This window comes from Cryptomeria japonica, chromosome 8 (genome assembly GCF_030272615.1).
Source record: "Cryptomeria japonica chromosome 8, Sugi_1.0, whole genome shotgun sequence".
Classification (NCBI taxonomy): Eukaryota; Viridiplantae; Streptophyta; class Pinopsida; order Cupressales; family Cupressaceae; genus Cryptomeria; species Cryptomeria japonica.
The window spans coordinates 630,836,922-630,981,100 of NC_081412.1; the positions used below are offsets into that span (position 1 = coordinate 630,836,922).

General features: G+C 37.6%; 2 protein-coding genes across 8 annotated transcripts; both read right to left on the reverse strand.

The window, feature by feature from the left end:
• Positions 1-4,738: 4,738 nt before the first annotated feature.
• On the reverse strand, positions 4,739-66,549 carry LOC131045166 (probable E3 ubiquitin-protein ligase RHB1A). 7 transcript variants are annotated; one of them, XM_057978699.2, is made up of 7 exons: positions 66,317-66,547; positions 61,788-62,179; positions 55,492-55,537; positions 55,114-55,386; positions 32,797-32,906; positions 32,519-32,579; positions 4,992-5,148 (listed from the first exon to the last, which is right to left on the reverse strand). In XM_057978699.2, exons 2-7 carry the CDS (start codon positions 61,896-61,898, stop codon positions 5,132-5,134), a joined length of 618 nt encoding a protein of 205 aa, XP_057834682.1. In that variant the 5' UTR covers positions 61,899-62,179; positions 66,317-66,547; the 3' UTR covers positions 4,992-5,131. The 7 variants fall into 7 exon arrangements, with proteins under 7 accessions (XP_057834679.1, XP_057834681.1, XP_057834682.1 ...); XM_057978693.2 differs by having other exon boundaries at positions 55,114-55,537; positions 61,788-62,002; positions 62,121-62,179; positions 66,317-66,545; XM_057978695.2 differs by having other exon boundaries at positions 55,114-55,537; positions 61,788-62,042; positions 62,121-62,179; positions 66,317-66,545.
• A 53,284-nt stretch (positions 66,550-119,833) lies between these two features.
• LOC131045128 (protein CYPRO4) lies at positions 119,834-125,574 on the reverse strand. Its single transcript, XM_057978662.2, has 2 exons — positions 123,730-125,574; positions 119,834-120,318 (listed from the first exon to the last, which is right to left on the reverse strand). Exons 1-2 carry the CDS (start codon positions 125,317-125,319, stop codon positions 120,037-120,039), a joined length of 1,872 nt encoding a protein of 623 aa, XP_057834645.1. The 5' UTR covers positions 125,320-125,574; the 3' UTR covers positions 119,834-120,036.
• Positions 125,575-144,179: the final 18,605 nt, after the last annotated feature.

The following is a 144,179-nucleotide window of genomic DNA, read 5'->3' on the forward strand; positions in this document are numbered from 1 at the left end:
AAGATCATGGGCTTTATGCAAACAAAGAGAAGTGATCCTTTGGTATGCAGAGTATCAGATACTTAGGGTATGTTATTAACAATGAGGGTGTCCATGTTGATCCTGACAAGATACAAGTGATTAAGGATTGGCCATCCCTTAGAAATCTCAAAGAGTTACGAAGTTTCCTTGGGTTGGCAAACTTTTTATCGCAGATTTGTGTTGGGGTCTTCCCATTTGTCTTGGCCTTTAAATCAGTCATTGCGGGGGGGGGAACACAAGCAAAGTTCAAATGGATAGGTGCTCAACAAGAAGCATTTGAGGAGTTAAAACGTAGGATATGTTATGCATTAGTTTTATCTCTTCCTGACCTATAGCAGTCATTTGAAATACAAACTGATGCATCAGCATATGCCCTAGGAGCAGTCCTCATGCAGCATGGTCACCCAGTTGCATATCATAGTGAGACTTTTTCTGATACAGTGTGTCGGTATCCCACTTACGACAAGGAATTGTATGCTATTGTTCAAGCTTGTAAGCAATGGAAACATTATATTTTGGGTAAGGAGATTGTCATCCACATAGACCACAAACCTCTTCAATTTTTGCAAACACAAGGAAAGTTGCAGAATGATCAACACCAACAATGGTCAGCCTATCTTCAACAATTTCATCTCAATATTCACCACAAGAAGGGAGGCACAAAGTAGCAAATTGTTTGAGCAGGCCTCTGATTGCAGCTATAAGTATGCTATTGGACTCATGTGGTCATCAAACTAAAACCTGGGCTCACTTGTACGAGAATGATGTTGAGTTTGCAGATGTTTATAGTCAATTAGTGAAGGGAAATCAAGTGAATGACTTCTATTTGCAGGATGGGATGCTTTGTCACCTTGGCCAAATCTGTGTGCCCAATGCAGAATGCAAAAAGTTGATATGGGAAGCTCACTATAGTAAGGTTGTTGGTCATTTTGGAATAGGTAAGACTACTGCTATACTTCAGAGATATTTTTATTGGCCAAAGTTGAGAAGTGATGTCATTTCATATATTCAAGCTTGTATTGCATGTGCTATTGCTAAGTCTGTCAATCGTAAACTTGGTCTATATTCACCACTTCCTATTCCTGAAAAACCTTGGCATTCAGTTTTTATGGACTTTCTCTGATCTTCCTGCCACCAAAAGAGGCCATGATTGTGTGTATGTTGTGGTAGATAGGTTCTCAAAAAATGGCAGTACTAGTGGCTTGTAAAAAGACAATTTCTGCAAAGGACACTGCAAAGATTTTCTTTGAACATATTTGGGTTTATTTTGGCCTACCGAATAGCATTATTTCGGATAGGGACAACAAGTTTCTTAGTAAGTTTTGGTCTACATTATGTGAGAAGATGGATACAAAATTAATAAAGTCTACTGCTTTCCATCCTCAAACAGATGGCCAAACAAAGGTAGTGAATCATTCACATCTACGCATGTATCACTCAAAACATCCACGCACATGGGATGAAAGTCTTCCATATGTTCAGCATAGCTACAACAAGGCAATTCACAGTTCGACTGGTCACAACCCATTTGAGGTTTGTCTTGGTTATCAACCACTTGCACCCATGGATGTTGTTGTACCACTTATTCAACTTGGTGTGGTTCCAAGTGTTGATAAGGAGGAAGATAAGGCAACACGATTCATTGATAGAATTCATCATCTGCAACAAGAAGTTCATGAAATCTTGGAGCATACCAATAAGAAATATAAGGAGAGACATGATGCGCATCGTACTCCCCATAATTTTCAAGTCGGGGACAAGGTGTGGTTGTATATCCAGAAGGAACGATTGCAAGGTGCTAATAGGAAGCTTCGTCCTCTGCACTATGGGCCATACACAATCATCAAGCAAGCCGGTGATAATGCTTTCGAGCTCAATTTACCCCCCTTTCTAGGTCTTCATCCAGTCTTCAATGTGGAACTCTTGAAGCCATATTTCCCCCCACCACTGGATGTTGCAGTGGCAGAAACAATTTCCACTACAGAATTGAATCTAGTTGCAGCTTCTCCATTGCAATGTGATCGGATTGTGGACACCATGGTGAAAAGCATGAAGCAACAGTAGATTTATCTATACAAAGTGGTTTGAGCAGGTCAGATTGCTCAACAAGGAAAGCGGCTTACTCGGGAGTAGCTTCAGCTTCGTTTTCCCCATCTTCTCCAAAGTATTGTTGAACGATTCTAGTAAAGTATTCTCCAGGTGGTAGTTATTCTTTTTCACCCGACTATCCTCCATGATGCAATGGAGCCCATTGCTTTTCAAGGGGGAAGTAATGATCAAAAACAATTTTGAAATATCGAAAAAAATATTTTCATATGTTTTTGTTTGAAAATTTCGTAGTTTTTTATTTTATTATGTAATAAACAAATATGACTGTTGAGTTTCAATTCTCAAGGGGGTTTTGGTGACTCTTGGAATCTCATGAATTGTTATATGTTGGATTTTTTTTAATAGAATGGACTACTTTTTGGCTTGCTTCAATTCTATGTTTACCTTGTTCGTGTAAGCAAATCCACAATACCGCAGGTTCTCACTTAGATATTGTCATCCGAATCTATAATTTGGATCAATGTGAAACGGTGAAAGAAAAAGGAAAAGATAGAAGTGTGAGAAATGAAGAGGGAAGATAGCATGGCAAAGTTGCATAAGAGAACAAAAAGAATTTTGATGAGTTTTGCTTGTAGTGCTACATGAGTGGGTGCAAGGAAAAGGAGGTGAAAAGTAGACACTAAGAGGAGATGAGTGTGTGAAGTGAAAGAAATGCCAATGCACAATGAAATAAAAACAATGGGTCTAAATGTGTAAGGGTAGAGAAGGCACAAGTACGTGGATAGCTAGTTCTCACAAAGACGGGAAAAGAAAGAAACTTTAGTAAGTCAAAAGAAAGAGTAGGTTGCACTAAGTGAGAAGAGATTTAGGAAAGCAAAGCACAAGGTTTGTGTGCGTGAAGAAGGGAAATACCCTTAGCTATGTGGAGATTGTATTGACAGAATATGAACAACAATATTACAGGCAACTTGAAACTAATGATTAGAAGTTTGTCATTGAATTGTAATTTGTTCCAAGTCAATTCAAAACTATGTTGCAGTTTTGAAATGTGTGTATAAAAACTGATTTCGAAATAAAATCGTTTTAATCTTTAGTCTCCAATTGAATGGGATACAGTCTCTTTCGTTTTGTTCTTTGTGTGTTTAATTAAATGAGATACATAGTCTCTTTTGCATTTTTCAGTCTCTTTTGTTTTGTTCTTTGTGTGTTTAATTAAATGAGATACATAGTCTCTTCTGCATTTTTCTTTTTGTGTTCTCTTTTACATTTTTCTCTTTGTGTTCTCTATTGCATTTTTCTGTGTGTTTAAGTTGGGAGTAAGAAGAGTCTTCTTGCATTAATACTTGTGCATTAAGTCATGTTTTTTTGGTGCGTTGATGTGACGTGACATGATTTGTTGCTTTTTAGATCTAAGGAATACATTTCATTCAATTATGGGTAGTCATCATCAACGCTAACAACTTTAAAGTCATAACTAGTAGTACAATATTATCAAAAATACTGGACAATATTGAACATGAAATCAACAAGTGCTATAACTATTATTGGAATGCCCTCAACTACTAGATCCTCTCCCCTATACCCCACTATATATTGTGGACACAACAGACATCTAATCAAGATAATTGAAAGTTTTATTTGCAAACCCCATCTTTAATTGAAAGTTTTATTTGCAAACCCTTTGCATCTTTAAAATTATAAGCAAACTTCAGCAAAGTTTTGCAGGTTATTATTTTCTTCGGTGTCCTTGTCCGTCCTCATCAATCCAAAATTTAGCGGAACATCCACTAAATGCCTTGAAATTTGAGGAAATGCCCCAGTGATCCAAATTTTGGATAGACAGTTACGGAATGCCCTTGGGACAACTAAATGTTCCCGCAGAAACCACACTTATAAATAATTATTTATTATTTATTATTTATTATTTATTATTTATTATTTATTATTTAAATAACAATAAAAACAAGGGGAAAAAATGTGGGGTGTGGCACGCAAAGCGGAGGGAGAAGTTTTTCTTACATAAAATTTGTTCAAACCAACGAAGGAAGACATTTTTCTTACAAAGAAAACGGATAATCAGGCTTGCATTTCTGAGCAAGGGTTTTCTGATTAGATAATCTTTGTGACTACTTAGTAAAAAGTGGAACATTCTTCCAAACGCTTCTTCAACAATAAGAACAATCATGCTACATCCACTGTCACTTTGGATTTAATGGAAGCATGAATTAGTTTTCCTTTGTGCAATATCCTTCAGAGTGTTGTATTTAGACACCGTCATATTAGAAAATTCTCATGTCAAGGGTTTGCACTTTGCAGTAGTGTTGTGAATTGTGATTTAGAGTCTTGTACTTGTTTTATGCTCATTATGAAGACAATGGACAAAATGAAGTTTCTGCTAAAATATGATCAAATGTGATCAGCTTTATCAGCACAGACTGTTCAGATACTACATGTATTTCGATAGCTTGTTGCCTATCATTTTGGAAAACCATTCACTACACAATTCAATCTAAAAAAAGTTTGTTGTAATCTAAATAATCTATGTCTGCCGTGCAAGAGGGTTAAAATTAGTTAACACATAAGGCTGATTATGTTTGAATTGTATTATGTTAAAAAAATTCCCTGTTTAAATTTAAAAAAATTCTCTACTCACTCCCCAAAGCAAAGATGCAGTTAAAAGTCTTATAATCAGATATAAAAATACAAATTGCAAGAACATTATTTTACATTACACAGGAATCATTCAAGATCAATATGATCTGTCTAATTACAAGATACAGAATAATCTCGACTCAATGTTGTATACACTTACGGACAAAGGAGAATGAGTTTCTGGTGAGGAAACTGGAACCTGTCACATAATAGTTGCAACAAGAAAAATGTCTTGCCGCCTTAGCCATCACATAAACTTCCGTTGGTTATAAAAGAATAACTTGGAACGCATCCTGCCGCAGCTTGATAACATCCCAGCATCGTTGTATAATGCATGTACATTTGAATAGGGAAATTTACTTTAAAAGGCCTTAAAACGTGCCCAAAGAATCAGATGTCAAGAGGTTTTTCATTGAATATCATTTCCTGCAAAATTTTAAGCCAGTAGACAATAAAGACCAATAAACTAGAATAGCATGCAAATCATCCCATGCTACAAGCCAAGCATATTCCTGCCCCTAATTAAGATTCTCGTTTGTATCACATATCTGACTCAATGATAATTCCTATAAGCAATGAATCAGGCTAAGTAGATGATTAGCATTTGATAGGCATGAAAAGAAAAAGAACATTAGACAACTATGATAAATTCCACATATCATGATTCATAACCAATGCAAGAGTTAGAAAATAGAATCAGTTGACCAAGTCTACAGATTATCTTTTCAGTGTTAAAATTGGCTGAAAACAACCTCATGTTATTTTATTCGGCTTTCCTGGGCTGCATTACAAAATACACGGTTTATTTTCATATGATGCTCGCAATCAACCATTGATCAGCAAATTTGCATAACAGCAAAGAATTTGAAATTAACTTCAAAAAGGTTTAAATTGGTCTTAAAGAGTTAAGCCCTTAACAATATCAGCCTAAAATACCCATCCAATCAAATGAAAAGAAAGTTGGATTTCATACAATAACTAAATACACACTTCATACAAGAAAATTGGTCCCATCATGCTTCCTTCAAAGCATGCCCCATTAATATTTCGGATTATTTCCATTAAGGCTTTCAATTATGTGAAATGAAGGTGTGTGAATGTCTAAAACTATCTCTGAATTTCCCAGCTTGCATAAAGCTTTGCATTAGCCTCATAATTTAGAGTATCAAGGTTTCGTAATCTCAGCAAACCATACTTACAGCATTTGAAATTTGCCCGTATGCTGAGAACATATCTTCCCTATCCTAACAGTTTCCACGAGCCAAAGATGCAAACTCAGCCTTGAAATGACTAATTTCATACCTCAGAAACCAAAATGCAATGATTGACCTAATTGTCTTCTCAAGATGGTGCCTACGCATATAAAACATTCACATTACACTGCCATTCGAATTTCTCTCATTTGCTTGCTCGCACGGTTATAATTTCTGCTATGCTTTGTTTTCCTAATTTCAAATTCTAAAACCCAACAATATCTTTGGTAAATTAAAGATATGTGCAATAGAAAGCAGGTTACAAGGAAGCACCTCAGGATCATCACAGCCAACGAACTACATTCAGAATAATCATAATCATCTATAATGCTTTACACCCCCTAAGTACCTTGCAATGATATTTCAGTTATATTTTGGTAAGCCGAGCTAGCAAAAGAGCTTTGTTTGGCCCTCCTCTAGTGCTCAGAGGTTGAGATACCTTGGGTTCTTAAGAGACCATTTCAAAGCAAATGAAAAATATTTTTGCTTGCACTTTCTGTTGTCCCGTTCTTCCAAAATGTTTTCCTCATTGTGCTAGTCTCTTTCTATACCTTGATTATTTCTTCAATCTCATCTAGCTACTCAAGATGTTCAACAGTTGTTTGTGGAAAATGAAGGGTTATTTAACCCAAAAAAGGTACAAATGCTTGAACATCGATTATCAAATGTGACCTTAGCTTACAATAGGTGGTTTTGAATCTTGATAGTATAGAGCTACTGATGACATGTTTGTGTAGTTATAAATTTGGCAATATACTGAAGACAACTGTTGACCATGGGAGAATTCTATATTCACCCAAAGCGGAAAGCACAAACAACAAAACATTGAACAATGGATAACTCAAAAGTCACATAGTTGATCCTAGGTCCAAGGGTGCCCAAGGTACAACACAAGCATATTCAAATGTTCTATATATGGGAGCGAATGCCAGAATATTTATGAATGGAAAAACTGCATTATGCAAGAGTTATATATAAATCTGAGGGATCAGAACTATGTCAAACGATACTTAGCATAGTATCTTGTTACCTGTCTGTTGACTAACCAAAGAAAGATTTAAGAGAGAGAAGACACCATATTTTTTGTTTTTGGTCGGTAATAAGATTATTTTATTAATAGATCCGGGATTGAAACTGGCTCGAACCAGTGGTGGCTACAAATAGGGAGCCACCTCCTCAGGAACACCTCCACCCTCCAGCGGAGGGGTAATACAGACACTCCCAACCAAACCCTTCTTACCTTTCTTCTGTTTCACTTCAATCCATACATCCGCTTGAGCATTCTTCAGTAACTTCAGATTATGGACCCCAGCATAATCCACTTTCTGAATAGCATGGTGCCCATCCCTAAAACGTACAACACGATCTCCTTGATAACCAGACCCACCCTCCATCTTCTGTTCAAACACGCTTCACCCTCCATCTTCTGATCGGATGCACAACCAGCCTGTGTAGAGCTGCCACCCAAATGAGAACCTCCATGTTTTGCACAACCCAAACCTTCGACTGCCCTTTGCAAATTATTAGTTGGGTCCAAACCCTTATCACTGGAAAGATTCCCCACAATTTGGGGGGGGACAGATCTCCTACCACCTTATCCACCGTATAAAATTGTGGAGTAACCTCTTTCCACCAAGACATTGTACGCTTCACTCTAAGCCTAGTGCAAGAATCAACATTACGCCCAGTCTTAAAACATCTCCTACATCTGAAAGGAATCCCTTCATAATCCACAGACTGAAGCCAGCTCCCTTTGGAGGATATAATAGAAATTTCAGAAGGGAGGCCCATGGAAACATCCACCACAACCAACAAACGAGCAAAAGTAGTATGCAACAGATTTAAAGAGTAATCATTCGCCATTCAAAACGTACCTAAGGAGTTCCCAACCGCTTCAAAACAGGAGTCAAACCAATACTGCATTGGAAGGTTTGGAAGTTTGATCCAAAGAGGATTCCGATTCAGGGTTGAAAGTCGGATGCCATAGTTTCAGTATCAACATGTGTTTGTCCTCCCAACTCCAATGACCACCGCCAAGGACTTTGTTTCTGTCTGCCACACTTTGGAAAACCACAACGAAAAAGCCACGAGCATGTGGGTAAATCTGCACATAATCCTCCACCAAGGGTTCCCAATTAACTGAGATCCATTTGTGCAACTCACCAAGACTCGGCCATCTGCCTATAAAGTGCTCAATAAGCCCTAACTCTGAAAAAAACACTTCATTATGCTCAACTTCCTTCTCAACCTCCTCCGACAGAATAACAGAAGCGGATTTGGCCGTGGGAACCAAAGTCGTAGCAGCAATGTGTCTTTTATACACGACCAAACACAAAATAAAATACCCAGAGGTATCTTATCCTCTCTTGAATAAAGTTTCCTGACTACTGAAGATCTCGCCGTAGGATCAGTCGGAGTAACTCCAAGGTTCTGATATGTAGGTTCTCTACGTGTGGATAAGCTCTTTGCGGTACGATGTGATTTTGCTAGAATCACAACGGGACTTACTTTCGACAACCTGAACGTCTGATTTGCTTTGGATATTACTGGAACATGGAATTTCACCAGCCCTTGATTTTGAAAAAAGGAAAAAAGGATAAGGGTTGGAACGGGATCTATTTCTAACACTAAGAATGTAAGAGCAATGAATTACCTTTAATGAAATTCTAACTAAGTCTTGCTTTGACATCCTAGGATCATCTCCACAAGATTAGTGCGATCTTCTGAGGAAAGCTTTATGATGTTTAGATCACCGCTACAAGCATGGACACCGTCAAGGTGATGCATATCAATGAAGAAGCGATAATTGAAGTTAAGCTTAAGCTGAATGATTCCAGTTGACTACGCAAGGCAAGTCTGCAATCAACAAACCGCTAGTAGTATGGATATATGAATTTCACCGTTGGTCATACAAATTTCTTCCATTCACCTGATAACATGAAATCAAATTTGAGAAGTATAGAAACCATGCAAATTGTTGAATCGATCCATAGAATTCACCATTTCTTCAATGAAGTTTGCAAGTCTTTGGCAACAATCTTTGCCTTCTCTTTCTACTCTACTCTAACTATTTCCTACTCTCTGACTATTAACTATTAGCTAACTATTAACTATTAACCTTTACAAATGAGGAGCCAGGGCTTTATATAGAGAACCCTTTACAAACAGACGGCTCTGATTGTCTTAGAATCAATGGCTAGGATTACAAGATAGAAACCCTAATTATAACAAACTTCCTTAGCCAATGAGAATTACACTGCAGGAGTGAGGACCAATAGGAAGTAGGGGTAGGTACACCGAAGTTTGTGCCGCCTCTGATAAATTAGATACCTTGAATCTGGTCATGCTGAGGTGGACCAATCCGACCGGAGGAATGATGACTGGGATGCCACCTTGTCTAACGCTTGTGACTTGGTTGATCCTCCTCTGTCTCTGACGTGATAAATGATGTACTTCCTTTACTCCCATGCTTGATGAGGTTTCCTTATTGTCAAGTCTTCTTGCTCCGGTAGCATATCTCGCCTTGAAGTGCTGGCAAAGCCTTTCTTTGTCATCTTGTGGTTCCTTAGTGTGGCGAAAATAAGGTTTTGGAGATGGCTGGCAACTTCTTGAACACTTGTAGTCTTCCAACGCTTCAAAACACCTTGAGTCCACCTTTATGCCTTAGGAATGTCCTTGATGATGATGAACTGGAATAGGTAGTCCTTGTGCAGGCTTGATCTTCTTTTATCTGCAAAGTAAACCAAAGGATGATTAAGCACATATGACATATTCATTTCAACATAGCATTTTCCTCCTTAAATTATTAATGAGAAGACATCAAAATGGAATTTTGTTCAATATCCTCTCTAGGGACAGGCCCTATAAAAATTTTGCTCTGGACCCTTAGGAAGGGTCAAGAGCGAATTTTGACAAAGTTGCTCAATCAGACCTTATTTCATCATTACTTCACCAAGATCAAGTCATTCACCTCCAAAATTGCCAAGGAATAGGTTTTGCTCAAGGACCTAGGCAAAATATTAGACCACTTACAAATTTCGCTCTGGACCCTCTAGAAGGGTCAGGAGCGAAATTCTTGTTTAGGCTCAAGTTCTATCACTTCTCCGCTCCAAAATGTCTTCCAAGGCAAGCATACACTAGTCTTCTCTCCACCAAGGCCTGAGAATCCATCTCTTGACCTTCATCATGAGCAAATTAGATGAAATTTGAGAATTTCGCTCTGGACGCTTTGGAAGGGTCAAGAGCGAAATTCTTTACTTGCTTTTTTTCCTTCACCTAAGTCTACTCTTTTCACTTTTCATACCTGGACTTTCATTTGTGGATCCCTCTCTCAACATGACAAAACTTGTTTGACCCTCAAAATGGCTAGAAAGGAGAATTTCGCTAAGAATCATGGCCAGGGACAGGACCTATTTAGGATTTCGCCCTGGACCCTTTGGAAGGGTCAGGAGCAAAATCCTTGTCCTAGCCTAAAATCTTCATTTTTGATGGCCAGAACCCATTCCAGGGCAATCCTAGGGGCATCTCCCAACCTCTCTCACCTTTGTCTAGGCTTGACTTGACACAAATTTTAGAGGATAGAATAGGTTTTAGGATTTTCGCTCTGGACCCTTTGGAAGGGTTAGGAGCGAAATCCTTGTTCTTGGGCTCATTCCTTCATTTCACTGCTTCAATTTACCTCAAAGGTCAAAGAAACGCTACTCCATTCCTCCCTAGGCCATAAAAACCAAAAGTTTGACTTTTTTTGCAAGGGAAATAGGTGATCTTAGGAATTTCGCTCTGGACCCTTTGGAAGGGTCAAGAGCGAAATCCTAATTTTTGCTCAATTCCTTCATATTTATTGATCACTAGCAACTCAAAGACATGCCTAAGGATATCCCCAATCTCAATTCATCCTGACCCACACTTGTCTTGGCATAAAATTGAGAGAAAAGAGAGGTTTTGGGAAATTTCACTTTGGACCCTTTGGAAGGGTCAGGAGCGAAATTCCTACTCTAGGCTTGACTCTTCATCTCTTCAACTCCAATCTTCTCTGGAAGGCAAAAATACATCACTCTCCACCCAAGGAACAAGGTTTGTAGCCTAAGCAAGGGAGCAAATGAGGTTTATAAAGAATTTCGCTCTAGACCCTTTAGAAGGGTCAGAAGCGAAATTCATCCTTTAGACAAAATCTTCATCTTTTAATGCCTTCAATCACCTCCCAAGGCAAGAACATATCAATCCACCTTCACCATGTCCAAGGAACAAGGATGTTAGCCCAAACAAGGGAGAAAATAGTGTATAGGGAGAATTTTGCTTTGGACCCTTTGGAAGGGTCAGGAGCGAAATTCACATTTAGGCTCAAATCTTGACTTCATTTCTCACATTTCTTCATCCAAACAAGTGTTTTGCCCTCAATAATGCCTGGGAATGAGTTAGTTCTAAGTTTGGGTCAAAGTAAAATGTCTTATGGAGAAAGATACTTATACTTTAAGTTATATTCCATATATACTGTCAGGATGTTTGAGAGTGGTTTCGGACCTCTAGGAGTTATAATGCAAAATCTAGTTTTTGGAGGATTCTTCAATTTTCCAGACAGTCAAATTTCAGGATCAGGGTAACATTCCAAACTTAGCCAAATTTCAGGACATTTGAAAATCAGGATGACATTCCAGACTTCATCACTCACCAATTTGACCTAACTCAGACCTTCAAAGATGATATTCACTCACCAAGCTTCATTGACCTCCTCAAACTCAAACAAGAAACAATTAGCAACAAGAGCAAAACTTGGCCTAAGGAAGACTTTCAAAGAAACCCTAACCTAGAGCACCTACTGACTCCCCTTGGTTCAAGTAGAGCCTGCCATCCTAGTGATCCCCCCGGCGACACTCAAAATGCAAAGGGTAAGAGACAAAACCCTAAAAACCTAGAAAAACAAACCCCAAAAAGCAAAAAGTAGGGGTCCCCATTTGCAATGGGGCGATGTGTGAATACGTCACAACAGTTACCCATGCCATGAGACGCACCTCCCGACGGTTGACGGTAATCCCTCTGAACCAATGCACTCCTATCGCTTCCCCCCACCCACCTAGCATTCTCTGGAGTGGGCCGAGAGCAGGAGTGAAAACCTAAACCCTGACGAACCCCATCATTCCAAGCATCAAATCGAACTAGGTTTCGAGCCGCCGCAGATCCTCATGTTGACTCCACACCCAGTCGGGATCGAAACCTACCACCCTTCACCACAAACGCCCAACTTCGGGCCTCTCAACCAGGGGAAGAAGAAACCCTAGCCCACAGGGCGACTCGAAACGACATTGCACCAATCTCCAAATTTATGTTTCAGAGAAGACACCATATTATATCTATAAATTGACTGAATTATACAAGAGTTCCATCAAAATCTGAGATCATATTATATCTATAGTATAGTATCTTATATCTATAGTATCTTATGTTTATAGTATCTATAGACCTGTCTATTGACTTACTTCAAAGAAAAGTCGTCACATTTAATATACAAAAATGGAATACTAAGGAACATCTAGGCAAATTACTAGAAACACGATGGATCGCCTTCCATCAACTCATATCCCCTGTTTTGTTGTTGTCTAGAAACATTGCAGAGCAAGGCTGACACTATCAAAGTTGTGCCAAATGAGTGAAGCGTAATTAGGACTTTGTAGTACATCCACATGTTATTGGAGGGTCCTGAAGTTCATGGTGAAGACAACATTAGACAAAGAGTAATGCCATTGCACCTTAAGTCAACTAAATTCACAGATCCTCCAAGATCAGTAGCCCTTGAAAAGCAACAGCCCCCATTGTGGCAAGTTACAGAAGATGTGGAAATTTGTTTGCAAATTGAGCTTGATACTTTACAAGGAATCACTTGATTTTTGGCATATTTAACCCTAACATCAATTACTTCATTCATTTCAGAAGGGGTATTGGAATCAAAATTGGTCCCAGCTAACTTAAGTTCTATATCATGTGGTGTGTCTGACAAAGGTGGGCAGTAATGCTGCAACGGTTTAGCATTGAGAATTTGACGCAAACCAAGATAGGCTAAAATATTTAACTTGAAAGCATTATCTACAATTTTCTAAGTGATGGTGTATGGGCCATATCGAGGAGGATGAATCTTTCAATAAGATCCTATAAGTCTTTCCTTACACAAATGAAGCCATGCTGTATGTGCATGAGACCTAGGTTATACCAATGACGAAAACCAAGATAAGCTCAAAGATTCAATGCACTATCTTCAACATTCTTAGTGATGGTGTATGTAACATATCAAGGAGGATGAATCTTTCAATAAGGTCCTCTAAGTCTTTCCTTATGCAAATGAAGCCATGCTTTATGTCTATGGGACCTGGGCCATACCAATGAGGGTATATCTTGCAGTAAGGTTCTACGAGTCTTTGCTCACACAATCAAGGGCCTATTTAATCACCGATCTAAATTGTGTGTGGCACCCAATGCTGATCATGGGACTGCTTATATTCGGCACAGAACTTCTACAGAATTGTTTGCACCTACTGTTGAATATGCTAAATGTATTCATACTCCATGAATTTAGTAGCTTTTTCAAACATTTTGCACTAAAGGAATCACTGTTGTACATGGTGGCAATGGATAAGCTACAACTGTGGGTACCAAAGGTTGGAAACACAAGCAAACCAGTGGATAATCTACAACTTGGGTGCCAAATGTTTGGAACAAAAGCAAACCAGAAAAGAGAGGGACTATGGTGAGTAGACTTGTGAACATCTCTGTTGTAACTATGTTGAATGAGAGATGAGTTTTCATCCCAAATGTTATGCTCCTGGACTCATAAATCAAAAGGAGATGCATGAGCATCCTATTTACCATTTTTATTTTTTCTATTAATATGGAGCTAGAATAAGGTAGATTAGCTTTAGTGTCCATCACTGAAAAAAGAGATTTTAAAAAATGGCTCAAGAATCTCATAATCCCAATCAGATGTGATTGTAGTTGGTAACCAAAAGTAAATCAAATTACTTCAAGGGTGTTGCATCACAGAGGACTGCATCTGAAGAGGTTTAGATTTTGACATTTTGTATTCCAGGGAACACTAATGAGTAATGAGTGACACTTCTCAAAACCTGAGCTAAACAATTAAACAGCGTATGATTGTGGATGAGGCATCATTTGTAGGCTCAATCCTCAAACCATTTTCAAAGAAATCAAGTTCTTTTCACTACAACTATCAACAACATGTATAGGTTGTCCGTTGACCCAAATTTAGAATGGGGCAGTCTTTTTGCTTCTTCTAGACTTGAATTAGATGACACAACAATTACTACAATAGTGTCTGGCTCACAGTCTTTGATTCATTTGCTAGTCCATGAAAGCTACTCTGAAAAATAAAAAATTTTGTATGACTCTTGGATGTTCAAATCAGTAAGTTAAATTATGAAATATAGTAGTATATTCTTAAGTAGATAGGTTTTGACCTTGCAAAATTTAGGGATAATTAATCTACCCACCATCATAATTTCCAACAAGGTAACAGATTTCTTTCAATGCTTCGTCAGAACTGCTCCACATATCTGCATGTTTAATGTCCATCCTTATGAGTGATGCAGCAAGCTATTCCACCATTTTTCAATAGGCAAGGAAACTCTCAAATGTGCAAAAGTAATCTTTTTCTTGATCAACGAATTGATCAATTGAATAGTAAGAGTAGATAAGGTTGAGACAATTATCTAGAGCATCCACATCTATTTTATCCTTAAAAATAGGGATATCCATATTCATTGTATGTTACATGGTGTTTGGCCTCCATAAGGTATACTTGGTGAAATTGATGGGTCAGAAAACAATTGAAAATGTAGTAGGAGTTAGGTGAAGTGATCAATGATCCCTGCTTTTTCTTGTGCATAATGTTCTAGTCGCTACAGAGCATTCTCTATCATCTTTTCAAACATTTGTGAAGTCAGCATCTCTATTGTCAGTTTATCTACCACTTACTAAGATCATGGAAAAAGATATGATGTGGGATCACAAGTTCCAAAAACAAACTTCCCATACCAAGATCTTCTATAAGTGGGCAAGCAAACTGTAGATAAGGATTAAGATGAGAAACACAATGCCACCAGTATATAACAAGAAATTATTTGCTCTAATGCCACTAATCAAAGACCCATGGGCACACAAGGGACAACATATTTGAATGGATTCAAATGATTTATGAATGAAAGCGAATACAAAACTGACAATGTTGCAAATTTCTATTTAGAATGCTATTCTACTGTAGCGTCCTATATTGTACTTCCCTACAATTTTGTCCTCACTTAGGCCTCACTTTGGCATTTCGGTTTCCAAGGCCTAATTGCAATGTTGATTCTGCTCACACCACCCATCTATCCTGCAATTTCACCATCTTCCCAACTCTCCCCCCAATCTTGGAGTCCTGATTTCCAGGACCAGGGCATACCATGCCTTGGGCCTCTTAATTGGGCCCCAAATTGAAGCCTCATAATGGTCATCACTAATGAGCAAGAATTTGGATCCCATGTCGGCCTACTCCGGAAATTTAATTGAATTTTTGAGTAGACAAGTATAATTTCAATCTAAGGAACAGAAATCAAGATCTCAATTACACACTAGCATATTCAAGTGAGCAAACAATCAGTCATTCATCCGGAAATTGAAGCAAAAGTGAAGTCAAGTTCAAGCATTAAAGATGGCATTCATGATCAGTGTTTTATGAAGACATACTACATGAAACTTCTAAAAGCTTTGTGTGAAGACAAACAAAACTTCATCAAGGTAAACATTGTGGTTTCAAGCATTACATTTCAGATTCAGTTTTTCCCTCGAAAGGAAAGTACTTTATTGTCGTCTTTCATTACATTTGTCAGTTCAATTTCTTGGTTAATTCCTATTGTGACCTAATCACACATCACCCCATCCTAGATAGGGACCCCCTATCTTTTAGCCCCTTTTGGTCGTTTGGTCTTGTTTTTTTGTGTGTTTTGGTGGCAATCTCTTCAATATCTCCGCTTTGCGAATGTTCGGGGGTCAGTTAGAGTTGATTTGCTTCTCTGTGGAGCGAATTCTATAAAGTCTAGGGCCTGTTTTGTCCCTTTTTAGGGTTTTTGCCCTTCGTCCTAGATTTTAGGGGTTCCTGTTAGGGTTTTGGGAAAACTGAACATACGACTGGAATCAGGACCCTTCAAGGAACCTCCCAGTAAAATTTGAGATTTTTCCGGTTCCCTGAATGTCGTCATTCTGCCAACAAATCAAACTTACTATTTTTAGTAATTTATATTTTTAGTAAGTTTCTATTTATAGTAAGACATTCCTGCACCCTGTCTAGAGGTCTAACGCTAACACTTTGAAGGTTTCTATTTTTGGAAAGTCAGTACTGGCAAGGTCAGTCGGACAAGGCGACAAGGATCAGACGTTCGCAAACATTTCTAATTCCGGAAAGTCAGATAGCAAACAGAGAGCCAGAAATTGATCAAGTGCTAGAAGCCTATGCCTAGAATGGAAAGCTCGGAAATTCACCAAGGTTTAGGAAGTCATTCCAAAATCGCAAAGATGGAAAAATACTATGAATCCATGGCATAGTGAAAATTCCACCAAGGATGCAGTTGGGCGCCAAAATGGGTTAGGCAAGGATGGATGGATAAACTTCATGATTCCTCCACAGAGTGAAAATTCTGCCCAAGTATGTAGTTGGGCGCCAAAATGGTATACCCATGGAAAGTGTAAAAAATGAAAAAATTCCAAGGCACAGTGAATTCAACGCCCAAACTAAAAGTTGAAATTTTGCAGAAGGCGTGGAATCCAAGGAGTCAAGGAGGAACAAAAAGCAAAATTCCCCTCGAGCAAATTTTTGAGTTTGCTATTTTTAGAAACCGAATATCGATGGAGTGTGGAAAATTTTATAGATTTGGAAATGGGGTGAAATTCTCCATCCAATGAACCTGACTCCTAAATTTTAGGAGGATCCCTAAAAAATAGGGATGTTGAAAAGAGACATGGAAATTCCTTCAAAAGCAGGAGACGATAAGTTAGAATGGAATCAAGCAAATCCCGAGAGAATCCTTCGAATTCGCTCCAAAATTGGAAAAAATGAAAATCAACGAGTTAGCAAAGAGAATCTTCCAAGTATGATGCATGACTTGGAGCATTTAAGGAAAGTTCTAAATTTGAACTCATTCGCATGGGAAGTTGCCTTTGCATGGCGTAGTGATTGGGGGAAGTATGACGCATCATGAATGCAATTGCTAAATTAATGCCTCTTAAAAATTCTATATAAGTTTGGAAAGGCATTTCATTTCTCACGTGCAAGATTTGGGAAAGAAGAAGTGGAGAAGTGAAGAATAATCATACTTGGTCTCTGTTTTTATCATTTCCAAGGTGCTTCCAGGATGGCAGAATCAAGCAAGGCAGCCACTGTCTCCAGGCAGGCATTGATCAAGGTGGAAATGAAAGGTTTTCTTCCTCATTCTCGGTTGAATTCAAGATGGGATGAAATCAGCGACACTAACCTGGGCACATTCAACTTGGCTGCATTCAAGATCCAAATGTTCGGAACAGCAGGGCACAATCCATCGCCGACAGCTATCAAAATTGTGAAAAGTGGAATAGTTGCGGCAGCTGGTTTTCCTCCCGCTATTCAATGCTCAGACTTGGTCTTGGAATGTGCAACACATTATAATCAGGAGCGAAAAACAATCTCAACGCCAGATGGCAAGCTACTAGCAACATTGACTCCAGGGTCAATTGGTGAGGCTTTCGGAATTCCTTCACATTATTCCATGACGTACAGGATCAGCAACGGAGCTCAGGCAATATATGAAGCAGGTCCTGCCAGGTGTGCTGATTTCATTAATAAACAGTGGTTGCTAAAGCCTAGAGTGCATGTTTCCAAGATGCCCAAAACTCTCACCATCTTTGAGTTCAAGCAGGAGTATGTAGACTTGATAAAAATGCTAAGCAGAGTAATGGGATGCCCACATTCTGTGAACTTGGAGGCCTGGATGTTCTTCTACATAGGCGAGATCATGAATTCAAATACGTTGATCGACTGGGCTAGATTGATCAGTCACTACATGCATGAACAGTTGAAGAACCTAAAAGAGAAAAGATCCCAGTCCTTTTTTATGAGCTCCTACCTGTTCTATATGCTTGCACGAAGAGGAGGATTCGATGGGCTGCCAGCAAGAGGAATCATGGGTTGCGGACCAGCTCAGTTAAAAGTACATGAATGTTATCCCCAGCCGCATCTCCACAATATTAATTCTTACAGGTTGGCGAATGACACCTTCACCATGTACTTGACGCGGCACATGCAAAAGAAGTTGCACGTAAGGATGTCACCGCAAGCAAGTGCCTTGGTCCGGAGGTATGGAGCTACGTTCTTGCAATTCCCTAAATTCACCTACATCAAGACGCAAAGATTCTCCTTCCAGTCATACAAGTTGCCCAAATATCCATCAGACAAGCTTGTATTGCTAGAGCTCATGAGGCAGTTAACGGCCTATGATCAGTTGCAGAAGAAGAAGCAATCAATTGAATTTCCAGTTGTTCTGGGTGACTTCATGGAAATATGCCCAGGCCTGGAAGCCGCTGAAAGTGCAACAAGGGAATTGGCATTCTATCACCTGCCATTTCATACATCCAGGGCCCAATATGATCCTTACAGCCAAATTAGGAAGGTTGCTGGCATCAAATTCATCCACAAGTTTCACTTGGAGGATTACTGGGCAAGTGTCGAGGATGACCTTGAGGTCCAGAAGAGAATGCATTTCAAATTGCCCCTCGACACCATCAAGATAAGTGAAATTTATCAGGTGCTAGATCAGGTGGATGCAGATATGATACAACCTGAATTCGAGAAAGTAAAGGATCAACCTATTCAATTGTTGGATTGGTCAGTACCCGAGATGGATGATTTGAATATCTTGGCTAGACCAGTGCTGAAATTCACTAAGCATTGGATTGACAGGCAGATAAGAAAGTTGGTGGAAGAAAAAGTCCATCTAACATGCTAGCTAATGGGAAGTCTGGATTCCCATAGTGAGGCAACTGAAATCTCTTCACAAGTTCAGACAGGAAGGGAACCTCGGATGGACAAAGGGAAAAATGCCCCAAAGAGGCCAAGGACAACAAAGAAGAAGGATATCCAACAGGAAGCCCAGCAAGAAGAACCTCCACAAAAGAGAGCAAGGACAGAAAGGGAGCATTCACCAATTAGTTCCTCAAGCATGCGAGAAGTAGAGATGTTTCCACATTCCACAGGTCCACTTCACAAGGACACCGTCAACCGAGAAGTCAAAGGCAAGAAAGTCCCCCGCACCAGGAAGAAGCTCGCCAGGACAGCTTCGTGGAGGCTATCCTTGGTGAAATGGAGGAAGAATCTCAGGAACAGGAGCATGTAGAGGATCATAGCCATTCCATCCCTGCTCCAGACTTGTTGATAGGCAGGTTGGGGAATGAAGCAGACGGAGAAACCAATCCTGCTGAGGAGTTGGAAAAATTATTGAAGAGGATGGATCAGTTGACGGAAAAGAAGCCCCCCCGAAAATTTTCCAAGGTTGTCGGGGAAGAATCTAGATCCCGGACCTTGCACATTGCTGAGCCTACAATGGATTAAGATAGAAGTTAGATCAGGCAAGAGGATTACGTCATCAGGCAAATTGATCTTGGCCATGCTTCCACAGGTCAGGTAATGGGAGACTTTGAAGAATCTTCTTTAGCCTTGAGGGAGAAATTGTTGAAATCAAAGGCGAAATGTAAGCGGCTGAGGGAAGAAAATAGAGTCCTGTGCCAATACATCAGGAGTTTCAAAAGACCTCTCAAGGAGGCAAGTCCATCATTCACTCCTCCTTCCTCCCTTCCCAAGGAACTGGTTCATGATGCAGAGCTTATTAGGGCAATGGTGCAAAATTCCTGAGAATGGGTAGAAGACGTTTATGCTGAGGTAGGAAAATTCATTGAGGATCTAGCTCAGCTTCATTCGAAGTTCATAGCCCTCCTAAACAAATTGGAGACAGCAGAAGGATTATGGGAGGATGTGGACATTTACCAGGACTTAACCATTTCGCGACTCAAGACTCTGACGAAGACTCCAAGGCAAACTCTGGTGGACAGAAAAGCGATCCAAGAAAATGAAGCTTATGACTTTCCCCGATGGTTCTACACCATCTACTCAGGAAAGAACACCTTTGACAAATTCAGCGTTGACTCTGTCACCTAGAAGGAGTCTATCAGAGGGGTACAAGAGGACATCCTTGTTGATTTTCGTGATCAGATTAACAATAATGAGCAGGAAATAATAATGCAGTCACAAGAATCAAAGCACACAAATAGAAAGGGCACACAATACAAGTTTACCCTGGGAAAACCTCCCTCTTAGGTGAAAAACCCAGCAACAAGATCCAAGTTTATATTAGACAATATCAGCATACAACTTTGCTTACTGCACTTGAAGCAACATATAAATAGGAACAGCAGACTGAAGATTCCAAACTAGGGCACAAGGAATAGCTTGATAGACTTATCTGCACTATCGAGATTTGTTGTTTGCTGTCATGCAGATCATTCACAGAGCATAGGAGTGAATTTGCTGACTGTGGATATGATTCGCTGCCACTGAGACAATTCGTTGTTCCTAGGAATGAATCGCTGACACAGGAAGATAGTTCGTTGTTCCTAGGACTGAATCGCTGACACAAGAGGATAGTTCACTGCCTTTTTTTAAGGCTGATTCACATAAGGCTAGCAATGAATAATATATATGTCTATTGTGTAGAATGAATCTTGTTTATATACAAGATTCATGTTTAAGTCTTCTAAGTCGGCCTTAACCAATTCTCTTAATTTTACATATTCTACTTTGCACTTTAGCGGCGCCCAATTTGGGGCCTACATAACTTGCAATATGTGCCACGTTACCTTTTGGACCCAGCCCTATTGCTTGCCCACACATTACATTTGGGCCCAGCCCTATAGGCATCAATTGCTTAATCTACACGTTACATGGGAATAGGACCCAGCCCTATAGACATCAATTACTTAATCTACACGTTACATGGGAATAGGACCCAGCTGAGTCTCCACGTTACATCTAGAAGAAGGGCCCAGCTGAGTCTCCACATTACATTAAGAAGAAGGGCCCAGCCCTATAAGGATTTAAATCCTTATTTATTTTCCTCACTAAGTTACAATAAACTAACAATCCTTAGAGCAATAGAATCATTGTTTGCAAGGAACTCAATGACAGAGGAATAACGGTGAACTCCCTGAAATCTCAGTTGCACGATTTCTTCTTCGTAGGTTCATTCCCTAAGGAACATTTTGCAAATGTTTCTTCATTCTCTGGTATAATGAAGAAGACGCAGGAAGTCATGGCAGCGTGGGAAAGCTTCTTTTCCAAGAGCAAGGAAGAAATTGCCTTGATGGAGTTTAACATTGAAAATGTGCCAAGTGTCTCCATCGGAGAACTGGAAGTTGTCGTTGGCAGATTCATTGCGTACGCCATAAATGAACGGGATAATGGTCGTCCATTTTTGGACGAAAGTCTTTTGGCTGAATAGTAGTGACATACTTATTGCTGAAGGAATTTTGACTAGGCATGGGTCCAGTCAATGCATGTCACCATCAGATAAGGAATCTTCTTGCAAGTCGCCTTCTCATTATGGTTTTATGACAAATTCTCCATGCATGTTGCCGTCACTAGAAGAATGATGGGCATTTATGAAGGTGTCAGTTATATTCTGAGCATAATCAACATCATGGGACACATTTAATGTGTTAATGGGCGCTATTTTAGGCTCTTTGAATAAATTGTATATTGGCATAATGGGTTATTAATTGCCGATTCCCACCTTGTTGCACCTTGAGTGGGAATCTTCTAGGGTTAACCCTAATTAGGGTTTGCATGGGCTGAGGCCTATATAAGGGGGTGACCCCCTCATTTGTAAAGGGAGAGAGATTATTTTGTCTGAGATTGTTGCATCAGGATTGTGAACTAGTCAACTTAATGCATTGTTCAATTTGACGGTGTATTCTCGTTCTACTTTGGCAATCTGCATGGTCTTGCTCTCTTCGATTAGATTAGATTTGTTTATATGTTGTTAGAAGAACTGGATTTGATAGGAGAACTTGTTGCAGAATCCAAGCTCATACTTTTTGTTGGTTGAAAATTTTGTACACTTGGGGAAATATACAAAATTGTGGTTTCAACCACAGCACACGAGTAAAAACTCTCCTAATTAAAGGAAGGCTCCCCCTATCTAACTACAACTTTGAAAATAAAATAGGATGGGACAGCAATCTTTCTTCTTTTTTCAAGAAAGACTATATCATTTTCTCTTCATAGAAAAGGATAGCGATTGAATATGAACAGTAGTAACCACTTTCAAGTTAAATGAGAGAAAGAAAATGAAGTTTCCTGAAAGCGCAAAGACTTCCATCACTTCCTCCGGGACGGGAGAGCAATATCAAGCCCAAAGACTTGATTATGTGAAGTCATATCTACCCTTTTCTATACTAAATTTTACAACGAATAAAAGACAACAGCTCAAAGACTGGAATAATCTATTCTTTCAACACAAAGACAAGAACTAATGCAAGCTCAAAGACTTGTTGCTATTTCTTATCAAACAATAATTTTTCCTCAAGAATAGACACGAGCTCAAAGACTTGTTGCTCCTTCTAGAGATTTTCCTATTTTAATTAATCTTCTCTACTTGCAGCTCAAAGACTTCAAATCAGATTAGACTAAGCTCCTTTTAGAAACACTTTGCATGGAAGAAATAAAAAGACTCAAAACTTGAGTAATCCTTCTTTATTATTCTTCAAAAACTTTCAATTCACATACATAAGCTCAAAGACTTCTTTCTGTAAATTTGGCAGAGTTTTTGCTTGCTTTCCAAAAAGATAAATATTACAATAGACCCCTCAAGTATTTATAGAAGAGGAGCCTTTAGAAAAAGGTGGGAGGATCCTAACAAACTTGAGAGATTCTCTCAACCACCAAGACTTATTCCAACTACAATCCTAATCGAACACAACTTGTAGTTGCCTTACATGTAATTACAAAAGTGCAAGTAATGTGTAACTTGCATTTTACAAAAAATACTTTTACATGTAACTTGTCAAAACAAAATTACAACTAAGGATTACAAAAGAGGAAAAATTCACCTAAGTGTTGAAAAACACTTAAGTTGCATTTTGTGAAGACACAAATCCTTGAAATTTTTGGATGCTCGTTTGTAGTTCCTCGGGATTTGGTTCATGGGTGTTCTTGACAACAACCATGGTCTTCACAATAGTGTCGTAACACTGGAGGAGCGTAGAATTGTTTTTATCCAGGATAGACTGGATTTCATGCAGAAAGGCTTGGTGTTTCATCAATGTCTGAATTGAAGCGGCCGAGAATTGTTTGCTCCATTCATTATAAATCCTCATTTGTAAATCAGCAAGAACTTCTTCTTCTGGAATCAGCTCTCCATCCTGACTTACTATGTTGCAAAAGGCCCTTTCACAATGTGAGACAATATCTCGGAAAACTTCACCACGAAATCTCTTTGCATCACCGATCTCCTCAATGAGGGATTTAAGAACAAGGGTCTTGTTTTCCAGGAGTTCTTCAAATTCCAAGTACATGACCCTGGAAGAGATGATGACATGCTCCTGTAGAACATTCAACTGTTGTTGGGGCATATGGTACGCCAGATTGTCAAACTTTCTTCAACACTTTCCAGATTCTTTTTGAAAGTATTCGAAGTCTGATCCAGTTTCTCCTCAATGGCCTCTAACTTAGACATTATCTGAAAAATGTCTTTCATTACCTGTGCACATAGATCATAAAGCTGATCAACCTAGGAATCCAATGCTTGTACCTTTTGAGCACCCCTTTCCACTCCACGAATTGATTCTTGGGAACCAGAAGAACCTATGGAGTTACTCCCTTCAGCAGCAGGTTTTGTAATTTTATGAATGGCTGCCATAAGTTGTCAGTTTTCCTCTTCTAGCTTGTCTTTCTTTGCTAGAAGCTCATCACACATTTGCACCAATGAAGCAACAAAAAACTGAGCATCATGTTTAATGACCTCATGCGTCTGTTTTCCCAACTCTATCCTTGTAACCTTATAATCGGCAGCTGACATTTCTTCAAGTGGCTTATCTGCAATAGGTTCCACAATTTCAGCTACCTTCATCTTGTTGCTGTCAACAATTACTCTGGAGATAGTCTTGGCCTTCTTAGCAACTTTGGATCTGGATTGTTTCAATTGTTGGTAATCAAAGGCATCAGGTGAGATTTCTTGCTTCTTCCTTTTCGGGGTAAAAGAACTAAGCCATGGAGGCAAAGTCATCAACTCCCCTCCAGTAGCAGCCGTAGGCAAAGGAGAAACAGTTTCTGTTTGAATCACCGTTGTCATCCTGGGAGGAATATCTGTTTGGACAGCGACCACGGTTTGCCCAGTTACCAATGGGTATGAAGATTGCCTCATGAATTCTTCAAAACCAGAAGTGGAAGTATCAATTTCTGATAACTGGATACAAGTAGGAATATCCTCGGGAACTTCCAACACACACTCTTGTTGAGGATCAGGAGATGGCTCGTATGCTGAAATGGGAATAGCATTCTGAGAAGACTCATCCACAAGCAAATCAGGAGGAGAAAGAGGTGTCTCAATGGAAACTGGAGGAATGATCTCATGAGGCGAGTTTGAAACTGAAGACTTGGGAGCATCATCAGATTGTTGCCCCTCTTCTGGATTATCCAAATCGATCATCTGAACATGGAATCGTGTTTTGTCCTTCCCACGAACTGTCATCTCCTCAAGAGGAAACACTACTACACGACTGACTCGCAACTTGATCCTTGTGCCCGAAGATGATGCACCCTCCTTGTTGTCAACCTGAATCTCAGACTTACGTCCAAGAGGCCCCGTAGAATCATCTTCTTTACCAACCTTGATTTTTATATGTCTAACAGCATTACTTTTCAGCCATGCGTTGGTGTTGGCCAAGATAGGCTGAAATCTCTCAAGGATGGATATGCACTCTTTGTGCGACCATTGGATCAAAGGAAGTGGAGCTTCCTCAACCCTTCGTGAAATGTATTCAGGATCAAGTATGTGCCCATCATCAATCATCCCTTGTGGGATATCCACCAAGTTCAAATCAACAATTTGCTCAACAGTTAATCCATCTTCAGAATTTCGGCTTCTGTGCGGAAATCTACCCAGACGTCCTCAATGCGATGCACATGCACAAAGAATTTCTTGATCTTCTCCTTCATACCCCTATAATCAAAATCAGCTCTAGGTTTAAACCTTTTGAGCTTGATTTCATGCAATTCACTCTCCATGGTCTTAGCCTTCACAGATGTGACAAGGGAATACCGGCCAATTTTCAATGGGTTTGTGGTAGAGATCTCCATTCCAACCTTGTGTCTAGCAAACTGAAAAGTGTGGACAGCCATGATCTGTCTTCCCAACTCCATAAGAATGATCTTACTAGTTGGATATCTGGGAAGCATATATGGCTGACCACCATAGCATCCGATCCTCATATAGGTGAAGGTGGGAAACTGCAGAAACAAACATCCATACTCGCACACCTTATCCCATGCCTCATCTGATACTCTCTTGTTCCTGAGATTTCTATCAAACTGACACATGAAATACCCGAAGAATGCATCTTTGACTCTTTTGAAATGCAATCTGCTGGGTTTCAATGGCAACTGGTCATAATACTCCCAAACTGGTATAAGTGAGCAATCGCCCTTGGTAGAAAGACCTGGAAAATGTCTAAGTGATGCTGCCAAATATACCAAATATGAATTCATGAAGAAGGACATGGTGGTAGGAATTGTTGCAAGTTGTTCGCACAAGGCATCGCTGATGACTTCTCTCCATGAAATGTGATGAGACTGCCTTATGAATATGATGAACTCGTACATCCATGGCTCAAAGACATTGGAATGCTCAAGGCCCATCATCCTCCTGAGAAGAGTTATGGTGTCTCCTATCTCCCATTTAAAATCGCAGTGGTACAACTTTGCCCGCCTTGAGAAGGAGGATCTTGGCTCTTGGATCCACCTATTGATGTGTCGCTTGCAATCTTTTTCCCTCTTCACATAATACTCCACTGCACTTTCTTTGGAGATTTCCATATAAACAGGTGCAGGAGGTATTCTGAAGACCTTCTCGATCGTATCTGCATCTAGACGGATTATAGCTTCGCCATCATCATTTTTGATACTCTTTGTCAAAATGATGGGTGCAAGCAAGAACGAACTCAGGTTCTAGGGCAGCCACCGGGAAAGATGATGCATGGTGGATATGGCTGTCCAACAAATGTTGCAAGTTATTATCCTGTGGATCTTTTACCCTCTTGATGAATTCTGACATGTCAACGTGCCCTATTTCCGTGTCTCCAATGCGATCCAAAGGAGAAGAAACTTGGGAAGGTGCTACCTCATTCGGATACTTGTCATATTTGTATTTCATCTTCTTTGGAGCTGGGGATGTTGGCAAATTTGACATTGATTGTGAACCTGGAATACTGTGATGAAGACTCAAAAGAGTTAAGGCAACATCATAGTTAGCTGCAAATATCATTCTTCCTTCTTCAAATGGGAAAAACTTCGATTCTTGAACTTCACGATTTTGTGAGAGGAAGAGGGGAAATATATGGAAATGGGAAAATCTTGACTTTGACCATTTTCAGATCTTGGGGGAATTTTTGCAAGTATGCAAGTTGGAAAGAACATACATGCAATCGGGGTTTTAAAACGCAAATGCAAGTACACTTGTAAATTTGCAAATGGAGAAATGAATGGAAAATGAGAATTTGATTTGCGGAAAATGACGGAAATGGTAAGTATGGATATGGGAAAAATGAATGGATAGAAATGGGAAAATCCGGGAATGTCATTTTCATGAAAATGGGAAGAACTCTTCAACATGTAATCCGGTTTTTAAAACCCAAATTTGAAAGGAAGGGGTATTTCAAACTTTTCAACTTGGAATTTTGACCGAAAATGGTTAAATTCCTTAACCGTAAGGGAAGAACAAGAATTTCCAGCTAACTTGTAATCGGGATTAAAAATCCCAAATACAAGTAAAGAGGGAAATATGGGAAGAACAATGCAATTCAAAAGTTGCATACCAAGGGGAAGATTTCTCTCACAAAAACCGATTTTTGGGGGAAGAACAACATATTTCCAAAAATGCAACTAAGAAAGAAAACTAAGAAAACGAGAAAATAAAATGAAGGAAAGAAAGGAAAGAGAACATACCTTTCTTCAAACTGAAAATGCTTCTCCAAAAATGCAACAATCTTTGGAATGGAGAAGACACGCCAATAAATAAAGACAAACCGAGATGCCAAACCCTTGCCACATTTTTAGAAAAACGTCTTATATGAAAGAAAAAAAACGTGGCAGCAAAAGCAAATAAAATGGCACAAATAAAACTCCAATCTCCACGCCTAGGTAGGAGAGTTCAAATCAATTTAGGAGAATGCAGTTTGATGAAGTTTTAATCCCCCAAAATGTGGCATTTTGGAAAAACGTGGTTGCTGATTTGAAGCAAAAAACCAGTAAATGCAACCTCCAAATGGCGTGACAAGTGATTTCAAACGCACAAGAGTAGGGTAGAAACCAAAACGCCTCTCCTTCCTAGAATTCCTCCACAAAAATCGATTGAAATCTTCAACAATTTTGCTTCCAACAGAAAATCAGGTTTTTGGAGGAGAAGAACAAGTTCGAAATGCACAAATATGTGAAAATCAGGTTTTTTAGAACAAATGACAAGTTCTAATTTCACTTTTTCCTCATATTTAGTCAAAATCGGGATTTTTTAGACAAATTGCAAGTTTAATTTTTCACTTTTTCACTAACAAAGCAAATTCGGGTTTTTTGGAACAAACTACGAGTTTAAAATAGTCAAAAATGCACTTGCAAGGCAAAATCGGGTTTTTTTGAGAGAAATGCAAGTTTTAATTACTTGTAAAAGGGAAATAAAATCCCTACAACAAGTTATACTTGCTTGCACATATGTAATAGGGATTTAAAATCCCTATTACATGCAAAAACCATTAAAGTAGGGGTTTTTAGACCAAACTACAAGTTTACTTATAATCTAGCCAAAAAATCCCTATTTTAACTAAACAAGACCAAAAACAATAAAAAAAAGATAAAGCAACAAAGGAGAAATTTAAAACAAATTACAAGTAACATCTTTTAAATAAAAGTGCACATGTAATAAGCCAAAAATTCCCCTACAAAGACCAAAACAATGAATATCATTAAAACTTGCAGTTTGAAGAAAATTCTCCACTTGCAGTCGGGGTTTTAAAACCTGAAATTGAAGAAAAGACATAGCAAACGAACCCAAAATTTGACGAAATTCGAAAAGTAGTTCGAGGATGGACCGAGGATTAAGCCAGTCCAAGGATTAATCGAAATTTTGCCTCGAGAAGCGTGCCATAGAGTAAAAATTTTCATTTTTTTCATAAAAATTTCATGTAGTGGTCCTTCATTTTTGGGAAACAAAAATGAGGACAACACTTTTGGTGTGCAACTGATTGTTGTACGCCATGCAAAGTTAGCCTGAGCCTATTGATGTGTATGTGTTTAACTTCGGTTGTCAGTAAAGATTGTTCGATCCGATGGTCTATATTGATGATCTGAAAAGCCTCCACGCACCCTTTGAAGATTGCATCGCCTTCATGTAGTTGTGCTCTGCTGGCAAAACGAAGAGTGGTTTGATTTTGCATAAATAATCCCATCTCCTGTTCTTAGTATTAAGTTAGCCTTAGCCTAGTTTTTCTCTACCCTACTCCTATTTACTTTCCGCATAATTCGAAATCCAAAATATTCAAAATTAGAGCTTTCACTGCAAATCATCCGTACAGAAATCTTTGAGCTTGCATAAGTTTTCTTCAACATACGTAAGGCCCCTTGGGTTATCGGCAAACCCATCAAACAACTGAGTCAAGTCCACGCACTGAAGGAACCTTGGAAATTAGCCGTTTGAACTTTAAGTAATCCTAGCATACGGACTAATCTTGATAAAGAGAGGATAAGGTGACCGTTGGTGACTTTATTCTGTGTTAGACACGGTCATAAAAAACACGTCAACAATTCCAAAACCGGGGTTTGACCTAAGGCAAACCCATATTCCCAACATATTTCCCTTTTTTTCTCTATGCAAGAAAGAGGTGCGGAGCTATACTTGGGAAATCTAGCAGAGTTGACAGTGACAAATAGGTTCAACTTTCAATGACTGGAAATTTGGAGGACTAGGGCGGATATGTGCTGCCTAGTCCCAAAAAATCAGGCCGAACTTCTGAGAATAGGTTCTAGACATCTCCTTTTGCCTAGATCCAAGTTTGTGGATTAGAAGGATATCTGTAGCTTACTCTTTCTGTCAGTTTACTTTATTAATTTGTGGTTTAACCTAATTTTACAATTACATTACAAATTCAATTAAGAAAGAGGATAATTAACCCCAACCAGTTGAATCCAATCAGAATTTCAGCCTCTTTCCCATTGGGATTGAGCCTAGATCTATTGGGTTCAACCCTCTTTCAATGTAAGTTGGTTGATTGGGCTATTTAGTGGAATTACTTAGTGAAACCCTAAATTCCTAAGTTTCCATACATTACATCGAGAAAAGAGAGCTATGGAACGAGAAACCACTATATTAGAATTGTAAATGTGAGAAGCCACCATATTAGAATCGTAAATGCAAGAGTGCATATTATGCAACATTTTCATATCTTATCCCAAAGATTGGATCTATACCACAGGATTCCTAGTGTATTATCATATGACTTGTCTATTTACTAACTTCAATGAATAGTCAGAGTGCATTAACATACAAGAATGGAATACTAAGGCATTCTTGACAAAAGAAGCACATGTGCCTGCCTGCCTTTGGTCAACCCATATCCCTTCTTTTGCCATTTTGTAAAATTGTGAAGAATGAAGGAAGAAGAGATAGGAAATCATGCATGTTCTAGAAGAAATCCTAACACTGAAGATGAAGACGCCACATTGTGCAAAGTAATGCCATTGAACCACAAGCTGATCGAATTCATAAATCAATCCAAAGATATAGCTTCAAAAAATGATAATTTGTCCTTTGTTTAAATTGAATTTTCCATCCATATTGAATCAGTCCTCGAACTATTATTCCCTAATGACCTTAGAGTGAAGGCATCTGGGGCGGCGAATTGATCGACACAATGGATTCCAAATATCATACATAATCATTTAAGAGTTTATCACTCTACTCAGCCTTAAGCGAACGAGGGCAAAAATTGGTGTTAAAAGACTTAATTGACTGCTAGTGGCTAGTTACTGTTCATGGAAGGTTCTACACTCAAAAATGCCTCATTTAACCATGAAATCTGATATTTTAGAGTTAGACATGGTATAAAACTACCTCTGACATTTCATAAAGAATGTTATAAGATTTGATAAGTGTTAAATTGATAAGGAGGCAGTCAATGTGGATTTTATATGATATCATATTGGTTTGAAATTTTGATTTGGAGCTTCCTCAAATCATGACTCGTCTACAGGCCAAAATTCAGGTCAACATTCATCCTTTTGACCTTCGAAATGCAAGGAAAATTTGTCAATGTGAGTCATCTTTTCTGCAGCATGGCCATGTGATTTCCAAATGAAATGAGTTTTGAACTGTAGAAACTAGACACCTTGATCTACCTAACCACTAGAATCAGCTTGAAACTTGCTTGTTTGTTCCTCCAAAACATAAAGAAATATTTCTAGACTTGGAGGTTTCTTTTTCATCTATTGTGACCTGTCTTAAAGCTATGGGATGCCAAAACAGGCCAAAAAAACAAAGAATCTTTAGGAGTTAGGACAGACTTAACATTGGATTTTCAAGCATTATAGCCCAAATATACGTACAGACTCCATCCATATTAAACACATCCATTTCTGAACATAAGGCGGAAATGCTGAGAGTGTTGAATAATTCTGAGAATCTGAAAGGAATTACAATATCATATGATATGAAAGATGCAGATTATTCCCTTGCATCCTTTACATAGCTGACAGACGAGCAAGTCAACCATAGACAGTGAGGTATCAGCACTTTTGGCTGTTGAAGCAAATAAAAGATATCCTTCAAACTTCAAGAGAGCTTGTTTTATATATTGTAAATGGAATACACAGTTTTTGGCTAGAGCTTTTCCCAAATTGATTTTCTCCAGGGTGCCTCTTTGTGCTCTCTTACGTGAATTTTTTTGTGGTGTTCTTCTGTGCGTTGTCTTACATTTTCCATTGTTTCATGTTCAGGTGTATGGGTGGTTGGGTAGTCTAGCATTGCAAGAGAAAGAATGTACAGTGTAGGACATCGTTTCCAGAAAAGCTACACAAAAGCTACACATATTTGAAGATCATCAATGTAAATACAATATATTTAGTATCAGCTTAGTTGCATCTATGTCTGGTATGGGAGCATATGCATTAGCGTAAGGTTGTATATCCATATGATTTTCTATAAAATAGCCATGTATTTTGACCATGAGCATATTGAAATTGGTGGTAAGGCTGTAAATAGTAAATATAGCTATAGCAAACATCAATTTCAACAAATGTGTGTTTAAATTTCAGTAGCATGTTAATTGAATCAGAAGAAAAATTGATTTTGAAGATCAGTGGTGAAGAATTGTATCAACCATAAACTATAGAATGAAAAATCATAGCTAGGACTGGGAAACTGTAAAAGGTGTAAGTAAACAAACCAATAAAATTCAATATCCAACCAACAATGAAATCCAGCAAAAGATATCATGAAATATGTCTTGTGTAACTTCACAGATAAGAATGATACTAATACAGCTAGTATGACTGGCATTTTTCTCCTACTTTAGGTAAACTACCATGAACTCCCTCCTGATATTTATTTGTAACATTAGTCTTATTATTTACTTTCACAGTTTTACCATAGCCAAAGATCTTCTTTACTTTCACAGTTTTACTAATGATGTCCCACTGACTGCCGTGGTAATCCATGCACTCAAAGTAAACTTATGTTAATCATTCATTTTACAAGCAATGTTCTTGCTCTGCTCGAAATGATCATATGCACTAATCATGAAAATTATGCCAAAAATAATCTACAAATACTCTATCCTTAGTAAATGAACTTAGGAAACAACTAATTCAAGACAGAAAAGGTTTCCATTTTTGGTAAACCTAGGTGTTGTAGAGTATAATCATCTCTTACATAAAATTTTGCTATTATGAAGATTAAAGTTGGGACAGCAAACTGCAATTAAAATGTTTATTCTGGAAATGCTCACTCTAAAGATTGTTATAAGTTATAAATAGATTCTGGCAAATGAGGTACAAAACCAGAGAGTAAAAACTTACAAATCTAAAATAGCAAACATAAAAGATTACCTGTGAAATAGCAAGAGAAAAAAATATCAAAGAATAAATGCAATGTGTGGCAAGTTTTCTTTCTTGCAAGAAAACTACTACAAAACCACAATTAGCCCAAATAAAATAGAAGAAATACCATGTGATTTGCAGCAGCTGACCAATTGAACTTTATAGCCGTATAATTTCAAGACATAAACCTGTAAAGTGGGCTCTAAATTTTTTGTAAATACAAAATATTGATCTTTTTTTTAGGTTATAATAAGGCACTGCAATTCCATTAACATTTGAAATCATAAAGTTTTCTGTTTGTGTAGTTGAGATACAAAGGGTGATCAAGTGTCATAAGCATCACGTAGTCATTGAACCTTTGATTTTAGGCTAAAAGCATAGAAATTAGTAAAGGTAAAGAGTAACCTGGTCACATATGGGGCAATTATCACTTCTTTCCATCCACTCAAGGATACATGCAAGGTGAAAATGGTGGTCACATTTGGTAATTATCCGGGGATTATCCTTGTCATATCCTGTCACAAGATGTCAGTTTAAAATATTAGACTAAAACGTTTTCACTAACAAAGCGAAAGATTTTGAAATTTATACTTGATCAAAAACTTAAAAACTATTTTGTGTAGTGTTATAGGCCAGCTCAAAAAAATAGAGCACCATAGTAAATTTACTCATGAAAATGGAGAATCATATTTAGTCATTAAGATGCAAGGAAGAGGTATTTTTCAACACACTGTCAAATTATTGATATTTATTATTTACTGGTTTTTCAAAAATGTTGTGATTCCATTTCTGTAATGTCCTGTTGGTGTCTGTTTTATAATCTACCAAACATTAGGATAGGATACCCGAAGGTATGCTATCCTCTCCTGAAAAATCACTACTGATTCCAAGGTCTATATATGCGAACAAGCGACTTTAGTGGAATAGCTTCTTGGGTAGTGTATGCTGAAAATCTCAAGGGGGACTTACATTAATAAGTATCTTGAACTGCTGGACTTAGATGGATTTAGCAATTTTAAGCTCTCTTTTTTTTTTGGATTTTCGGGGGTTTAGACTTTCAAAAGAAAGGAGAAAAGAGATAGGGTTAAGAAGGCTAATCTAATCCTACGAACTCTGGAGACGGTATCAATTGGATGCTCTCGAGAAACCAAACCTTGCTTTGCCACACTAGGGACAACTACACAAAGCCGGTGCAATCTTCAATGGGTTGTGCTTATGATCGAGATGTTGGGATGCACAAGGGATGGGCTCAGACTAACTTTGCACGGTAAAATGGAAATCATCCATTTACCAAAAGTATGAGCGGAGATACACCATCAATTGACACTTATCAAATCCTTCATTCCAATTAATAATAATGAAAGCAAATCTAGATTAACTTCAACTAAGTGTTGAGGAAATTGAAACCATGCAAATCATTCAAACAATAGGGATTACAAAGCAAGCGCACATGCAATATATTATCTGGAAATGACCTTAAGCAACAATACATCAAAAACCTCACACTCTCCAAATGAGAGGAGGTAGCCTTATATAGTTTTTCAAAATAAATGAATGGCCGAGATCAATCAGTGATCAAGGGCCCAGATTGAAAGATATAAACCCTAATTAGGGTTTCCCAAAACACTATCAGCCTGAATGAATAGGAAAGTGACATGTCGCACAGCTGCTAATCTCACTGAGGTGAGCGTCCACTTTCCTCTTTCACAGATTCGATGTACCTGGACACAATCAACTTGACCTCCTCCATGGTGACACTTGGCAAACTGCCAATCTGGAAGTCGATGTCCACATCATCAGTACATGTGGCGAGGATGCTCTACCACTCAACTGCTTGGGCAAGAAAACTTTCATCGATGAAGAGAAAGTTTGCAATCCTCGAGAGATCGCCTTTGTCAATCATCCCTAAATCCTTGAAGAAGCTTGACTGAATCCTGGCTCTCAGGTTCTCTGCCTGCAAATGCTTCTCTCTTATACTTTCTTTCTTCCAGACCTTAGAAGCTACATGAAATACCTTGCTTAAGATCTCCCTGACACTTTCCTCTGTCTCAAAACACTTGGTCTCGAATTTCTTCAAGACCTCAATCCAGGTGACCATAGTACCATGTGCTTAAGTCGTACCTATCTCCGGCCTGTATGATACCTGCATCCACTAGGCTTCTTTTCGACAAGCCTTGAATAACCTTCGGATGCGGGAGTATTTCATCCTGAATTTCCTCCACATCCTCCCAATTAATAGCTAGATCCTGGATACGATTAATCAACGAAGAGGCCGACTCGTGTGCTGACACTAAATTCTCTACCAGTATGTCAGCACGCATTGAAGCATCTGAAATCCACTCCTTGGCTTGTGTGAACGAGCCCTTCATGTCTTCATAATCCTTCATCGATTCCTGCTAAAGAGACTATGGAGGGGTAACCAGGATCTCATGGTTAAGTGCTCTGGTAAGATGGAGAACATACTTTCTCCACTGCTGGTTTTCTTCTTCAACCTTTTTCCTCTTTTCTTTCTAATGGGCCAAACTCGTCTTCAAAGCATTACAAGAGTCATCGAAATACTGGGCCTCTTGGTCCTGGGTGGGCTTATGGTGATGATCTTCTAATCATTTGCAGCGACATTGTCCCTAGTTTTTCCCTCTCTAGGCACTACTATCTGGACTGTCCTGAATCCTGCACTGTCTTGTTGAATCAGAGAAAACTTTCTAGCAGGCTTGGGTGGTTTAGCTATAATCGGCTCATTTACCTTCTCAAGGAATGCTGCTGTGATTTCTTCAGAACAGGCCTCCTTGGGGACCTTAGCCTTTATTATTTCCCTTAGCCAATCCGGGATAGTTGATTGCTCTACAGTATTCTGGTCAAATCCATCATCTGTCCCTCCTGGGTTTGCAGCTATGCCATCTAAGAAAACTACTGGAGATGTAGGCGTTTCAGTTTACTCACTGTCCGGACTTTGGACAACTTCCTTCATTACTTCCTCAACCAAAGGGGAAGGCATTCTTTCTTCATCATTAACTAGGCAGATGTTCATCTCCTGTTCCTCAACTGCATTCTGATCAGGTATGATAGAAGCAGCACTTAGGATGGACTGGCCTTCGCTGGACTCCCTTCTTTCTCCTACGATCTTCTTTCCTGTGATCTTTACGAAGCTCCCAACTAATTCCTTCCTCTTCCGAGACCCAACACTTTCTGGATTCCGGGCATTACCTGCAAAAGTACAAGGATTGGAGGCAAAGAATCATCCACTCCCATCAATTCGTAAGTTAAGGTTACACCTTTGGACTTTAATTGCTTTGTCCTTTCAGATGTCCACCACCTAGAATACTCAACCACTGTCCTCATGAGGTCTACTAGATCTAACTTTTCTCCCTCCGTCCAATCTATCGAAACCAATGGTTCATTCTTCATTTTTTCGAAGCTCAACTGCTGAAGCTCAAGGCTATCCTCTACTTGGTCAACTACTCTGAATACCTCTGTTGCTCTCACCATGCTTGAAGGAATTCTCGACCAAAATCTCTTCCTGACTTCGAAACTATCGGCTGCATTAGCCCAATAATCTTCTAGATCAGGCCTGTGCTCAAATGTCATTCCTTCGGCCTTCTTTATTCTGTGGAATGGATCGAAATTCCTTCTCGACTTGTACTGATAAAAGGGATACCAGGCTAGCTCCTTCTCAGCAGTCGCAGCAACTTGATGGACATGTTTCCAGCCCATTGCCAATTGTAAGAGAGGAAGTCCCTGCCTTCTTCTATTTTTCCCTCTGAATTACCATATACTCTTCCAATTGCCTTACAACCTCGAGTAACACAACTCGGTTGGTAGGGTAAGCTGGAAGCTTGTATGGAGGCCCAAAGAATCCCTGAATTCTAAGGTAAGTGAACTTTGGATATTGGATATACCAATATCCGAATCGATTGATGAAGCTCATAGACTCTTGAGAGAGTCTCTGGTGCAGTCCACCTTGTAGTGTTCGTGTGATGTGCATGAACAAGGTATCATTCACTCTTTTAAAAAGGAATTTTTCTTCCATGTGGCATTGGGGATAGCAATCGTAGACTGGGAACTGGTTCTCTTTGTTCCCTACCTCTCCTCTGCAAGTGAGGCCTCTATATCTGTAGGTCCTGGCCAAGGAATAAAACAAGTATGAACTCATGAAGAAGGTCCTATTCGCCTCTAGGTTCCTCAGCTAGCTATCTAGGTTGTCACTAATCATCCTGGCCCAATCTATCATTTTTACTCCATTTATTATTTCATTAATGAAATAATGGGGCACCCTGAGGATTTCCCATTATTCTATTGAGTAGAACGATCATGTCCCCAATGTCCTCCTTGAAGTACGCCCTTGCTAGGCTCTTCCTTTGAAGTTTGGAGGCGCCCTTCCTTGGCTTGTCCAGCCAGGAATGATTGACCATAGCATCATATTCCTCCAAGTGGTCCTGATACATGCCATCAGCTTCGTCCCTTGTTACATACACCGTGTTGTGATACTCTGGGATCCGGAAGGCCTCTCTGATAGCCTCATCACTAATGTTCGCAAGCACCCTTCCATCAGGTGCAACAATATCTTTACTGGTGGGGTTGTAATGTTTAGCGCATTCAACCACTAACTCATTGCATTGCATGGTGGGGAGGAAGCCAGCAACATGCACGATGCCACTCTTCATCATCTTTCTGGCAATGGTGGTAGGCACAAGGTTGTCCATACCGAACATTCGCTTCTTAAATTCCCTCAGATTGATGTGTTCGAGGTTGGTGTCGCTAACATTTTTTCATTTCGAAGTCATCCTTGACTCCAGAGGAGCATCTTTATCCACCTGAAATTTCATAGTGTCTAGGATCTGCAAGCAAACAATGAAATTTTAAGTTAGGAATTAATTCGTAATTTGAAGAAAGTAATAGGGCAGCGAAATGGCTAAGTGTCGGAAAATTTCATTTTATTCTCATACTTAGCCATAAAAACTGAAATTTCATCTATCTCAAGGATGGTTGTGATCATAAATCAACACCAAGTGTTATAACTCTGAAAATTTCTGATACTTAGCCCAAAAAAAAAATGATTTTCATCCTCTAGAAATTCGAAAAAATTCACTAAAAATCATTTCTCAAACTCTGAAAAATACTCAGAAAATACATAAATCTGCCTCATGAATTCAATTTCACCTTCGAATGGATGGAAGTAAGGCTGGAATTTTCTCAAGAACACTCAGAAAATCCAGAAAAGATTCAATAACTATCCCTTGTACCAGCTGGTTTTACTCACAAATTTGTGAATCCTTCGTCACGAAGTTTGTCCAACTACCAGCAATCAAAACTTTCTCCAGATGAACTCCAAACTGAAAGTATTTTACTGCGCTCTCCTTAATATCTTCGAACTTCTTGGTGTAGAAATGAAGTTACAACGAACTATTTGTAAATAAAGTTGAATCTTCAATTAGAAACACGTAAAATCATCCAACTCATGTTTCCAAATCCAGTTCGCATTTTGGGAAAGTATTGTCATGTCCTCTAGTTCGAAAATCCTTCAATAATGCAAGTTTCTAATTTGTTTTCAGTTGGTTAATTCGAACTGGGCTTGTAAAAGAATACCTTCAAAAGTTTCTAATTTAGAACTTAGTTCGAAATCTTTAGTAATCCTCAATATTTCCTTTTAAAAAAACTTTCCATTTTGGTTTCTAAGTTTGAAATCCTCATCAATTTTCCAATATTCTCTTCCAAAGAACTTTCTATTTTGGTTTCTAAGTTCGAAATCTTGAAGGATTTCCATGACATCACTTGCATTTTTGTTGATTTTGTTTGACTTTCAGGTTTAGGCAGACTTTTGGAGGCTTACCTTCATATTCATCAAGCTTGGGCGGACTTTCCTTACCTCTCCAAGGTATGGCGGAGTTTTAGTCAACCTCTACATGGCGGACTTTGGGCTCTTGTTCAACACATGGCGGAGCTTTGCATGTATCATGGAGGGCAGAGTTTGAAAGCATCTACTTCAACATGGAGGGCGGACTTTGGTGCTACTTCTACCAAGGCGGAGCTTGAGCTACCTTCTCCTAGAGCGAACTTTGGAGCTTGCTCTTCATGTCCTTTTCTTTTCAAGGCATGGCAGACTTTCTGGAGGTCTCATGCATCAACATTGAGGGCGGACTTTAGGCTCTACCTCAACACATGGCGGAGCTTTTGAAGACTCTCCCTTGGGCGGACTTTGGTGCTCCCTCCACCTTCTTGCTTGTTAAGGCGGACTTTTGAGGACACTTCCAACACCAGGGGCTATTAAGGCATGGCGGACTTTGAAGACTCTTCATCAAGAGCGGACTTCTAACTTAACATCTACATGGTGGACTTTCTGAAGGTCTCATGCATAGGGCGGAGTTTTGACAAGGCTCTCACACCTCCTTTTCCTGCTCAACAAGGCATAGGGCGGAGTTTGGGAGGCATGACCACCACTTGACATGTTTGGGCGGAGTTTTGATGGCCCTTCCACATGACATGGCGGAGTTATGAGGTGACCCCAAGACATGGCGGAGTTTAGAGGATCTTCAACATGGGCAGACTTTTGGCTTAGCCCTTTGCATGGCGAACTTTGGGAGACATGAATACCAAGGCGGAGTTTTAGACTAGCTCCCCAAGGCTTCTCCAAGGTATGGCGGAGTTTGATGAAGCTCCCACATGGCGAGCTTTTGAACATAGCCTCATGGTGGTCCTTGATCCTCCTCCCCAACATGGCAGAATTTGATGAACCCCTGCCATAACACTCAACACCTTCCATTAGCCAGACTTAGAGAAAAATTTAGAAAATTTCAAAATTTCAAAATTTCAAAATTTAACCAAATTTAACCAGATTGACTTGAAATTTGAAATCCGTACTTAGGCAAACCCTTTGAAGCGACACAATCCCTAAAATGTAGGGAACTAGCTTTTTAGGTCAAAACTTGGAAATTCCGTGTCCCGGTCGAAGCTGGTTAGTGATGTTCGTGCAAACCCTGGATTCCGATTCTGAAAAAACAAAAGCAAACATCCCTAAAAAATAGGGAAAACTTTCTAAAAATAGCCATATCAGGGATCGGGCTAAAAACGCCAAAAACAAAACTTCCTAAAAAATAGGAAAAATCAAAAAAAGCAAACTTTCTAAGAAAGTTGTCCAAATTAGTCCAAATCAATTGTGATCTTCGTCCTTTGACCTCTCTAAGCATTCTGACGATGTTGGTATTCTAGAATCTCATGATTTTCAAAAACTAACTTTCAATCCTTGGGGCTTGAACTGTTCAATACTGAGCAAGGCTTGGTAAAACTAAAGCAGAAGGCCATAGGATACTAACAAAAACCCTAGAAAGCAGGAAAAGAGAGGGTCCCCATTTGCAATGGGGCAATGTGTGAAAAAGGTCACAACATGTCCCCTTCTCAAGCCTAATCAGCAGGGGTTACTGTTAGCCTATTCTCTGGGTTCCCATAGGCTAATTGGTATTGGTAAGAGGACTACACAGATCCTGGAGTGCACCGGTTCAGTCTTTCTTGATTGCAGTGACATTTTCAAAATCAGTTTTGGACTCCCAAGGTGTTCTCCAAACTTCTTTGAGAGCACATCTATTTTTAGTAAGTAGGTCACAACATGTCCCGTTCTTGTTGATGTGTATTTTATGCACATGCAAACACAGAATAAAATACCGAAGTATCTTATCCTCTCTTGAACAAAGTTCCCAACTGCTGAAGATCTCGCTGAAGGATCAGTCGGAGTAACTCCAAGGTTCTGTTATGTAGGATCTCTACGTGTGGATAAGCTCTCTGTGGTATGATGTGATTTTGCTGGAATCACAAAGGGACTTACACTTGATGACTTGAACGTCTGATTTGCTTTGAATATTGCTAGAACACAGGATTTCACTAGTCTAGATTTTGAAAAAAAAAAAAAAGGATGAGGGCGAGGAAAGGATCTAATTCTGACACTAAGAATGTAGGAGCAATGAATAACCTTAGGTGAAATTCCAACTAAGTCTTGTTTTGACATCCCAGGACCATCTCCACAAGGTTAGTGCGATCTTTGGAGGAAAGCTTTATGATGTTCAGTTCATCGCTATAAGCATAGACACCATCAGGTTGATGCATATCAGTGAAGAAGCGACAATTGAAGTTAAGCTTAAGCTGAATGATTCCAGTTGACTACACAAGGCATGTTTGCAATCAACAAACTGCTAGTAGTATGGATATACAAATTTCACCATCAATCAAACACATTTCTTCCACTCATCTAATAACATGAAATCAAATCTGAGAAGTATAAAGACCATGCAAATTGTTGAATCGACCCATAGATTTCACCATTTCTTCAATGAAGTTTTACAAGTCTTTTACAACAACATCTTGGCAACAATCTTTGCCTTCTCTTGCTATTCTACTCTAATTGCTATTCTATCAACTGACTATTCACTATTAGCTAACTATTCACCTACTATCAACTATTGACTAACTATTAGCCTTTACAAATGAGGAGCTAGGGCTTATATAGTGCCCTCAATACAATTCGATGGCTCAAATCAGCTTGAGATCAATAGCCGAGATTTTACAATGAAAACCCTAATTAGGGTTTGTTACAACAAACTCAATTCTGGCCAATGAAATAATTGCATTATTTGGACACATGTCTTCTTTGGAATATTCAACCAATGGATAGTCGGGGTAGGTACATTGAAGTTTGTGTCATCTTTGATGAGTCGGGTACATTGAACCTGGACACGCTAAGGTGGATCAACCCAACATGGAGTGATGACTGGGACGCCACCTTGCCTGACACTTGTAACTTGGTAGATGCTCAATTTGATGATGTTGAGAAGCTAACTTTAATTAACTCTTCTGGAATTGTCTGCTTCTTCAACGAACCCTTGCTTTAACCTCGTTTGTCTTTGATGTGCAGGGTGGATGGTGTACCTTTCCTTCAAATGCTGGACTGGAAGAGGTCGTCCTTGATGATGCTGGGCTGGAGAAGGTCGTCCTTGTTCTAGCCTGGTCTTCTTTCATCTGCCAAAACAAAACAAAAGATGATTAAGGACACATGATAAATTCATTCAACATAGCATTTTCAACTTAAATCATCAACGAAAAGATATTAACATGAAACTTGCCCAAGATTTTCTCTAGGAACAGACCCTATAAGAATTTCGCCCTGGACCCTTTGGAAGGGTCAAGAGCGAAATTCCAACTTTAGCTCAAAATTCACATTTTTGAAGGTCAAACATCTTTCCAAGGTATTCCAAATAGTTTTTCTCACCCTAGTCTAGGCCTGACTTAGCACAAAATTTGGAGAAAAGGATGGTTTTAGTGTTTTTCGCTCTGGACCCTTTGGAAGGGTCGGGAGTGAATTTTTTGCTTGTAGCTCACTTCTCCATCATTTCAACTTCAAATCACTTCACAAGGCAAGGAAACACTTCTCTTCTCTCATCCAACTACAGTTTGACTTAATTTTGCAAGGAGAAAAAGGTGATTGAAGAATTTTCGCCATGGACCCTTTGGGAGGGTCAAGAGCGAATTTCTTCCTTTAGGCCAAAATAATCATTTCTGGAGACAACAATCAACTCAAGGGCAATCTCAAGGGCATCTTTCACCTTGGCCTAGGCATGGTTTAGCATAAATTTGAAAGGAATATGTAAATTTTAGGATTTTCGCTCTAGACCCTTTGGAAGGGTCAAGAGCGAAAATCTTATTTTAGGCTTATTTCCTCATCTTTTCAAATCCAATCCACCTCCAAGACCAAGGACACATCGCCTCACTCCTATCTAGGCCATAAAAACCAAAAACTTGACTTGATTTGCAAGGAAAAAAGGGTGATCCTAGGAATTTCGCTCTGGACCCTTTGGAAGGGTCAAGAGCGAAATTCTCATTTTGGCTTCAAAATTTGCATTCTTGGTGACTAAAATCCACTCTAAGGCAATCCAAATGACTTCTTTAATCATGATCCACACTAGATTTGGCATGAAACTAAGGGAAAACATAGGTTTTACACAATTTCGCCCTGGACCCTTTGGAAGGGTCAGGAGCGATTTTCCTTTTCTAGCCCAAAATCATCAATTTTTCAATCCCAATCTTCTTTGCAAGGTGAAATTTCATCTCTTTTCGCCTTAGGAACAAAGTTTTAAGCTCAAGCAAGGTTAAAAATATATGCTCGTAAGGAATTTCGCTCTGGACCCTTTGGAAGGGTCAGGAGCGAAATTTCCTTCCTTGGCCAAAACACTCATTCCTTAACTCCTTCAAACATCCTTAAGGGTTTCAATATGCCCATTCTCTCTTTCAACATGCCTTGGACATCAAAACTTGGCCAAATAAGGAAAGAAATGAGGTCTAGGAGGATTTTTGCTCTGGACCCTTTGGAAGGGTCAGGAGCGAAAATCTCATTCTTGACTTGATCCTTCATCTTTTCAACTCCAATCTTCTCTGGAAGGTAACAAAACATCATTCTTCACCCAGGAGACAAGGTTTGTGGTCTAAGCAAGGTCAAAAAAAATAGGCTTGCAAGGAATTTCGCTCTGGACCCTTTGGAAGGGTCAAGAGCGAAATTCACCTTCTTGGCTAGAATCCTTCATTTTTTCAAGGCTTTCAAACATTTCCAAAGTCCAAACATGTCCACACTTCCATTCAAGATGCCTTGCAACTCAAAATTTGGTCAAACTAGGGAGGAAATGAGCCTTAGGAGGATTTTTGCTCTGGACCCTTTGGAAGGGTCCGGAGCGAAAATCTCATTCTAGGCTAGATTACTCACTTTTCAAACTTCAAACCACTTCAAGAAGCAAACTTCTGAGGAAGAAGGTTTCAAGGTCAAACAAAGTAGCAAATGAAGTTTATGATGAATTTCGCTCTGGACCCTTTGGAAGGGTCAGGAGCGAAATTCATCTTCTTGACTAAAATCCTTCATCTTTCAATCTTGACAAGGCTAGAACATTCAAAAATACCTTCAAAAATGCCTTAGGAACTAGAAATTTGGCCTTGATAAGTGAGAATTTGAGGTCTTCAAGGATTTTTGCTTTGGACCCTTTGGAAGGGTCAGGAGCGAAATCCCTATTCTTGGCCAAGATCCTGACTTCATTTTCACATTTCTTCATTCAAACAAGTGTTTTTACCTTCATTCAAGCTTGGGAATGCGTTAGTTCTAGGTTTTGGTCAAAGTAGAATGTCTTATGGAGAATTTCGCTCTGGACCCTCTGGAAGGGTCAGGAGCAAAATTCGCTCTGGACCCTTTGGAAGGGTCAGGAGCGAAATTTGACATTTTGGACTCTCCGTCAGGATCATTTTATGGAATATAACATTTAAGTATAAGAAAGCTTATACTTTAAGTTATATTCCATATATACTTCTAGGATGTTTGAGAGTGGATTCGGACCTCCAGGAGTTATATTGCAAAATCTAGTTTTTGGAGGATTCTTCAGTTTTCTAGACTTAGTCAAATTTCAGGATCAAGACATTCCAGACTTAGCAAAATTTCAGGATCAGGGCATTCCAGACTTAGCCAAATTTCAGGGCATTTGAAGATCAGGATGACATTCCAGACTTCATCACTCACCAACTTGACCTAGCTCGGACCTTCAAGAATGATACCCACTCACAAAGCAAGACACAATTAGCAACAAGAGCAAAACCAGGCCCTAAAGAAGACTCTCAAAGAAACCCTAACCTAGAGCACCTGCTAACTCCACTGGCTCAAGCAAAGCCTACCATCCTATTGATCCCCTGGCGACACTCAAAATGCAAAGGCTAACAGACAAACCCTAAACACCTAGAAAGCAAAAAAAGAAGGGGGTCCCCATTTGCAATGGGGCGATGTGTGAATATGTCACAACACTTCTCAAGCCTAATCAGCAGGGGTTACTGTTAGCCTATTCTCTGGGTTCCCATAGGCTAATTGGTATTGGTAAGAGGACTACACAGATCCTCGAGTGCACTGGTTCAGTCTTTCTTGATTGCAGTGACATTTTCAAAATCAGTTTTGGACTCCCGAGGTGTTCTCCAAACTTCTTTGAGAGCATATCTATTTTTAGTAAGTCTTCGAGTTGGCACCAATTCTCATCCCACTGCCTCAATTACATCTCGACATGCTCAAATTTGGCTTCCAATGCCTTGCAGTGCTTTTCGCAACCTCGGATGTTAGTATTTAAATATACACTTAAGTACTAATATTTAATGTTATATTATTTCCCTTAAGTGTTATATTTTTTATAAAGTCATGATATATTTTTTATAAAGGAAGCTAAGTTGATAGCCACTCACGCAAGACAACATCTACCGAAAATTAAGGAAAAGGTTGCTAACAAGGACCATGAAAAGCAAGCTTTTAGCCAACAACAAGGTTAGAACTTCAAGGGAAAGCAATCATGATGAGAGAGTATGAAGGAAAATCAGAATTGCATGAAGTTGAAGAAGAGCCAAAGATACAAGAAAATGCCTTATTTCAAATGGTACGCATGACCAAGTTCCAAAATGATTTTGTTGAAGGATTTGTAGCTACAATGATGGGAATGTCATAGCAGCAATTCCAAAATGATTTTGTTGAAGGATTTGTAGATACAAATGATGGGAATGTCATAGCAGCAACCTTGGCTAGAAATTCGAATCAATCCAGTGAAGCCTATGAAACTAATGGCTCCTATGATGACAAGTTGACAACACTGGAAGATATGAAGAAATTTTCATTTTTGGTTTGTTTACTGATAGAAATTAATTATCTTTGCAAGAGCCTACATTCATGAGGAAGATTGGAAAAATCAGTTAATGGTGACATTGGAAGGTACGAAGAAATTTCTGATTTTGGTTTGTTTACTGATAGCAAATTATCTTTGCAAGAGTTTAATACTAATGAGGAAGATTGGAAAAATCAATTAATGATGACAACTGAGAATGAAGTGCGAATCATATCAAGGTTGGACAATCACAGAATATGGGATCCCGATGAAGTTTACACAATGGATGTTATGATACATGAAGATTTCATCATCTTGAAGAAACCTCCCTTGGTTGTCTTGTGGTATGAGACCAAGGCATGCAATATTTTAAATCTAACTAATACATTGTTGAGTATTTATAAAGGGATCACCAGCCAAGCATATTGAAGAGTAGTGCTATACCTTGTAGAGTTATGGATCACAATTTCAGTCTTAGAGTTGATGTCATCATGCAAATCAGCCATCACACACATATAGGTGGATTGGCAAGATAGGTGTGATTTGAAGGGTGAAGGAGTTAGACTCTATGGCATCACAGGATGGTTCTTAATCTTGAACCTATTGTCACCCATAGTTCCAGCTCCTTCCGCATATTATTTGCAGCTATAGAAAGATTTTCAGATTCATGGTGGAAGAGTTTCCAGCCTACCACCCATTGCTGAAGTTAGTGTCGAGTGGTTTTCAGTTTTTACATGCAAAAGTTTTGAGAAGTGGAATTCAATTAGGCTGCCATGATATGATGCTTCTATTGATCATATTGATAATTTTATATGTGAATCAATAATTCTTTCTATGAAGAGCTACAGACCTACAAGTGTTTGGGGGTTTCCTTTGTTTTTTTCAGCTTATGTATTGCTGTTTGGGAAGAAATATAAGCAAATTATGACTGTTACAGCCACCTTTCAATCCACAAACAATCTGATCTGAACTATATTTCAAGTGGTAAAGATTGCAGCCTCATGGTAAGAGATATTGGAGTCCAAAGTAAACATAATAATATCAGATTAGAAGAGGTGAGTATAATCGAGGGCATGAAATGGTCACATTTCTTTAAAAAGTACATTGAGTTGAAATTCAAAGTGAAGGGAATAATGTGTCAAGACATCTATCTTAGTAGAGCAGTCATGGACATCACAGGAAGGCTTCAAGGAGAAGTTATATGAAAATCAGTGGCATAGTGTAAGCATGGTGAGGTAGTGTCTATTTTGGAAGGTTGTACCAAGGTCCACCCTCAAGGTAGGAGGGAAGAAAAAGTTTATATGAAAATCAGTGGCATAGTGTAAGCATGGTGAGTTAGTCTCCATTTTGGAAGGTTGTACCAAGGTTCACCCTCAAGGAAGGAGGGAAGCAATTGTTGATGATCTGCTAACTCCCAAGAACGGAAGAAACATTTTTGGGACAGCAATGCATTAAATTTTCAGCCTTAACTCTGCTGTCATAATTATTATCAGCCCTCACATCACCACCGTTTTATTTACACAATCATTTTTGCAGGAATCTAGTCATAGGAAGGAGAGCTTTACAGTTTGTAATTACAAATGAAACTCAAGTGTTTGAGATCCTCCATCACATGAGAAGTGTTGACTTGGTGGTCAGCACCTCCTTGGGGACTCGTGACATGGCTTAACTGCCTTCCGTGGGTTGGGTTAAATCTGTTTGTATCGGGTGTTAATAGTTTGAACTTTTGGCACAATGGCAAACGATTCCAAAAATTGGTATCAGACCCTTAGGTCACAGATTCGAGTCTCCCTTCAATGGGTGCTGAAGGCTCAGTCGGTGCTGACGGGGAGATTGTTGACTTGGTGGTCAGCACCTCCTTGGGGGCTCGTGACATGGCTTAACAGCCTTCCGTGGGTCAGGTTAAATCTGGGGTTTGTATCGGGTGTTAATAGTTTGAGCTTTTGGCACAACGGCAAACAATTCCAACAAGAGGAACCAAGAAGTGCAACAAAAACATGGAGATGAATACATGTGGCAGCCATTGATATTGTGGATGGATGGTAGAGCCAAGCAGAATTTCAAAGAGTTCACCGAACTCTTGCAAAATATTGATGATCTTTTAGCAAAAGAGTGAAGGAGATTTCATTTGCAGGTGTGACACAACATGACACATCATTCGAAAAGATTCACAGACGACCTAGATTAATTTGGGATCCTCGAATTTCAGAGAGATTTATCCAGGATTAGTCAATGATGGAGCCAAGCAAATTGCATGAGGACAAGCAATCTTTGGAAGGGGAAGACTGTAATATTCCCTTTTTCAGCCTAAGTGAGGAGGAAGGAGATGATTTATTAATTAAATAAATTGTCATAAGTTGATATTTTTAGTCAGCTTGCATTTAATTAGTTAATTATAAAATCAAAAAAGAATTAATTAATATATTTTTAAGAAAGACTTTATTTAGTCATAAAGTGCTTTATTGATTTATTTTTAAGGAGGGAGTTAAAAGGTACCTTCGAGAAGGTTTATTATTAAAAGTGAATTCAGAATATATTCTTAAGAGAGTTCTCATGGGGTTATAAAAAGAGGATGAAGGGAGTCATTTGAAATTTTGGATATTTGTGCATTTTATATTACTTGAAACGGCAGTAGTGAAGTTGGGCAGATTTGTCCAAGGGGTTGTGTTCTATTGGTTAAAGCATTGAGTTCTCATTGTGGAGATCAAAGTTCAAATCCCCAAGGGACACCTAATATGGAATTCAAAGTTTTGACTCTTAGTCTTCCACAGTTGCCTTTGTTAGCCATGATATTGTACGATTTTATTCTCGTACAATATCACCGCACAGAGAGCAATTGGCTTGGGAGAAGGCCTCATGGGATGCAGAGCGCGCTACCTTGGACTCAGTATTAGCCGAGGAGAGGTCAGCGAAGGGTGCCTTGGAGGTAGAGTTGACAGACACCCACGAGGACAGGGCTATGTTGGAGAGTCGCCTAGATAGTGCCTTGGAGATGGTAGAGCAGAAAGATAAAGAGGTCTTGGAGGCGGCAATGATGGTGAAAACAGTGATGGAGCGCCAGATGGTTGCGGAGTGGGGCCTCAAGCTGCGGACTAAGCAGGTCTATGAGCTACGGGCTCGCTTGACAGCCGCACCCCGCACATCGGCACCCTCTTCATCAGGGACACCCTTTGCACCCCCTTAGTTTTCGATTTTGGGTTCTGTTGTAGCAATTTATTCCCCATTTTGTTTGTAAGTCGTCCGGAGACGACCTCCTTTTTGGGGGGGTATGATGTTAGCGGTGATATTGTACAAGAATAAAATTGTAGTTAATTAAGTAGTACTTGTCTTTGTTAGTGTGGTAACCGAGGGATGGTAGTTATGGGTGCGACGGTTGCCCCTCGCACCCCCTCGGTACCTTTATATATCATGGAAGGTCACTTGTAAAGACACATGATTAGGAATGGAATAGTATCTCTTACATTTGCATTATTGATCTTATCTCGTATCTATGGCATTATTGTTTTGCATCGAGTATTCTATCTGTATGTTCTAAACTATTCACCCAGAGGGTAAACAGCCTTCAAGGTGGTTTCTAATAAGTGGATTCTAATTTGTGACTCTTGGTCTTCCATAGGTTGATTCTAGTGTGGTTGTTCAAAATGAGCTAATGGTGATTTCTAATTAGTGGATTCTAATTTGTGACTCTTGGTCTTCCACAAGTTGATTCTAGTGTGGTTGTTTGAAATGAGCTAGTATTAGTGTCATGGTTGCGGTTGCTCGATATGAGCAAATATTAGTGTCATGTAATGGTCTCAAGTTAATGCTCATATGAGCAAAATATTTGTAAAGGATCTGGAATATAAAAAAAGTTGGGCAGATTTCTACCCCTGCATGATGAAAACCCTCAAGTGAAGGTTGGTTGCGGTGGTGCATGATTCCTCCCTAACTAATTGCAAAGGTGGGTTCATTAGTCATTTTGAGTTCAAATACGGAGAAAATTGATTTATCTTCAAGTTCACAAGTTTTCCAGGTTTATAGGTACAAACTTATGAGATTTGCAAGCAAATATAATTTTTTGTGCAATGTGTGTAAGTGGAAAATAATCATGTGAAGGTGTTATGTGCGCTACGAGGAAGAATGAAATTAAATAGAATATAAAAATAAATATAAATATTATCTTTAGCTGACATAAATCCTAGCCCTTCCCTTTTAAGGGGCCATACTCTTGAATATGCTATCAAAAGGGGTCCATCTTGGCTGAAGGCTGAAAATAGCCTGGGCATAACTCCACACAGTGCTTGGTGGGCCCAAATAATCAATCACAGCAGTAAGGAAGGTTGCAGCTATAGATCAGAGGCTGCCGTATTTGTTAGGAGGGTGCCATACATCCAAAGGAGCGGTACACGTTGAAGTTAAGAAAAATATAGAGAAATTGCAGTTGGCCGGTTGACCAGTCAACAGGCCAGGTCAGCTATTTATCTATCAAATATTAAGTTTGCATTGGTCACCTTCGATTATATATTTCTGTATCAGCAATATTCTGGTTTATAATAAGTATATTTCTTTTGAATATATATGTGATAAACTCTATTCAAATGAAGTATTATTAATGCTTCGAAGTGAGGATTCATTGTTATTATAATTATCTTCCATATTCATTCAAAAACAAAGTAAAAAACCATCTAAGACCAACTTCAAGCAAACTGTTTGACGAAATGTCTATGAGCCAAAAGTTGGAAAATTTACAAGTTGTTTGAAATATTTTGATTGGCGCAATACAATGATATCATGCTTTTTTGTTAATGGTATTTGCAAGAATTTAGAAAATATTCCATTCAGGATATTTCAAACTCCTCTTACCACAAGTGCTCCTACATCACTATTCATGCTTCCAACTAACACTATCTTCCATATGCAGCTGTGAATTGTTCTCCAAATACTTTGTGGTTACTGTTATCACAAAAGCTTGCACCCTTGCTAAGCTATCAACTCAGCAACCTTGTGAAACATGGAAACAACCCCGAAGTGTGGGACCTTGCACAAGGGGGTTGAATCTCCGGAGAAGGTCGGCTTCCTTCTCACTCCAAGTGTAGGTGTTGAACCAACTCAACACTTCAAAACTAACTCCTAAGTCTATCCTAACAATTTGCAGAGGTAAAAGGAAGAGAGAATTGCTTGAAATAAAAGGAGGTGATGCACCAAGAAGAGATTGTTTCTCTCCCCACCTGAAATGGCACAAGGAATCAACTGAAAAGCCCAAGAGATGCACAAACTTCAATTGCATGAGTGATCCAAACCTACGTTACCCCAAGTTTCCGGGACGGGGGGACAGGGGGACGGGGGGACGAGTTTCTGGGACAGCAAATTTTTTTGCCAAATTTGGGGACGGGGGGGGACGGCAAAGGGGACGGCTGTATAAAATATAGGGAAAATTTAAAATATATAGGAAAATTCTAAATGTTCATATGAAAACATGGATAAAGCATTCATCTATACATTATATTCATATGAAAACATGGATATAGCATGTGTATGATACTATGAAAACATTTTAGAATGCAAACATCGAACATACAACATTATCAATAGACTCAATACTCAATATGCACTCATAATTCAGAATTTCAATTCATTCACATTGTCAATATGCATATCATAATAGATATTAAAGAAATAAAATACATAATGGAGCCTAATCAGACTCGGAGGTTAAATTTTCACTACTTCCATCAACGCAGTTCCCCCCTATATTTTTCGATGGGGGTTTGGGGGCAGCGCCCCCAACTTGGGGTCAAGGGGCATCGCCCCTTGCGGGGTCAAGGGGCAACGCCCCTTGCGCGCTCCCTATCGTGATACAGGGCGAGGTCGAGGGGCAACGCCCTACGAGGCCAAAAATACTTTTATTATTTTATATAGGCATCGGGTGTTATTTTTCTATTGGCAAAAAACCCTTCATGAGATATTTCACTCCCTCAATTACGCAAAAAATATCATTAAAAAAAATTTGAAAATACGACTTTTTTTATTTTAATATTTTTCCCTAGCCCTAGATGTGGGGGATGTCTGGCTGTCCCCGGGACGGCTGGGACGTCCCCAATCCGTCCCCAGCCGTCCCCGGGACGTACGGACGTCCCCCACAGCTAGGGAAGCCGTCCCCCCGTTTCGGGGACGTCCCCTCAAAATTTTGACAATTTGGGGACGGGGGGGTGACGTCCCTTGGCCGTCCCCAAGTCCCCGAAACGCCCCCGGGACTGGGACGGGGGTTTTCAGGTAGGGGACGCGTCCCCGGGTTTCGTAGATCCAAACGCATGTGTGGAGGTTAGAATTTTTAAAGTGTCAAGAGGGGAGAAGGATTCCCACAAAGTCACACTCAAAAAACGAGTTAACACAGCATACATGTGAGAGGAAACCACAAACATACACTTGTAATGGAGGTAAGAACACATACACATCATACATAAGTTGAAGGAAGGCAAGAATGGAGATTTTCAATTAATCATAAGGCCGAAAGCCAATCTTACAGTTGCAGAAATGCAAAAAAACAATTACAAGTCTTGAAGAGAAGAGAAAGAGCATAGGGAAGCTCAAGGCAGCAGGTAGAGAACGGGCAGTCTCCACCAATTTGGTGCAACCCAAGGAGGAGGAAGATTCAAGCAAGATCAGCAAGCCTCCCCCTTTCTATCTCTCCTTAATCATAGGAGACAATTTGGTTCAACACCTGCACCTGGAGTGAGAAGGAAGTCGGCCTTCTCCGGAGATTCAACCCCCTTGCGCAAGGTCCCACACTTCGGGGTTGTTTCCATGTTTCACAAGGTTGCTGAGTTGATAGCTTAGCAAGGGTGCAAGCTTTTGTGATAACAGTTTTTGGCACGCCCAGTGGGACTTCATTCAATTCACATGCTAAGGATTCAGTGTTGTTCTTGGCATCTCAGCCTTTAGAGACAGTCATCTTCAAGCACTTGGCGACTCTACTCACAAGACCGGTCTATTGCACGCAATTATTCCTCACTCCGGAACCCTAGAACTCCCAGGTTCTGAAGTCAGTGAGGCCATCTTACCCTGGAACCCCCAGGTTCCAAGGTGCTTAGGTTCGGAAACCCGAACCTAAGCACCTTGGAATTCTGGGCATGAAATCCGCAACCGACCTCGGAAGTTCGGAGGTCCAGAGTCGCAGAGTATGACCACTGCGGCACCTTGGGAACTCGGACGTCCTGAGTGAGTAAGTTCCAGAAACCCGGAACCCCTAGGTTCCGAACTCCCGAACTTCCTCACTCAGGACGTCCGAGCTCCCAAGGTGCCGCAATGGTCATACTCTGCAACTCCGAACCTCCAAACTTTTGAGGTCGGTTGCGGATTTCATGCCCAGAATTCACACAAGGGCGTCTTCTAGAGGCAATTTTCAATTCATAGAGCTTCCATCTGCAGGCTCTAGAAGGAGGAGAGGCAGATGTTCATTATCACCAGTCAGGGGTGTCAAGGTTGTAAACAATCCATCTCCCAGGTCTCATTCTACTCCTCCATTTACAAGACCATTGCTATCAAGGGCTCCCACCACTCATATCAATAGACCATTGTTTCACATGGCAAGAAATCAAGTCTTTGTTACCTTCAATGGGGGAAGTCCCCTTGTTTTGACTCAATGGAATGACATACCAGTGGCTGCATTGAAGAGTATACCATACTTCACTAGTGAAACAGCTACTACACCCATTGAGCACATTCAAGACATTGCAAACATCTGCTCCATCCATAATATCACTCAGGATGATGTTGTTGTCAGACTCTTAGCCACATCTTTGAAAGGCAAAGCTTTGCAATGATATAGAGGGTTGTTGTCTAGCTCCATTCACAACTGGGATGAATTGGGGGAGAGCTTGTGCAACCATTTTGAAGACAAAAGTGATCACCTATCACTAGTGGAGCAATTAACTACGATCAAGAGGGCACCCCACGAGTTCATGGGAGACTTCAACTTCAGATTCCATAAGACATGGAATAGGATTCCTGCTCTAGTGAAGTCATCTCCAAATCATGCCTTCTTGTATTATCTTAGAGCTCTCAACAGCAATATATCTGTCATGATCCAATCAATGGGTTGGAGCCTCTCTATCAGGTGCATATGACATAGCCATAAGAGCAGAAAATTGTTTGATTCAAGATGGGAAGATAGCTCCAAGGCCTCCAATGCCTCTCTTCCCAGAGGCTCCTACTCAACAACCCACCTTGGCTCCTATCCCCATGGCTTCCGCAGGACAATCATCCACGCTCTCTACATCCTCCAATGAGCTCCATGAGGTCAAGACTCTACTGCAAAACTTTGGCAATGAATTGGTGGCACTAAAGAGGCAGCAAACTCAGTATAGCAGACCTTACCAAGCACAAAATCAAAATTATCAGCAAAATAGGCCACCCTTTCAGGGGCAAAACCAATGGAGCAATGCCAGGCCCTTGAATAGTGTGAACCCCACAACCGCAAGCAGCTCAAAGGCGATAGTTCCAATGCAAAATAACCTCACCCAAGAGCAAGATTGGTGTCAACCATGCAATCAGCCACATAACCAAGGTATATGCCAAAGTGGAGGGTTTGTCCAAACTTTAGTAGTGCAAAATCAGCCGACCACTTCTGGCCAGCAATATGACCCAAATCAGCCTAGTGTTGGCACTCAGGCTCACTTGCAAGGGGATTCCACCTTTGTCAATTGGCAGGAGGCAGAATTTTGTGGTTTGAACCAAACAAATGGTGTGTCCATGCTGCATTATGCGAGGTCAAAGAAGAGAGCCATGGAGGCTACCTCACCTTCAACATCAGCCCAAGCTCCAACACCCAAGGTAATCGTCCATGATACAAGCCAAAGTACCATGCAAGGGAACGAGAGGCAAGAGGAGGCTCAAGTCATCCAAAGAGCAAAGGCAGATCTTGTAACCTCAAAAGGGCCTCTAAAGTCAGCTGGTGTTCCTTTCAAAATAGTTGATCAGATGAAGGCGGCCAACCTCAATGTCACTATGTGGGAGGCCCTTTCAATCCCATCTCAAAGGGATTTTCTTAAGGAGGCACTGAAGGATGTCAATCAGTCAGGTGATGAAGCAGCACCCAGAGAAAGGGCAGTCTCCACCAGTTTGGTGCAACCCAAGGAGGAGGAAGACTCAAGCAAGACCAGCAAGCCTCCCCCTTTCTATCTCTCCTTAATCATAGGAGACAATTTGGTTCAACACCTACACCTGGAGTGAGAAGGAAGCCAGCCTTCTTCGGAGATTCAAGCCCCTCGCGCAAGGTCCCACACTTCGGGGTTGTTTCCATGTTTCACAAGGTTGCTGAGTCGATAGCTTAGCAAGGGTGCAAGCTTTTGTGATTACAGTTACTACCATAAAAATACCACATCACTATCACACTTAAATCACTATGTCTGTTGTACTGTAACATTTGTAACTTCAGCACATATCACCACAATTGAGTATATTATGTTGGTTTTTCTCTTTTGCTATGTAAGGTTCTATGGCCTTTCCCAGCTTAATTAATAAAAAGAGTACGTGTCAGCCAATAGAAGTGATAGTACTGGTACAAAATATTCATATTTTAGATCAAGAAAGTTGTTAATAAATTTATACCAATATAACTTTGAATCTTGTGAATGCCATTGTATATAGTACATTACATGGATGTTTCTGCCATCACATCAACTCAGATATTTACAACCTCATTTTTCCTCAATGCAACACAGCAATGAATACCCCAAAAGTATTATCATTTTTGGCTTTGACACGCATAGAAGTGGAGTCGGCAAATTAATTGCAATAATCACTTAAGCTTTATATTTTCTAAATGTCATTTTGCTTGAAAGAGAAATCTTGAAAATTTATGTGTTTCTCCTGTAAAAATTGATGCTTCTGTCTTTGCCCATGTAGGAAATAAACTTTACTTGCAGTCCGAATGCTCAAAGCTGATGTATGTCATTTGTTTGCAGGAATAAATGTATGAGACATCAATTTTATTTAAACAAAAGTCTAACATGTAACAATTAAAAAGACCAAAATTTTGCAGACGAACTACCAATTAAAGTATATAAGATTGCCAAATGATGTAAAATTCCTTTACCTTCAAGACAAGTCGGACAGGTGTCTTCCTCATCTGTGAGAATAACCATTTCACTCAATTTAGACGCTTGGCATGTTTCTATTGAGCTAGGCTTATCATTGATCCCTTGATTTTTAAACTCTGCACATTTCAAATTTTTAAATGCAGCCAGTGCTTCACCTTCACCCTCATCAGTGTTTCCACTTATATTCTGCAAATCCCTGCCCTGAATAGGACCACTCCTGTCATTTCTTACCCCAAGTCCATCACATACTGTCCTAACATACCTCACATCTGCATCATAAGGTAATGGAGTTGGCGGAGCCCGATATGTATCAGGAATTGATGTATCCAAAGATGCCCCAACTAAAAGCCCTGCGGAGACTGAAGATGACGCACCTTGCACTGATGATGAAGAATCCTGCTCTTCAGTATTAGAAGCACACTGCACATAAGCCATTGACCAGTCTTATTTTATTGAGCTCCCAAGAATAAGGCGAAACAAGAGTCTCACTATGTTGCCATTATCAACAGTAGTTCCATGAAAATGACGTGTTTAACATGCATTAACCTATATGGAAACTTGACAGAGGAAAACCATATACTCTTCTTTCTGAGGTCCAGTTATAACTGATCCATAATCAAAGACTTTACGAACTATCCCAACACCTATATTGAAATGGACTATAAAGCTTTCTGCTAATAGTTGAAATGCAATAGCAGTTTGACAGAAAAAACCCAATATATTTTCCAAAAGAAGTTTATCTTTGAGAACTAACAATTTGAATGACTACAAATCATATTAAGGATCAAATTCCTTGGCACGTTCAGGTCTCCTAAACAAAAATAATAATGAATGCATGAGATTGTTTAACTCTAGTTATTTACTTGTCCTGGCAGTTCATGAATGTCAATTTCTCAAAAATTTATTTCATAAATTTTAAGCTTATCAAAACAATCTTTAGCATTAGGGATATCATTCATTTACTTTTCAAGAGACAATTCTATTAATTGAAAAACCAAAACTTTATCATGTATCTGCAAGGAAGTGCTAGAAAAGAAACAGCAGAAGTACAGCAAGAAAGCATAATGCAGATAGCGATGAAACAAGCAAAGAAGATGATACAATCAGAGAAATCAGAAAGAGGTGACAACAAAGAGAAAAAATAAACAGTCAAATAAGCTGCATGTGCACAGCAAGCAAACACAAAAGAAGCAGTATGTATGAATGTGTTGCATGCCAAAAGACAAACTGTTTTGTCATCTTAATTCATCAGCATTCAGAGCATCTCAAGGACTCAACATCCCCCATCCATTCCATTCCATTTCATAAAAAGTCGACTTTACAAAAAAATATTAATTTTATGTGTTTAGTGATACCCTGTTCCTTGACCCATAGTATTGAGAACTTTACCATGATTTTTGAGCTGTTGTGGAATTGAACATTGTTTGCTCATATACACACGCATACATGATGGAAGAAGTGAGACTTTCAATTAATAAGTTTTGAAGAGGAATCGATGGCATTGGATTCTCATTGTAGATACTCAAGTTCAAATCCCCAAAGAACATCTAATGTGGAATTCTAAATTGCAACTCCAGGTCTTCCATTGTTGGCGTCCACTGTGGTTGTGATATTTAAAGGTGGATTTTTAAGTTGAGACTCTTGGTCTTCCATTGTAGGTTTTTAGTTTGTTTGCTCAAAAGGAGCTAGCATAGGTCTCATGTTAGTTCTCCCAAAGAGCTTTTGTTGTCTCATGTTCATGCTAGTGCAAGCAGTATATTTGTAAACAAAATGCAATATTAAAAAATTAAATAGATAAATAAAAGTTGTTATGAACACCTATACCCCTTCTATTCCAGGAGAAAATATGCATCACATATGTTGGAGATCACAAGTACTTGCCTCTAAGTGGTTCTGATCTTTGTCCAATGCAGGTGGCATAACTTCTTTCGTCGAGGCTCTGTGGGCTTGATTTTGTTGTTTCCACTGATAATTTTCTCTTCTTTTAGAGAGAAGCAGGGAATTCCAGTTCCCAGATTTCCAAATTAATAAGGCCAACTTCTGTGAGTGGGAATCCTTTGTTTTTGCTTCTGTTTTTAATTTCTGGCTGTTGATTCAAAGAAATAAAAAACAGAAGCAAAAACAACAGCCAGAAATGAATTAACATCCATAGAAATAATTGATTCAGTAGATCATTTGTTTTTGCTTCTGTTTTTCTATTTCTGGCTATTGATTCAGTAGATACTTAGCAATTGGAGATTCGCCGATAGGATTGAATTCTTTTTTTTTGTTTGGTTCTTTGCAAGTGTGTGATTATGTTCATTTCCTCATCTATTAAATCCGACAAAGAAGCAAAAGAATTCATAGTATTGAAAAGATTCAGCTGTTAATTTTGGGCTCTGAGCTTTTCTCGAGTATGATCTAAAAAATTTGCTTGATTGCTGAGGATTTTCAATTGCTTTTGATGGTTGTTTTGGGTTGATCTTATCTGTATTCTTCTACTTTTCACTTGATCTTATTTGGAGCTGAACCCTGCTTGGTCTCGTGGTTGGATTTAATTGGCTTCTTTGGACATATTCATGCTAGATGGCCATGCTTATGTCAGTATCTGCACTTGAAAGAACTGTTCTCATAGCCAATGGATTGTTTCCATTTGATTCCAGAAAAAATGTACCTTGACATACATTCACATATATCCAGGCATAATTGAGAACTCCTGGGCTTTTTGTGAATGCAAAGGATCTGATATATTCCCCTGTCACATTTCCAATTCCCTTGAGGAAGACTTCATCCAGGATACTCACTAGGAAAGAGAGGGGCAAGTAGCCACATGGCAACAATGCTGAGGAGATCCTCTAAGGGATTGAATGCTGGTGACCGAAGCTTCATAAACAGCCCAAACTTTTGCATAAACTTGGGCCCTCCTTAGAACACTTTTGTCTTTTTTTTTTTTTGGAAAAGATGGCAACTTTGGATATCATTAAAATATCTATAGTGCGTAAAGGCTGGTATTTTTATCTCAATACATTGGTTGAGAGTCTTGGACCTAAGAAGGATCCCATGAGTCTGCAGATCAGGGTCTTTTTCTTAGGTGCCAGAGCCTGCTTTCTGTTTCTTCCATTGAGAAAGAGACTTGAGGAAGGTTGTCCACATAGTTTGAAAACTCTGTGGGTACTTGCCGAGTTGCCAAGTACTCTGTTTTTTTACTAAGCGAGTTTTCACAAGTTTAACTCGCAAGTTTTTACAGAATCAGGAAAAAAACAGGTAAAAAGCCAATTTTAGGTAAAACGCTATTTAAGATGCCTTGGTCTGCCATATGTTGTTTGCTATTGTCTTCTTCAAACTGCCAGCCCTTCCTCGTGGTTTGATTTGATACATTTGTAATTGAAATTTTTTTTTAAAATGGTTTTTTAAAGAAATTTTAATTTCTAGTATTTCTAAGTTGCCGAGTTTTTTCGGAGTCAAAAATGTTGGGCTTGCCAAGTACTCTCTAAGTCCAAGTCTGTGAACTATGGCCCACACATACATGACAGTCATTTTCTTTGTTTATTGTAACATGAGGCTTGAGGATTGTTTTCTATGCATGGTAACTCACAAATTGAAACAATTCATCCTTTTGAACCTCAGAAGGGTCTTGATAAACAGCCTGAATGAAGCTTGGTTGACCAGTGGTTTTTGATGATGCCATAGCCTCCTCGATAATGAGGAGATTGATCCGGAAAACCTCATAAAATGGCTAGGGATATTGAATCTAAATTGGTAAGAGAAGAGTGGGATGGAGAATGTTTTGTTGCAGAGTATAGTAAGATGATTCTGTCACCTTTCACATTTTAATGCATTTTACACACGAATATCACCTTTTCACCTAAACTAGAGTTTACCCAAGGTGCACAAAGATTTGAGGAACACCCGCTTACATTAAATGGTATAGAACTATAGAGTACATTAACATCTATTTAAAAATGAACAGAAACTAGATTGTATATGTAATGTTGTTTTGTAAACAGGAAGATGAATAACAAGGAGCAAATGAAAGATTTGTTTACATGCTATCTATTCTTAATGTCCTATGTCGAGTGGAAAACAAATTGATAAGATTCAAAGACTATTTTATTGGAATAGAGTCCTAAACATCCCGATAAATGTCTTGGGTCAAAGCGACTGAAGCACCCCAATAAAGCCCATGCAAATCCCAGCCGAGAGCTCTTAGAATGATTTGCAAAGCATTGTAAGGCTGCCTCTATAGATGGTAACATAACGCTCAAAAATATCAAATCTTTGGCCTAGCTAAGAACCCTAAAAACTATGTAACCTTAACTCGATTGGTGCAATGTCCCCTTTTTGAAATTAATGGAACATGGGATCCACTCCTCTAATCCATAGCATTGAGTGAGTAGCTGGCAGCATAGCAATAGCAGATAGATAAGTTGTAGTTACTTCATTTAGGAACAAGTTAACTAATGGAATAAGGCAGTTGAGTTGGAGTTGGCATTCCTTGCTGGAATTGCCACTTATCTGGGTCAAATTTAGTTTTCTCAGACTTCAAAGCTATAAGATTTCCACAATCCATTCAAATTTTCTCACACAATCAAATCCAGAAACTGCAAACAACATTTCTCAGACTTTTCAATTAACCGGATTGCCTATGCTTGAGTATTTGAGAAATGAATCAGAGTAAGTTATCTCAGATTTGTCATTTAACTGATTGGGATTGCCGATGATTGAGGGGTGGAAAAGGAAAGCATGGAATATAAGAAGCATTGTGGGGAAAAGAAGACATCTCAGATTAAAAACAAACAAAAGCTTTTTCTCAGGAGTGTGATGGCTGTGTACAGCAACTCATGCTTTTTGGAGATGGAAACTTTTAACCGTGGCAATTAGACTACCTTGGGGACGGAAACCCTTAAAGAGCACATTGAATTTCAAAGTGTCATCTGGGTCATCAGATTTTCTTGTACGAAGTGCCTAGTACTTTGTATCAGACTGGTAAATTTTAAATTGCAAAAACATTGTTTGTAGAAAATATAAAAAAAACAAAAATATTTATTGCTGGAGTATTTCTAGGTTTATCATTTGTGTATTTAGTTTGAGTCTTTTACATTTTCTCCCCATCGGTTCCATGTCAACCAATATGGCACCCACTCTCAGAATTCCCTATATAATAAATAGCACTTCAACAATAAAGCAATTGAAGCAAGCATGAAAAACTCGTTCTCTTGGAACTAATTGGCTCAATCTGAAAAAGTCAGTTAGGGACAAAATTAAACAACTTGCAGAGGACCTCACCATCATGAAAGACCATCATATATCCATCATGTTTCAATAGAAAGCTCTTGCTCTGAAGTTAATCCTAGCAAGGCTTCCAGAGCCTCTACTCATTCTCAGAAGCTGTGAGTCCTCAGACAGATGGAAGAACTCAAAATAGTTGTCTTGTGCCTGCAAGCCAAATTGAATGAAGGTGACAAGGTTACTGGCAAAATATCCGAGGCTCCTATCCCTTGAAGGATGCCCCTGAATTTGAGGATTTTCAGCATAATGTTTCTAATTCCATTGGACAGATCTTAAGGTTTTTATATAATATCAATAGCAAGGGGCCACATGCATGGGAAAGACTTCACAATCTTTACTAGCATTTGGCCATAAATACATTCAAGGAAAAATTAGTGTGGGAACAGGGACCGTAGTTGGTTGCTAAAGCTAGAGAAAAATTGCTAGTGGACAAGGAAAAACAGGACAGCAGCAAGAGTTTCACTGCTTCCTCGAATAATTTGAATTTTGCATAATGTTTTTTTTTTTCCTTTTGTGTTTGTTTACTTTAGTTTTTAAAGGAAAGGGTATGAGCTTACTGACCTTTATTTTACCTGTTTAAAACTTGGATTCTCAGCATTCTCTAGAGGTCACATTTTTTCTACAAGTTTCATAAGACCAGTTCCTCTACAAACAAGGTTATCAAGTTTTTTTGGTTTAAGAATTCTTTCAAACAAGTAGATTCCCGTTAAGGTATCCTTAGTTTTTCAGGTGAATCCACAGGTTTTCTTTCTATGCATACTTGAAAACCTGATAGCTTAAATATCCAGGATAGTCATGTAAATCATAAATTTTCCTTTTAACTTTATAATTTATTCTATAAAATCTGATTTGTTTCACTGTGTCAAAAATAATTGTATGTAGAAAAACTATATGTTTCCATCTTCCATTGTGCATGTAAATAGGTAGATAGATGGATCAATAGTTCATCCGACACTTAAAATTCTCCTCCAAGGTTCCTTAGGGATCTAAAAAAATGGTAACTTGAACCAGTGAATAAAAATAGATAAAACTGGTAAAAGAGCTTCAACATTGTAGCCACAGGATTTCAATGAATCAAACATTCTACTCTTTCTTTTCTGATGAAAAAGATAATTCTATTATTAAAAAGTAGCATAGAACAAAAAATTATTTGCAAGATAGTATTCAAACAGAATTAGATGGATTGGAGACTTACATGTAGGGCAGATGATAGGCATGAAATGTTAAAAGTAACAACAAACAAAGTGAGATTTTGTAACCATCATCTAATAATACAGAATCACAGGTCAAAAAAACAGTTCGTTAAGGTTTACCAGAATACAAATGAAAGAATATAAATTTGAACACAATTTTTAACTGATTTCTGGAAGAAAAAACACGCATTGAATAGGTTGAAAGATACCATGCCACAACAACACCCAAGGCACGGAGGGCAACAACAACGTGTGCAGCAGCTTCCCAAACCTCCATTATAATCATCTGCCCTCGAGCAGCAGCAACAACATCCTCCCATTTCTCTACTTGATTCTTTTCCTTTCAACTTGCTTCAAAGGATTCCAGCTATCCTTTGCACTACTAAACTGTGACCTCCATGTATGATTAAGTGACCATGGCAACCTGTGGTCATTGAACAACACTCAATAGGACTGCCACTAACCTGCAAACTAGATGCCTAGCATCGTTTCACTTCAAATGCAGCTTAGCACCACCTACTGGACCCAAAATCACTTCTTACCGTCAACAACAATCAGCTATTTCACCTGCTATTAGCTCTAGCTTGTATCAGGTATACCCCTGTCCATCAAGTGAAAGCAAATAACTAAGACAGATGCAATATACAAGCAAAGTAAAAATAAAAAATTCTCCCAAACACAAACAAGCCAATGCAATGCAAAGCCAAGCATGTCGCTATAGAAATTGCTCAAGCCTACCTGGAGACTTGCAGTCTTTCTTAGCGAATTTTTTATAATCAAAATGACAAAATCTAACAAGCATGTGGAAGGCGATAAAAGAATTAGATTATAGAGTGAATGCAATTAATTTTCCCCCACAATAATAGTATCAAGGCAAATACACATTTGAAGAAGTATGTCACACCTTTTCTCTATAGCCTCTCCACTGTTCCCCATTGTTGGGTATCCCTTCTATATTATTTTTTCATAAGAAAACTAAAACTAAACTGAAGAATTAAGAAAGCTTGACCATCTGCAGCCACTATTAATGTTGCTAATTTGAAGAGCTTAAATCCACGCCCTAGAATGGTTTGAAGTTTTCTTGCACGAGCATGTGAACGGGAGGATTCTAAACTCAAAGTAACATCATACAGAGAAACCATCAAAGTCAACTCATGCATTTTTAATCTAGCAACTTGCCCAAAACGAACTGCTGTTAGATCAAGGGTTATTTTTATCTAGTTACTTCCAGGAATTATGCATCTTACAAATAGATTTAATAATCTTAACTTCAACCATGCAAAAAGCACAAAAAGCAGAGCGAATAAAATAGTTTATATTATTGCAAATTTGATGACTTGGTATGACCGCTGGATTAATTAGTAAAGATCACTGTCATATGAACTACCTTTTATTTAATATGCGAAATTAAGAGTTTAAATGAGCATTGTTCAGGGAATCCTCCAAAAACTCTTTAAAGCAAGCTGCAGCAATGATTATGATTATGATTATGGTAGTGCTGAGATTTGGCCTTCCTACATGATTAAGCCTCTTGTGTACAGGGAGGACAGCTAAAATGATAATGCTCGATCTTTTAAGGACTAATTCCACAAATTCTTTCTTTTGATGGTGGATTATACTTATAGTCCAAGACTTCAAGTTCATGTGATTTTTTTTATCAAGTTTATGTGATTTTCATGTTTTTCTGAATCTCTGTTCTCTGACAAGGGTTATTGTTACTTCATTGTACTTGTGCCAGCATACTTTCCTTGGAATTCTCAAAACATGTCACAAGGAAGGATGAAGAACAATATTTTGGGAGAGGTGGAATTCTGCATTGAAGCCTCGGTTGTATAACCACGCACATGCTTCCGTGCATGATGCAAACTAACTAGAAAATTTCATTCAAATTTAATGGAGAACCAAATTTTAGCTACCGAAGTTCAACTGTTGCCTGAAAGAACTATTCTCATTTCTAAGGCTATGGGTACTGAATTTGAGAGCAAAAAGGACAATCTGGAGGTAGAGTGGAAGGACCCTGGGGCTGGTACAGAACACAAAAAAATGTTGACCGTGCTCAACACCTTTTGCTCAAACGCATTGCTGTTGGGACATCCCTCAACCTATATAATATAAGATAATATTTTCTGAATTTCTGGACAAAAAGGACAGAACACGTGACCAAATTAAAAAATATACAGTACTTATCAAAACTTCTAGAAATTGTTTGTTTCTATTTAAGTATTGAATCAACATGGGTCTGGCAGCATACCAACACCTATCACCACAAACAAGTATTCTACTCAAAAATGGAAAACGTTTTAAGCCTGACATCAGAAAGTGTAAGCTAGACAAATGGCTTTCCATAACTCTGGCGCATATGGTGCAAAGGAAAAAATTCTGCAGCAAAAGTGAGGACTTTAAAAATAACAAAAACATGTTGCATAAGTACATTCTAAAGCCTATAGAACGCAGAACTGTTGGTTTTCTTAGTTTTGTTAACCATAACTTATAGGGAACAGTACACTGAATAGTTCTTTGTTGCCAAATCCAAAATTACAAATCCTATGACGACGTTGAACTCCAGCATTCTAAAACAGAATTTCATGACAAACTGAGTGTTATACTTCCAAACTCGTAACATAGAGAGTACCTAATGGATAATAAAGGTGGGACTCCAGCATATGGAATAAAATAAGGAAAAGAATCTCGCCTGATCACTACATTACCTAAAGGTTCTCAAAACTCATCGATTCCATATACCTGAAACATTCATCGTTGATTTTGAATCTCAAGCCTAAGACAGCCGACCTTAAACAACACGTCCATCCAAAGAATATCTATGCCTGAAATATGCATCCTAATTATGCCTCCAATATTGAGGTTCGTTTGTTAATCTAAGTAAAAACAAAAGGTTAAAAAAAAAATTAAATTGAAAAAAAAAAAATGAAAAACCAAAGGAGACCCACTACAATATATAAGGTAGCGCAATTAATTATACCATTTGAGCCATCATGCACAGATTATATGCATTCCACTTCAGGGCTACTTAAAATCATATGATGAAGTTCTAGAACATCCTTAATGTAACTATCTAACTGCTAGGGAGCAAGCTCAACAGATTATGTTTAAGTGTTAATCTCATTCCACTCTTGGGTCTTTCAATCTCACGTGTTCATACCAATCACGGTGGTTTTCCAGCCTCTATTCTCGCGATTACAAAGATTATACAGAAGTGATATTCATTGTTTTCTCATCTGCCTGTTTTCGATTAGTGCGCCAAAATAAAAACCTTAAGTTGATAAATTAGATGTCACTGGGGGAGATTTTAGAGACAACTACTAAGTGATTTTTACTTCCCACGTTTCAAGTCAACCTACTGGACTCATCACTAGGAAAATTAAATGTCTCTTCTACAACAAAAATTTCTCTTGAAGGTGCTGATGCTGTTTAGGCGATTATGGATCTTACACTTCAGGAAAACCATGTAAAAGACAATTTCAAAGCACTAAATCCATTATCCTAATTGAAATGCTATCCTGGAGTTCAAAGGATAGTAATAAACAATTTCCCAAATTTCGTCATCAACTCTTGCACTAGCTGTTTAACATCTTGCAACCAGTGTACCGTAAAGCAAACGACACTAAAAAATATATTATACATTCACACCAGAACTTCAACTTAATCACAAAGTGCTCAAAGGACGAGATGCCGACCTAAATTAATCGCTAAAACTCAAAGGAACGTCCATTTACCCAATTTTAAACTCTAAAACATTCTTGCGTCCGTATTACTCATCAATATATCGTACCAGCACGTTTCAAGAGCTAAAATTGCCATATCCCCCTTTACAAATGATCCTAAACATTCATTTATGTATCAGTTTAGTGTCAAAGAAACAATACAGAGAGTATTATTTAGAGACGGACAGGAAATTAATGCTAAGCATATGTTACCCACTGAAACCCTCGGAACGCTAGATAGTTCGATTCAACAAAATATCGTCGGACAAAATAATCCGCCAATCATCATAACACCTAATCAACTCAAATAACGATCCTAGGCATTCATTTATGTTAAGTCTAGTGTCAAAGAAACGCTACAGAGACTGTCATTTAGAGCCGAGCATGAAATTAAAACTGCAGTATATGCTACGCATTGAAACCCTTAGAAGATTGGATGATTCAATCCAACAATAAATCATCGGACAATATAATTCGCCAATCATCACAAAATTCAAGCTGCGGCATATTTTAGACAATTAAACCCTTAAACACTCCATAATGAAATTCTGCAATGTATCGTCGGTATGAATTCTGTGTTAGAGTGTGTCTTTTGAAGTAGTAATTTAAAGAACGATCGTCGTAAAGAGCTTATAATACTTAAACCTATACCATAGGATCAATTCTTAAACATAAATTCGATGCCGCCATGCCTTTCCTGGCAATTTAGAATGGAAAAACCACCAGAAAGAGCTTAGATTGAGATTCCTTAACATGTTACGAAATCTACTAGACAGGATCGAATTCTCAAACAGAAATTCCATGCCAGCATGCATATCGTCAGACTTTAAAGCTAAAAATTGTCTTGGAGGGAGCATAATTTAACTCAAATCGCAAAATCCGCCACAAAAAATCAAGCACACATTGGAATTTGAAAATTCAAAGCTTAATTTACAGATTCCAAGGCTTGGCAGTCTATATACAACGTAAAATCCAAAAAAAAGTGACATTACGCAGTAAATTTAAAGGAGAAAAACCTGAAAATTTTTGGCAGATGCTGATTGCCAGTCCTCGTATATTAATAGCGGCACAAATTCTTCCATGGCTTCATAATTGCTTCCAAAAACCCTCGGAAAAAGAATCCTGCGTAATTAAAAATTGCTCAAAGAGAATGTTACTCTTGGCTAAGGCAGTGCATGCCATTCGGACATGCGCAAGGCACTTGTCACAGTGGTAGTCAAGGTGACCTCTTACTCCCAGTCACTCTTTTAGTTGCCGGTCGGAATAAAATATAAATTGGTAGGGATCCTTTATTTGACACGTGTCAGTTTCGAGTTCAGGAGGTACGATCCTCGACGACACGTCATCGTGATTGTGGTGGCTGGGCTGAAAATCTGGATTTGTCTTTTTCAATAGTTATAATATTTTGAGATCAAATGCTTCCCCAGTTTGACAGTATTGGAATATGAGATATCCCATTATATTGATATATCTAAACTTCGGATGAATTTATGCTTTCTATGATGTCTAAATAAAAATCTAATCAAAATTAATTGGAAAGATTTGTCTTTAGTAGAATGATTTTTGCTTCTTCTCCCTTCATGTATGAATTAGACTATACTTAGTTGATATTATGATTATTATAATGTATGGCTTTATGTAGTGAATCCAATATGAAAACAAGAATAAATAGTATATAGTTGTATTTTAGTAAAGATATTTTCTTTATATTTTTAATAAATTATTTATTTCATATTTTTAATATATAATTATATTATCAAAGTTTTAATAAAATCAAATCAAAATTTATGTAATAAAAAGATTGTTTTTGAAATCAATTGTATATGTTTTTATTTAAAAAGATGTTTTAAATTATATCCAATAATCTATCATCAAGAAGAAGAGGATGAAGAAATGGATTGCAAACATAGCTTTCAAAAGACATAGGACGGTCAAACATTGGTAATGTAGTGGAAATGGGGGTTCACAAGTCTAAACATGTAAACTAGGAATCAAACCCAATCTCGTCAATTACACTAGAGAACAACCAATTAAACCCAACTCCATACCCTTGGAATAGTTAAGCACTTGTGATTGACTATTCTCTTTTGATTTGAATGATTGGATATGATTAGAAATTGGAAATGCAAAAACTAGGTCAAATAATGCAAAAGTGGTAATAATCAGCATAAACGGACAAATGTGGATCTAAGAATGAACTGAGAGGTACAAAATTGAAAAAGGGATGTATGAAGGAATCTGTGACAAAAACAAAACCCCAAAATGCTTGGACACACTATCACTAGGTGCCTTAGTCTTATTAGATGGATAGTTGTAGATATGATTTCTAGGGCTCTATATTGTCTTCCCTCAAAATTTCAACCCAAATAGGGAGGACTATGGCGCTAGGAGCCCTAGTCCAGAGGACACATGTGCTTGTTGTCACTATCCAAACCCTTTCTGATGAAATTTTTTGAGTAGTTATGATTACAAGTCTTAATTGCTTCTATATCTTTAAACTTTGACTGATACCTATTTATGAACCTACAAAAGGGAGACAAGGTAATGTTGGGTTGTATAGGAGCTTGCCTAAGTGAAACCTTGAGTAGGTGTTAACCTCCACAAAAACAATGATAATTAGAGAGCTTAACTCTAGTAGGGCATAGGTTAAATATGAAATAAAATACTTGAATTGAAGTGTTGAAATGAAATGATTATATTTTTTATTGATGATGCAATGATCTTTAGATAATTCCTCCAAGTGTCGACGCAATAACATGATAAATCATCAAAAATTCCATCATGAAAACATAATTGAAAATAGCTTGTTGTAGCTTGATGCTCCTTGTACCCAAATCTACTCTTGAGGAAGAATATTTTCTTTGAAAAATCTACATGATACCTCCTCAAATGATAAAATCAAACATCAATAACCTTAGTATATATAAACTAATTTAAATGAAGTCATCTCATGCAAATAGAGCATTTCAATTGCCAAGTTGTCCACATAATCAACCAAAATGTGAAATAATGATAAATTGAATAAAAACCACTTAGAGTATATTGTGGAAAAGGTGCATTGATACATTTGAAGAGCTCTAAACTATTGGAATAATTAGGTAATCGTGTTAGTAATTAATTAATTAATTAATTAATTATTAATTACTTAGGTTCCCTATTACTTTATTCACTTAAGTTAAACTTGGGAGTGTTTTATATATTTAGATTGAATTAATTATAGGGTGTATTGTCTCACATCATGGGATGAAGAAACTTGTCATGGTCTAACTTAATCCTCACCAAGAGTTTCATTTAGGGATTTTTTTCTTTTTCTTTTATAAGCCCATTCATTATAACCATTGTATACATCAAATTGTATTAATTCAATACAGTTAAATCTCAATATTAGATACTTGTGTGGGTCAATATCTCTCTCTTTTGGTTGTTTAACACTTAATCATGGGTTTTTCTCTTTAGATGTGATAGGTTTTTTGGTTGCAAGTGATTTGTGGAAGTTGTGGGATTCACTATCAACTCCAAAATGATACCAGAAGACCAAATATATGACTTCCTATCCAAATTCTAAGAGATTTGGCCTTGAGCTAAAAATTGGCTCATCATGGAGTAAAAACGACTCACATTGGATCTAAAATAAACAAGAACATAAGGATTGCCTATCCAAACTCCAAAATCAAAGGATTTTGAAAAAAAAACGGAAAAAAAAATTAGAAGCCAAGAATCCACACACATGAATCTGTATAGTCGTATGACTGTACATGCACCCTCAAGTATCATAAATTCTTCCTTGACACAAGTACACATTTGACTCTTACTATGAGACCCACCCAATCGAGAGGGATTTACATACTACTACTTAAGAATGGTGTGGTCATAGTAGCTTCTACATTTGGTGTTAACAAATTTATAACATTAGGAGATGTTGACATACCTATTTTCTTAGCTTTCCACTTTGGATTTTTATTGTTTTAATTCATAGGCTTGATGGGATGTCCTTGAACTAATTTTCTTCCATGTAAAACTGTAATTTTTTTAAACCTTTGAGTACACCTTTTGCTTTTTACCGATATGGAGAACACAAGAGTTGCCACACTTCATAGGGAAAATTATTTTGAAACTTCGAATGATGTTTGAGCATATAAAGACCAAATAAATCTTCTTAATCTCTCATAATTTTCTCAATAGATATTTTATTTGACTCTACAATCTCTATGACAAAACCACTAGACTAAACACATGAAATGCAAGTTGATTCCCTAGTAGAGTCACCAATATGTTGGTTGTTCTAGTTGATTACCCAAGAAAATCTATGATTTATCCATGTTCAATTATTAGATTAGTGGTCAATTAACAAGACACATTCCAAATATTGTTATCTTCTACTCTTCAGAATTTGCAAAATCTAGGTGGGTTTCCCTTAACAATATCGTTAGATCTTTAACATGACTTAACCCAGATATTGTACAAAGTAAATATGTTCTTGTGTTGGTGAATAAAATTAGGGTTCCCACCATAGAAGGAAGAAACCACTAATCTATTACTTGGGGACCATTACATTCAAAAGAGGGTTCCAATCCAATAGATCTGGTCATGAACCAACAAGGATTAGGACTGAGAATTCTGATTGGATTGGGTTTTTGATGATGTGAATTAATAAAAGCTCTTTTGCAAATTGAATTGCTGAAATTAGGGTAGAAGTGCTAGAAATTGAAGTAGAAATGCATAAATAGTAAGATCTAGTTGCAATATTGAGCCATGAACCTAGATCTAAGCAATGTAAGTAGTTTCAGGCCTACTCCCCGAAAGAGCCCCTAAAATGTCAGGGACTGTGGTGATCATGATTGTGGTCCTCCAAACCTTTTGCACTCTGAAAGGGGATTGATTCATCACTGCAAATAAATCTTATCTTGAAGATTACATCTCCGTACCTATTCTTGCACACACTAGGGAAGGAAATAGGCTGGGAATGGGGGTTTTCCTTAGGTCAAACCCTGGTTTTGGATTTAACCATGTCAAATAGAAATGAAATTTGATTGAATTGTAGTAATGGAAATGTTCTCCTTTTGAGGGAGATGCTAAATAATGACTAAAAAACATAAATTATATAACTCCTTGTGAAGTTTTGTTTGTCTCCACTCAAAATTGGGGTTTCATGAAGTCTTCAATAACATAGAACATGAATGTTGACTCCAATGATTGAATCTTGACTTTGTCCCTTCTCTAATGCTTAAAGGGAGATTGATTGATTGCTTGCTTGAACTTGAATGCTTAATTGCTTGATGTTGAATCAAATTTCATGTGTGTGGATCCTCAAATGAGAGGCATAGAGCTCTTTTTATACTTTCCCATCAAAAAACAAACTAATTTTTTGACATGAGCCGACACAAAGATGGGCTTCCCGCTCAAATTTTAAGATCATTAAGGAGCCCTAATTTGGGCCCTAATTGGGATAACCAAGGTGTGGTACCCTGGTCCTAAGAGGGTACTAAGGTGTGGCACCCTGGTCCTACCCAATCATGCTCCAAATTTTAAGGGCAGGATGATGTATTTAGTGAAAATGATGATAAATATGAAAAGTAGAAGCATAATCAAGTCCTATTCAGACCTTGAAGTACAGACACCAATGCGAGGACCTGAATGTGTTCAAAATTGTAAGGGAGTATAATTTAGGATGCTCCATTTATCCCCCACTTTAGTAGGAGTATGAGACTAAACATACTCTCGGTAATGTACAAAGGTTCACATTGAAAAGCTTCTATCAAGATGTTAAGGAGGCAAGACACACCAAGCCCTCAATGGACTTTAGGTATCTTATGACTTTGAGATCAAGATAAAAGGGGCGTCATAAGAGAAAGAGAACCACAACTGCAAGCCCAATAAGGTTCACTTAACATGATTCATGAAAAGAAAAATACCAAAATTACAAAGCAAATGGCTAAGATCGCTAAGTAACTTGAGTATCAAGATATGAAAAGAGAAAAACATTGAGCAGAGTGTATGACCCCACATTAAAGCAATTGTGCATGCCTTATCGAGACCAATTTATTTAAGGTACTATACGTTCATCCAAAAAGAAAAGCAGGTCATCACAATGATATGCCACCAAGAAGGAACAAATCAAAGGAGAATGATCACATAACACAAAACACATAAGGCTTTTACTTAACTCTGGGGTCAGTATTCTCTTATGATAAACAATGTATATCATGTTTATATTTGCATTAAATTATCCAGATCCCCCAAAGAAAGTAGAACCACTATGGAAGAAGGGCACATGTGTCTTTTGAGTCAACATGGGAGAGACCAAAAGATATCTCAACACTTTTCATCGTCCTCAAGTAGACAACACTAGGGATGGAATATAGAAGAATTGAGAAACAAATAGAAGAAGGTTACGAACAAACAAGAGAGAGAGGGGGGGGTCTATGACCCAAATGAAGCTAATCAAGCAGATCATCTGCCTCCCCATCTCGTTGAACATTATTTTGGGAAGGTGGACAATATGAAAGAGGAGAAACTTCAAGCACATTAGATGGATCTATCACAATTTCCAAACAAGGACCATGCTCTAATTGTGGATCACTTTGTTAGTTACTAGGAGCCAGGATTAATGCTTGTGAAAATTATTTAGATAAATCATTGTCAACATCAACATATTCATATTCATCACTTGAATCAACATTGTTAGCATGAACATCATTTGCCTCCTTCTCTTCATCAAGATTAATAAAAATCAGATCTTTAATTGGAATGGAACATGAACCATCATTTTCCTTAACATTTTATGTCCTGGATATTTAGGTTGAACTTCCTCCCTAGGGTTAGGCGAAGGATGGACAAATGAGATCATGTCAACATTTGGAATCTTCAAGGAGGAAATAGGTTGAGAAGCAAGTTCACAAGCTTTAGCACTATGTCTCCATCGACGTTCTCTCGCACAATGGTTTCTTTTAGTTTTAGTTGAAGGTTGTGATAGTTTGGGATCAATAGGCATAGGCCTCTTCTCTTCTTTTAAATAAGGATGCAAAGGAGAAGGTTTTTTAGGTTGAAATATGGGAGATGTTGGGAACTTTCCTTTGTAAGATGTAGGAGGTAGAACCGTAGCATATAAAGGAGGAGTAGAACGTGTAGGAAGAAGACTAGGTCTATCATGAGGAGGAGGAACGGGTCTATCATGAAGAAGATGAATGGGATTAGGACCTCTATGCTTTCTCAAGGATATGATCACCTCATTCTTTCATCTTTGATAAGATTTAAAAAGAGCATCACTTCAAGACTTAAGAGATTTGAATTGTTTAGTCCAAAAGTAATCAAGATTAACATCTCCTTGCCTCATTGTGGGTTGGTACATGCTATGATTAATTGTTACGATTTTGTCATCGAGAGGGAATTTCGAGCACTTATGAACAATGGAAGGGATCACTTTCATGGAAGAGAGCCAAGGATGTCCCAACTTCACACGAAATTAATCCAATATAGGAATAATAACAAAATTAACATCTAAAGTCTTATTACCAACCTCAATGGGAAGGTGTTACCGCGCCATTTTATTCCTCATGGCAAGAGTGGGTCATCTTTTCATTTTTATGTGGGAGTCCTAGTTCATGCCATATTACCTTGGTTCAAGTCCTTAATGCATCCTCAAATCCTTTTTCTAGTCAATTAAGTCATGTTTAGACAATTGATTGAACTCCTTGAACACGTCGAACCATTCTGAACTGGGTTCAAGAGGTTCATTTAGGTTCAATAGGTTCCAAGGTGTTCAGAAAAAAAATTTCATACTAACATTTTCTCTAAGTGTTTTGCAGCGGCTCGTAAATAAAGTTTTTTTTTTTTTCCTGTTTGGTGATATAACATTTGTGTTGAACTTATTGAACTGAGTTCAAAGGGTTCAAATATGTTCAACATGTTCGACACAGCAAGTGGTCAACAGTTTGACGCGGCGTACATCTTGAACTACTTGAACACTCAAGAAGTTGGTTCAAGATGTTCATACGGGTTCAATGTTGGTGGGTCCCACGGTTTCTAATGTTTTGAGAAGTGCATTTATTGCTAAATACGGAGAGGCAGAACCATATTGTAAACTGATGTCATTCTTTGGCTTTTTCGAAATAAGTGAACGTTTCGGGAACTGGCAGTTTCTTAAAGTACGCCACCATGCATTCAATGCATGCGTGCGGGGGTCTAATCTACCGATTTGCTGCGTTCGGAATGAAATTGCAGAATCATTGCATTTAATGTGTCTGTATCATTACCTTTCTCAATAAGGTATGAAAATCATTTGTGTTCTGCATTTGCTACTTGCTGCTGGATTTTTGTTTATGTTATCCTTGGATAGGAGTCTTTCTTGCTGCTAGCCGTCGTCTGATTATACAACTGTGAAGGTGAGTCTTTCCTTATTTTCTCCAATGTTTTCCCTTGCATTTTCTCTCATACAGAAGGTTTCACTGCAATCAAATTTAGGTTTCTTGTTTTGAAATCATGAAGTCCACCCTGCACTTGTTTGGAAACGTCTTTAGCTTGGCATCCATAGAAGCCATAGTTAGTGATACTGACCTGAAGGGAGAGAACCTTGAAGATTTGAAAGAAAGGGTGTTGATAAGTCTTTTTGTATAGAGATTTTGAGTAGTGGACTTTTAGAAGCCGCAACCTTTCCTCTAGCAATTCCTTGTCCAGAGTTGGTTCGGGAGTGTATTGCTAGATATGACCCTGTATCTGAAACTATTAAGAGAGATAATGGCAAAACCCTTCTTGCCATTAACCGTGACGTAATTGCTTCAGTTTTCAAGATACCGGATTACCAGTTTTCTAATTTCTCTCCTACCCAGTCAATCAGTGAGTTCAATGCAGATAGAGCCGGACACAGGAATAATGTGGCGAAGTTCTGGTTGAAGGTCCCTCAGAGAGGTGGTTCTAGACTACCTAAAAAATCCTAACAAGAACCACATGTTGCCACATATCCATGATGTGATGCTTCTGTGCATCAAGCCAGAGGTTCTGCTGAAGCTTATAGCTTTGATGATTGGATATATTGCTATGTGCAATTAGTTCTGGAAGGAAAAAAATATTTGGATTGGGCAGAGTTAATTGTTGATTCAATGAGAGAGCAGTTGTGTCTAGCCAAGTAGTTTCAACAAAACTTCTTCATGCCCTTGTATCTTTTGTATTGTCTGGCCTGTGTTAAAGAGTTAACGGGTATACCCAAGCAGCCCACTGAGGAAGATGTTCCGGTGTATGAGTTTTATCCAATGCTGCAAAAAGACAATGCCCTACAAGATTTCAGAAGGGTGCACAATGCATTCTTGGGTGATATGTGTCATGAACTGAAGGGTACAAAGGCCAAATGGATTTCAGATGATGCACAGATCTTGATTAAGAAGTTCGGTAGCTTTTACATCTAGTTCCCACGCTTTTTCTATATACAAGTGGGAGGCTTTGAAGAGGAACCCTTCAAGCTTCCACACTTCTGTTCTGATTGTTTTGTCCTAGAAGAAGTATGCAAACAACTGACTTCTGTGGTCAAGAAGGCACAACCTAAGGACAAGTGGGAAGGTCATTTTCCAATACAATTGGGAGTGTTATCTTGTAATTCAATGTCTGATGCACTAAGTATAGGAGCAGACCTTAGAAATTTTAATTTCTCCCTGTATTCTGAAAGAAAAGGGTTTGACAATAAATGATTTTCTCGGAGCCTTGGCTTAATGCCTTATTTTCCCACGCCACAGTTAGAAGATTTCTGGGAAGACTGTTCAGATGAACTTGAAGTCTTCAAAAGGGAAAACATGAGATTGGTGTTGGAACAGGTTATCTCTTTGTAAATAAGGTTAGATATTAAAGGGCTTGAAGAGGATTATCTTGAACTGTTTGAACCAGGGTATTTAGCCCATGCAGAGACTGAAATGCCCCCAATTAATTGGGATGAGGAGGAAAATGATGACATACAATTGAGAACCAAACGAGTTCTAGAAAGAATCGTGGCATGGGTGGCAAAAAAGAAAGCAATGAAGCCAGGCGCCAAGTCCCTTTTTGCAAGAAATATATCTTCACCAAAACGTCCTTCTAACAGTGCTCCTATTCGTGTAGGTAAGGAAATCAAGTCAGCTCAGCCTAGACGCAGGTCTAGCCCAACTTTGGATTTCAGTACCCCTCGACATACTCGATCACGTAGTGTCGCCCAGAGGAAGATGGACCAGGTCAAGGATATGGGAGTAAAAGATGTCATGCTTGAGGCTCAAATTTTTGAAATTGAAGATTTGGATGGTGAAGTTGCTTCTACTCTAGACTCCCAAACAGTGATTGTGGCAATGACGCCACCATCGAAAATGATTGAAGGAACTTCTTGTTCCGCTGCGACCCCTAAATGGTTAATAACCTCAGTGAACAAGAAAAGGAGCTTTCTTCCTGTGACCATTCTGATTCAGGAGATGGTTGCTAAGTACTCCGAGAAGAATCCAAAGCCGAAGAGGTTCAAGACCACTACTCACCTAAACAATGACGAAGAAACTGGAAAATGGATGGCCGAAATTGCCTCATACAAGCCGAAAGAAGAAAACAGAGAGGCTGGTCCTGATGATTTTGAAATCACAAAAGTAAAGTTGGGAAAGATGAGCAGAGATACAAATAACCATTTTTTCCAAGTGTCAGCAAAGAAGATGCTTACCCGCTCAGAGAAGGATGGACGGGAGAAAAGAGAACTTAAAAGACACATAAGTGTTTTGGCTTAGTTCATTGATGGTATCAATTGCCTTGGAGCAATTCCAATATCCCATGCCACTGAGAATTTTGACCCAACTTCTCTGGAAAACAAGAAGTTGATGAACCAAGTTCAACGGGCTAAGAGCATCGCTGAAGCGGTTGATAAGTAGATTGAACAAGTAATCAAAGATGGTGAAAAATACATTATCGACTCCCGAAAGTTGTGTGATGAAGTACAGAGCCTAATTTCTGAAATCCAAAACCAGTTTGTACCGTGGGAGAAAGAAGAGCACAAATGGAAAAATGTCCTGCCTTTGTTTACCAAAATCGAAGAGTATGGGGCTACCAGGTTTCTGTCAGAACATTCAATTAAGCTAGTAGTTGATGAATGCCAACTTTTCATGCTAAAGAAAACTATCATGTGGCGGGTGCTCACCTTTCAGTTGGTAATTACAGATGCAAGAACCTCTGTCTATGAACTCCAAGATTTGCAAAGTAGTATAGTCAAGGATAATAAAGTGGTTAATCCCAATCATGACTGGGAGCTAGGAACCTACGGGTCAAGCACATAGGAAGCAGTCAAATCCTTCCAGTTGAACATGGAGAAGATCAGAGTCAGGAGTAGCTTCACATCGGAGGATATAACCAAGGTAGCTAGGATCGAATCTATGGTTTTCATTGGGAATGATCAATTGCCGAAGCACTTAGAGAAGATGGTGCAACACAAGTGGAATAAAGAAGTGGCAAAGGCAAAACTCAATGCAATGAAAGTCCCAAGCCAATCAATGATCCAGGAACTCACAGCTGCTCATGACGCCCGCGAAGAAGAAGAAGATGATGATGATGGAATATGACGTAATGCATTCACTTAGGGCTAGTTTTCTTTGTTTTCAAAAACATTTCTTATAGTTATGCAAATACTTCGGGACAACTATCCCAATATACTTTCTGTTGGTTTCGTAACTATTTTATTGGGGAGTGGTTGAGTTTTCAGGGAGACCTCCCCCGTTTAGACTATAAATTAAGTAAAACAGATGGTAGAAGGGGGAGATTTTAGTAACTAATTTTGTGAACTTTGTCTGAAGTGTTGTTTTTTGGTATTTTCTATTCTTAATCAAAGGAAGAATCAGATGATCGAGATCTGTTATGAAAAAGATTAGCAGATGTATTTTTGTGTCTTGGTTGCATAAGGATATATATGAAATCTGATCATATTGTTTTTGGGGAGAAGAAAGATCTGTGTATTTTGAATCCGAATAGATAACATGTCTTTGTATATGTTCATCCGATTAAGTAACAGTAATTGATCATTTCATTACAGTATTTCATTATTCCTCTGATGTTCTTTCCTTTGAATGTGTTGTTTAATCTAGAAAAGATTCATGATTGAGGGCGGATTTATTTTCCTTGAATCTGTTCGTCTTTTATAGTTCAGGTGGAAGAAGTGTATTGAACTTTGTTTCAGTTGTTGTAGTTACATGTATTGAAAAATTAAAGAAAATAATTTTCCATTATTTATGAGACATGAGGAAAGTTATAGCCTTTCATCTAAGAATGAAATAGGCGGCCTTACGTGCTTTCTGGTTAAAAGCTTTTCATTTAGATATAAATAAAAACAAAAGCACATTTTATGAAAAACCTAGATAGGGAGTTGTACCTAGGCAAAAATTCAAAGGGAAGTGATTCGAACAAACACTTACCCAACTGTTTAGTGAATCATTTGTTCTTAGAAGAAGGTAACAAAGTTTAAAATTAATCATTTAAAAACAAAGAGCAAATCTGTTCACTAACAGAAGGGTAATAGAACTTCAATAGCAGGACTGGAGAAACCATCAAAGATCTTAATCACCACATCAAATTTATCATATGTCACTTGATGCAATTGTAAGGTATAAACATATTGTTCAGTTATCACATTTACCACGCACGTGGGATCAATGAGCACACCTCTTGAAAGCATGCCTTTAATCCTCACAGTGATGTATAGTGGGCCTCTAGGTGCTTCAATAGTCTCAGTAGGATCAAATGTAATGCATAGGTCCTTAGGAGGTGTAGTTTTATCAATAAGATTCACTAGATTATTAGACTCAAAGCCAAGATCATTAGGAGAAAAGGAAGGATGCTCAGACTGAATCACATTAGTAGAATGAGAAGGCAAAAGATTGGTAAAGATTTGGTGGTTTTGATTCAGAGGAGCTACGGATTTGTTTCCTCTATCATTCATACTAGCTACATATATGGTATTGTTATCAATAAGGTCTTGGATCTTACTTTTTAGGGAATAACACTTTTCAATGTCATGACTGGATTGACGATCATATTGGCAAAAGTCTTTGACATCATAATGAGGTGGAAAAGGTTTAGTAGTGTCAATTGGTTTGATGGGAGTAAGTTTCAACACATTTTTTGTATCAATTGTGTCATAATGCTATGCAAAGATTTAGAAAGAGGAGTAGATTCTTTGCTAAAATACTTGGATAAAGGAGGAACACCTATTATCGCGGTTGCTACATGGGTATTTTTATTGTCATTGAACTTGATGAATCCCTTGTTCGGTTTAAACTTTGTAAAAGGTTGTTGAGCACTTTCACTCTTATCTATCAGAGCCATTGAAGGAGATGATTCAAATTGGCTCACTTAAAGTTGATAGTTATGGACTATTGTGCACAACTGCGTAAAGAAAGTAAACTCAAAAAAGAGAAGTTTAGCCCTAATGTCATTTTTGTAAATTAGAAATTAAAATTCTTTGAACATCTTGATCAAGCATAGGATAAGAAATTTGAGAATACAAATGCTTATATCTACCAGTAAAATCAATCATTTTTTCTTTAACACCTTGCTTACAGTGCATTAAATCAATCAAACTAATCTTAGGACCAATATTATTGTGAAATTGTTAAAATAAAATAATCATCCAATTATTAAAATGATGTAATAGAATAAGAATGTAAAGAACAATACCATTGCAAAGTTTTATCCCTAAGTGTTCTAGTAAACAATTTAGCCAAAAGTCTTCGATTGTAGGCAAAATAACTACACAAAGCTTTAAATATTTTCACATGAGTCATTAGATCACCTTTTCCATTGTAAATCTCCAATTGAGGGACTTGTACATGTTTAGAGGGGACAACACGAACAATATCATTAAATAATGGGCTCTCTACATCAAATGTGGGCACATTATACTTTTATTGGTTCATGAAAGTTATTTGTTGTTGCAAGGATGACACAGTTTGAGCTAGGCTATTAATGGTTGCTTTGGTGGATGGGTTGAAATTGTACATGTTTGATTGGGATGGAGGAGTAACATTGTTACATAAAGGAGGAGGTTGAGAATAAGGAGGTGAGACACCATGATAGGTAGTTATGGCAGATGATTGGGATACTAATGGAAGACTCATGGAAGGAGGTATGAAAGAGTTTTGATTATTAAAGTTACCCCCTTGATTAACATGTGTAGGAATAAATTTTTGTGTGGAAGTGATGTTGGATGTGAAAGTAGGCACACTAGGCATAAAAGTAGGCATGGGAATAGAATGGTTAACTTCACTAGGAGGTTGAGTGTAACCAAGGGCTTTAGCACAAATTTTAAAAGGCATGATATTAGTGTCAATTGATATGAGAAAGCCCACATAACAAATCAACACCAATTTTATCACTTTGAACCATTCTTTTTAATCCTTCAATCAATGGGACAACCTCACTTTCTAGGTATTGTTGACTCATCCATTGTTGAAGATTTTCAAATTCATTGTCAATCTTCTCCTATTGGGCAACAAAAACCCTATTTATTGATTCACCCTCGTCATGAGAATTATGTAAAGAATGGGGATAAATGACATCATTTGTTGGAATAGAAGAACCACCTACATTCTCATGAAACATGTTATCCAAATTAGGCTCCATGTCTTTAGTAATTAAACCTTGGGAAGCCTTAATTCTACAACTTCTCATGGGAATATTATAGGTAGGACTAACAGTAGTAAAAATCATGCACAAAGAAGGTAAATTTGAATTTGAATTTGAAAAAAATGATTAAGCAATACAAAATTTTGTGAAAATGATTGATTACCAATTAATTAAGCAATTTGATTTGTGAATTTGAAAGAGAAATGCATCTAGATCATAGCATATTCATAAAAATCAAATTTGAAAATTAAATTGAAAATTTATGCAGCCCTCATGGTAAATTTTAGAATTATCAATTAGGGATTTTGTAAATTTAACCATTAAATTTATGTAATTCAATTTGAAAATGAGATCTAGGAGGGAAAATTTGAATTTTAAATGAATAGTCAGATCTGAAATGATAAATCCAAATTAGACAACCCAAAAGCTCAATTTTAGAATTTAAAATTAGGGTTTTTGTGAATTCAACCTCTAAATCTTTGAAATTCAAAGAAAATTTAAAATTTGCAAATGTAATTTTAAATTTGAAATTGCATAAACACTTAGATCTAAGAACATAAATTAGAATTTCAAGTGTAAGGATTCGGGTTCACCAAAATGTGTTGGTGAATAAAATTAGGGTTCCGACCATAGAAGGAAGAAACTGCTAATTTATTACTTGGAGACCATCACATTCAAAAGAGGGTTCCAATCCAATAGATCTAGTCACAAAACAACAAGGATTAGGGTTGATAATTCTGATTGGATTGGGTTTTTGATGATGTGAATTAATAAAACCTCTTTTGTAAATTGAATTGTTGAAATTAGGGTAAAAGTGTTGGAAATTGAAGTAGAAATGCATAAACAACAAGCTATAGTTGTAGGACTGAGCCATAAACCTGGATCTAAGCAATGTAAGCAGATTCATACCTACTCCCCAAAAGAGCCCCTAAAATGTTGGGACCGTGGTGAAACTTTTTGCACTCCAAAGGGGGATTGATTTGTCACTGCAAATAAATCTTATCCTGAAGATTATAGCTTTGTACCTATTTATGCACACATTAGGGAAGGGAAATAGGTTGGGAATAGGGGTTTGCTTTAGGCCAAACCCCATTTTTGGAATTAACCATGAAATAGAAATGAGATTTGATTGAATTGTAATAATGGAAATGTTCTCCTTTTAAGAGAGATGTTGAATAATGACTAAAAACACAAATGATATACCTCCTTGTGAAGTTTTGTTTGTCTCCACACGAATTTAGGGTTTCATGAAGTCTTTAATAACATAGAACATGAATGTCAACTTCAATGCTTGAATCTTGACTTTGTCACTACTCTAATGCTTGAAGGAAGATTGATTGTTTTCTTGCTTGAACTTGAATGCTTGATTGCTTGATGCAGAATCATATTTCATGTGTGGACCCTCAAATGAGAGGGGTAGACCTCTTTTTATACTTGCCCATCAAAAAACAAACTAATTTTTCAACATGAGCCGACACAAAGATTGGCTTCCCGCCCAAATTTTAAGACCATTAAGGGGGACAAATTTGGGCACTAATTGGGAGGACCAGGTCATGGTGCCCCGGTCCTACCCAATCAAGTACCAAATTTTAAGGGCAGGATGATGTATTTAGTGAAAATGATGATAAATATGTAAAGCAAAAGCATAATCAGGTCCTATTCAAGCCTCAGAGCGTGGAAGCTAAGGTGAGGGCCCAAATGTGGTCAAATTTGTAAAGGAGTACAATTTAGGACACTACACTTCTTAATGAAAATATACCAAGGAAATTCTTGATTCACTTGAATTGGCTCATTTCTTGGATATCAGAGAAATAATCACATGTGTTGAGAACTGATCTCCAATTTAACCTACTTTTGAATAACATGAGAATTGATTTTTTTAATATTTAAAGGTTTTTTTGAACTAGGAATTAAATTACGTAGAGACCAATGCCTAATATAGGGTAACAAAGTCAAAATACAAAAAAAAATGTACTTATCCAACAAAATAACTCAAACTGATGGACATTGTAGGCATCTAAAAATGGTTAACACTTGTGGTGTCATACTTTAACATGTTTGCGTAACCTTCTTTTAGGGTTTTCGCATATTATTAATACTTATATGTCGTGCATTTGATCTTTATCATTTGTCGGCATCTTGTCAATCTTTTGCATTTCTTCCTCCTTCAACTATGTTTCTCACATTTTCAATTACGTCTTGTCGACATCATCCTCAAATTGCAATGTTTGGTCGTAATCAATCCTATCATGTCATTTGGACATCATTAACTCTTCTTGATGTCGAATTAGGGTTTTGTCTTCAATCTTTGTCATCGTCAATAATTGTATCATGTGGATTGGACATTGTCAAGCCTTCGCCATGTCAATGTTAGGCCCAATATGGAAAGCTAATGTACTGAGAGGGGAGGGGTGAATCGGTACTTCAAAACTTTTCTTCAATAATAACTTTACTGTTATGCATAAATTGAATAGTGCGGTAATATAATATAAAGCTAAAACAAATAGATAACAATCATACATGATTCACTCCATAACACATATATTTTGGTTATGCAGAAACTCTTGGTTAGAGAGAAAAACTGTGGTGGGGATGGCACCCACAACTTCACTACTACAATAATAAAGAGTGCTCGGTTAGAGCTACATGTTTATCTATTTCTGATAGCTTACCCTATTAGGAGTAACAAGATCTGTTAGATCTACCTTTCTAAAGGATTTTAAAACACTTAATCTAAATGTTGCACCTGGTTAGAGGCTTTACACTTTATAGACTTGATTAGAGTCTTTTACCCTGTTAAAGGTTTCTCTTACAACTTCAAAATATTACAATAAATCATTACAAATATCTGCAACTTTACATTTGGAATGTTATAGCAGATTCTATGTGCTCAGAATAGATTACCTCGCTTATAGCATACCTCAGTAACCCATATAGTAACTCGGTAAACCCTTCTGTTTACTCTGTTCTTTGACTGTTCTCTGAAAACCTTTTCGGTGACCTCTATGTCTCTGTAACAGTCTTCTTACACTCATGCACACACACCTTTTAATTCTTAAGTCATGTTGTATAAATAGATCTCTTATGACAGTGATCCATCCATTGCTTCGATCTTACAAATATGTTTTATCAAATGAATAACCATGCAAGATATTTCATTGGTTAGATGACCTCAAAATCATACACAATCTTTAAGTGCAATTTCCAATGTGATAACGGTTCTATGTGCCTCGATCTTGTAACACGTTTTCATAAGTATGTCCAGGTTTAATGAATTTGGTAACACGTTTAACTCGGTTTGCCATCTTTGTTGCTCGGTAGACATGGAATGATACTCAGTAGATAGCTCGGTGTAAACTACGCTCTGAGACTACTTTCTTCTGTAACCGACTAGACTGTGCATACTGACTGAATATCTTGGTAGTAGTAACCGACTAGAGTACATAGAATAACTTTGAACATAAAACTAATGGCAACTTGATAAGTAGTAACAATCTCCCCTTTTGACATTAGTTGAGATGTGTGACAAAAACTACTTTCAAAGTTATAACTCAATAACCTATATACTTGCAAAATTTGACTATACTGACAGTATATACAATAGTCAATGAAATAATATATCTAGATATACTCCCCTTATCGATATACTTGTACAAAACTCTGATTTTGCATGATCGATGATCAATGTTCTGTGTGTTGCTCTTGATCTTTTCTTACCGTCATGTTCACTGCTCAGTTCACTGCTCTTGGATACTCTACTTGCTCTGCTCGGTATACTCCCCCTGTATACTATACTCCTTTTGTTTGATACTATATCACCCCCCAATACTATATTACTCCCCCTTTTTGACAAACATCAAAACTTAATTACCATTCGGGGTTGGTAACTAATCAAAAATGGATTTGTACTTGGTCCATGCTTTGGTGAGAGCGACAGGGAGTGCATTCTTTACACTGTCCATTAAAGAATTTTGTGCTTGAATATCAGCTAATAATGATATTAAGCCATCTAGAGTGCTTCCCTCTTGTGTAGTAGATAGGGAGGTGGCTCAATTGATCTGTTCTTGGACGGATGAAAGATGAGGAAGGAATAATGTCTGAAGTGTCATTATGTCCATCCTGATCTTGTGTTCTTCATTTCTTAGGTCCAATTGTTGAGCCACGAGCTGTTGTAGCTTTATTTTTAATGTCTTTAATGAATAAAGAAAATATGCAGAGTTTCTGAAATAAATAAAGAATGTGCTTGAGTTGAGGAGTCAACTCAGCAATAAATTTGACAAGTTTAACTTTGCCAATAGCTATTGCTTTCTGTACCTCTTCTATCATTTTTACAGTGAGCTCTTTGTCTTTTAGCTTGCTCAAATACTCCGATGCATCGACTCTAGATGTCTCTATCTTTGTTAGGAGTTCATCCAGTTGAGTGTGGATGGCTGCATCTGTTGATACTGTAGCTTCAGGTAGCATGTCTATTAAGAGTTCTTTCACCTTCTGAAGTACCTTATTTTTCTATTGAATGACCATTTTCTTCTTTTGTTCGGCCTTTGCTTTGCATAGTTCACCGAAATCAATGAGTGCTTGCCCCTTTAATTTTGATATGTCTACATTGGGCAACACTATTGGTTTTGACAAATCAACTTTAAAACTATGCTTTTTCATCTTCTTTTCTTTACCTTTCACTGATTGAACTAAGACAATGGCTTGTGAGGCTTGATGACCCTTGGTAGGTTGCTCAGTAGAGGCAACACTTTGATCGGTTTCCTTAGCCTCTATAGTGTCTTTTGGGTGCTAGAAGGTGCTTGAGATGTCTGTTCTTGAGTAGTACCTTCTCCTGTTGTAGACTTGAGACCTTTGGTGACTTGAGAACTAGCATTCAAACCCCTACAGGTGCAACTCCTTATTCATTGGTCTATGGTGCAGAAGCTATCTTTCCTATTGAGGTTGAGATACCATCACTACGGGTTTCCTTGCATAATATCATTGATGATGAAGCCTATAGAGTATCTCGTCTTCAGGACTTAGAGTTACTTGATGAGAAGCGACAAGTTGCATACAACCATCTCAAAGCCTATCAACAGTGCATGAGTAGAAGTTATAATCATCGAGTTAGACCTCATACATTTGAGGTAGGTGATCTTGTTCTCCGAGAGAATCCTCGCAACCAACCAAACAGAGAACATCAGGGCAAGTTTGAATCAAACTGGCTGGGCCCATATGTTGTCACTGTTGTATTTGGGTCTGGGGCATATCAGTTGGCTACATCAGACAGAGAACCGCTCACAGATCCAATCAACAGTATGCACCTGAAAAGGTTTTATACATGAGCTGCACAGAGCATCAAACTCCCCTGCATACTGACAAAAATACCAAAAACATCTAGATAAATGACCTAAAGAAAATATAAAAAAATCAAAAAAAAAAAGAAAAGTAAAGAACAATCATGCATCCAAATGGTGAACAAACCACTCCGGTGGCACCTTGGGTAAGTACGATGGTGAAAACCTAGCAAACAGGCGCCACTCGTAAAAGACTATGGCTCCATTATCTTTCAGGCTCATTGCGATCATATTCATACATACACACATCCATCCATCCAAACCATGGCTTGTTATTTGATCTGTAATCAAAGAAAGTACTTCATGCGTCTTGCATCCCGCTTTTTCATAGTCATGTCTAAACTTGGGGGCAATGCCCTTAAAATCTAGTTGATGGAAGTGGATTCTACATTACTGGTGATTCATTGGGTAAAACATTCAAAAATGTCTCACAAAATCCAAAAACATTCAAAAATGTCTCACAAAATCCCAAAACATTCAAAACAATACAAAATCCAAAAACAACGGAAAACATCAGAAATCACACAAAAACATGGCAACACCTTGTACATACTCATCCGAACAGATACAACACAAACATTGACAAATACTCGCATGATAATCACTTATCAAAAATTGACCAAAACAATCAACATCAACAATCGAACTGTCTTCAACAAGGATGCATCCTTCCTTACCAAAACAAATACAAAAATGATGTTTTCTTTGACAAGAAAATTATGTTAAGCTATCAAATACTTGGTTGATTTGTGAGTAATTCATTCGTTCATCTATATCAGGATCTTTCAGCATTATTTTGTATCGTCTATGCATTATTTCCGATGAAGTACTGGGGCACGTACTAATGGTGTCTATGTGGGAAGTTCACCAAGCTACGTGATCTTATGCAAAATGCAGTCATAGATCATTACGGCTTGCTGACTACAACGTATACCTCAACCATATGAGCATGAACCATTACCAAGGATCCCTATTCTTTATTATTTATGTATATATTGTTTGTTTGTAGGAACATTGCTCTTCCTTTGGTTCCTTCCTCCTCATCGAAAATTGGATAAAGGTTTTTATCTCTTATTACGGTATGCACTTGTCTCAGGATATGATCAGCCTAAGATCAAGGACAATGATCCAAGTCATGCATGAACGGAGATGATCCTTGTCTGTTCCGCAAGCAATACTCTAGCCGACTTGACCCTTATATCAAGTCATTTGTATTAACTTGCTATATAAAATCCATGTAAGAAAAACTCAGGTCATCTTGAATCATTATGTCAAGATGCTTGTATTCTCTTCCAACATTTTAAAGCTCAATAATGAAAATAGAGCACTATGGATCATCATTTCATCTCATCTGTTTATATATTGCATTCCATTGCATATCACCAATCCATTCACTCATTCATATGTAGGATTTATATGTAAATGTGACCATTAAGCTGGTCTTGGATACAATCACGACCGAGTACTCTGATACATCATCAATGCATCATGCAAAGTCTCAAAAACCTTGCATTCCTCATACTCATATCATCGTCACATTTAGTTGCATTTTGCATTAAGTACATTCGTGTCATTTTTTTTAAAATTAACATTGCATATAGTTCATTTGGTTTATTGACATTAGTTTTCGTTAAACATTTGCATCATTGCATAATCATAAATAATTAGATTTCATTTTCCTTTATCATTTATCATTGCATACATTCATTTATCTATTCATTAGTGAAAAGGTGCATTCATTCATCCATTATTAAATATCTTATTATGCTCATTTTAGGATTCATTCACATTGCATTCATTATCCTTTTTTAATTGCATTAAGGTGAAGTTATTAAAACCATGAGTTGCATTATCATCACATTATCATTTTTACTAAATCATATTTAAGCATTTAGCATCATAAAACCATTTATTTCCAAAACACATTGGTTCATGTTATTTATATATCCATTATACATATGCATTCATTTAGACATTATCATATAAACGTTTGTACTTTACATTTTGTTTATCCATATTACATTCATTTAAAAACATCCAGATACATATCCATACATAGCATCATTCATTCAAACATTGCATTAACATCATCGCATAAATTATGTCATCCTTTTATCAAAATAGGAAACACCAAAATCTTGTTTCTAACTCATCATAAACATACATCATCATCATGGCATTACAAACATAAAGCATTACATCAAAATAAAACATGCACACATATATAAACCTGCATTCATATGTCAGTATCCAATATCATAAATCACCATAAAAACATGCATATAAGAAACATCATAAATCATCAAATGCATACATGTACACATATCCATCTAAGCAATAACTCATCATCCTGCATGACCATCCATACATATCAAATGCATATCATAAAGATATGGGATCTCCTCATATATATCATCTCATATATTAGAGTACAATGAAGTCTACAAACTCAACTACCAAGAGCCATCCAAGATACAATCCAAAAAAATAAACAATGATACAATATATATATGCAAAAAAATGCTCTCTCAGATGCCACTCTGTCCAGATGCTGTACCACCATCGCCACCTGTTCCCCCACTAGTCCCAGCACCACCTGATCTATCTCTCTGTGGAGGCCCCATCAAACCCCCACTCACTCCTACATCCCCTGATCTCTCCCTCCATAGAGGACCCATCACACCCCCACTACTCTGCACCCTCTGTGATTGCTCTAATCTGGCCTGCCGCATCTATGAATAGCTAAGTACTCGCTGACTAGCTGGCACCACCTGCTCATATAAACCCCGCCAGTAGTCTATCTTAGCCTATGCTCGCCGCATCTCCCTCATCACCTCCCCCATAGGCCCCTGTGCTCCTACTCCAACCCAGACTCTCTCCTGCAACTCTGCTAATCTCTCCACTGCACTATCCCTCTCCTGCAGCACTACAACTAGCTCTGACTCCCGTGCAAATAGCTGCACATCTCCCTCCACTGCCTCCGCCTCCAAATCCTCTACTCGGGTCTGCAAATGTGCTATCATATGATCCCTAAGATCTCCAGTGGCTCCCTCTTCGGTATCCATAGCAACCTCACCTATACCATCCTCTCCAGTAGCTCTCTCCCCTCTGTCCATCGGGATCTCCCTCTCCATACCTCTACCACCTAGTCTAACTCCTCCCTATATCAGCGGTCCCTGTGATATCCCTAATGGCAGTCCACCTCTCCCTCTCCGCTGAATCTGAATCCCCAACCCACCACCTCCACCACCACCACCTCCCCCACCACCTCCTCCACCACCTCCTCCTTTGTCTCCACCATCTCCTCTCCCTCCTCCACCTGCCCTCGGTCCTCGACCTCCTGCCCTCCTCCGTCTCTGTCCCCTCTCATCCTCAAAATCGGGCACCGGCTTTGCTGGATTGGATATCCATAGAATCGGATGCGCCGCCCGGTATTGCGTGTACTCGTCTGATACCCCTGCATCCACGACCCTCGGTCGTATGTCCCACGGTCTTGCCTGCAGCGTCCAAAACTCCGCCAGTGCTTGGTCATACGGCAACACTGGCCCCCATGCATATCTCTCCTGAATCACCCTCGCATACTCCCCTGATCCACTAGGCAGTCCCTGCTACCGTCCAAACTGCCTCATCACTCTCCCCGACACCTATCTCTCTACATGGTACGAGGTCCTCCCAATGAGGAATCGGTTCATGAATACATAGGGCAGTGCCTCTGGATCATCATCCCAGGGCTCGCACTCCAGGTATGGTCGCCATATGACTGCATCTAGATCATCTAATGCTCGCCACCACCACTCTAACTTCCCCAGGTGGGGCTGACTCATCATACCACTATACATAAACATATATGACTGATCCACTGCGCGGAACCTCAGACTCACTGGTTGAGTCACTGGTAGGTGCTCCCAGGCCCAAATATGAAGTAGCGTCACTCCCACTACTAAGGAACCCCTCCCCCGGTAAACCACCTCATGAAGCTCCTGATACAGGTGCGCCAACATGCACGGCCCCCAAGCAAATCGGGTCCCCTCGGTAATCATCATCTCGATCACCTACCCCCACCCCACGGCCAAACTATGTGATCACCTGTCTGGACACAAAAGTCCTCCCACAATGCCTGATAGAACTGCTAGTAGAGGCTCGTATAATGCAGCTATCTCCTCCCACACAATAGAGCCATCATCAATAAACACATCCTCATCGAAGAACCTCTGTACTGTAAGGGTCCCCCAGGATCTGTCATATGTCACCAGCTCCCCCCGAATTGGAATACGTAGGATGCGCCACACATCCTCCAAGGTCACCGTCATCTCCCCCTATGTCAGATGAAAGGTGCACGTCTCGCTGTGCCACCGCTCTACTAATGCCGTAATCAATCCGTGATTCATCTGAATCACAGGCATGTGCATCACCTCATATAATTCAGTCACAACAATACAATTAATCTTCGCCTCTGTCAACCGATCCCGCAACCTCTGTGTCACTGGATGTCTCTCACGTAACTGCAACACGCCTAGATCCTCCTGCACATGGGCATCCATCAATCATCATTAGTTGTTTTGTTTCAAACTTTCTTAAAAGTTTAAACCTAGACTATCAACAGATACTTTGATCAAGTATCTTCGAGTCTCAACAGGTAAGCAATCATGGCAACCTAGACTTCAAATAGGCATTTATCCTAGAAATGACCTAAGTCTCATCAAGCTGCTATGGTTCAAAACAACTCCCACTTCACATCGCCATCCATCCATCATTGGCATCGGGAGATTTTATTCATACAAACTGGGGCATCTATTTATCCTAAAACAAAAGCGCTAGTTTATCAACAATAGCACTAAACCCCTAACAAAAGCACTCAATCAGCTATCCAATAGCGCTCAAACTCCAAATGCACTAGAACAACCTCACAATAGTGCTAATTCAGAACAATAGCGCTCAATTAAGCACTCAATAGCGCTTATCAATCAATAGCGCCTAAACATGCATGCAATAGTGCTAAAACATTTCAACAACACTCAAACAATAGGACAATAGCGCCATTGCGACACAGTAGCACTAGTTAATTGGGCAATAGTGCCAAAACATAGTTTCAGTGCTATTGCTCTGACTCAACTTAGACTCAGCAAAAAGCATATAAAAAATGCATAAAAATTCAAATTTCAAATTTTCATACCGTTGGTTCGTAGTCATCTGGCTGCTGGAACCGACAGACTCGCTCAAATTGGTGCTCTGTAATAGGTATCAGCATCCTGACTGCTGCTCGCTCCTCCAAAATGTCACTATCAGAGCTCTGGTTTCACACTGGTCGCGGTCACAAATGATCCTGTTTTCACCCCTTTCACCCCATTTAAACCCTTTGCCGTCACCATTGCTTCCCCCCCGCTCATCGTCGTGGTCCTCGTAAACTTCCTGAGCCTCCCATTTCTCCATTTTACCCCCGATTTCTTCTATTTTTCACCCATTTTCCTAACTTCTTCTCTGCTAACACCCTGTCAATTTTCATTCTTTTTCAAGAGATCGCCTGATTTTTCAAAAAAAATCGGCCCTTCTCTGGAGGGGGCATACCACCCATTAAATTAATATTTTATGGGGTATTTCTTCACACCAATTTTTCTTTCTTTGAAACGACGCGATAAACTGCACTATCTCAAAGAGGGGCAAATGTAGTCACACAAATCTGTCCAGCTTAATTAAATAAATATTTGCTATTTATTTGATTAAAAAATCCACTAGCCAGGAGTTAGTTAATTAATATTTAATTAATTCATCTTCAAACATTCTCCTATTAATTAAGTAAATTATTCAATTTGTTTTAATTAATTCATTAAAACCAAGTTCACAAATCAATTAAATAAATAAAATCTATTTATTTAATTAAAATCCCCCTATTCCTCTTTTAAATAGATTAAATTAAACATTTATTTAAATCATTATCCCCCCCCACTTGCATTTTCCTACAAATGCAACTTGCACACATTTATTGAAATAAATGAATTTTTATTTTAATAAAATCCTATTTTCCCTCACCCACCAAATCCAATTGCATACCTAAACCCCCTTCTAGATTCTTCTAAACCCTTCCTAATTAGCCTAATCCATCCCTTAATTATTGTCACATTCCTAAATAACTTTAAGTCACTTCTTAAAGACTTCAAAGCCTTTGAAAAGCATTTAATGCTTTGTGTGTTCAACAATTTAACCTCCAAAGTCTTCCAAAACCACTAATGGCTCTTACATGACCATTAATGGCTCTTACATAACCATTTATAGTTATTTCAAACTTGTCTCCCCAAACATTTATTGCTTTGACCATGTTTATCCCTCTTGCCTTTTGCACAAGAGTTTATCTATTGGATAAAAGCTTTATTCTTTGAATAAAGAGTTTATTCATTCAACTAGCCTTGACCTTAACTCCCAAGGTCATGTCAAGTATTTAATGCTTATTCCCTCTCCTCTCAACCTATCTCACATTGACACTTGTCATCCTGGGATTGGGTTGAAAGCCCTCACATGGATTGAAAATCATTCAATTCTGACCCTTGTTGAGATTGTTCAATCTCAACCATCCATTGCTCCATTTTCCCTATAAATAGAGCCCATTTCTTCATAATCCAGATCCTGAAAACTTGCATGCATTTAACCTATAGGCATTTTAGAGAGCATTTAACATAGCAAACTAATATCTTGTTATTTTGGTTAAAATCAATCTTTTTTAATAGCATCTAGTATTTTAGCTTTTCATTTTACATTTGGAGCAAAATACTCAAATCTCAATCTTTCATAAGCATCCATAGTGCAAAAAGTTGTTGAGAGCTACACTATTTTGGAACTTGGAGAGGAGAGGAACAAAGGAGAAGGAGCCAAGAGCATGTTAGGAGGCATTTGGAGATGCCTCGTCATATTTGCTTATTTAGTTAAATATTCTTTCATGTTCTTAGTATCTCTTTTGATATGCCTGTTTAGATTAGCTTTTGGTTAACTAACACTAACGATTTCTTGTGTCTTGTGTTGTTTGTCATTTGCTAACCTTGTCCATTTTGTAGAGAATCACTTTACATATATGAATGAACCAAATCCTCCATATTCTTTCAGATTAGCATAGAAGTTTTCAACACTATGTTCATTTACCTTCTTGCTTTTGACAATCTGAAATTTGCTTGCATCCTCTGATTCGATATCACTAGACTCTTTTGCCAAAATGAGTTTCCAAGTATATTTCTTGTAGGTCTTTGTTACTTTGGGAGCAGTAACACTCTTTGTTTTCTTACTCAGTGAAGCTGCAGACGCTCTAGTGTTAGGTCGCTTTGGAGGTGGAGTCGGTGAGGCCTTTGATGTGTCCTGTTTCTTTCTCTTCAACACTTTTCCCTTAGGCAATTCAATGCTTAGTGTTATTGCTGCCTCTTGGGCTTTAGATTCCTCTTCGGTAATGGCAATGGTGCCTTTGACAGGTGTAGAGGAAGAGTCTTCTCCAAATTTTTCCGACAATGCCTTTATCATCTTTGTTGCCTTTCTTGTAGCTTTGGGTACTACAATGCTCATCTTTACCTTTTCCTTCACTTCCTCATAGGCTCCATACCTCAGCTCGGTAGCATGTCTCAATAATGTAAGAAATGCATCAATTTGTTGTTGTGTGATGTCAAAGTCAATCTCGTAACCCATAGGTGACAAAGATTGAGTTCTCGGTTCCACAACATTCACATAACAGTAATCAGTGTCAACTTCAAAACATATGTCATTTTTGTATTTCTTGGAATTTGGTACCTGTTATGCATTTTCTCTTGAAATTTACTGAAGTAGTCATCCATAATATCATTGAAATTGTCACCTAACTTCTTGATGAAGTCATTTATCTGATGGGTGATTGGTCGGTGTAGTTCCCAAACAACTTTACCGACTGATGGAAAGAATTTTTCAAAATAGAAAAACATGCATACAAGTAATGATCCAAACTTTAGTGTATTAGCTGAGTTGTTATTCTTCAGCTTCTTGATGGTGTTCAAATTCTCAAACAGGTTCTTCAGCAACACCTCACATAGATCAATTTTCATTCCTTTTTTCACAATTTTGTATGCCAAGTCTACTACTGCACAGGGTACACTGTTTTCCCTTGCCGATTGGAAGAAACAGTAACCCATTACTCTTATGGAAAATTTTAGTTCTTCATCAGTGACATTATTCAGTTTCAATCCTCTGCAATCTGATTCCACTCCGGTTAAACTGATCAATTCCTTCTGTGATATCATCTTTTGGGCTCGGGCATGATCATAAATGGGGTAATCGGTAATCAGATGAATGATTTCCTTGGTAATCTTAAATGGTTGCTCTTCTAGCCACATGAAATCATCATGAACTCTACTTAGAACAAACTTGACCCACTGGGGTTTGAACACACAGGGATAGGTTAGGGCTTAAGTCAATCCCTTGATCTTGATGTGCTCATACTTGTTGTTCAATTTACCATTGGTACACAACTCATCATAGGTGTCTCTGATTTCAACATGACTGAGTTCTTCAACACGACATTTGGTGAAGAATCTCACATCCTCGACTAATAACACTCTATCCGGGATGAGTGAAAAAGCGATTTTGTCATCCGGTTCAGAAGCAACTTTGGGAGTCAAGAGTATTTTAGTGAGGGCTTCTCTACATTCTTGACAACAATGGGATCTTGGATCTTAGGTGCCATTTTAGATTTCAGATAAAAGCTAACAAAGAATCCTTAGGGTTTCAGGATTTCAAACGACTGACGCTTTATACTTAGCAGATAATGGCAACTAGATATGATTGGTAAATCAACTTAGTAATCCATTGAGATTGATGTAAATACCTTGAATTTGCTTTGTAGGAGGTTTTGATTGCCTTAGATTCGCTTTGCTCTGCTTTCTCAAAAACTTGGTGAGTTGAAAATGACCGCGAAAATGCTTTTAAGTACACAATATGCCTTATTGGGCTATGTGCAGGTTAGGTCAAAAACATTAAATGCTCTCGGTTCACTTTAACTTTATTTCCTTTTTCCGCTTTAACCAAGTAACCAAACTTCCTTCCTTCACCGACTAGACAGGTTTCCTGTATTCACCGACTTGACAACTTTCCTGTATAGTGCTTTAAAAGACTTTGATAGAATTTCAAACTTTACTATTACATCTTAATTATGCAGATTTTGAATTGAGTACATAATAAAATAGGAACTGTTAAGATTTAGCCTTGTGAGAATGCAGTCCCTTCATACCTTTACCGATTAATTTGGAATAGGTGCACCTAACTCAATAGGTAAGGTGCTTTCTTCATTTGACACAATTTCCTTCTTTTTCCAAATCATATTTAATTTTTCTTTTATTTCCTCAGTGTCTTTTCTAGATTGATCTCTGCAATCTCCAGCTAAATGTCCAACTTTGTGACAATGAAAATATGCCATACCAGGATTTCTCCATGATCTTTGGTTGTTCATTCCAAACCTTATAAAGCAGTTGGCACTTATATGTCCATATCTTCCACAACATTCACACCATATCCTTGTATTGTAATCCCATGGTACTGCAGAATACTATCGGTAAGGATCTGTGTGAGTTCGGTAACCTCTAGCATTTGCTCGGTGTGCATACCACATATAGTTCTTTTGCTTAAACCAACACTTCTCGGTGCTATGTCCATATCTATTGCAGTTTTTACAAAACCCTTTGAATTTTGCCTTCTGATAATTGTTAACAGAATTTGTCCTACATTGATTAGATGTGTGACCATATTTATTGCAATTGTAACAATAACCTTTGGACTTAGTGACATTCGGTTGCTTACCTTTTTTGATTTAGCACATGTTGGCAGTGTGACCTTGATTTCCACAGTAGTTGCAAATATGTTTCTTTCTTTTGATGTTATTCTTGTTTCTAGCTTGCTTTGATGATTCCCCTCTCTCGGTAGTATGAATTCCCTTCTCGATAGAGTCTTTTCCTTTGTAACGAAGTCTTGCATCCTTGTTGGGTCTTCTTGTATTCAGTTTCTTATCCAACATCTTTGATGCTTCATAACTCTTCTTCAATGTTTCTTTGGATTTCTTCTCTGTTTTAAGTTCATCGGTCAACCTTGACACTTCAAGTTTCAATGCTTGATTCTCATCATCCTTTAGATTTGCTTCATGATGTGCATAACGTAGTTGATTTGATAGATTTTGTTGAATTTTGGTCATCCTTGTGATTTCATCATTCTTATCAGATACTAAAGCTTCAAGTTGTTGTTTCTCTCTTTCTAGATCTCTTACTTTGTCCTCAGCTGTCCTCAATGCATCAAGATTTTCAGTCATCTGTGTGCTGAAATGTTCATGTTCTCTTTTCATTGCTTTTAGTTGATCAGCCAGTGCTTTGTTCTTTTCTCTCAATACTCCAATCATTTCTTCAGTCTCTTCAGATATACTGTTCTCAGATGATGTCTCAATTTGTTCCACTAACTCTTGAGAGTCCTGTAAATCATCAGATAATCTTCTTCTCACTTTCAGAGATTTTTGCATTTGCCTTTGCATGTCTACAATCACTTGATTAGCATGATCCAGTTCTTCTTGCAGATATAATATCCTCTGAGATTGTTTATAGCCTTCCATTGATAAGATCTTTCTCTTTAGGCAGTTAAACCCTTTTCCAAGATTGAAGCTCTAATACCAATTGTTAGGCCCAATATGGAAAGCTAATGTACTGAAAGTGGAGGGGTGAATCAGTACTTCAAAACTTTTCTTCAATAATAACTTTACTGTTATGCATAAACCGAATAGTGCAGTAACATAATATAAAGCTAAAACAAATAGATAACAATCATACATGATTCACTCCATAACACATATATTTTGGTTACGCAGAAAATCTAGGTTAGAGAGAAAAACTATGGTGGGGATGGCACCCACAACTTCACTACTGCAATAATAAAGAGTGCTCAGTTAGAGCTACATGTTTAGCTATTTCTAATAGCTTACCCTGTTAGGAGTAACAAGATTTGTTAGATCTACCTTGCTAAAGGATTTTACAACACTTAATCTAAATGTTGCACCTGGTTAGAGTTTTTACACTTTATAGACTTGATTAGAGTCTTTTACCCTATTAAAGGTTTCTCTTACAACTTCAAAATATTACAATAAATCATTACAAATATCTGCAACTTTACATCTGGAATGTTATAGCAGATTCTATGTGCTTAGAATAGATTACCTTGCTTATAGCATACCTCGGTAACCCATATAGTAACTCGGTAAACCCTTCTGTTTACTCTGTTCTTTGACTATTCTCTGAAAACCTTCTTGGTGACCTTTGTGTCTCTATAATAGTCTTCTTACACTCATGCACACACACCTTTTAATTCTTAACTCATGATGTATAAATAGATCTCTTATGTCGGTGATCCATTCATTGCTTCGATCTTAGAAATATGTTTTATCGAATGAATAACCATGCAAGATATTTCATTGGCTAGATGACCTCAGAATCATACACAATCTTTAAGTGCAATTTTCGATATGATAATGGTTCTATGTGCCTTGATCTTGTAACACATTTTCATTAGTATGTCCAGGTTCAATGAATCTAGTAACACGTTTAACTCAGTGTTTATCAACTCGGTGTGTCATCTTTGCTGCTCAGTAGACATGGAATGATACTCGGTAGACAGCTCGGTGTAAACTATGCTCTAAGACTACTTTCTTCTGTAACCGACTAGACTGTGCATACCGACTAAATATCTCAGTAGTAGTAACCGACTAGAGTATATAGAATAACTTTGAACATAAACTAATGGCAACTTGATAAGTAGTAACAATCAAATTAGGATGTTGTCCTTGGTCTTTATTGTGGAGACATGGACCAGCTAGGACTTGAACCTAGGACCTTCCATATGCTATTGGAGTGCTTTACCACTGAGCTACTGGGCCCTCTTGGACCAGTCCATTGTCGGTCTGGGTGTGGCTTATTTCCAACACCAACACCCCCCCTTAAGCCACACTTGTAGTGTGCTTGGGGCTCCTAGCTTGGACCTGGCTTTGATACCATGTTGAGACATGGACCAGCTAGGACTTGAACCTAGGACCTTCCATACGCTGTTGGAGTGCTCTACCACTGAGCTACTAGCCCCTCTTGGACCAGTCCATCATCAGTCCGGGTGTGGCTTATTTCCAACACCAACATTTATAATCTTGGATCAATTATTAGTCATCCTGGACCATTTTGAATCTGTTATTAATCATCATCTCTCATCAATTTGGATTGATTATTCATTGGTCCTCGTCAATTAGCGTATGTCATTCATCATCTCTCGTCAATTTGGATCGATTAGTCATTGGTCCTCATTAATTGGTGCCTATCAATTTAATCTTCTTGTCAATCTTAGTCAATTTGTCATTGATTTTTGTCAACCAATATCAGTCATTTATCAACATTGGTCCTTTATCAACCAAAATCATGATGGAACCTACATTAATTGCTTATTGTCATGACCTAATTGATAGTCCTTTCATTTCTATTTCATCTTCTAGGTTTTTATGATTTATTCATTTAATCTTATTCATCATTTCTCTTCTAGGTTAAATAAATTTATTTATTTAATCCTAAGTCTCCTCTTGTCACAATTAAATATATATTTAATTGGCTAATTGAATTTCCTCCCTTTTTGTGAATTAATTAATGAATGAAAACTTATTAATTAACTCACCTAATTTCTAATTTCATCATTCCTAATTTTCCTAATTTCCTAATTCCTAATTTCTACCTCATTTTCTAATTTGCTAAATTCATTTTCTACATAATCAAGTCCTCTCTAGTCTCTTCCTATTTTCAAGTGTTTCGATGGAAGCATGAATTTATCATGCATCATACCTTTGACATAGCAAGATGGCATAGGTTTTTAGTCCTCTAACCTTTGCATTGGCAATATGTTGTAATTCATGACATAGAAGGTGTCATAACCTTCTTCCTTCAACTCGATTTTTCCTTTTTCGAAATCAATTGCCTCTAATATCAATTTCATGTTAATTTTGTCCTCTCTCGAATTTCTCTATAAATTGGATGCCTTTTCTCAATTATTTTCAATCAACCACATTTTCAAGTATCCTCGTGCTGTCAAAATCAATTTTGCTTCGTGCTTTTGCACTTGTAGGGGAGATCCGCACAAGCCCAATTTGGAGGAGAAAGAAAGCCAATGAAGAGACATGGAGGAGATGATTTGATGTCTTATGGTTTGCATTTGTTTTTGAGCATCTTGGCTTCATACCTTTATTGTGTTTACTATGATTACTTTCATTGCAATCTAGTTAGGTGGTTAGCTAGTTTGTTATTGCTTTGATGATTTCCGATTTCCTAACCACAGATACATACATTAATGCCTTACATTAATGTATCCTCTCATGAAATTATAAAGTCCTACTTATAGATCCAAATCATACATTTGAATTCATAGTGAATTGATTGGAGAATTTTAGTTATTTCCTTGAAATAAGGCAATAAACAAATCACACAATTCCAAAAACATTGTAATGGCAAATTCACAATATTCTTGATATATTGAATTCATATGAAACTGAATGTACAATATGAAGAGAACTTTGTAACTTTCCATTAATACTCATAAATTGTCTTTTATTTGCTTTTATATATTTAAACAATTACAATATGCAAAGATCTTCTAAAAGTCTATATCTAAATTGCCCACCCAAAACATGAAATTGAAAACCTTTCAAAATGACCTTGAAATCTCTTTTATAGAACAAGGGATAAACAAGCATCGAGCCATGTACAAATGTCAAGTATTCATTTGACAAACATTTAGAATAAAGAATATACCAAATGCATCTTTAAGGCACGAGATAAAACAAAATATGCACTACCTAAGGGAATGTAGAAGCAACAAAAACAATATGAACTTTGATGAGGATGCTCCATATTCTAAACTAATTTTGGTCAATATAAAATTGGTGCAATTGCATAAATAAAATGCATGACTACAGAGTAGTGAGGTAGCAAAGGTCCTAATATGATGATTGATTGAAATGCAAATCATGGGAATTTTATTTTCATTTTCATTGCATTTCATCTTCTCAAAATAATCAACACTCATGATCTAATGACATGGTGATGCTACCATAACCGATAAAACTCTCAAAGAGAATCAATCGACTTATGAAGCAAGAGTAACACAACGAAAGCAACAAGAAAACATAGCAAGATTACAAAAACATATCATATTATTGCCTTAGAACTTTTGACCCAACCGGTTATCATCATACAATCATCAAGGAACATCCGGTAGTTAACTGGTTACATGTAGGCCTCAAACCAAGTACAATCCAACCAAGATTCTAAGAATCAACAGGATCACAAAATGTGAATCTCAATACTTATTCTCAATTCTACTTCCTTTGCCCCTACAAATGATTGCATAATATCATATTTATACCCACTGAAACATATCTGGGTCGGCCTCATAAGATTACATTTACCAATGCAAGAAAATAAAACGTGTAAGTAGGTTGGCCCTAAGAATTAAAGAAATCTTTCTAGAAAATAACAACCAAGAAGTGTGGTTCAGCAGGAAGGTCGGCCACATGCCAAAGAACATCGGACAAGATCCCAAATAGGTCCACACACTAAGAATCGCGTCAGTAATGAAGGAAAACCAACTGGTAAGCACAAGGACTATCCCATAACCCAGAAACAGTCAATCAGAAAAGAACCCAAATGAACTGAAAATATGGAATTAAGCACATGAACCAGCCTGGAAACCAAAAATAAGATCTGCCATGAAAAGAAAGCAACTACTGGTATCAACCGGTAAGAACACATAAAACTGCATAAAGAACTAGACAAGAACAAAACTGAAAGGAAATATTTTTGGTTGATGCAAGATTGCTCATCGATTGGGGATGCTCCTGCATCAGATGGCAAGAAATCCACAAAGGACAAACTGAAATACAAAACAAATTTGCATTTATCCTTCTCTTTTGAATTGTTTGGCAATAAAAATTTGTTTATGCTTGCCATATGCTCTGCATATTCCCTATTGGTATACATGATAATGGAAGCATTGATTGTAATCATTCCAAATTCAAGCATTGATAAATTATATAAATGAGAGTTTAAATTGTCAATAACCCTTTCTTTATCCTCATTGATGGCAATGATGATTGGAATGGGAATCTATGAGAACTCCTCTTTCCTTTCTGCTTGCGTAGATTCATTTCTACATCTTCTTTTGAGAATGGTGGCATGGGAGATCTTTTCAATTTATTAAAATGCTTCAATTCCTTGACAATGAGAATGTGAAACTTCTTTGTTGTCTTAACATATTCTTGATTACTTTAAATTTTCCACTAATATCTATCAAGTGCCTTAAAGAATCTTGATCAATATATTTTTGCTACAAAAGAACATTGAGAAGCTTCATCTTAGGATCTAAATATTCATCTCCATTACATTTCAATCTTATTTCAATTATTGTTTGTTTAAAAACTAAGTTCTTTGTTTCTTCATGCCTCTCCCCTAATTTATCAACATGTGTCATTATCTTCTCATATTTATTGGTTATCAAGCCTGTAACAATATCAAATTTTTATTGCATCAAATCTTTAACACGCTTCTCCTCCTTGCTTCTACTCTCAATCAAATCCGTTTGCAATCTTGTTTCATCATCTAAAATCAATAGGAGTTATATTGGAGCCAAAGTACTTATGGCCATGTTGATTCTTTCATTTAAAGTTGATATCTCTTTACCACAAGGTTTTCCATCATTTTTTAAGGATCCTCAATCACTAGTAACCTATTATTTGCTAGATAGATTGGCCAAATGGCCAATGCATTTGTATTTGGATCATAAGTTGATCTAAAGTATAATTTATTTGATCCTTCTTCATCCAGTTTCAATTCAATTCCCTTGTGCCTCGTGATATTATCAAAAGCAATGGTAGAGGATATGTTTCAGCTAGGAAAGATAATGCAACCACCCTTCCTAACTAACTCCCTTCTCCTTTGTGAAGCCATACCTTGCATCTCTATTTTCACCTTTTTCCTATAATTTAGTAATGATTTGCTACTTATTTTCAGGGGTGATTTCCTTTAATTTCTTCTGAATTTCCTTCCCTTTGATTTTAAAAATAAAATCTCTAAATTCTAGGGCATTGATGAATGTGTCACCATTCATAAAATTAGCTAGCCAACGTTGTTACAACATTACTGAGTTTGTTTGAGGGCTCAAAACTGATTACCAATCTTTCTTTAGGAGGATTTTCCTTCACAATTCTAGGCTCTTACATCATCTCCATGATATCTAAGGTGTCCCATCTATCATTTTCATTAACTAAAAAACTTCAAGAAAGAGAGACTTGAGGAGATACATGAATAAAGGTGTGACACACCTTGGGTTCTTTTGCCTTGCAACTTGTCCTAATGTTGAAGGGAGTGGTATCAGAGGAACGTTTGTACGTCTTCTAAGTACATTGGATAACAATTATGCTTCATTCAACAACATTACTCTGACACTCTCCATAGGATCTTCAATCTCCATGAAAGGTCCTTCATAAGAAGGATCAACTTCCTTTCTTATCTATTTTGCTACTTGGATTTTTCTCTAGAGCTTCATTTTTCTATGCACATGGTCCTCATTAAGAAAATTCTTTATCAATTCTTTTGGCATAGATAACTCATGCCCATAGGCATTAAACTTGTCAGTTGCTATATCATTGTGTATGAAGTGCTCTAGATCAAAATTCTTGCCACTCCTAATGGCAATTTGAAATAATCAAGCCTTGATTTAAGAAGTTCAAAATCCTCCTTGGAAGTAGCCTTAAAATTACCAAAATTAAGAGTAGTAGACATAAAGGATTCCTTCCTATCAAGTCTGAAATGAAGCTTGTATGATTCATTCATTTTTTATATAATTTCCAAAAATGCTACTCTATTAACCACTATTCTTAGTAGCAAGTGGGGAGCACCCTCAAATCCATAAACTTTGATTATAGTACAACCATAAAAAAGATACCAATATCCTCAATTATGGTTGATGTTCAAATTTATTTGGAGGGATTTTGGTCTTAATAATCTCATGATTGTGTCAGACAATCTCCAATTTATGGGATGTCCTAGACGCTTGTAGACATCATTGACAAATAATTCTTAAGAATATAAGTAGTCTTCCTGAGGAAAACTTGTATCCCAAATGTATGTCCATTCATGGACGGGGATCATTTTTCCTGTTTATCCAATTATCTCACTTTGAGTGGAGGATATCATACTTTCAATTCCATTCCTCTGTGTAGCAAAATGTGGCACATTAAACAATACCATTTAAAATGGACAATAGAATTGTCCTTCTTTACATCAATTAAAGCCTTCTTTAGCTTATACTCCAAGTATAATGCATAATCATTTAAAGGCTTTCTATTTTCATAACTCACTACACATTTGTAGTCAACACCATGAGATCGATAGGCATGAACATTGGAGCATCAAATCCAAGCACTTGACAAATAGCAAATTATGTCTTATCAAAGTACTCCTCAAATAGATCATAACTAAAAGATGGGTGGTCTTCTCTTGAAAATTTTGGATGCTTTTCATCTACTTTTGGTCTATGAATAGGGAGCCACTTGATTTTATAATTAGAATCCAACCTCTTATACTCCTTGGAGAAAAACCCTAGGTCAATAATCCCTCATCAATTCAATCATTGGAACTCCCTCTCTTGTATAATTTATCTTTTCCTTAAACACATAATTCTTTGCCAAAGCCCTAATTAGGTAAACATTCACAAAAATATTTGGCACTACAATCATTATTGATCCTAATCTCCATTGATTACAAACAAGGATTTTTCTAAAACATTTCCTAAAGTGGCATTTCAAGAGCATAACCATCTCTAGGCATAATTTCATCCTTGCAATTTTGTTAGACATCATAAAGTCTATCAAATTGAATTCTAGACCCTTGGCGATGTCAAGGTCTTATGAATGAATTGGACAATTAGTCAATTAGGTCATCACAAAATTCCCTTTCCTTCATATATGCTTCTAGATTCGATTGTGTAGAAGTTTTTGCATCAACATTTCGAATCACACTCAGTGATTCATCATCAAGATGAGAGAGCTGTAGGAGAAAAAATGTATACAATTGCAGACCAATGCTCGATAAAAAGGAAGAGCGAGGGGGAAGGGTGGCACAAGTTCCCTTTCCTTTTTCATTCTCTTGTCATGTGGCTCACCTTTAACCAAACCCTTAGAAGAAATTTCCATTCTAAGGTTAGGGTTTCAAATTTTCTCATACTATAGGTTTTATTAGATTATCCTAGGACCTTTTCACAAATGAAATAATTCCCATGACAATCCACATTGAATTGGGGCACAATTTTAAAATTATGAGCAATTCTTCTCAAATTATGCCTTTAAAATTCACAAAAAAAAACCAATTGCAAAAGGAAAGCATAGATACACTTATTGGTTTATTCGGCACCAAATTCTGCACAATTGCTTTGAAAAAACCCTTCTTTGTTTGTAAACAATCACCAAATCTATAATACCTAATCACCATTGGTTCTAAAAATACTTTATCATTTGAATTACAAATGAAAGAATAGAAATAAATTTATTAAATCATCTTGAACTACAACATTAATGCAAATATGTGGGAACTAAATGTTTGTAAGAGATCCATTAGTTTATTTTAAATTTTGGCCATTGATCTAAAAACATTGATAACTTCTGTAATATTTTGTAAGAAAGTTAAGTAGTGGAACAACTTCCTATGCTAACCTTGAGAGGAGGGTAATGCAAAACCTTTTACAGATTATTACAATAGTTACAAAAACTTAATATAAATGAACATAAATAGCATTCATACCACAACACGGTGATTTACGTGGAGAAAACCCTTTTAGGAGAAAACCCCACACTCCAAAAGTTGCCCAATATATTATTCAGAAATCAATAATAGACTACAATATACTTGCAGAGAAAGATCTTCACAAGAGTACCACCAACCAAAGATTCAAAGGTAACTCAATAGCTATAAGACTCTTACACACAACCTCCATTTCACGCACCTCATAAATAAGAGATACAATACATGAAACCATCAAACGATATTACAAAACCATGGGCTAAAACCACCCAATAAAGTGGAATCGACCTTATCTCCAATCTAGATTCCCTATGATGTGCCAAAACACACATAAACACACGTACCTCCTTTTTATAACTTGTTTATGTGTCCGATGCATTTTTATATATTCTATTTCAGGAGAACAAACTTTCAGAAGCCATAACTTGTGAACCGAGTGTTCGATTGACGAACCATTTGAAGTGCAGGAAATCTTGCGACGTGCTCTATCACCTTGTAACCCACCATGCTAGTTATACCCACTTTTTCAGAACACTTTAGAGCCTCTAATGTCCTCAAAATTAAATTTAAACCTTTCATCACAACCTTCAAAAATGGAAATTTTAATATATTCAAATCTAGTTATGATCTTGCAATGAAAATTTATCGGCATGCCTATCTAGCCAATCTAAAGCTTTGGGGAAATTTTTAAAACAATTTGTGCCCAAACAAAAACTTACTATAAATAGTAACCTTATGTAAATGTAAGGTTGAGACACCATTTTTCCAACATATTCTTGCTGACAGTTCTAATGGTGGGTGAAATGAAAGTGGAAGATAGACGACTTTGTAGGAAAATCTTCAAGGATTTTGTCCTTGGAGTGTTGGACTTGGTGTTGGCCAACATTGATGAAAGGCTAAAAATTCTATGCCCGCAAGATTATTTTGTGATTAGTTGGGGTGGCCATGAAGTTCCCAAGTGGCCAATTCTCACTATTTGGGACATGGAGTCTTTTAAGCTGTGTTTGCCCTTCATCCGAAGGAATGCCAATTTTCTTTAAAATTTGTTGGATCTGAAATAGAGTGGAGGGGTGGGTGATTGGATCAAAGAATATAAGCACACAAAAGGCATCGATTTGGATGAGGAGGATTCTGAATTTAGGATGAAAATTTGTGAGGAGATCCCTGGTGTGGTAGAAGTGGATTTCCCTAGTCCTAGCATCAAATTCTTCCCAATGACTTCTACTCCTTCTAGGAAAGGGAAAGTGCATGCCTGTGGCTAAAGGCCTAGTGTTTGGTGCTCTCTTTTTGGTATTATATATAGCAATATAAATGTCAGTATACTTTGTTTATAGTTGTGTTGTATGGGCTTATGACAAGGGTTGATGGCTGCAGTAGTTGTTTGTATTTCAATCTATTTTGCTCTGTGTTAAGGTTTTTTGTGGTAACTAGCCTTAGCCTATTCAGTTCTCTGGTTCATGGGTCTGTTTGATTGTTTTCCTTGAGCATGCCTCGATCTTCATCCATATTTTGTAAAAAAAATTGATAATCAATACACTTTCTCCGCAACTTTATTGCACATTAATGAGCTAAAAAAAAAGATCGATGACTTTGATGGGATTTAAAATTCATTTAGCGAAAGAGAAATGTTTACTTTTTGACTTCTCAACATTGCCACATAACATTTTTTCTTATTTGAAGAAGCCTTTTGAATATTTTCATGAAACATATATCTTGAGTAAAAACCTTTGGCATGGCTCCCAAATCCATTGTGGCACCCTTCACTATGTTGCAACTAGGACATAAGAATCATCCTAGTGCATACTCTAGCCCTAACAAATTGTTGGTATGATTCCTTGTCATCTTTGAAATGGAGGAGTTGTGGACTTTAATCTTTGTCATCATCATTGCCTTGACATTAAATTCACCTTGGCTTTTGCCCACATGTGAGAACTCCTGAGATGTCTTGGAGGAAGAACAATCTCTAACAAAAAGTAACCTCAAAACCAACACACTACTACATAACATCATTCCCTCCTCTTTGGACCAAACATTAAATCTTTCACAATATACTTTAGGTCTCGATACCATCATCCACAATAGCTCTTTTCTTTATTTTATCGGTTCACAACCAAACAAAGGCTTCAATAAAGTACTGGATGCGTCTATTCTAGCTCCAAAATGGCAGTACGCATTGACTAACACGCATGTTAGTCGCTCGTTCTACATCGTCGATTTTGCAATAAACGGTTGTGATTGACTAACACATCGCTATCACACTGTACGAAAGGTCCATTTTGGAGCCAAAATAGTCACGGCCTAAAGTAATAATATCAATGTAAATGCTGACTATGACTAAAAGATTGAAATGAGCACATGAAAAAATTATCTTTGACCAGAGAAAATGGGCCACGATGAGGCCATAGGCCATGAGAAATAAAAGATGAAACACTTATGACCTAGGAAATATTTAATGAATTGGATAACTAGGAACACCTAGGATCTAAGGGTCGATCGTTGGAACATTAAAAATGAAATGAGTTGTTACTAAAGTGATTGTCAACCGGGGGAAATCAGTCAACATGAAAACATAACATAAAACCAACACAGGTTGAAAAGGTTTAGGGTTTAAGAGTCTTTAGACCTTGTAAGCATAAAACATACTTAAAGCCTTAGAGATTTTTTACTGGCTACAACAAAATCTAAACATAATGATGACAATAGGACATTATAGAAGATATATATCACCCAATAAAATAGATTTTTGTGGGTCAATATGTCTTAATATTTAATATATATAGAAATGCAATAAGTCCTTAAAGTAGAGTATAACCATATAATACTCCTTATGGAAGATGCCACCCTATGCTATATCTACAAGGGATCCCAAACACAATATCATACTCAAACATATCTTTAAAATGATATTCACCTCATATAGATAGACCTCCTAATAATATAATGGAGGCGTATCATAACCCCAATGAAAGCCTACTCATTATATAATATAATTAATTACACAAGTTGTCCACATGATCCAATATAATTAACTTAAGAGATGTGTCCCACATCTTAGCATCTTCATCCACCTAAATATGGTATAATGTAATATCCCTAGTTACATAATAGATTTATTTTCCTAGCAAATGAAAGAGATGACTAAAAGAGAGAATAAATGAGGTAGCAAGAATGTGGGGAAGAGATCTATAGGAAATAGGTTTATATTTGAATAAGGGAAGACATTGTGTGAGGCCACATGAGAAGAGAAACCATAAGAAACCAAGGAGAAGAGAGGTCACATAGAAAGAGAAGCCGAAAATATATCAAGAAAATGTGCATAAGGAGGTGTGTGTAGGTTGTGAAAGAAAAAAAAAGATGTCATATGTTGAAGAGTTGCAAGTTGACTAAGAGTCACAAGTTAACCTAGAGGGTATGCAAATGTGTGTAGGTTGTTTGTACCGAGTTTGGGTGTGGCAAAATAGTGCAGGCTACACTAGAAAGATGAGGAATCCGCGTGTGAGAGCCTTTAGGTGGTGAAGGAATATCTAGGTTGCACATGACAAAAGAGATATATAGAGGAAGAAGGCAAATAGAGCTCTAAGGATGACAAAGTAGACAAGGGTTCAATATATTCATGAATAATTGTAAAAGGTGTAATTTTGGTTTATGTAATGAGAGAAGTTCTTTTATTGTTCTACAATATGTAGTGTGTGATATATGTGTGCATGAGGTTTTGAGTTTCATCTCTTTCTATTGCTTCTTGTGATTTATAATTAAGTATATGTTGCTACATATGTATAATAGTCCTCAAGAATTTGGCTATATAAATTGTTGCAAATCCTCATCAAACAAAAATAAATAATCTTACATTTATAAAGCTACATATAAATTATTAGACTATCTATTCGTAAACTTTGAAGATGCATACACCTTATTTATTTTCAATCTATTATATAGAATGGTCTCTTTTAAAACTCTTTTCTAAACTTTTAAAACTAGCAATCGCACTTTGGTGTGCAATGGGTATGCCGAATAGGTGTGGAAGGTCAATTAGAGAAAATTTTGGTGTATTTTGCATACATTTGTTTAGTGCGTAAGTTCAATTGGTAGGCCATTTAAAAATTGACGTTGTTTGTGCAACCAATGTCTTAGTCAAGAAGTTATAGCTTATAATGAACTAGGCATCTAGTTATAGGGATCCAAACATGACTTAAAAATGTCTCTAAATGAGGAAGATAACTAGATTCCATTACCAACAAGATCATGTTATGTTTGCAATACGTGGAGAAGGATATATATATATATAGAGAGAGAGAGAGAGGGGAAAAGATATCCCTTTATGTTGCTTCTTGTGATTTATAATTGAAGTATATATATTTCTACATATATATAATAGTCCTCAAGAATTTGACTACATAAATTGTTAAACAAAAATAAATAATCTTACATTTATAAAACTGCATATAAATTATTAGACTTTGGAGATAAATACATCTTATTTATTTTCAATCTATTATATAGAATGATCTCTTTCAAAACTCTTTTCTAAAATTCTAAAATTATATTATAAAGAAAATTCACCCTATACCCCACACTTCGTTGATATTTTTTCTTTTGATTACTCTAATTTTAATTACTCTTAAACTTTCCCACTAATCATGGATTTCGTCCCACTTTATATTCGTCTCGAACTTTGAACTAAATTATAGCTAAAGCACTATGGTGCCGTGAACAATTATAAATTGGTAACATCATTTACTTTATTTCTTAACAATATAATATTATAACTGGAATACAAAAGGAATAAAAGCCACCTTTTCAAAATATTGCTTTAAATTTATAAATGGTGTGAATGAGATTCTTACCTTTAATCAGTCATAGAGTTGGACACGATATGACAACCACAAATTTAATATAATTCCTCTAATATAATAAATTAATTAATTCAAGAGATTTAAAGGGTCGCCATCTTATCAATGATGGATTTGAGCTTCACTTTTGACCTCTAAAGTAGACATTGGGATTTTTCTTTCTTCAAATAATTATTCTTTGCTTGTAAATGAGTACTTGGTAGTTAAGTGCATTTTGACATTTCATCTGAGTATATCCAATCATATGAAGTAGCTTAACATTGTTTACTCTCTCTCTTTTTATCATGTTGAATTGCTTTTTATTGTTTGGTGGTTTAACTACTTTTTATTTTGTCTTATGTTTTAATTAGTTTGATTGAAGTTTTATCTTGCATGGACTCTCATACCTGTCTTTTTTGTTTGAAAATATGGTAGACAACTCATCATCTCCCCACCTATCATTTTAATGCATTTTAGTTTGAATCGAGTATATACACTTTACTTCTACCACGGATCACTTTAAAAACTTTTTTTTTATATTTGTTATGGAAAACTAAATCATGATAGTAACTATTTGCAAAATATCTAACAATTTATTTTTTAATATTTGTTATGAAAAATATCAACATTTCATTTCAATTGTGATCATCTTAATTATAAAAAGGGAAGTCTCTTCGGAGACATCTGATAAAATTGTAAAATGGGGAATCATAAGTGCATAAAACAATTATTTAAAAAGTAACTTCATGTCTCGATATGAATTACATTTTTTTCTTATATTTAAGCAGTTGGAGTGGTCCCATGTAAATTTTAATTTAAGGGAAAAAGCTAAATTGAAGTATTTCCCTATTTTAGTGGAGCAACTACTTAAAAATTGGAAATAAGCTTTTAAAAAAAGGGAGGGGGGAGAAAGGGAGGAGGGATGTTTCTTTCCTTTTGAACTGCTTTCAATTTTACCTCCAAAATTTATTTGCAAAAAATATTATTAAGAATTTTATTTGGAAACACCATTTAAGAAATTGTTTAAAAATGAGCAACAAATTTTATTATCCATGGGGCACTAGCTTCAAAAGTTGAGCAGCAATTGCTAGCCAAAATAATCTAGGCATCCGCACGGGGATCTACCCTAAACAACTAAAACTAAATAGTATACAATACATTATTTAATTGACATAAAGGTGGGTAACAATAAGAAAATGAAAGACTTGTTTCTTTTTATTCTTAAAGGTCTTATAATGATTAGAATATAATTTGATTTTATTAAAAAATAATGAATATTATTTTTTTACTATTTATGAGGTAATTTTCTTTTTTAAATGTACACATTTTCATCAATGTTTCATATCACGCTTTCTAATCCATCATCACTTGTATCTTACTGTCTTGATGATAGATCATGAGAAGCATTGAAGAAAATTCAATCTATTCAATTCTTCAATATTCATGTCAAAATAAATATGAGGGCAAAAAAATATCCTATATTAAGTTACATATATGTAATGATAAGATTTATAAGACACGGGCCTTAAGAAAAGTAAGAACTTGAACATGATGAGTAGAGCCAAACAAAGATAATGACGAAGAAAATTTGTTGGGTTTTGAGTTGTATATTAAGAAATAAATATCTTGATGATATCTAAGTGAATAGAATCTTTAATTCAAACAACCAACCATGCGTATTAAATATTTAAAATTTTGTGAAAAAAATCAAAGGCATCATCCTACCCTTGGCTTAAATGAAGATTCAAGGATGAGACTATCACTAAATTTATAATGACAACTAGGATATAAAAAAAATAAAAAATTTTAACACAAGGAATGATCTCTTAAATTGTAAAACGCACTTAAAGGAAGTTTGGGAGTGCATGGTCTTCCATCACTAGGAAGAGATAGAGAGTGTAGATGCTACCATAAGTTTGAAATAATTTGTTAAGCCCCACTATTAAAAAAAAAATGATTGAAGAGAGAATTGCAAACTACTCTTAGTTAATGACACATAATATTTAGAAATGGTAACACACAAAGCTCATTTTTCAAGAATATTTATGAAGATCATTTAGTTTTGAGCTTGGTTTAGAGAATCTTTTGAAATAAAACAAAATTAATTAATGGCTTGTCCAATAAGTTTATCAATTTTCAAGAATATTTATGAAGATCATTTAGTTTTGAGCTTGGTTTAGAGAATCTTTTGAAATAAAACAAAATTAATTAATGGCTTGTCCAATAAGTTTATCAAGACAAAAGAAGGGTAACTAATAGAAAAAATTCTTCATTTAGATATCAAAATAAGAGAAATATTAACTCATAGCTATAAGGAAGCCAAGGTAGCAAACTACTTCCTACATTAATCTTGAGAGGAAGGTTATGTAAAAGAAATTTAGATATTTACAATATTACAAAAATAAAATAAAAATAAACATAAATTACATTCACACCATAATACCGTGATTTACATGGGAACAACCATTTTGGGAGAAAAAACCCACTCCAAAAGACACCCAATACTATTTAGAAATCAATAGGATTACAATATACTTTTAAAGGAAGCTTTCACAAGAGTATCACCAACTAGATATTTAGAGGAAACTTAAAACAACTACCATACTCTCACATAATACAACAATGCATAGTAGTAATGCAACACCCTCAAAAAATAGAGTTTCCTTCTAAGGAAGGACAAGACAACATAATCTCTATTGTTAGATTTGTAACCTAATAATAAATAGAGCATATTTACAATGCAAATCTATATAAAATGTGGTAATTGTGCATGCTCAATATCTTAATATGTTATAATTGTAAGGCTAAGGCACCATTTTTCTAACGAGTACCATCTTGTGAGATGAAAATTAAGGCTCATAATAGTATATTCTTTCTAAAAACAATATTGAGGAAATAATCCTTTCATCTTTCATTGGAATTAAACATAGGAAATATGATCTCAACTCAATTTAAAATAACTATTAATTTGATACAAAAATCTTTTATTACATCTATGGTCAAAACCCAATGAGTCAATACACAATTTCATAAATTGGGATTTGAAGTGTCTATTGGTTTATCTAAGGAAATAACCAAAAAAATATTCATAAGCAAATGATTGTAGGAAAATTTGGGAATTCTTATTTGTGTTGAATAAACTTCTAATGATTGGATAAGATGGGGATTATTTTCACAATAGATTAAAAACATGTTTGAAATAAGATGGTTAATCTAGATCCCAATAGATATTTGATTAAAACATGTAAGAAATAAGATGGTTGTTCTCGACCCCATTAGATATATGAATAAAAATATTCTAAATTTATAAAACTTAGATATGATATGAAATGGAAAGAATTATTAAACAATAAATAAAAAATCATGTGAAGGAAAGATATAATTGTTATGTCTTGCATAACACACCCCAAATTTTCACTTCCCGGGTTGGGAGCAACCCTCTACTTTACCTTAGTTGTGTTTTGTTTCTCTCTAATTTTTTGATTGTTCTCGTGTTTCCTATGGAAACTGGGTTCCATAATGTTCCTTTGCGTCCTATAAAACTTCAGGTTTCGTAGTGTTTCTTTGTTTCCTACGAAACTCTAGGTTCTATATAGTGTTCCTTTGTTTCTTGCAAAACTCTAAGTTCTGTAGTGTTCCTTTGTTTCCTGCGGAACCTTAGGTTCATTGTCATAGAGCTTCGAGTATCACATCCCCAACCTTGTGTGTTTGGTCATTTGGTTGTTGTTGAACATCACTTTGTTGTGTTGTTTGTCATCTTGTCCTTTTGGTCTTTGTTGTGCTTTGTGCTTTGGTTGTCACTTGCATCATTGTTGTGTTGTCCATTTTCCCTTCCTATTTATTTGCTAGTTGTATGTTTAAAGCTTCTCTAAACAATCCAAAAAAAATTAGGAAAAAGCTTAAAAAATCCAAAAAAATAGGAAAAAGCTAAAAATCCAAAAAATAAGAAAAAGCCAAAAATTCTAAAAATAGGAAAATTTGACTCGAAATCTTAGTCTTCGGAATCCCTGGTCCTTAAATCTCGTAATTCCTATCCAAAATTTTGAAGTTAGCTCAAAAGGACAATCTTTTGGGATTTTGGACTTCGAGGAACGAAGCAAACCATTGATAGAATGAACCTTGAGTACCCAATTCCCTAAACCTCGAACTTTGAAAGAAACTTACAAAATGGACTAAACCCGGAAGCCTAAAGTTCTAGAGTTCAGCGATCTTCGAAATCTACAATCTTTAAAACTTTAAAATTCAAAGAATGAGTTAACATAGGAAGGTAGATCTCGTGAAGCAATGGAAGCATAAACGAAGTCATAAATTTATCATTCAACATATTATTCTAAGTTTGAGAAAATGTGTTCTATATGTTTTATGCATTTTATAGTTTTAATTATTATAATTTAAAATTTAAAATTATAATAGTTGTCTTTATAAAACATTTAAGAATTGTTAGCAAATCAAAATTTCATTCAAAGAATTTGAAGAGTTTAAATCCATTTTAGTTTTGAAATATTTGATTTATAAATTGATTTTTATTGTGTAGATGAGATGGATTTATGGCAACTAACTTCATTGGAAAATCTAGAGAAGCAAAAGTATTAATTAAATTTTAATTTATTGTAAAATTTAATAAATCATAAAGTTACTAAGTAAATTAAATCTCAATGTGATAATGTTTAGATTATGAGATTTACATTATTTTGAAGTAAATTAGAAATAAATTATTTGTTTCTATTTTAAACATGCAAATAAATGAGCAAAACTAGAGCTCAAAATGGAAACAAATCAGGAATAAAGCGTGGAACTATAGTCAAGCTAGAATAAACTGAAGCTAAAATAGAAACTTTCTTCTCAAACGAGTCTTTTGCCAAGTCAACTGCAGTTGAATTTTGAGTTTGAAATATAATATTTCTCTTCTATGTGCTTTCATGCACAAGAAAAGGGCAGATTTTGCATATGTTCTAAAAGGGGGGGTTTTGGGTTTTGAAAGGAACTATTATCTTCAAAGCTATAAATTGAGATCAAATACTCATTGTAAAGGGTTAGATCTCAAAAGATTATAAAGTTAGAGTTTAGATATAAATTTAGGAGTTAGTCTTTGAAAACTTATGAACACTATCGGATGCTCAGAGGGGAGGGGGGAGGTGAATCAAAATACACCAAAACTTGATCAGATTAAACTATTTAAATCATGACATTCATTCAAACCCATGTACATGAAAGTAAACGATAGAAACAAATATGCATGCACACAAGAACACTAAGATTTTTACATGGAAAACCCAAACTGGGAAAAACTATTGCGAGAATCAAAATCACAATAGATATAGACTATTTTACAAAGCTTAGGCCATAGGCTAAGGAGCTCACTGCTCCAGACTTGTAGGCTAAGGCGCATTGCCTTAGGGCAAGATACAACTAAAATATTTGCACAACCAAAGGTCACTTCTTCAAGGTAAGATACAAGATAATTGTTTAGATACAATATGAAAATAGATTAAACTATATAGGAAATTGGCACCTAACAATATGTCGATAACAATTCATAGATTAAAGCTCATCTAGCATAATAACACTTATGGATCTCTGTTTCCTTCAAACTCACACTATAAATCAACTCATCATTGCGTATACTTTTTTGCACAACATTCTATCTATTCACGTTCCAATTGAAGTATTCATTATATACCATCTAGATCAACAATAATCTCTATTAAGTCAACCAAAGGAAAATGTAATGTATACATAACATCGACCCAAAACATTGCTTGCAGAAGGTAAAGAAGACATGTGAGGGTTCACATAAAGTCAACATACCTTCCAAATATCACCAAAAAGACTTTACACGCAATTGCTTGGACCAAAATACATAAGTCAGTACAAACCAATCTAATTAACTTAGAATATCTTAATTCGGACCCAAAAATAGAATAAATGGTCCACCACAAAAGAAGCACAACACCATATGAATAATAACAATTGATCCACAATATCCTCAAAGCAATATCAAGACGAGGAAAGCAACACATTCCTCCACACACTTCTAAAACAATAATGTCACCTACAAACAACCATCCAATGAATTGGAAATATGAAATCAATATACCAGAAGCATTTTGCAGTAATTAACATAGTCATTTGAAACATATCCATTGCAAACACACATTCTAGACTATGATATTGTTCATTAGAACAATCAACAGAGCAAACAACACTACTTTTGGACCAAACTAGAAACATCAATCCTCTAAAAATATCTCATGTCATCATCCTAATCCAAATAGAGAGAACAACATCAATCCGTAGATAACTCTGTAGCATATAACCAATCGGATAAAAACCCAAACCAGAAACTGGATACAATCAGACATCAAAAACACAAAACAAAATAAGGTGTCATGCAAAATACTGCACCATACATTACTTTTGTACCATGAACCATCATCATCAGCATCACAGTATATCACAATACATTCAGACCAAACTAATAGCCAAACTTACCACCAACAAAAGTTTTGACATCAATGACAACAAAGATAAACATGTGCAATGATCTCCCCCTTTGTCATTGATGGCAAAACAAAACTTTCTCCTCAAATTTTTTCAAACTTCTCTTCCTATCACCAACAACTCTCTCCACAAATCTTTCCACAAGTTTCACAACAACTCTCTCCCTCTTTGACATCAAGGAAAAAAGGTGACACTGTTTTTTACCAAAACAGACTAATCAAAATTGTAACTCCCAACAAAACAATATAAAGAAACAAACTAAATACAGGTACCTCCATGCAAACTGTTATGCACTGTCGGGCCATATATCTTTGAACTAATTCTTCAAGCCCATAAGAGAAGAGTTTTAAGAGTGAACAATGGCTAAAAGAATCCCACTTTGACATTCACACTCAGACTTTGATTGACTGCAACATCAAAAATATCTGCATTCATCACACTTCGTTCTACCTTTTCAACTTTTGCCATAATTTGGTAAATGTAGACAATTGCAACTCCATTGCATCTTTAAGACCACAAAATAGTTTCATATACTCATCTCTTTGTCTCTACCTTCGGTGCAACTAGGAGTGAAGATCTTGAACCTTATCTCTCATAACATCATTTGCATCCTTGTAGATATCAAAATAATGAGCCATCTTGGTAAGCTGAGACTCTATAGAGTCTATCTTATTTTTGAATTTCTTCATGGCAACATGTCACCTCAAGCAATACTGATACAACCATGTAGCATTATCCATTACTTTCCTAAACTCAAGCAAGTAATGTTTAAGATTAAGATGTGACCTTAGGCACTTCTCAGTCTTCTTCTCTACCAAATTTGTCTTTGTGCAGGGTTCACTCAATTCACTGCTAACACTTCCAGTTGAAGCCATACTCTCAATCAACAATTCTACTAGTACTTCTAGAAAAACATCAGACACACTATTAGGAACAAGATTGTTCCAAAGAAAATAAGTCGCACATGCATGTTCAATAATGTCTTGATCATATGTCAGAATAGTAAGATAGAACCACAAGTGGAGCCTCTAGAGAATTGCCCATTTGATACATGTAGTGAAATTCCTAAATGATATAAATGAAAATAGCTTTTGTAGGTATCACATGGTTAATGACCATCATAAACATATTGGTAAGGCTCTCAAGCATAAGTTCTAAGAATTGATTGATAATAATTTTATACGTGTGGATTGTGTTAATCATGGGGAAAACCAATTGGTTGCCCAATCTTATGTAAAGTTATTGACTTATATAAATTTGTTGTCTTCACATTATATATCTAATAATATTGATTTTCAATGTGGTCAAGCAACTTGCTAATTATATAATACACATAAGGTTAGAAATCCTATGGATACAAAACATGTTGGTTCCTCCTCCATTGCTCTCATAAACACTTTTGTGGGCACAATTCATTATGTTCTTATTCCTCTAATAATCTCATTTGTAATGAGGAGATCCCTAAAAAAAGTATAATAGATCATTGTATATTCATGTCACTATCCATGGTCACCCATGTGATGGCATCATTATCAATCATCAAACCAATGTTTGCATGTTTTTTTTTTAATTTTACATAATCATTATTTGCAACAAGATAGTTACGCACATTTTGCTCTTTGAAGAAAACTAACGGTGCACTTGTTGCTACTTTTGGATGCATAATATTGTCTCTTGAAGTGAGGCTTAAGTAAGTTTAAGCCTGATTTTATGATAGTCCATCCTTCAATATTTTCTCTTGTCACTTCAAAGGCCTTGATTAAAACAATCAAAGATGCTTCCTTATATGATTGATAAATATTTAAAAAATGTCATGGAGATATAATAATGAAATAAAAGAGAGGTGTATGTGTACATGTCAAATCATTTCACTCGATAATTATATAAAAGCTCTATGAACAAGAGGATAGTAAACATCACATGACAACTCCCCAAGATAAGGTTTACAAGTTATATCATATACATGTATAGTGAAGGAATCAAGAACAAGTTGAAAGACAAGATATGGATCAAATGAAATCCTCTTCATTTCCTCCTAAGACTTATCAAGAATTGAACATTCTTGTCCTCTAACAAGGAAAACAAAAACAGGTACTTCTCATTCTCCCTATGTATCAAAGCAAGGAAGAATTCATTCCTATCATCCAAGGAATAATGATAAAGAGAGTTTTGGGAGTCCAATTACCACTTCTTCTAAAGTTACTTCCTTACCAAAGAAAAATACTAATCGTTTAAGGAACAAACAAATTTACTCAAAAGTACAAGGACAATGGATAACTAGATCATCCATAATTACCATGTTTTCACCTCATGGTTGTATGCCCACTCATCTTAAAACCCTAATGAGATCTTATACTTGTTTGTACTTATAAGGTCTATTATCTATCAGTCATAGCTACTTTCACAACACTATTTAGGATATCATTGAGGATATCTTGCCACCTATCATTATTTGTGCTTTCATAAGGCACACCATTAGTTTTTTTTGTTACATTTATTTTAACATTCCTAATGGTGTGCTTTCATAAGCACACCTATCTACTCTTGAACTCAATCGTATTCTTTGCATACAACTAATTAGAGAGAAAGTGTACAAAATCACCGAACTTTGTTTCTTGAGTATGATTGTTGTGGCTACCTCGTGATTCCTTTCATTTTTTATGGTAACATATTATTTTATAAATCGTAAGGTCGTATTTGTTTAGTTGTGGTATCCTTATTTTAACAAGGGAAATCTTTCTACGCTTTCCTTTTTCTTTCTTTTGATCATAAACATGTTCTTGTTTAAGATGTTTATACGATGTTACTTGATTTTTTCTTTCTTTTTTATAAGCTTCTATTGTAAAGAACTCATTTCCAAGGAGCACAAACCAATAAGCTACATCCACATCCTTTTTATGATTGAATGAATTTACTTTCATATTGGCTACCTAATTGTACTTTTCATATGCATTATCATAGTAATTTGCATGTAAATCAAATTGAAAGAAAACAGTGTTGAAAATTTCATGGCTTTCATTTCAACTTTATATTGGACTCAGCGAAACACATTTAATCCTTATACAATGATAAGTGTACAAGTGACAAAAATTTTGTTGATAATTGACACATCATCCAAACCATAAATATTTCCATTTACACTCGCCCCTAAGGATCAAGTCCATTCCTCATTTTTCCCAGACTCAAGATAGATCCACAATTTGCACAAATGATAAAAAATTAGATGTATGATTTGTTAATGGTGACCCACTTTTAGTTACAAATTCAAATTTAATGCTAACCCAACCTTTCCGATTCTCTCCACCTCTCCGATACACAGCTAAAGATAATCATTTCATAATATGCAATTATTCAAAAATCAGCACCAAAACTTTCATTAGTGCATCATTTGCTTGCATTATCATCATATTTTTGCATGCTTGTTTCATTTGTCATTTTCAAAAAGTCATTGACTCTATATTTAAAAGTTTTACTAAAGACTACATCTTCCACATGATTGTCTCGCCTATCATTTCCAAAGAAAGTCATTTGACTCTATTTTCACGAGCTTGACCAAAGGAAGACATTCTTGGGCATTGACAAACCTTGAATCACATAATGAAGTCCAAGCATTTAAGGGTTCTATTGAGAACAAATATCAAATATTGACATTAATCAAATTTGGGTAGGTAGATCATACCCACAATTTGCACAAGTCAAAATTACCACACCTACATTCATGCGAGTCAAATCCACAAGTGCAAAAATGACTTCCGCCAGCAAGCCAGCCTAACACATTTATCTAATCTTTCTTATAGTTTTCACATTATGACAAATCATATACGATACTGTGATACCTTTCCATTATTCATTTAATTTTTCTACGCTTATTTCATAATGAAATCACTAACAAGCAACTATTTAATCCTAGATAAATTATTTAATCATCTCTATTTCATTATTTTACCTTAACATTATCTTTTGTTTTCTTTTAGATGTAAGTTTCTTTTTATATTAATAAAACATGTCATTTGATTATGATAATTAGTTGAAGTTCTATTATTGGACCAATCATTAATAATCATTAACATTTCTACATTTATTTGTAAAAGGTATTGTGTATAACCAAAATAATAGGGAAATTCAATACACCTTTGGTTTATTAGTGAAGTTGAATGTTCAAGTTTTGCTGAATGATTCATGCCCCCGGTATCCTTGGCAAGAACGGATACCCCTCTGACCTTGACTCTTAGCCAAAGAGATTTCAACCTAAGACTCATTCTCCCATATCAAGTGACTAAATGATTCAATATGTTTGATATAAAACCTTCCAACAACAAACAAAAATAAAATAAAATAAAAATGTCAATAAAATATTACTCTTTACATAAATGAAATACTTAAAATACAAAAAAGTGCAAAGAAAACGTAACCCACCATAACAAATGTAATTAAATATGTATATATAATGTTACAACAATTATTATATTCTCTTAAAGTCAAACTACAGGTTTGGTCAGGAATTTGTTTGAAGTCATCACATAAGTTACTACACTTTTGCTTGGTCATCAAATATACATAAAGTGCTTAGTCAGATGCTTTTGTTTGGTCATCAAATGTACATAAAATGCGCTAGTATATGTTATTGCTCAGGTGCTAAGCTAAAAGAGCTTACTTTCATTGGGGTTGCAACCACAAGTGGAGCCTCTGGAGAATTAGTAATAGCATAGTTATCATGCATGAATCTGCTATCCACTATGGATTCATCTTTTGGAACAATCTTATAGCAATAACAGCATTTTAACCCCTCCTGTGTTCTGTAACACTCATGATTACTGTTCTTAACTTGTTTGAAATTCCAGACAACAGAAAAATTGCCAATGCTAGCAACAAGATGGCGCTCTTGCCTCCCACTATCAGTAACCTGCAATGACAAAGAAAGATATTTAGATATTTGTACTTGTGTGAAAGTGAGAGAAGTCCTATTGGTAATCCAAAAGCAATGTGAAACCATAGTTTCCAAAACAATTTATGTTCTACCGCATTCTACTCAAAATTGATGATTTTGATCTAGTAGAGATGATTTCTGTTCTAAACTCAGTATTGTATAAATAGGGCAGACGAAATTTTTTGGCCAACATTAGTAGTTTTCCTCAAAATGTTTTAAAAAATAATCTCCGGCTAAAATGAGAATTCACATAAAACAATATTTTACTTTGAGAATTTGCTGACATGTATAGAATATAAATTTCTAAAACATTGGAAGATGTTCAAATTTAAAAAAACACAAAATATTGGGAACTCTATATTGAGAAAGATTGGAGAAGATTTCTCAACTTCCATAAATGCGTATTTTGAATTATTCATCATAATTCAACTGGTTTAATTGTTAATTTAAGAGAACGGGAAAGTAGTCCATAGAGTTCAGTGCATGTAAATCATTATTTCAAGAAACAAACACAAAATTTGTGACAGATTGGAGAAGATTTCTCAACTTTTAGAAGTGTACAACTATTTGAAATTACTCTCTTTTCTAGCTCGCTATTCTGATGAATCATAAAGAATGATTCAAAATATTGATGAGAAAAAGATTCACACAGTCAAATCTAAAAGTTCAAATCACAACAATCAAATCTAAAAGTTCAAATCACAACAATATAGACTGTAGAAACCTAAAACCTAATGTCTACAACTTATTGCTCATAATTAACCAGTTTAACTGTTGATTGAAAAGCCCAGGTAAAGTGGTCCAAAGAAATCGGTCACCATAAATCGTTATTTCAACCAGGTTTCTAAAGTAAAAAGATGATAACATTTTGTAAATAAGTCTTGTTTGTTGGTAGTCTATATGTAATTTAGGTGGGAACTTTGACAAATATCTGTCTACAATTTATGGAAGAAAAAAAGTTGATTGCCATTAATATATTTGCAGGGGTCACCTTAATTTAAAAAAATGAAAAATCAATGTAAATCAAGATTAAATAAACCAAAATTAAAGAATAGTTGAAATGAACCTAAGTATACATTGAGGAAATTAACTAAGAGAAGTTGTGAATCCATAACGAGAGATCTTTAAGGATGACGAGAAAGAGGTATTGTTATTAATGCCACTATCCCTCTCTCAACTAACATTCGAATTTGCAAAAACCTATGACTCAAATCTATAAGTTGCAGGCGTATTTTGTGCACGGTTTTGTTCAAAAAGGATGTCAAATTCATTCTTTAAAGCTAAAGAGAAAGAAAGATAGAAGGGAAGAAAAACTACCAATGTCTATACCAGAATTAGAAGTTAAGGCAGCACGAAACCCGGGGACGCGTCCCCTACCTGAAAACCCCCGTCTCAGTCCCGGGGACGTTTCGGGGATTTGGGGACGGTCAGGGGACGTCCCCCCCGTCCCCAAATTGTCAAAATTTTGAGGGGACGTCCCCGACACGGGGGGACGGCTTCCCTAGCTGTGGGGGACGTCTGTACGTCCCGGGGACGGCTGGGGACGGATTGGGGACGTCCCAGCCGTCTCGGGGACGGCCAGACGTCCCCCACATCTAGGGCTAGGGAAAAATATTAAAATAAAAAGTCGTATTTTCAATTTTTTTTAATGATGTTTTTTGCGTAATTGAGGGAGTGAAATATCTCATGAAGGGTTTTTTGCCAATAGAAAAATAACACCTGACGCCTATATAAAATAATAAAAGTATTTTTGGCCTCGCGGGGCGCTGCCCCTCGACCCCGCCCTGTATCGCGACAGGGAGCGCGCAAGGGGTGCTGCCCCTTGACCCCAAGTTGGGGGCGCTGCCCCCAAACCCCCGTTGAAAAATATAGGGGGGAACTGCGCTGATGGAAGTAGTGAAAATTTAACCTCTGAGTCTGATTAGGCTCCATTATGTATTTTATTTCTTTAATATCTATTATGATATGCATATTGTCAATGTGAATGAATTGAAATTCTGAATTATGAGTGCATATTGAGTATTGAGTCTATTGATAATGTTGTATGTTCGATGTTTGCATTCTAAAATGTTTTCATAGTATCATACACATGCTATATCCATGTTTTCATATGAATATAATGTATAGATGCATGCTTTATCCATGTTTTCATATGAACATTTAGAATTTTCCTATATATTTTAAATTTTCCCTATATTTTATACAGCCGTACCCTTTGCCGTCCCCCCCGTCCCCAAATTTGGGAAAAAAAATTTCCGTCCCGGAAACTCGTCCCCCCGTCCCCGCGTCCCCCCGTCCCGGAAACTTGGGGTAACGTAGCATTATAGTGATTAACAAAAATTTATAGATAGACAATATAGACCAAGTTTTGCATTGTGATACAAAATATAAAGCAATGTCATTCTTCAGAAGTGTGAATGGAGAGGACAATTGTAACCTTGCACCAGATGGGAAAAGGAATTAAGTTAAGAAATAAATCTTGCTCGTGCCTGTGTTCTTAAATGAACAACACCAGAAACACGTCATTCATTCAAGTGATCACCTTGAGATTCCCTCAAAAAGGTTGTAGATAAAAGTATAAAGGAAAAGAAGATACCTAAGAAAAAAAGATATTGGTTTCCATCCATTAAAGCATATCAGAGGAAAGAATCCATGCTTTTGAGAGTTAATTAAAGACCCATCGCCCCTCTTATCAGAAGGGTCAATGATTAAGAAAACAATTTATCGAAATTCTAAATCTCAGTAGCTCCTAAGAATTCAACTGAGATCTCATGACAGATGACTTCGTTTCAGGTGCCATTGCCTGAAGGATAAAAAACCAAGATTTCGTCTTTTAGAGCATATGGCTTTCATCTCACATCATTTAGAAAGCAAATTTATTTGCATCAATTACAAACTTTATGCCTAACTTAATGATTAGACTGAAACAAAACAAATTATTAACCGAGAGTACAAAATAAAGAAAGTCGTGTTCATCTCTATTTTAGAGATTATATCTTACTAACCAATATATATATTTAATACATTATAACAAATGTTTCATCTTTAGATACAATCTATTCCTGTAGGGCAATCCAAATTTGTACATACTATATTTAAAATGTTGGATCTGCATAATTGTATCCAATGAGCTACTAACATTAACTGTGACGTGCAGAACTGGTAGCATTTGTTCCAAATGCCTTTACAGTTGCCCATCCTACTGACTTTTGAGGGCATGCTTCTCACATCCTGACTGTTTTTTTAATATGTCCAATAACTATGCAGTAGGTGTTGTATATTGATATTTTATATTTTCAAGAAAAACTAACTTGCAATAGATATTTACAAATTCAAAAGAGAGTAAATTTCCAAAACAGTAAATAGTAAAGAAAAAGTGAAGCTTACCCAAGAAAACTGGCCTCCATGCAGCTTGTTCTTTTTTCCAGCAATATGTGCATGTACAGGAGTAAGCTTAAGCAGTCTTGGTGCTGCAATCCTGTTCCCCATCCGACCAGTGAAACCTGTCTTTGCCTTCCCATCTTTGTCTGTGAAGACGGTACTGATAAGAATTAGATAAGTATCAGTGGTTCCAAGAATCCATTTCCCATCATAAGTAACATCAACATGTGTGATAGGCGACCCGAGTCCCGGAAAAGCTGTTTTAGCCTGTCTCATAGATGTCTTCCCATACAAACGGATCTTTCCATCACTGGATCCAACCACGATACACCCATCTCCCGAAGATGCAAAGCACTGGAAATTAGTCCCTCGTGAAAACTGGTGACCCTCATTCCAACCTAATACAGGGCTATTGATCTGTTGGACATTTCCAATCCTGTCCCGCATATCCCACCTACACAGCCTATTGTCGTCAAGCCCCAGGAAGGTTGACTCCGATGGATCCAACTGTGCACCCTTGTTATCATTAGTGACATCCCTCATTGTAATAGGAGTCCCATCCTTCTCAAACTTCCATTCTGTCACAACCTTACCTGTTTCAATATCCAAGTGATGAACTCCGGTAGCATGAGGCATGCCCTGCTTTGCGGGACTCATCAGAATCATATTGGTCTCTGCTTTCATAAGCATGCCCTTTTTTGGTGTAGAAAAATAAGCTTCCCCACCACCACCGCCACCCAATTCACGCTTCCTAAACTTAACAGCTACCCCCTTGCCGTGTAGCCCTTGAGGAGAATTCTTCACCGCCTCAATCCCAAACTCGTTGACCAAAAAGCTATGATCCAGGCCACCTATTGTCAAACTTTGGATCCCACCAGTGACAGCTTCTTCGTACTCCTCTCTCAAATCCCTCGTCTTCTTCTTCTCCTCTTCCTCCCCCAAGCTCTCCTCTGCATCCTCCCAAACAGAGTCGTCAGCAGCCTCAGGATTAGCCCACCCCATAAAATCCTTCCCAAATACCTTAACCTTATTCTCCTCGGTAGCCTCAAGCAAGTAAGTATTCTCAAACAAACAATTTTGAAACCCGACAACAAAATTCCTGTATCCTTCTGGACTGAGAAACTTCACAGCCCAAACCCCCTGATTCACAAAATCAGCCCTTAGCTGTTCATCACAAAATCTCATCTGCAGCCTATCATCCACTCTTCCCTTCACCTTGTTGCCCACATTAAGCACCCAACTCCTAAAACCCCCTTTAGCTCTATCCACCCTCCAGTCCTCTTCCTCTTCATCTGTACCCTCTTCATCATCATCATCCCCTTCTCTGAAAAATCTATAACTAGCCACTTTATCTGCAACTACCCATTTTGCACTGGCTGCGTTTCCCCCAATATGCTTATATAATTTAACCTGTTGGGAACTGTTACCTACCTGGGCGTTGTCCACAGAGAGCGATTTGAGCTTTGCACCTAACTCGGAGGCCGCGGCATTCGATCTGTGGCTGCTAGATTCAGAACCAACAGAGGAACTGGTTTCTTCCTCGCCTTCAGAACTCGAGCTTTCTAGCTCGTCCAGCCTACTGTGAGAACCACCCATTTCAGAACTCTATACCGGGTATTCAAAAAAACCCAAATATATGACAATGCCAAAGAGGACAGATATATGCAGCTCGATAGTACGCTCCTTCTGGCTAAATTTTATAAACATTCAACCCAAGTCTTTGCTTTACTACGAGATTTAGTACTTTTTCTTTTCTTCGATTCGATGCTTCAAACAAGAGATGACTTAGAATGTAAGCAACACGACGATTTAGTCGGTTAAGATTAATGCTATGCCAAGCGTGATGAACGCCGTTCGCATTGGTGCACATAGTTCTGTTATTAGAAACCCTAGTTTTTTAGTGCAATGACACCTAAGCTAATAGGTAGGCTCCAAAAGAAGTTTGGTTTAAAAGGTCGGTCTCGTTGTGTAAAGCCACGTCATTTTAGCCCATTTGACATTTCACATGCAATTTAACGGGAGAAGAAAAGGATCGTGTTCATCTTCTTGGTGAGGAATTTTTATTTTTTTATTTTTTATTAGTTAGTCACTAAAATTTGTATGTTGTACACTTTATGTTGTTGGTTCAGTTGTAAATTTTGTTAATTTTATTATTATTATTTTAATGATATCATTTATTTTTTAAATTAATCATAATAATTAGTGTAGATGGAGGAAATGGATTGAATACAAGATTCAATCTTCCAACATCCAACAATGAAGTCAGAAATTCACTCCATTGCACTCCTATTCTTCAAGATTTCACATTGAGTGGGTAAGATGGCAAGATAATGGAATGCAAACTGGCATAAATTCGACGCATAAATATGAGATGCTCAAATAAGAGAAGGGGGCTTGTTTAAATAGATTTTCTTTGGGCAAGTTCATGTTGTGGGATGAATATGGGATAATGCAAGATGAGTGGTATAGGGAAGATGAGTGGTAAATGGGAAATGGTAAGTGGTAGGAGAGGATATGTAAGGGTTTTATTAAATAAATAGAGAAATGTATATAAGGTGAATGCATGAAGGCGTATAAATGAATATGATAAATGTTTTATTTAATAAATTTAATGGGTAAATGGTAAAGATATTAATAATAATATAATAAAAGATGGAAATTATGAATAGTGAATTATGGAGAAATAATAATGTAATAATAATGACTCACCCGATGTTCGGAGAAATTTGAAATTAATGAGGACAAATTAATGGAATTTTTTATGTGTCTACATTTTTCCCCTCTTTGAGACAATGCACTATTTTGCATTGTTTCAAAGAAAATGATCAACTGATATATGCCCCAGAGGTGTCTTGGTAAGGGTGATGATTGATTGGTTATGCCCCCTCGAGAGATTGATCGAACAGATTGATGGAGATTGGTCTCTTGATAGATCGTGGGAGAGAAAGATTGGATGATTGATATTGCATAAGTAATTAGATTGAGATGTACATTTGATGGTGTATATGGTGAAAATGGATAACAATAATAACAATATTGAAAGGCTAAATGAATTCAACCACAAAACCCTAGCCTAACAATCAACAAAGATCCACCATAACATATGAAGATTACCTAAGACAATGCAAATCACATGAAATCACAAAGATTATACCATCACATGTCCAATAGGGTTTTGATCTCCATTCTTCCTATCTCCATTGATCTTGCTTGATATATTTGCTCTCAGATTTTATATGCACAAGAGCTCAACAAAGAACGGAATGTGGTTGCAAGTAGGATCGTAGTATAGTCAATTGATCAAGTAGTTAGCTCATTAGGGTTTGATAATGAAGGAAACATCTCCTTATATAGAAGACACTATATGAAATGGAGGGATAAGATTGAGAGGTGTAAAAGGAGGTCGGTTATGATTAGAGGGTAGGTAAAAGAAATAATAAAATAATGAAAGGGGTAGGAAGTGTATGAATTAAGAGATGAATGACATGTGTCATGGGTGGAAAAGGCTAATGAATTAATTAAATAAATAAAGATTTATTTAATTAATAGAAGAAGTGGGATCAATTAAATAAATAAGATATTTATTTAATTTAGGAAAATGATAATTTAAATAAATAAATATATTTATTTAAATGAGAAATAAGGCTAGAAGAGGATAAATGAATTAATTAAATAAATAAAGATTTATTTAATTAATAGAAGAATTAAGCTTAGATAATTAAATAAATAAAATATTTATTTAATTAGACATGACAATTTTAGGTGTCTACATTTTGCCCCTCTTTGAGATAATGCGACTTGTCGCGTTGTTTCAAAGAAGATAAGATGAACTGATATAGAGTTGCCCCAAAATGGGAATGATATGCCCCCTCGAGAGATTGGATGAAAATGTCTGAAAAGATTGCAGACAATCTCTCGATAAGAAAGAAAGGCCAGAATGGATTGACCAGATAAAGTGACAAAGTCACGGGATAATGAAGACTGACTCGGAAAATGAAAGCGAGGGCTAGGGTAGGCTATAAGATAGACCACGGGGGAAAATACATCCTCATTGTCATCTACACATCCACAAGAGCATATTGCAGAGCGAAAATAGAGCAGGAGCAGTCAGTAGCGATGGCTTTCGTTCACAGATTCGACCGCGTTCGTCGATTTCAGAGGCCAGCAGAGGCAGGAGAGCCGGTAAGTACCACCAAACCTCCTTGTACTTTGATGCATTTAATTTTGTCATTAATGCATGTCAAATAGGGTAATAAATGCGCTTAGACTAGGGTCCAAAAAGTATCAAAAAATGTTTAGGCGCGTCTGCGTTGGTGCCAGGCGTGTCTGTGTTCGCTAGGCGCGTCTGTGTTTGTGCCAGGCGCGTCTATGTCTGGACCCGCGTCTACGTCAATTGCGACCGCGTCTGTGATGGACAGGCACGTTTGTGCCAAGAAGGCATGTCTATGTCTCCCAGGCGCGTCTGTGCAGAGCATAGGCACGTCTGTGTCAGGCAGGCGCGTCTGTGCAGTCTTTGAGCGCATTTATGTCATGTAAGCACGTTTGCGTTCAAAAAGTATGAATTTGCATCTTCTAGGTCAAAGCGGCAGTTCTGTGATGAACATACGCTGTCGATTGGATAAGTTGCTGAGAGGATACACTCAAGCAGGTCCTCTAGGAAGACTAGGATAGATCAAGACACTTTGTGATGAACAGTGAGTACCAAGATAGAGTACTTTGTGATGAACAGGGAGTATTGAAATATGAGTAGCACTTTGTGATGAATAGGGAGTGCAAATGTGAGTAACACTTTGTGATGAACAGGGAGTGTCACACACGTAGTACTTTGTGATGAACAGTGAGTACCACTAGGATAAATAGCAACACTTTGTGATGAACAGTGAGTGTCACTAGGGTAGAAAGCCATATGCATTTAGATAACGAGTAGCATTTTGTGATAAACAGTGAATGCCACTATAACTGACATGATTGAGTTGTTTGACTGCAGGAGTATTTGTCGATGCTAGAGTCACGGGAGAGATTCCCGTCTACTCAGAGGTTACGACCTGAGTTGACAGCCGAGGACAGAGCCACCATCAAGGAGATGGGTTTGAGACATGTGATGTATGTGCCTGAGTTTCGAGCGAACATGGGACTGCTGACTGCATTAGCTGAGAGATGGCACTCTGAGACATGCACGTTTCATCTGCCGATGGGTGAGATGACAGTCACCTTGGAGGATGTGTACAGGATTATGAGGATATCGATCGATGGGAAGCTGATCCCATACGATTGAGATGGCGATAAAGAGGCCCTAAGACGAGTATTCCAGGACCCTGGATTGGAGATGAGGGCAGGACACGTGGCATGGGACACCATGATAGCCACCGGGTTAGCATTGCCGGCAATGATTGGAGGAGCTATCAGTGGTTTCCTGTGTCCAGACAGGGCGACATGGGGTTTGGGTATGGGCTGGGGAGGAGCACTCGAGACGTTGGTGACACAACATACCAGATATGCCTGGGGACAATGTGTGTTGGCCCACCTGTATTATGAGCTTCATCAGTTTGTTTATCATGAGTCAGTGGGATTGGGCTGCGGAGTTACCTTGCTGCAGGTATGGGCTTACGAGCATCTGCCGGTTACCCGACCGATACACTTCAGGGGCAGAGGTTATGGATGCAGCTTTGTGCATTTATATGATATGATCACATCGCAGCCACGGATTGGCAGACTAGAGCATTGGCGGCGGGTGATTGATGACATTGATGAGGTCATATGGCAACCGTATCTGGGTTGCGAGCAGTGGGAGGATGACGCAGTTGAGCTTCCTTACACCTTCCAGAGTAGGTATTTGATTGGGCGGACGCCCTATGTGTTGGAGAGGCAGCTGGTAGACAGGATTGGCCAACAGTTTGGTCGGATTCAGAGGATGCCCCGGGGCTCAGGCATGTATACCCGCACAGTTAGAGATCAGGCACAGTTTGGGCCATTGTTGTCGTATGATCAGGCAGTGACACAGTTGGTGGAGATGATACCTCTACCCTGGGACATGTGGCCAGAGATCGAGGACGTCGGCATGGATGCCGAGTATACAGCTTATTGGGTAGAGCATCCGTTCCCACGGTTGACAGATCCTGGAGATGCACTAGAGGGAGATGGTGGGGGAGATGATGATGATGGTGGAGGTGATGGGGGTCGAGGCCGACAGAGGAGGAGGGGAGTAGTTGGAGAGAGGAGGGTGGCAGCTCGGAGGGAGGGTGGTGAGGAGAGGCAGACTCGGGTGGTGAGGGGTCGCAGTGGATTGCCACTACAGGTACCAGCGGCACCAGGTCCTGGACAGGTACAGGCACAGGGACAGAGACAGAGACAGGTACCAGTACAGGCACCAGTATAGGTACAGGTACAGGCACAGGGGCAGGCACTTGGATAGGGGGAGCTGTTGGGAAAAATGGTGTCTCAACCTTGCATTTATGCGAGGTTACTATTTATAATAAGTTTTAATTTGAGCACGAAATGGTGCGAAACTCTCCCTGAAGCTTTTGGTTGGCTAGATAAGCATTCCAGTAAAGTTGCGTCGCAAGGTCACAGCTAGTTTTGAAGATATTAAAGTTTTCGTCTTGGAGAGGTGCAATAAAATATTTAAACTTAATTTTGGGGAATTTAGAGGCTCCGAAACGCCCTGAAAAGTGGCCGTAACCGGCGAAGCAGGTTATGAGGTGATAGAGCACTTCGCGAGCTTTCCGACGCTTCAAACGGTTCGTCAATTGGACACCCGGTTCTCAAGTTATGGCCTCTGGAAGTTTGTACTCCTGAAATAGGAAAAATAATTTGTATCGGATACATAAATGAGCTGTAAAAGGGAGCGACATGTGTTGATGTGTGCTTGAACATGCCATAGGGCATCTAGAAGGGAGATAAGGTCGGCTACACCTTATTGAGTGGTTTTAGCCCATGGTTTTGTAATACCGTTTGACGGTTTCTTGTATTGTATTTCCTATTTATGAGGTGTGTGAGATAGAGGTTGTGTGTAAGAGTCTTATGGCTATTGAGTTGCCTCTGAATCTCTGATTAGTGGTACTCCTGCGAAGAGCTTGCTCTGCAAGTATGTTGTAATCTGTTTTTGATTGCTGAATAAAATATTGAGCTGCTTTTGGAGGGTGGGGTTTTTCTCCCGAAAGGGTTTTCCCCACGTAAATCACTGTGTTGTGGTATGAATGTTGTTATATCTATTTCTATTTTCTATAACTGTTGTAATGATCTGAAAAAGTTTTGCATTACCCTCCTCTCAAGGTTAGTGTAGGAAGTTATTTCCGCTACTTAACTTTTTTACAAGTGGTATCAGAGCCTGATCACCTTTGGTTTCAATTGTGGGCAGTTGAGTTTTTTTAACTAATCCAGATTTGAGTGGGAGCTTGTGCAGAAGACACTTTTTGATCTTGTTGCAGGAATATTCAGATGGCGAGTTCATCAGGGAGAATAGAGGTGGAGAAATTTAATGGAAGTAATTTTGAGATGTGGAAGCTAAAGATGGAAGATCTGCTAATAGATCGAGATCTTTGGGATGCTGTTGATGGGAATGTCCAAAGGCCCTCAGATCCTACTGTGACAGCTCAGTATGATGTTATGGATCGGAAAGCCAAGGGTCTAATCAGACCGTGCCTGACAGACTCTGTTCTAATCAATGTCCATGAAGAAAACTCTGCAAAGAAGCTATGGACTAAGCTTGGTGAGATGTATCAAGTGAAATCTTTATTAAATCAAATTTTCTTAAGAAAGAAATTGTATTCCTTGAAGATGGAAGAGGGTGGACGAATTGCAGACCACCTGGAAGCATTCAATATGTTGGTGGCTCAATTAGTATCCGTCGGTGTTAAGATGGATGAGGAGGAGAAATGTCAGATCTTGCTTTGTTCTTTGCCTGATTCGTGGGATTCTCTTGTTATGGCTATCGGTAGTACTTCTGTTGTTTTGAAATCTGAAGACGTGGTGGGTGCCCTACTCGGTGAGGAGATGCGAAGGAAGGTATCCATCAGTTCAAAGGAATCCCTAACCGTTCGTGGAAGACCTAAGGAGAAAGGCAAGAAGAATGAGAAGCGCGGCAAGTCCAAATCCAAAGGGAGATCGAAATCTCCTGGAAAGTCCAAAGTCATTTGCTGGAATTGTGGTAAACCGGGTCACATCTGTAAGGACTGCAAAGAAGAAAAGAAGAAGAAGAAAAAGAAAAAGTTCGATTCTGATTCTGAGTCCGACAAGGAAGATGGCAATGCATTTATTGCGGCTTTGACGACTCATGCAGGTAATGATGCCTGGCTAATTGACTCAGGTGCATCTTTTCATATGACTTCCAATAGAGATTGGTTTTTTGAATATGAAGGATTTAATGGAGGTAAGGTGTACTTGGGTGATGATTCACCTCTAGACATTGTTGGTCGAGGTAAAGTTAGAATCAGGTTTTCTGATGGAAGAATAAAAGGGATTAATGGTGTGTTGCATATCCCTGGATTAAAACGAAACCTGTTATCTGTGAGCAAACTGATAGATGCGGGTGTGCACGTAGTCTTTTCTGAAACAGGATGTAAGATGATTAAGGGTGCTATGGTAGTTGCTAGAGGTGTCAGGTTTGACACTTTGTATAAGCTTGAAGCATACACTGTTGAGTGTAATAGCACTTCTGTAAAAAGTAAATCTGCGGATACTTCACTGGAAGATTTGAAGGTTTCACCTTCAGCAGATGGAAATGGTTTTTGGGTACCTAAAGGTGCTCTTTCATCTGAAGCAAAGTTACCTGCAGAGAAGACTATGTTATGGCACCAGAGACTTGGCCACATTGGAGAAAAGGGTCTAAGGACCTTGAAAAATAAAAATTTTGTTGAAGGTTTGAATGATTGTAATCTTGACTTTGATTTCTGTGAGCATTGCATTTATGGAAAACAAAACCGCGTTCAGTTTTACTCGAGTTCTCATAAAACTTGTGGTGTTTTGGATCTTATCCATTCTGATGTGTTTGATCCAGTAGATGTCTCTTCAATTGGAAAATCCACATATTATGTTTCATTTATTGATGATTTTAGTAGAAGGACATGGGTATATTTTCTAAAGAGTAAATCTGAAGTTTTTAGTCGTTTTAAAGAATTTAAAGCAATGGTTGAGTTGCAGACTAGAAAGAAAATAAAATGTTTGAGAACTGATAATGGCGGTGAGTTTAGCTCTAATGATTTTGATAGATTCTGTAAAGACTGTGGAATTAATAGGCAGAAGACAACTTTGTATTCTCCACAGCAGAATGGAGTTGCAGAAAGAATGAATAGGACACTGATGGAGAAGGCTAGGAGTATGTTGAGTGGTGCTGGTCTTGAACAAAAGTTTTGGGCTGAAGCTGTTGCCACTGCTTGCTACTTGATTAACAGGTCTCCTACATCAGCTCTTGTTGATAAAACGCCTATGGAAGCATGGTCAGGTCACAAGACTTCATTGAGACATCTTAGAGTTTTTGGTTGCAAGGCATATGCACATGTGCCAAAGGAGAAGCGAACAAAGCTGGAGAACAAGGCTGTGAAATGTATCTTCATCAGGTATAGTTATGGTGTGAAAGGATACAAGTTTTGGGACCCTATTGCACAAAAGGTAATTCACAGTAGAAGTGTTATTTTTAGAGAAATTAAGTCTCCTTCTGTTACATTGCAGCCAGAACAGAGTAAAAAAGAAGATGTGATTCAACTTCCTTCTACACCTGAAAGAGTTGAATCGAGACCCCTAGATAGGCAAGAATTTGAGGAGAGCTTGTCTAGCTCTGAATCTTCAGAAGAGGAGGAAGAACCTCCAACTCAGCTTGTTCAAAGGTCTACAAGACATAGACAACCACCTGAAAGGTATTCACCTGATGATTGGAGATGTATTTTTGCTCTGAATACTAGTGTGGATGAACCGAAATCTGTAGAAGAGGCATTAGGTGTTAATGATGCAGAATCCTGGAAGATTGCTATGGAGGAAGAAATGGCAGCTTTGAAAAAGAATGATACATGGGATCTTGTACCATTGCCTGAAGGACGAAAACCTGTTGGTTGTAAATGGGTGTTCAAGAAAAAGATTGGTTCAGATGGAAGCATTGAGAAGTATAAAGCAAGATTGGTTGCAAAAGGCTACTCTCAGGTTGAGGGTGTTGATTATGGTGAGATATTTTCTCCTGTTGCAAAAATGACGTCCATTAGATTTTTGCTTTCTATTGCTACTGCTTATGATTTAGAGGTTGAGCAAATGGATGTGAAAACTGCTTTCCTTCATGGTGATTTGGAGGAAGATATTTATATGACACAGCCAGAGCACTATGTGGTGAAAGGCAAAAGTAATTTGGTCTGTAAATTGAAGAAATCTTTGTATGGCCTCAAACAAAGTCCTAGGATGTGGTACCAGAAATTTGATACATATGTGTTGAGTTTGGGATTTGAACGTTCTAAATCAGATCACTGTGTTTATTATAAATCTTATGGTGATCATTTCTTATTCATTGCATTGTATGTTGATGATATGTTATTCATTGGTAAAGGGAAAGGTATGATTTCAGAATTGAAGTCTCAGCTCGCTGCTAAATTTGAAATGAAAGATCTTGGTGCAGCAAAGCACATTCTTGGGATGTAAATTAGAAGAGATAGGGTGAACAGAAAGCTATGGCTAGTCCAGAGTAAGTATGTGAATTCAGTGTTACAGAGGTTCAACATGCAGAATTGTAGACCATTGAGTGCTCCTTTTACAGTTGGAACGAAACTATCTGTTTCAGATTGTCCTACATCCCCATTGGAGATGGAAGACATGAGCAGAGTGCCTTACCAGAGTGCGGTTGGAAGCTTGATGTATGCTATGGTCTGTACTAGACCAGACATTGCCCAAGCAGTGGGAGTACTTTCTAGATATATGTCTAATCCTGGTAAAGTTCATTGGGATGCAGTCAAAAGAGTCTTCAGATATTTGAAGGGTACTTCAGAGTATTCTTTGTGTTATCATGGTAATTCAGTTAGAGACATGACTTCCCTTGATATCCATGGTTATGTGGATTCAGATTGGGCAGGTGATATTGATAGCAGAAGATCCACCAGTGCTTATGTGTTTACTTTGTTTGGTGGTGCAATTAGTTGGATGAGTAAGCGACAGGCTGTGGTTGCTTTATCCACTACTGAAGCAGAGTATATGGCAACTACTCATGCTTGTAAAGAGGCCATTTGGCTTAAAAGACTGTGTTCGGATATTGGAATAAAACAAGGTACAGTGACAGTTTACTGTGACAGTCAGAGTGCAATTAGCCTAGCTAAGAACCCGACATTTCATGCCCGGACCAAACATATTGATGTTCAGTATCATTTTGTTAGAGATATGGTCGAAGATGGTAGGGTGAAGCTGGTTAAGGTGGAAACCTTGATGAATGTTGCAGATGCTTTAACTAAGGCTGTGAGCACAGAGAAGTTCAGATGGTGTTCAGAGTCTATGGGCCTTATGGCCCCTAGTAATTGATCCATTGTGTTGACATTCCCTTCCGCTCCTGCAAGGTGTTCGACAAGTGGGAGATTTGTTGGGAAAAATGGTGTCTCAACCTTGCATTTATGCGAGGTTACTATTTATAGTAAGTTTTCATTTGAGCACGAAATGGTGTGAAACTCTCCCTAAAGCTTTTGGTTGGCTAGATAAGCATTCCGGTAAAGTTGTGTCGTAAGGTCACAGCTAGTTTTGAAGATATTAAAGTTTTCATCTTGGAGGGGTGCAATAAAATATTTAAACTTAATTTTGGGGACTTTAGAGGCTTCGAAACACCTTGAAAAGTGGCTATAACCGGTGAAGCAAGTTACGAGGCGATAGAGCACTTCGCGAGCTTTCCGGCGCTTCAAACGGTTCGTCAATCGGACACCCAGTTCTCAAGTTATGGCGTCTGGAAGTTTGTACTCTTGAAATAGGAAAAATAATTTGTATCGGATACATAAATGAGCTGTAAAAGGGAGCGACACATTTTGATGTGTTCTTTAACATGTCATAGGGCATCTAGAAGGGAGATAAGGTCGGCTACACCTTATTGGGTGGTTTTAGCCCATGGTTTTGTAATACCGTTTGACGGTTTCTTATATTGTATCTCCTATTTATGAGGTGTGTGAGATAAAGGTTGTGTGTAAGAGTCTTATGGCTATTGAGTTGCCTCTGAATCTCTGATTAGTGGTACTCTTGCAAAGAGCTTGCTCTGCAAGTATGTTGTAATCTGTTTTTGATTGCTAAATAAAATATTGAGCTGCTTTTGGAGGGTGGGGTTTTTCTCCCGAAAGGGTTTTCCCCACGTAAATCACTGTGTTGTGGTATGAATGCTATTATATCTATTTCTATTTTCTGTAACTGTTGTAATGATCTGAAAAATTTTTGCATTACCCTCCTCTCAAGGTTAGTGTAGGAAGTTGTTTTGGCTACTTAACTTCCTTACAGGAGCCACAGGCAGAGACAGAGGGGGATGACCCGGTGGAGGCCGAGCTACTAGATCTGAGCGAGATCTGCTAGAGCCAGGCAGATGAGATCCAGGAGCTAGAGAGGGAGAGGGATCGGCTCAGGACGAGGCTCAGGGATACTGAGCGAGAGCGGGATCAGGCTATCCAGCACTACACAGAGGCTGAGACAACATTGAGGGCAGGGAGACAGGCAACTGAGGATATAGGGGCAGGATACGCTTATGTCTTGCAGGCAGGAGAGGAGATAGCTTACTGGAGAGACCTCTACTACGGTGCAGTGCCAACAGATCAGCGGGCGAGGAGCTTCCATAGACCATTGCGTATAGCGACAACTACGGGAGGGAGACAGAGGAGACAAGCATCGAGTGGTGGGGTTATGGGTCCTCCACCACCACCAGATAAAGGAGACAGGAGGGATGATCTTGGGGCGGGTCCTTCAGGGGCTTAGATTCCACTGAGGCCAGGCGGCTCTGAGGGAGGGAGTTCATCATAGCCTTAGAGGGCTCCCTATGTATCAGTTTTGTATCATTTTTGTATTGTAGACACCTGCGGGTGCTTTTGTAGCCATATGATTTTGACATCATTGTATCATGAAACTTTTGATTATATATATGAGATGATTCATCTTTGCGGCAGCTATATGCATGTGTACCTATGTGATGAGATATTTTATGATGTATGTTTTATGCTATGGATGCAAATATGTATATGATGCAATGCAATATTTTTGTTTTTTTATGTTTTAACATGTTATGCATGATGCAAATGTAAATATATGTAATGCAAATGAATATGATAATGCAAATGTAAATTGTGCTAACAGGTGTTGTGTGCAAGATGTGATGCGGTTGTAATATATATATGTATGTATGAAATGCTTATATGTGGTAATACAAGTGCAACTACATGGAATGTAAGTGTTTTTGGTGTGTCATTATACTCACTCATGTGATAGCAGGCTACGCGGACTCAAGAAAAATGATGGATGTCAATCAAGAAAGGGGGATGGAAGACAAAAGATATGAAAGTGAAAGAGCTTCTTGTGCGTTATCATCATTGAGCTTTATTATGGCAAAATAGGTTATGACAATCGAGGCATATGTTCGACCCAGAAAGTCATTATACCTGTTTGCATGGAGATAAGACAGTCACAAATAAGGAATGCCCCAGTTCACACTAGACTCACAGTGTCCTCATATCCTTGGACAAATCATAGCATTACTAAGAGACAATCTATAGACAGAAAATACAAATAGGTGACGATACCCCGTTCTCGCCTTTCTAATCAAAGACATCTTGGAGATAGAATCTCTAGTCAAAGACATCCTAGAAAAGCTAAAAGACATGTCACCAGAAAGATAAAATCAAAAGAAAACCAAGACTCGACACCAACATCCACTGTAGTCCTCAAGTTTAGTGTCTCTTGTCACTTGTATAAGTCTTATTTGATTGTGGTCACAATGTTTACTTTCACAGAAAGGATAGATAGCACTGAACCATAATGTTGTCTGAGTCTGTTGAAAGATTTGATTTGTTGAAGCCCATTGTTGTTGCTGTGTCTCATTTGAAATTGACTGAATCCATGAAACTAATACTTTATTACGGAGAAGACGAAACTCTATTGCGGATCTGTGATGCAAATGTTGCTTTATTGCGGATTGTGTGCAGACAGACTGAAGGAAGTTGGAAGAAACTGTACTCCTCGAAACATGTGATGTTCTCAGTTCCACACCCATACTAGACGTAGGATTTGCCTTAGCCACAGATAGGATCTGATTTATTATGGATGGAAAGGGATGAAAAGGGAGGTTTATTATGAATGGCAAACCAATCTTAGGTAGATCAATAATGAGCCATGATGGGAATGGGTAAGTTTATTATGAATGAATAGGTTGTGAGTGTGTGCAAAGTGAAATGATGAAAGAGAATCCTGAAGGAGGGAGGAGCAATGTCTCTACGCATGGCACTGGTGACCCAGTTTTCACCATGGTACTTGTCCAGGGTGCCACCGAAGTGGTTTTCATCGTTGGACGAAATTATTTCTCTTTACTGTTTTGATTTTTCAATGTTTTTTTGTGTCACAAGGCGCCTGTTTGCCAGGTTTTCACCAAATAAGGATTTTTTTTGTATTTTTTAATTTTTGATTTTTTTTGTATTTTTGAAATTAGGATACTCTGAAGAGCTATATGTAGAACCTGCGAAGGTGCATGCTGTTGATAGGATCCTCCAAAGGTTCGCCTTCTGTAGTTGAGAGCTGATATGCACCAGATCCATATGCTGCTGTAATAATGTAGGGACCAAGCCAGTTTGGTTCGAACTTGCCCTTCTTCTCTCTGTCTTATTGATTTTTAGGATTTTCTCTGAGAACTAAGTCACCTACCTCAAATGTGCGAGGCTTGACCTTGTGATTGTAGCTGCAACTCATTCGTTGTTGGTAAGCATTGAGATGACTAAAAACAATTTGTCTTCGTTCATCCAGTAGTTCCAGCTCTTGTAAGCAAGAGACCCTATAGTCTTCATCACTGATGATGTTTTGCAAAGAGACCCGTAAAGAGGGTAGCTCGACCTCAATAGGCAAGATGGCTTCAGAACCATAGACTAGTGAATAGGGTGTAGCTCCTGTGGGTGTACGGACACTTGTGCGGTAGGCCCAAAGTGTAGGATTAAATTGGATATGCCAATTACGATCAGCATCGTCAACTGTCTTCTTTAGGATTTTAAGGATTGTTTTATTAGATGCCTCAGCTTGACCATTACCTTGGGGGTAATATGGTGTGGAGAAACGATGGGAGATATGGAAGCGGTCACAGAGTTTGCGAACATCCTGATTTTTGAAGGGACGCCCATTATCAGTGATAATGGAAACAGGAATACCGTAACGGCAAATGATATAGTTGAGGATGAATGTAGCAATCTATTTTCTAGTAACTTGTGTGAGAGGCACAGCTTCAATCCATTTTGTAAAATACTCTGTGGCATTGATAATGAATTTATGACCATTGGAAGAAGGAGGGTGAATCTTGCCTATGAGATCGAGTCCCCATTGACAAAAGGGCCAAGGAGACGCAAGCGGTTGAAGTTCTTGTGCTGGCGCATGTATGAGATCTCCATGAATTTGACATTGCTTACATTTCTTGACAAACTAATATGAGTCTTTCTCCATATTGGGCCAGTAATATTCAGTCCTGATGAGTTTCTTGGCCAAGGTAGGACCACTAGCATGTGGACCACATATCCCTTCATGCACTTCCCATAATGCAATCTGAGCTTCGTCGCTTTCTAAACATCTAAGAAGAGTGCCATCTAGACCTCGTCAGTATAGGATATTAGCTAAAATGACATATCGAGAGGATTGGCGAATGAAAGTGCGACGTTGGTTATTTGATAGATCAGGAGGTAAAGTATTGTCACGAAGGTATGTGAAAATGGAACCATATAACTGGGATTCAGGACCGACAACGCATAGCATCTCAGTAGGCATGATCTCATATGAAGGGACCAAAAGGTTATCCACCAAGAACTCATATCAGGTCTCGTTTGGAGGTAGATCGATCAGTGAAGCAATTGTAGCCATGGCATCTGCGGCACGATTTTGCTCTCTTGGTATCTGCTCAAAGTCTATTTTTGTGAAATGTTGTTTCAGACCATCCACCATTTGTTTATAAGGCATTAGCTTCTCATCTTTTGTTTGGTAATCAGCAGTTGCTTGACGGATAACAAGTTGGGAGTCCCCAAAAACACGAAGTTCCTAGATCTTCCATTGAATTGCAATCCGTAATCCTATTGTTAATGCCTCATATTCCACTATATTGTTAGTGCAAGGAAATGATAAGCAGTATGATTTTGGTATAGAATCCCCTTGAGGAGTTATAAAGAGGATGCTAGCTCCCGCCCCATGCTGTGTATATGAGCCGTCAAAGTATAGTTGTCATGGCCTTGCATGTGACATTGTCAAAATGGATTCATCTGAAAATTCTGAACTTAGAGGAACATCATCTATCATGGGAGCATCTGCTAATTGATCTGCGATGGTTTGTCCTTTTAGTACTTTTCTGTCCACATACTCGAGGTCAAATTCACTCAGTATCATTACCCATTTGGCTAGTCGCCTAGTGAGTGTTGCCTTATTGAGAAGTATTTCAATGGATCTATCCTTGCAACTAACTTTGTCTTATGAGTAAGCATGTAATGTCGTAATTTCTGTGAAGCAAAGACCACAGCGAGGCATGCGCACTCAATTGGTGTGTAATTTAGCTCATATCCCACCAATGTGCAACTAATATAATATACTGCTTTTTCCTTGCCTTCAGCAATTTGTTGTGCTAAGAGTGCCCCCAATGCTGTTGTAGTAGCTGAAATGTATAATAACAGTGGTTGATCTGGAATTGGTGGCATTAGAACTGGCGGATTTAGAAGATAATCTTTGAGCGTCTGGAAAGCCTGTTGACAGTTGTCATCCCATTTAAATTTGATGTTTTTATGTAGTAGGTGCTGAAAAGGATTACACTTATCTGCCAGTTGTGCTATGAATCTTCGAATGGACTGGAGTCTGCCTTGTAAGGATCGAAGTTGACTGATATTTCTTGGTGGTTGCATTTCCAAGATAGCTTTGACTTTTGCTGGATCCACTTCAATTCCTCTTTTGGATACAATGAATCCTAGGAGCTTCCCAGAGGTTACTCCAAAGACACATTTCTTAGGGTTTAATCTTATTTTGTATTTTTCCCACCGATCAAAGGCAACTGAAAGCATGTCCAAATGTGTATTTCTGTCTATTGATTTGACCAAGAGGTCATCAACATAATCTTCCACAGTTACATGCATGAGATCATGAAAGATAGTAGTCATGGCTCTTTGATATGTAGCACCTGCATTCTTTAGCCCGAAAGGCATGACATTCCAACAGAAAGTTCCCCATGGACAAGTAAATGATGTTTTGTGTTGATCCTCGGGTGCGATCCTTATCTGATTATAACCAGAGAATACATCCATTAATGAGAACATTTCATGACCTGCTGTGAGATCAACAATCAAGTCAATATTTGGTAATGGGAAGTCATCCTTTGGACAAGCTTTGTTGATGTCTCTGAAATCTGTGCAAATTCTGATGCTGCGATCTGGTTTACTGACAGGTACCAAGTTGGAGATCCATTCAGGATAATCAATTGGGTGTATAAATCCGACATCGAGTAATTTCTCAAGTTCAGCTTTGACTAGTAATGCCACTTGTGGATGCATTTTTCTTAATTTCTGTTTTACTGGTTTTGCCCCCGGTTTGACTGTCAGATGATGCATTACCAAATCCGGATCCAATCCAGGCATATCAGCGTATGACCAGGTGAAGTTGATTTGTCACTTTTTGAAGAAACTTATGAATTTTGACCTTTCAGACTCTGTCAGTGATTGAGCTAGGAATATGTTGTGTGGAACCTCTTCTGTACTGATGTTTGTTTTGATAGTCTCCTCTACCAACATGGATGATTTTTCCTCATATGATGCTGGGAGAATGTCGAGCCTTCCATCTTCGGGCGCCTCAGAGAGGTTTTCACCTTCAAATACGTCCTTTCTTTTTACTTTTTTGGGGTTAGATAGCGCCACAATGTGGTTTTCGCTATAAGACCCTTGATTTGTTCTTATTTTCACATTTTTGCGACTGGAAGGTCCGACACCCTCACCAAAATATGCCACGCTATTGAGTTCTATGGTGTATCTTGCTTTATGGTCTCCGGGGGGAAGATCATCTCGTATGCCTAGATAGTCAATAAAAGCTTCATCATTTTGGAATGTATCCAACTGTGTAGGTCCTTCATGATCCTAGTCAATGAGTTGGTGGTGAACAAGGGGAAGGCCGTTAATGTCCTCGAAGTTAGCGGGGCTAAGAGTGAAAATGTGGTTATATTCGGGTATGTCAAGGTAATTATCGAGGTCATCGATGGCACTCTCCTCATTAGTCTCGATCACGAGCGAATCCAAATTATCGTCACTAGTAGTGTATTCTGGAATAGGTGTTCTCATCCTATGTGATTTCAACTTAGAACCTTGAGACAAGGACTATGTAGACTCCTCATAGGTTATTTTTTGACCAACTCTGAATTTGTTATAAAACTCCTCCTCTTCTGTGGGTTCACCTGGCTCTCTGAACATCTCGGTGAGCTCATAGTCACTGGAAGACTTGTCGGAACCCCATTCCCATTTGTTGGAATCTGTGGAATAGCGATTCTCTTGTTGAATTTTGGCAGCTTTGATTTGTAAGGCTTCTTCTGTCCTTTGGGTGTGGACCTTGGAAGTTAAGAAACCAAGTCTCTTCGAGCGTTCCTTCGTGAAAGTCCATTCAGGTTCTAAAGGTTCAATGACGCCTTCCTTTCGTAACCCCAGAGGGATTTTTCCATCATACCCAAATTTTTGTAGAATTTTGAAGCCTTTGCCATATTTCTCACATGGAAGATTGATGTGGTCTTGTGTTTCCTCTTCATTGTCTCTGAAAAGCATTTGGTATAAATCTTCCCCTTCTAGTTCACCCCATCTTTGAAAGGTAGTGGGGTCCCATTTGAGCATCATGATGGAGATTTGCTTGTTAGGATGTGGTCTTCCATATTCTTTTGGGGAACTCATGACTTGTCTTAAGTACATGATCTGATTGAAAGTATATTCCCCCATGCCTTTGTCCTGAAACTTGCCTTTAAGCTCACCTTGTTTGGATGTCGAAGGTTTTAATGACTCAGGATCAATGTATGCTGACAAAGGAATAGCTTCCCGATTACTAGGAATGATGGTCTCAGTCTTTGATTTCAGATTATTGCAATATATGAATGGATTAGGATCACCGTTAACTGTTACTTCCACTCCATTATGAGGAAACTTAATGCATTGGTGATATGTAGATGGGACTGCCCTCATTTCATGGATCCAAGGACGTCCTAACAATATGTTATAAGTGAGATTTAAATCCAGGACTTGATAGACCACATCCTTTGTGACTGGCCCAACTCTGAGAGGTAAGATGATTGTACCCTTGGATGAACGCTCTTCATCATCATATGCCTTAATGGTGATCTTGTTTGTAGAATTCACAGCTTTATCAGAATATCCCAATTGTGTGATAGTGCTTAATGTGCAAATGTTTAGACCTGCTCCTCCATCTATCAGGACTCGTTTTATTTGATGTTTGTGTATGAAGGCTTCAATATGTAATGGCGCATTATGTGGCTGACTTACAGAGGCGTCATCGGCTTCCATGAAAGTAAGTGAATGTGGAATGGAAAGGTATCCCAGCATGGCTTGAAACTGGTCCACATTTAGATCAGTAGGAACAACAGTATCTCTCAAGATTTTATCAATAATGGCTTTATGTGCAGGAGATATGCGTAATAGTTCAAGGATTGAAATGAGCGCGGGTGTCTTCCCTAACTGTTCTACAAGGTCATACTCAGGTTTGGTTGATGAAGAAGTGGTGTTTTTAGTTGGAGCACCTTGCAAAGTGAATTTACTTCGGCAAGTTGTAACATGACATTCAGAGGTAGGTTCAGAAGAAGATCCAACACCTTTTAGGACAATCCTGGGTCTCCGAGTAGAATTCTCAGACGCTTTGTCCTTGATGATAATGGTAGAGACATAATTGTCCATCGAGATGTGATTGATAGTTGAATCATAGTTATAGGAAGCTCTGGTATAGTTAGTTTGATCCTCTGTGGCTTTAGCTTTTCCTTTGTCATGTTTTGGGAATGGTTCCTTAAACATCTCATGTTCTTGATTAGATGAATGTCCCTCAATCTCAATGTCACCTCTATCAATGAGATCTTGTATGATGTTCTTCAGTCGATGACAATTTCCTGTCTTATGACCCTTGCTCTTATGAAATTCACAATACTCATCATCATTCCACCAATTTGGTTTAACCTTTGGTTCATATGGAGGAAAATTTGGAACTGTGATTACCTTGTTTGCCACTAGCTTTTTGAAAACTGACTCAAGTGGTTCTCCCAATGGAGTGTACTTCCTTCG

Coding starts and splice junctions, on each gene's coding strand:
- LOC131045166 (XM_057978693.2), bottom strand. CDS start 61,898: ATGGGAGGATGTTGTTGCTGCTGCTCGAGGGCAGATGATTATAATGGA. Junction 55,538..61,787: donor TTGGGTGTTGTTGTGGCATG/GTATCTTTCAAC, acceptor GCTTATGTGCAG/TGTGCTTCTAATACTGAAGA. Junction 32,580..32,796: donor ATTGCCCCATATGTGACCAG/GTTACTCTTTAC, acceptor CCCACTTTACAG/GTTTATGTCTTGAAATTATA.
- LOC131045128 (XM_057978662.2), bottom strand. CDS start 125,319: ATGGGTGGTTCTCACAGTAGGCTGGACGAGCTAGAAAGCTCGAGTTCT. Junction 120,319..123,729: donor ATGGAGGCCAGTTTTCTTGG/GTAAGCTTCACT, acceptor TTGTCATTGCAG/GTTACTGATAGTGGGAGGCA.